The sequence below is a fragment of the Callithrix jacchus genome, chromosome 10 (genome assembly GCF_049354715.1).
Source record: "Callithrix jacchus isolate 240 chromosome 10, calJac240_pri, whole genome shotgun sequence".
Taxonomy (NCBI): Eukaryota; Metazoa; Chordata; class Mammalia; order Primates; family Cebidae; genus Callithrix; species Callithrix jacchus.
In genome coordinates, this window is record NC_133511.1 from 72,544,990 (window position 1) to 72,672,846 (window position 127,857).

Here is a 127,857-nt window from a genome sequence, read left to right on the forward strand (position 1 = left end):
CCCCTGTGGCTTTGCAGGGTCAGCACCCACAGCTACTCCCATGGGCTGGTGTTGAGTTCTTGTGGCTTTTCCAGGCACATGATACAATCTGTTGGTGGCTCTACCATTCTGGAGGGTGGCCCTCTTTTCATAGCTTTACTAGGCAGTGCCCATGTGGGTTCTCTGTGGTGGCTCCAACCCATATTATCCCTCTGCACTTCCCTAGAAGAGGTTCTCTGTGAGGGCTCCACCCCTGCAGTAGGCTTCTGCCTGAACATCTAGGCTTTTCCATATATCCTCTGAAATCTAGGTTGGGGCTCCCAAGCTTCAACTCTTGCATTAATTGCACCTGCAGGCTTAACACCATGTGCAAGTTACCAGGCTTACAGCTTGTACCCTTTGAAGCTATACCTGGGTCCCTTTTAGCCATGCCTGGAGTTGAAGCAGCTGAGATAAAGGGATCAGTGTCCCAGAGTGGTGCTGAGCAGTGGGGGCCTAGGTATGGCCCCTGAAACCATTCCCTCATAGGCCTTTGGGCCTGTGATGGGGGGGTGCTGCCTCAAAAGTCTCTGAAGTACCTTCAAGGTCTTCTCCTCATTGCCTTGTCCATTAGCAGTTGGATCCTCTTTACTTATGCAAATTTCCACAGTCTGTTTGAATTCCTCCCCTGAAAATGGACTTTTCTTTTCTGTCACATGGCTAAGCTGCAAATTTCCAAATTTTTATATTCTACTTCCTTTTTTTTTTTTAGATGAAGTCTCACTCTTGTTGCTCAGGTTGAAGTACAATGGCACAGTCTTGGCTCACTGCAACCTCCACCTCCTGTGTTCAAGTGATTCTCCAGCCACAGCCTGCCGAGTAGCTGGGATTACAGGCACCCGCCATCATACCCAGATAATTTCTTTTTATCATTAGTAGAGACGGGGTTTCACTATGTTGGTAAGGCCAGTCTCAAACTGCTGACCTCAGGCGATCCACCTGCCTTAGCCTCCCAAAGTGTTGGGATTACAGGTGTGAGCCACTGTGCCCAGCCTATTTTGCTTCTTTTTTAAATGTAAGTTCCAATTTCAGATAATTTCTTACTCACACATATGAGCACAGGCAATTAGAAGCAGCTAGACTGCATCTTGAAAACTTTGTTGCTTAGCAATTTCTTCCAGCAGAGGAGAGGATGTGGAGAAAAAGGAACACTTTTACATTGTTGTTGGGAGTATAAATTAATTCAACCATTGTGGAAGACAGTGCGACAATTCCTCAAGGATCTAGAACAAGAAATACCATTTGACCCAGCAATCCCATTACTGGTATATACCCAAAGGATTATAAATCATTCTATTATAAAGACACATGCACAAGTATGTTGATTGTGGCACTGTTCACAATAACAAAGACTTGGAACCAACCCAAATGCCTATCAATGATAGACTGGATAAAGAAAATGTGGCACATATACACCACAGAATACTATGCAGCCATAAAAAAGGACGAGTTCATGTCCTCTGCAGGAACATGGATACGTCTGGAAATCATCATTCTCAGCAAACTGACACAAGAACAGAAAATCAAACACCGCATGTTCTCACTCATAAGTGGGTGTTGAACAATGAGAACACATGGACACAGGGAGGGGAACATCACACACCAGGGCCTGGGGGTTGGGGGTCTAGGGGAGGAATAGCAGGGGGTGGGAGAATTGGGGAGGGATAGCATTAGGAGAATGCTAATGTAGATTTATGGGGCAATGGATGCAGCAAGCCACCACCATGGCACGTGTATACCTATGTAACAAACCTGCATGATTTGCACATGTACTCCAGAACTTAAAGTATAAGAAATAGAAAAATAAATAAAAATAAAAGAAATTTCTTCCAGCAGATACCCTAAATCATTACTATCAAGTTCAAAGTCCCATAGATCCCTATATCATAGGCACAATGCAGCCAGGTTCTTTGCTAAATCATAGCAAAAATGACCTTTACTTCAGTTGCCAATAAGTTCTTTATTTCTGTCTGAGACTTCCTCAGCCTGGACTTTAACATCCATATCACCATCAGCATTTTGGTCGCAACAATTTAACAAGTCTAGGAAGTTTCAAACTTTCCCTCATCTTCCTGTCTTCTGAGACCTCCACACTCTTTCAACCTCTGCCCACTACCCAGTTCCAAAGTAGCTTCCACATTTTCAGATATCTATAGCAATGTCCCACTGTTCAGTACTAGTTTTCTATGTTAGTTCATTCTGGCATTGCTATAAAGAAATACTGGAGATGTGGTATTTTATAAAGAAAATCCTTTTTGGCTCATGGTTCCACAGTCCATACAGGAAGCATGACACTGGCATGTGCTCAGCTTTTGGGGAACACTCAGGAAACTTACAATCATGGTGGAAGGTGAAGGAGAACACACACATCACATGGCTGGAGTAGGAGCAAGAGAGAGGGGGAGGGGAGGTGCCTCATACTTTAAAACAACTAGATCTCCTAATAATTGACTCACTATACAGTGCCAAGGGGGATAGTGCTAAACCATTCATGAGAACTCTGTCCTCATGACCCAATCACCTCCCACCAGGCCTCACCTCCAGCACTGAGGATTACATTTCAACATGGGATTTTGGCAGGGACACAGATTCAAACTATACCAGAGCTATTTTCTAATTTACAGCAAGTAACCATAAAGCAGATTTACACCTACTAAAGTCTAGGTACCTTTATGAGAGCACTAATTACACAATTAATTATTTTATATCTTCCCTATTAAGTTATTTAAGGTTTCTTAGCACTCAGTACATCACTAACTTGTAGTAGAGGCTCAAAATCTTATTGAATCACCAGTCTATTAAAGAACTTTGGGTGACTTCGTATGATTACCAACCAGAACTATAAATGGTGGAATAGCTGCAAATGAGGCCAGAAAAATAAAATGAGATAGTTTATAAAATAATTTATTTGATAAAAGATTATTTTATTCCATATGTGATGAGGAGTCCTTGCAAGGTTTAGAGTTGTTATAGACATAGATTTCAATTTGAAAATATGTTCCAATATTAGTGAGAAAGATGAGTTAGAGATGAAAACCTAGAGACAGACATGACACAGGCTACTCTGAAGCATATTACTACTATTGTAGTAGTCTACATAACTGATAAGGATTCAACTTAAGATAATATAAAAGAATGGGATCTTATAGATATAAGAGAAATATACAGAGGAGAGTTCATAAGATTTAGTGGACAATTAAGTGGATGAGATGATGGAGGAGATGAGCTTATGAGTCATTTCAACACATATTAACTTGTCATATCATTCTTTGTTTAATGAATGAATATAATATTCAATGAGCTAGTAGAATGACAGACAATACAGAGGCGTATTTTTGGCTCAACTATAAATAGTAGTAATGAACAAGTCATGAAACATGACAATGATAATATACATTTGCGTGCTTATGTCAAGCATCCAATTTACTTTATTGTATTATCTCATATAATACTAATAATTACAATATAAGAAAGTTAATATTATACCATATTATAAATGAAGATACCATGTCATAACAGTGAGTAATCTGCTTGAGGTCGTAAAATAAGTGATAGAAACAGATTTTGAGTTCACATTCTGACTCAAGACCTCTAACTCAGATTCACCATACCATACTACTTTTTGATTAATCAGATGCTAATTTATGTTAGAAAGAGATAGATGAACCAGTGTTACAGCTGAGCCAGTGTTACAGCATGGTTTTTAAAATGAAAAGCTGCATTATAAAAACTATGCTAGGTTGAGAACAAAAGAAAACTTAATATTTATTTGTACAATCTTTATATTTCAGAAAATTGAAGAAATAGTTGATATTTGAAAGAATGGAAGCAGAATTTTAGCAGCAGCATCTCCTGGTCTTAAGAGAATTGTTAGTTGCTGAGCACAGTGGCTTAGAACTGTAGTCGCAGTGCTTTGGGAGGGTGAGGTGAGAGGATCACCTGAAGCAAGAATTTGAGACAAACCTGGGCAACACAGCAAGATCCTGTCTACACATACACACATACACAAAATTGAATTAGTTGGGTATGGTGGCTCATGCCTGGACTGAGCATAGTACCCAATATGTAGTGTTTCAACCACATTCCCCATCCTCCCTCTAGTAGCTCACAGTGTTTATTGTCCCATGTTTATGTTCATGTGAGCTCAATGTTTAGCTCCCAATTTTAAGTGATAGCATGAGGTATTGGGTTTTCTGTTTCTGCCTTAATTTGCTTACGATTTTGGCCTCCAGTTCCATTCATGTTACTAAAATTTTTACTGAGCATTATTTCTTTTTCTGGCTGCATAGTATTCCATGGTATATAAATACCACATTTTCTTTAAACAATCCGCCATTGATGAACACCTAGGTTGATTTCATGTTTTTGCTATTATTAATAGAATGGCAGTGAACATACATGTGCACATATGTTTTTGGTATAATGATCTACTGTCCTTTTGTTATATAGGCAGTAATAGAATTGCTGGGTTGAATAGTAGCTCTATTATAATTTCTTTAAGAAATCTCCATACTGTTTTGTACAGTGGTGAACTCATTTACATTCTCACCAACAGTGTGTAAGCATTGCCTTTTTTCTGCAGCCTTATCATCATCCCTTGTTTTGTTTTGTTTTTCTTTTTAATAATGACCATGCTGACTGATGTAAGGCGGTATCTCATTATTTTTTTTGATTTTCATTCCTCTGATGATTAGTGATGAGCATTTCCCCCATATGTTTGTTGGGCTCTTATATGTCGTCTTTTGAGAAGTGTTTGTTCATATCCTTTGCCCATTTTTTAATGTGGTTACTTGTCTTGTGCTTGTTGATTTGTTTAAGTTCCTTATATATTCTGGATATTAGACATTTGACAGATGCATAGTTTGTAAATATTTTGTCCTATTCTGTAGGGCACCTGTTTACTCTCTTGTTGGTTGCTTTTGCTGTGCATAAGCTCCTTAGTTTAATCAGGTCCCATTTGTTCATTTTTGTTTTTGTTGCAATTGATTTTGGAAACTTAGCCAAAAAATCTTTGTGAAGGCTGAGGCCAGCAAGGGTACTTCCTAGGTTTGCTTTTAGGATTTTTATAGTTTTAGGTTTTAATTTTAAATCTTTATCTTGAGTTGATTTTTGTATATGGTAATAGATAGGGGCCCAGCTTTACTGTTCTGCATATGACTATCCAATTTTCCCAGCACCATTCATTGAATATAATGTCCTTTCTCCAGTGTCTATTTTTATCAAGTTTATTAAAGACTAGTTGGTTGCAGGTTATGTGGCTTTATTTCTGGGTTCTCTATTCTGTTACACTGACCTATGTGTCTGCTTTTTTACCAGTACTATTCTGGTTTCATTACTATAGTCTTGAAATACAGTATGAGGTAAAGTAATGTAATATCTTCAGCTTTATTCTTTTTGCTTGGGTTCGATTTAGCTACTTGGACTCTTTTTTTGAAATTCCATATAAATTTTAGGATTTTAAAAAATTCCGTGAAACATAATTTTAGTAATTTGATAGAAATTAAATTGAATCTGTATATTTCTTTGGGCAATATGTTCATTTTTAAAACACTGATTCTTCTAATTCATGAGCATTGGATGTTTTTCCATTTGTTTGTGTCATTTAAGATTTCTTTCATCTGTGTTGCATCATTCTACTTCTAAAAATCTTTTGCTTTCTTGGTTCAATGTATTTCTAGGTATTTGTGTGTGCACATGTGTGTGTGTGTGTGTCTATCATAAATGCATTGAGTTTTTGACTTGGTTCTTAGCTTGAACATTATTAGAATATAAAAATGCTACTAATTTTGTATGTTGATTTTGTGTCTAGAAACATTACTGAGGTCATTTATGAAGTTTAGTCTTTTGGAGGAGTCTTTGGGATTTTCTAGGTATAAGATCATGTCATGAGCAAATAGAGATAATTTGATTTCTTCTTTCCCAATTTAGAGGCCTTTTTCTTTTGTTTTTTGCCTAACTTCTCTGGCTAGGACTTCCAGTATTATTTTGAATAAGAGTGGTGAAATGGGCATCCTTCTCTTGTTCCAGTTCTTAGAATGCTTTCAACTTTTCCTCATTTAGTATGATGTTGGCTGTGAGTTTGTTATATATGACATTTATTATTTTAAGTTATCTTCCTTCCATGCCTAGTGTCTCAAGTGTTTTTATCCATGAATTTTATTGATTGGCTTCTTTGCATCTATTGAGATGGTCATGTGGTTTTTGTTTATCCTTCTGTTTATGTGGTGAATCACATTTATTGATTTGTGTATGTTGAACCATGTTTGCAACCCAGGAATAAAACCCACTTGATTATGATACATTATCTTTTTGATACACTGTTGGATTCAGTTTGCTGGTATTTTAGTGGATCTTAGCACCTATGTTCATCATGAACATTGGTCTTTAGTTTTCTTTTATTAATGTGTCCTTGCATATTGGTTTTGTAGAATGAGTTAGGGAGGAATTCCTCCTCCTCAACTTATTTAAAATAGTTTCAATAAGACTGGTATCAGCTCTTCTTTGTAAGTCTGATAAAATTCAGTTGTGAATTCATCTTGTCCTGGGCTCTTTTTTTTTAAATTTTTTATTGCATTTTAGGTTTTGGGGTACATGAGCAGAACATGCAAGACAGTTGCATAGGTACACACATGGCAGTGTGTTTTGCTTTCTTTCTCCCCTTCACCCACATTTGGCATTTCTCCCCAGGCTATCCCTCCCCACCTCCCCCTCCCACTGGCCCTCCCCTTTTCCCCCCAATAGACCCCAGTGTTTAGTACTCCCCTCCCTGTGTCCATGTGTTCTCATTTTTCATCACCCACCTATGAGTGAGAATATGCGGTGTTTCATTTTCTGTTCTGGTGTCAGTTTGCTGAGAATGATGTTCTCCAGATTCATCCATGTCCCTACAAACGACACAAACTCATCATTTCTGATTGCTGCATAATATTCCATGGTGTATATGTGCCACATTTTTCCAATCCAGTCTATCATCAATGGGCATTTGGGTTGAGTCCAGGTCTTTGCTATTGTAAACAGTGCTGCAATGAACATTCATGTGCATGTGTCCTTATAGTAGAACGATTTATAGTCCTTTGGATATATACCCAGTAATGGGATTGCTGAGTCAAATGGAATTTCTATTTCTAAGGCCTTGAGGAATCGCCACACTGTCTTCCACAATGGTTGAACTAATTTACACTCCCACCAACAGTGTAAAAGTGTTCCTTTTTCTCCACATCCTCTCCAGCATCTGTTGTCTCCAGATTTCTTAATGATCGCCATTCTAACTGGGGTGAGATGGTATCTCAATGTGGTTTTGATTTGCATCTCTCTGATGACCAGTGACGATGATCATTTTTTCATATGATTGTTGGCCTCATATATGTCTTCTTTCGTAAAGCGTCTGTTCACATCCTTTGCCCACTTTTGAATGGGCTTGTTTGTTTTTTTCCTGTAAATCTGTTTGGGTTCATTATAAATTCTGGATATCAGCCCTTTGTCAGATGGGTAAACTGCAAAATTTTTTTCTCATTCTGTTGGTTGCCAATTCACTCTAGTGACTGTTTCCTTTGCCATGCAGAAGCTGTGGAGTTTCATTAGGTCCCATTTGTCTATTTTGGCTTTTGTTGCCAATGCTTTTGGTGTTTTGTTCATGAAGTCCTTGCCTACTCCTATGTCCTGGATAGTTTTGCCTAGATTTCCTTCTAGGGTTTTTATCGTGCCAGGTCTTATGTTTAAGTCTTTAATCCATCTGGAGTTAATTTTAGTGTAAGGTGTCAGGAAGGGGTCCAGTTTCTGCTTTCTGCACATGGCTATCCAGTTTTCCCAACACCATTTGTTAAACAGGGAATCCTTTCCCCATTGCTTGTTTTTGTCAGGTTTATCAAAGATTGTATGGTTGTAGATATGTTGTGTTGCCTCTGGTGCCTCTGTTCTGTTCCATTGGTCTATATCTCTGTTTTGGTACCAGTATCATGCTGTTTTGATTACTGTAGCCAGTAGTATAGTTTGAAATCCAGTAGGGTGATGCCCCCCGCTGTGTTCTTTTTGCTTAGAATTGACTTGGCTATGCGGGCTCTCTTTTGGTTCCATATGAAGTTCATGGTGGTTTGTTCCAGTTCTGTGAAGAAAGTCAATGGTAGCTTGATGGGGATAGCATTGATTCTGTAAATTACTTCGGGCAGTATAGCCATTTTCATGATATTAATTCTTCCTAACCATGAACATGGAATGTTTCTCCGTCTGTTTGTGTCCTCTCTGATTTCGTTGAGCAGTGGTTTGTAGTTCTCCTTGAAGAGGTCTCTTACGTTCCTTGTGAGTTGTATTCCAAGGTATTTTATTCTTTTTGTAGCAATTGTGAATGGCAGTTCGTTCTTGATTTGGCTTTCTTTAAGTCTGTTATTGGTGTAGAGGAAGGCTTGTGATTTTTGCACATTGATTTTATATCCTGAGACTTTGCTGAAGTTGCTTATCAGTTTCAGGAATTTTTGGGCTGAGGCGATTGGGTCTTCTAGGTATACTATCGTGTCGTCTGCAAACAGAGACAATTTGGCTTCCACCTTTTCTATTTGAATACCCTTTATTTCTTTTTCTTGCCTGATTGCTCTGGCTAGAACTTCCAGTACTATATTGAATAGAAGTGGTGAAAGAGGGCATCCTTGTCTAGTGCCAGATTTCAAAGGGAATGCTTCCAGTTTTTGCCCATTCAGTATGATATTGGCTGTTGGTTTGTCATAAATAGCTTTTATTACTTTGAGATACGTTCCATCGATACCGAGTTTATTGAGGGTTTTTAGCATAAAGGGCTGTTGAATTTTGTCAAATGCCTTCTCTGCATCAATTGAGATAATCATGTGGTTTTTGTTTTTGGTTCTGTTTATGTGGTGAATTACGTTTATAGACTTGCGTATGTTGAACCAGCCTTGCATCCCTGGGATGAATCCTACTTGATCATGATGGATAAGTTTTTTGATTTGCTGTTGCAATCGGCTTGCCAATATTTTATTGAAGATTTTTGCATCTATGTTCATCATGGATATTGGCCTGAAGTTTTCTTTTCTTGTTGGGTCTCAGCCACATTTTGGTATCAGGATAATGTTGGTCTCATAAAATGATTTGGGAAGGATTCCTTCTTTTTGGATTATTTGAAATAGTTTCAGAAGGAACGGTACCAGCGCCTCTTTATGTGTCTGGTAGAATTCGGCTGTGAACCCGTCTGGACCTGGGCTTTTTTTGTGAGGTAGTCTCTTAATTGCTGTCTCGACTTCTGCCCTTGTTATTGGTCTAGTCATAGTTTCAGCTTCCTCCTGATTTAGGCTTGGGAGGACACAGGAGTTCAGGAATTTATCCATTTCATCCAGGTTTACTAGTTTATTTGCATAGAGTTGTCTGTAATATTCTCTGATGATGGTTTGAATTTCTGTGGAAACCGTGGTGATTTCCCCTTTATCATTTTTTATTGCATCTATTTGGTTGTTTTCTCTTTTATTTTTAATCAATCTGGCTAGTGGTCTGTCTATTTTGTTGATCTTTTCAAAAAACCAGCTCTTGGATTTATTGATTTTTTTTGAAGGGTTTTTCGTGTCTCAATCTCCTTCAATTCAGCTCTGATCTTAGTTATTTCTTGTCTTCTGCTGGGTTTTGACGTTTTTTGATCTTGCTCCTCTAGCTGTTTCAATTTTGACAACAGGGTGTCAATTTTGAATCTCTCCATTCTCCTCATATGGGCACTTATTGCTATATACTTTCCTCTAGAGACTGCTTTAAATGTGTCCCAGAGATTCTGGCATGTTGTGTCTTCGTTCTCATTGGTTTTGAAGAACTTCTTTATTTCTGCCTTCATTTCATTGTTTATCCAGTCAACATTCAAGAGCCAGTTGTTCAGTTTCCATGAAGCTGTGCGGTTCTGGGTTGGTTTCTGAATTATGAGTTCTAACTTGATCGCACTGTGGTCTGAGAGGCTGTTTGTTATGATTTCAGTTGTTTTGCGTTTGCTGAGCAGTGATTTACTTCCAATTATGTGGTCAATTTTAGAGTAGGTGTGATGTGGTGCTGAGAAGAATGTATATTCTGTGGATTTGGGGTGAAGAGTTCTGTAAATGTCTATCAGGTTTGCTTGTTCCAGGTCTGAGTTCAAGCCCTGGATATTCTTGTTGATTTTCTCTCTGGTTGATCTGTCTAATATTGACAGTGGAGTGTTAAAGTCTCCCACTATTATTGTGTGGGAGTCTAAGTCTCTTTGTAAGTCATTAAGAACTTCCTTATGTATCTGGGTGCTTCTGTATTGGGTCCATATATGTTTAGGATCGTTAGCTCTTCTTGTCGTATCGATCCTTGTACCATTATGTAATGGTCTTCTTTGTCTCTTTTGATCTTTGTTGCTTTAAAGTCTATTTTATCAGAGATGAGAATTGCAACTCCTGCTTTTTTTTGCTCTCCATTGGCTTGGTAAATCTTCCTCCATCCCTTTATTTTGAGCCTTTGTGTATCCTTGCATGTGAGATGGGTTTCCTGGATACAGCACACTGATAGGTTTTGAATTTTTATCCAATTTGCCAGTCTGTGTCTTTTGATTGGTGCATTTAGTTCATTTACATTTAGGGTTAATATTGTTATGTGTGAATTTGATACTGCCATTTTGATGCTAGCTGGCTGTTTTGCCCGTTAGTTGTTGTAGATTCTTCATAATGTGGATGCTCTTTAGCATTTAGTGTGGTTTTGTAATGGCTGGTACTGGTTGTTCCTTTCTATGTGTAGTGCCTCTTTTAGGAGCTCTTGTAAAGCAGGCCTGGTGGTGACAAAATCTCTGAGTACTTGCTTGTTCACAAAGGATTTTATTTTTCCTTCACTTCTGAAGCTCAGTTTGGCTGGATATGAAATTCTGGGTTGCAAGTTCTTTTCTTTAAGGATGTTGAATATTGGCCCCACTCTCTTCTGGCTTGTAGTGTTTCTGCTGAGAGATCTGCTGTGAGTCTGATGGGCTTTTCTTTGTGGGTGACCCGACCTTTCTCTCTGGCTGCCCTTAGTATTCTCTCCTTTATTTCAACCCTGTTGAATCTGACGATTATGTGCCTTGGGGTTGCTCTTCTTTCGGAATATCTTTGTGGTGTTCTCTGTATTTCCTGCAATTGAGTGTTGGCCTGTCTTGCTAGGTGGGGGAAATTTTCCAGGATAATGTCCTGAAGAGTATTTTCCAGCTTGGATTCATTCTCTTCGTCACATTCTGGTACACCTATCAAATGTAGGTTAGGTCTCTTCACATAGGCCCACATTTCTTGGAGACTTTGTTCATTTCTTTTTGTGCTTTTTTTCTCTGATCTTGGTTTCTCATTTTATTTCATTGAGTTGATCTTCGACTTCAGGTATTCTTTCTTCTGCTTGGTCAATTCGGCTATTGAAACTTGTGCATGCTTCGTGAAGTTCTTGTATTGTGTTTTTCAGCTCCTTTAATTCATTCATATTCCTCTCTAAGTTATCCATTCTTGTTATCATTTCCTCGAATCTTTTTTCAAATCTTTTTTCAAGGTTCTTAGTTTCTTTGCATTGATTTAATACATGTTCTTTTACCTCACAAAAGTTTCTCATTATCCCCTTATGAAGTCTAATTCCATCATTTCATCACAGTCATTCTCCGTCCAGCTTTGTTCCGTTGCTGGTGAGGAGTTTTGGTCCTTTCTAGGAGGTGAGGTGTTCTGGTTTCGGATGTTTCCCTCCTTTTTGTGCTGGTTTCTTCCCATCTTTGTGGATTTATCCACCTGTTGTCTGTGTAGTTGCTGACTTTTCGATTGGGTCTCTGAGTGGACATCCAGATTGTTGATGATGAAGTATTTCTGTTACTTGTTTTTTTTCCTACCAGTCTAGCCCCTTCAATGTACGACTGCTGGTGTCCACTCCAGGCCCTGCTTGTCTGGGGCACACCTATAGCAGCTGCGGAACTGTGAGGGATGCTACCAGTTTCTTTTTCTGCTATCTTTGTCCCAGGATGATGCCTGCCAAATGTCAGTCTTTTGGATATAGAGGGGTCAGGGAGCTGCTTGAGGAGACAGTCTGTACTTTATAGGAGCTCAATTGCTGAGCTGTGCGTTCTGTTGTTCATTCAGGGCTGTTAGGCTGCTATGTTTAATTCTGCTGCAACAGAACTCATTAAAAAAACCCTTTTTTCTCAGATGCTCTGTCTGGGGGGGTTGGGGCTTTATTTTTGAATGTCCATTGTGCTGTCCTGCTCAGCTAGGAGGCAGTCTAGTCACTATTTGCCTGCCGAGTCTCCGCCCTGCTGGTGTGAGGTTCGCCCTGTTGTTGCAGGCTCTTCCCTTCTGCTGCGATCTCTGCCGTGCTGCTGTGGGCTATGCCCTGCGGCGGAGTCTCTCTGTTGTATCGGGTTGCCTCGGCAACGGCAGGCTGCATCAGCAATCGGCGTGTATCTTAGTAGGGGTGGATTGCCTGGTAATGGTGGACGCCCCTCCCCTACAGCGCTGCGCTTTCAGGGACTGTCTCCACCGGGAGCATTTGGAATCTCCGTTTTGTCTGTCCCACTGCGCTACCCCAAACGCTGTGTCCCTGCAATCCCCTGGGCTGGCGCACTGTCCAAGTCCTGTTCAGTCTTAAGTTCAGCCCTCTCAAGTCTCAGGTTGCCGGTTCAACAGGGCATCCGGACAAGCGCACCCTGTGCAGAGCATGGTGTAGGGCCGGCTGCTGCCACCCTGGCTGCCGGCTGCACCAGCCAGAACCTCTGCCTGGCGTCCCGTGTCTCCTTTATACCTGGGAATTTCCCCATTCTGTGGGCAACAAAGATCAGTCTGGAAATGTGGCCCTGACTCACCTCACCACGCATTCACTGAGAGCTTCAATCCTGGGTTGTTCTCACAGCGCCATCTTGAGTCCAAAATTGGGCTTTTTTTTTTGAGAGATTTAAAATTACTGATTCAATTTCATTACTCATCATTGAACTTTCAGGATTTCTTTTTTTTTCCGTTTTTTAGGGAGGGAAGGAGGAAGGGAGGAAGGCAGGAAGGGAGGGAAGGAGGATGGGAGGGAGGAAGGAAGGGATGAAGGAAGGAAGGAAGGAAGGAAGGAAGGGAGGAAGGGGGGAGGGAGGCAGGGAGGGAGGGAAGGGAAGGGAAGGGAAGGAAGGAATTCAAGCAATGAGAGAGACATTGCCGACCTGGATCTAGAGGTTTACAAGTTGATCTCTTTTTTTGAGAGAAGGAAAGAAAAATAAAGGAGTAAAGGAGAGAAAGAAAGAGGAAGAGAGAGAGGGAGGATGAATGGAAATATTGCTTTATTCTGAAAAAAAATGGGTATTAATAATGGCCAATCAATGTTTCATTTAAACCTATGAGTAGGTGTGATGTGGTATTGACAAGAATGTATATTTTATGTATTTGAAGTGGAGAGCTCTATAAATATTTTTTAAGTTTACTTGTTCCAGATCTGAGTTCGAGTCCTTGATATCCTTATTAATTTTCTGTCTCATTGAATCTAAGTTTCTATGTATCTGGGTATTAGGATGGTTAGCTCTTGTTGTTGTATTGATCCTTTTACCACTATATCTTTGTTGCTTTAAAATCTATTTTATCCGCTACGAGAATTGCAACTCCTGCTATTTATTTATTTATTTATTTATTTTTGCTCTCCATTTGGTTGGTAAATCTTTCTCCATTCCTTTGTTTTGAGGCTTTGTGTGTCCTTGCATGTGAAACAGGTCTGGATGTAACATGCTGTTGGGTTTTGGCTGTGTCTTTTGATTGGGGGATTTAGTCGATTTAAATTTAGGGTTACTGCCATTTGATGTTAACTGGCTGTTTGATTCATTCATTGATGAAAATTCTTTATGTTGGTGCTCTTTACTTTTTGGTATATTTTTAGAAAGGCTAATACTGGTTGTTTCTTTCTGTGTGTAATGCCTCTTTCAGAAGCTCTTGTAAAGCAGGCCTGGTGGTAATAAAATCTCTGAGTACTTGCTTGTTCATAAAAGATTTTATTTTTTCTTCAGTTGTGAAGCCTAGTTTGGCTGGATATGAAATTCTGGGCTGAAGGTTCTGTTCTTTGAGGATGTTGAATATTCTCTTCTGGCTTGTAGAGTTTCTGCTGAGAGATCTGCTGTAAGTCTGATAGGCTTGCCTTTGTGGGTAACCTGACCTTTCTCTTCGGCTGCCCTTAGTATTTTCTCCTTCGTTTCAACCCTGGTGAATCTAACGATTATGTGCCTTGGGGTTGCTCTTCTTGAGGAATATCTTTGTGGTGTTCTCTGTATTACCTGGGGTTGAATATTGACCTGCTTTGCTAGTTCAGGAAAATTTTCCTGAATAATATCCTGAAGGGTATTTTCCAGCTTGGATTCATTCTATCTGTTGCCTTCAGGTACACCTATCAAACGTAAATTTGGTCTTTTCACATAGTCCCACATTTCTTGGAGACTTTGCTCATTCCTTTTTATCCTTTTATCTCTAATCTTGTCTTCTTGTTTTATTTCATTAAGTTGGACTTTGACCTCTGTTATCCTTTCTTCTGCTTGAACAATTCGAGTGTTTAAACCTGTGCATACTTCTCGGAGTTCCTGTATTGTATTCTTCAGTTCCATTAATTCACTTATATTCCTCTCTAAGTTGTCTATTCTCAATAGGATTTCATCAAACCTTTTTTCAAAGTTCCTAGTTTCTTTGCATTGGGCTACAACATGTTCTTTTAACTAACAGAAGTTTCTTATTATGCATTCCTTGAAGAGTGATTCCGTCATTGGGATGTGCTCATTCTCCATCAAGCCTTGTTCCATTGTTGAAGTGGAACTGTGGTCATCTTTAGAGGGAGAGGTGTTCTGATTTTGAATATTCTCAGCGTTTTTACACTGGTTTCTTCCCATCATTGTAAATTTATCCTCCTGTCGTCTTTGAAGTTACCTACTTTCAGATTAGGTCTCTTGATTGGACGTCCAAGTTGTTAGTTCTCAGGGACAGAATGGCGGCGTTAAGACTGATGGTGCTTTTCTGCCCAGGATTCTCCTGTCTGGCTCCTTTTTGTGTCCTTAATGGGTGACTCTGCCTTCCTGGGGCTCCAAACCTCGGTCAGAAGGGGAGCCAGCCCTGTTTACTCTGCTCCGAGAGCTGCCACGCCAAGGTGCCAGCAAAACGCGCTGGCGACCTGTGTGGTTCCTCCACTGAGGGTCTTCTGCTCTGTGAGCGACCAGAATTTGTCTGAAAGTCTGGCATCCTCTAGTTCTCTGCACTTTGACTGAGAGCTGCAATCCTGAGCTGTTATCGATCGGCCATCTTGGATCATCTCCCCAGGATTTCTTTTTTCTTTCCTGATTAAATCTTGGGAGTTTTTATGCTTTCAGGAATTTTTCCATTTCCTCTAAGTTTTCTAGTTTGTGATTATAAAGATGCTCACAGTAGTCTCTGACAATAGTTTGTGTTTCTGTGGTATCAGCTGTAATGTCACTTTATTATTACTGATTGTGCTTATTTAAATCTTCTCTCTTTATTGATTACTCTAGATAGTGGTTTATCATTTCATTTATCTTTTCAAAAATTCAACTTCTCATTCCATTGATTCTTCTTATTCTTTTTATTGCAATCTCATTTAGTTTTGCTCTGGATCTTTGTTAGTTCTTTTCTTCTGCTCGCTTCAGGTTTGGTTTGTGCTTGCTTTTTATAGGTTCTTGAGGAGTAAAATTAGGTTGTTAATTTGAGATCTTTCTTTTTCATGCAGGCATTTAATGCTATAAACTTTCCTCTTAACACCACTTTTGCTGTATCCCAGAGGTTTTGGTATGTCATGAGTTTATTTTATTTTTGAATTATACTTTAGGTTCTGGAGTACAATATGCAGAATGTGCAGGTTTGTTACATAGGTATACATATGCCATGATGGTTTGTTGCACCCATCAAACCATCATCTACATTAGGTATTTCTCCTAATGCTATTCCTCCCCTAGCCCCCAACCCACTGACAGTCCCTGGTGTGTGATGTTCCCCTCACATGTTCTCATTCTTCAACTCTCACTTATGAGTTAGAGAATGTGGTGTTTGGTTTTCTGTTCTTGTGTTAGTTTGCTGAGAATGATGGTTTCCAGTTTCATGCATGTCCCTGCAAAGGACATGAACTCATTCTTGTTTTATGGCTGCATAGTATTCCATGGTGTATCTATGCAACATTTTCTTTATCCAGACTGTCATTGATGGGTTGTTTCCAAGTCTTTGTTATTGTGAACAGTGCTGTAATAAACATATGTATGTATGTGTCTTTACAGTAGAATGATTTATAATGGGATTACTGGGTAAAATGGTATTTCTAATTCTAGGTCCTTGAGGAATCATCATACTGTTTTCCAAAATGGTTGAACTAATTTACACTCCCACCAACAGTGTAAAATTGTCCCTATTTCTTCACATCCTTTCCAGCATCTGTTGTTTCCTGCCTTTTAAATGATCACTGTTGACTTTATTTTAATTTGTTTAAAAATTTTTTTATTTCTACCTTTGTTTTGTTGTTTACCCAAAGGCCATTCAGAAGCAAGTTGTTTAGTTTTCATATATTTGTGTCATTTTGAGAGTTTCTCTTGGTATTGATTTTAAATTTTATTCCACTGTAGTATGACAGGATACTTGACATAATTTTGAATATTTTGAATGTATTAATTATGGCCAAGCATATGGTCCATTGTACAGATGAGAAAAATGTATGTACTGCAGTTATGTACAGATGAGAAAACTGTATGTCCTGCAGTTCTGGGGTTGAATGTTCTGTAAATGTATTAAGTTTATTTGGTCTAGAGTCCAGTAAGTACACAGTTTCTTTGTTCGTTTTCTGCCTTAGTGATAAGTCTAGTACTGTTGGTAGGATGTTGAATTTCCCCACTATTATTATATTGCTACTGATTCATTTTCATAGGTTTGGTAGTGTTGTGGAAATTCGAGCTGAGAAGAACACAGAGACCAAAAGACTAGAAAATCTCTTTATTGGAGCTCCAGCTAATGGTGGCCTTACTGCCCGTAATGGCTGCCAGTCCCACACAAAGGAAAAACTCTTGCTTATATAAGTTTTGGCACTGGAAGATAAGGCGGGAGAAAAAAACAGGTTTAAAGGAAGACAGTTACTAACTTCTGACAAGTTTACAACCTTGAGAATACATACCTTTTCTATGTGGTATCTCTCTCCCACAACTGGCAGCTGGGGAAAAGAACAGGTTTTTTACATAAATATGCTTGTGAGCTGTGGGTACAAAGATATGCTTGGGTGCCTTATCTTGGAAGGAGGAGGCTATTCTGGGTCTCCTTTTGTTAACTGCAGGAAATTTAGGCTGGAGGGGTAGTTTACTTGCTTCTCTGCTCTTTATATTTTTTTTCTTTTCTGGCTTAGTCTTAAGCTTATTATTTACTTTAAATTGATTTTTATGCTAAATTTTATTTTTCCTCTTCAGTGGTATTTGTTTTATGAATCTAGATGATCTGATGTTATATGCATATATATTTAGAATAGTGATATCTTTTTGTGGGATCAAACACTTTATCATTATATAGTGACATTGTTCATATTTTTTAACTGTTGTTTCTTCAAGGTATGATTTATCTGATGCAACTGTAGGTACTCCTGCTTATTTTGTTTTCTTTTTTCATAGTATATTTCCCCCAGCTCTTTACTTTGAACATATGGGTATTTTTATCTGTTAATTGGGTCTCTTGTAGGCAGCAGATAGTTGGGACTTGTTTTTGTATCCAGTTTTGCCAGTCTCTATATATATATATTAAGTAGAGTATTTGGGCCATTTACACTTAAGGTTAACATTGATATATGAGGTTTTGTTCCTGTCATAATGATGTTACCTTGTTTCTTTGTAGTCTCAGTTGAGTAATTGCTTATACTAATGACTGTTTTTATGATGGCAAGTATTGTCCTTTTGCTTCCATGTTGAGAACTCCTTTGAGCATTTCTCATATGACCAGTGTAATGGTGATAAATTCTGTTAGTGTTTGAAGGTCTATAACTTTATTTCTCCTTTATTTATAAAGTTTAAGATTTATTTTAAAACTTAAAGATTTTTTTTAAGAAAGATAATAATAGGTCCTCAACTTCTTCAGGCTTATAAGGTTTCTGCTGATAAATCTTGTTACTGATGGAATTTCCTTTTTAAGTGATTACACACTTCTCTACAGCTATCTTTAGAATTTTTTCCTTAACATTGACTTTGGACTGTCTGATAACAATATACTTTGATAAGATTCATTTTGCAAAGAATCTTCCAGATGTTCTTTGAACCTGTTGTACCTGGATGTCTAATTTCTATCTAGGCCAAAAATATTTTCCTGAATTATTTTATCAAATATGTTTTATAAGGTTTTTGCTTTTTATTATTATCCCCAAGGAATGGCTATTACCCATAGATTTGGTTGCTTTCTATAATTTCATATTTCCTGATTGTATTTTTAAAAATTCTTTTCCTTTTTCCTTTTTATATATAACTGGGTCAATTCAAAGGACCAATCCTTAAGCTCTGAAATTCCTTCTTCTACTTTGTCTAGTATGTTGTTAAATAGTTCAACTATATTTTATAATTCCTTAAATGAACATTTCATTTCCAGAAGTTCCATTTGGTTTTCTTTTAAATTTATCTCTTTAGTAAATTATTCTTTCATACTCTGAATTGTTTTTCTGATTTCTTTGTGTCAGTTTCTGACTTTCTCAAAGATCTCATTGAGCTTCCTAAAATCCATATTTTGTTCCTCTTTTTCTGTCATTTCAAAATTTTTGTTTTGGTTAGGATGCATTGCTAAAGAGCTAGTGTAATCCTTTGGGGGTGTCAAAAAACTGTCTTTTTGTTCTTATACTCATTCCTTCTCATCTAGAGGAGTGTGTGACTTCTGATTTACGAATTTTATCTCATTTGGATGATACCTTTAATTTTTTTATTCTTTTCTCCCTTGAGGGTATGACTGTAACATATGCTCTGTGTGATAGTTTGGCTTCATTTCTCAGTGCTTCCAGGGGGCCAAGGATATGTATGAGCTCCGTAGTTATAGATAGCTTTTGTGCAATGGCATTCTCAAATGTTGATTGTTTTAGTGATATATTGGGCATAGGAGGTGACTCATCTTCTGTGGTGCCGGGAGTGTGGAGGGCTCAGAGAAGATTCCCCTCATCCGTTTCCAGCCACTGGTGTGCCTGTCTGCTTGGGTGGAACATTTTTCCCTTTCAGAGATAAGCACTGCATCCTTGACTCTTCTTGGAGGGGAACAGTCACCCAATGGACACAGGTAGAGGACTCTCAGGCAGGAGAGAGCTTTCTATTTGGTTTCCTTTGCCCCAAGGGGTGCCTTGGTGGGCGGCACTGTGCCTTCTCCCAGAAGCAGCCCATGCTGTGAACTGGATATCCAGGGATCTTGCAACTCCCAAATATCCCAGTGATACCCTGTGTTTGCTGCAGTTAAAGCAGCATCTGGGAAATGTTTGTTGGGGATCTAGTGGTGTGGAGAAACAAAGAAATTCCCTGGACAGGGCAGTAGCCCATAGTGGGTGTACAGCCAACATGGTGCCTACTATTCCAACTTGGGTTCAAGGGGAGTGTTTGTGAACCTACACAAACTGGCTACGAAGTGCTGGGCCCCAGGGAATTTCCAAATTCCTCTTGACAGCAGTGCCTGGGCTTACAAGAGCAGAGAGGCTCTTCAACAGTTTGGTCCTCAGCAGTCTGTCACAGGGGTGAGGAGAGCAAAGAAACATTCCCACCTACACTTCCTGTGGGACTGCAAGTTCCTCTGGAGTCAATCTCTGCCAGTCCTACTGCCTTCCTTTTCTGCACCAGAGCTTCTTCCTGTGGCTTCTCCAACTGGTTTTTGGCATTATTCCTCAGCATTCCATTCCAGCCATGATCACTCACCTGTAATCTTGGCTTTTCTTTCTGTAGAGAACTCACATCTGACATCCCTATTTAGCTGTCTTGAAAAAAAGTTTTTTCTATAATAGAAAATAATTCCTTTTATGAGTCCCCTTTTCTGTGGAGATGGTGTAATTTCATATCAGTCATTTTTAGATTCCCACCTTTCCCCCCCGATGTTACATCTAAGTTCTTGAGGACTTGCACATGTTAAAGAACCAAAAAGATGGAATGATGTTTATAAATGGTTCTGTATTTGCATATGTATGCTTCTAAATAGCAGTCAGACTTTGTTTTATACAGATCATTGCTAAAACTTTCCACACATTTTATGTTAAGGTTTTAGCCTCTCAGCCAGTCATGGTGGCTCACACCTATATCCCCAGTACTTTGGGAGGCAAAGCAGGAGGATCACTTGAGCCCAGGAGTTTGAGAACAACCTGGGAAGCATAGGGAGACCCTGTTTATACAAAAAAATTTTAAAGTTAGCCACATGTAGTGGCACACACTTGTGGTCTCAGCTACTCAGCAGGCTGTGGTAGGAGGATCTCTTGAGCCAGGAGGTTGAGGCTGCAGTGAGTCACGCTAGTACCCCTGTACTCCAGCTTGGGTGACAGAATGAGACCCTGTGAAAAAAAAATTTAGTCTATCAAGTCATAGGGAACACTCACCTAGACCTAACTGCTACTTTGGAGTTGTGGGAAGCACTGTTTTTAAGCCCCTCTCAAGCACTGAGGCACAATCTACTTGTCTTGTAATACACGTGGGAAGGGACAAGACTTGCAAATCTTCCTAGTTCTATCACACTTGAACCCTGGTGGTCGAGGTTGCAGTGACACAAAGGATGCCACTGCACTCCAGCCTGGGAGACAGAGCAAGACCCTGTCTGAGATGCACACACACACGCATGCACACACACACAAATTCCTCAGCATACAAGGCCCTTCTGTATATAGAATCAATTGCAAGAAGACACAGCCTGTGAGATAGAAACCAATCAAAAGGCTTATACAATTATTCATAACTCACAAATTCAGAGCAACACAAAACCACCTCTTGATTTCAAATGTTAAAACTCTCTATCAAAATGGGTCAGCAGAGCAGGCATTAAGCAGAGTTGACAGCTCAGAAGGAAATCACTGCTGCTCTGAACCACATCTCCTGTGTACCTGCAGTCCAGCAGGAACTTGAGCTTCAAAGGTGGCTGCTTGCCAAGATGAGTTTATTTGAAGCTATGGCTCTGCAGCCCCCATCATTAGCCCTCTCTTAAAGATCTGATCCCTTCTATTCACCTGAGCTTTCCCTCCAGACCCCAAGATAGGCCACTGGGAACCTCAGTAGACTGTACTCCCTGAACAACAAAGTGCCTCATTAGCTACTTTTTAATGAGGTCATAGCCTGGGATTGCTTATTAATAGACTGGTTAGTCAGCATCCCTGGGGGTAAAGCAGACTGAAGACAGTAGTCAGTGATAACAGCTCAGCCCAGGTGTAGCTGTGTGAAAAAAAAAAGAGAAAGAACTGAGTAGAGACTTTTAGGCTTGTACTCTGATGTCTCCAGGGTCCCTTCCAGCTCTGAGACTATGATTCAGAAGAAGGACATCCAGAGGGACCAGGTCTTTGGTGGGAAGCAGTGACAACAGAATCAAGTGATCCAAGGCTAGGAACAGCTATTGGTCTAAAGAGATTCTTGAGGAAATCAAATGGTCTTCAAGTTGTCTTGGGTTCTTGTGTAAATGGAATTTAGCTCTTGAAACTTTTTATCATCTTGCCTTCAATAACCATAGATTCTCTCAATATTCCCCCTATGTGTCCAACTACAGATTCTTTGTGTTATTTTCTAAGTCTTTTAAAATTATGTTTGTCCTGGGAGTTAATTCATTGGCCCTCTTCTCTTCTCCCGGTGTACTGTCCCCTAGACATCCTGTCCATTCACGGGATTCCAACACATGACCCCTGTGGAGATGAAACTTTGGTATTGACTCATATCTTATACCTCCCACCTGGATTAGTGTTGGAGCCTCCTAGTGGCCAACATGGCCCCTGTGGAGATGAAACTTTGGTATTGACTCATATCTTATAGCTCCTACCTGGATTAGTGTTACTGAGCAGGGGTTCACTGCCCAAAGGACATAGAAGCCAATATTATGTCACTAGCTTTTGAGAAAAGCAGCTTTATTTGCAAGTCAACTGGCAAGGAAACCAAAGGAAATGCTCAAATCTGTCTCCCTGAGCTGGGGCAGGTTTTACCGGCAGAGTAATGAGGTAATGCTGGGAGGCATGATCTGACTAAATTATGCCATGGGGTGATGCCAGGGCTCAATCTGATTGGATTATGCATTATGCCATGTGTTATCTGCTTCTTAATTTGGTCCCTGTTCCTTGTATTAAGCTATTAGGTTACACTCATGGTTGTATACTTGGTTCATTTGGGCATGCTGGTTACCTAACTTGCAACCTAGGGTCTATGGCAACTGAAAAATGACTCATTCCTTTGTTATATAAAAGGTGAACCAGATGGGTCTGGTTTCATGGTTACACTAATTGGTCTTCCTGCCTCCTAGCCTGCTGCAGACTTACACATACAACTCATTTCAATTCATAGTTTTTAGCGTCCCCAGAGTTTTTTTCTAAACACACATGTGGTGATCTATCATTATCATGCTTAAAAACTCTTGATTCACGCTTATCATCAAAATAAAACTAATGTTCTTAGCAGATCATATAAGAACTTCAATTCTTACCATATGCTTATTCATTCAATTATAGTCATACTGAACTTTTTTCTTTCCCCTTATACAATTCATTTTTAGTTTCTTTATGCTGCTATATACTATCACAGAAGTGTTCAACAAGTTTCCTAATCTTTTTTTTTCTTTTTTGAGATGGGGCCTCACTCTGTCACTCAGGCTGGAGTATAGTGGTATGATCTCAGCTCGCTGTGACCTCTGCCTGCCTCCCAGGTTCAAGCAATTGTCCTGCCTCAGCCTCCCAAGTAGCTGGGATTACAGGCACACACCACCATGCCCAGCTAATTTTTGTATTTTTCACCATGTTGGCAAGGCTAGTTTTGAACTCCTGACCTCAGGCAATTTGCCAGCCTTGGCCTCCCAAAATGCTGGGATTATAGGCATGAGGCACTGCACCTGACCAAGTCTTTTAATCCTGTTAATTCTCTGTTGGAAAAATTCTTACTCAAACTTTGGTTCAATTCCCATTTTCATTGCTACTAACATGAGCCTAGCCAGGCCCTTATTTCTAAGCTGTTATCATAAAAGCCACCTCACTGTTCTCAAATTCCATGCTCACTTCCCAATCCTCCTTTACATATACTAATAAGTACTTTACAGTGGTGAGCAAAACCAAGTCTTGGTCCTCAGAAACATTGTTGCCCTATGAAAATTAAACAAATAATTTACAAATAAATATATAATTATATATTGCTATTATTACTAAAAAAAGAACAAAATTCTCTGAGAAAGAATAAAGGAAATCCAAATATAAAGGAGTTAGGAAGGTGCTTTCTAGGGGAAATGACAACAGAAAATGACAAAGTGATATCAGAAAACTGCATAGGAGTTAACAAGGTGAAAATTAGGGGGAAAGACATTAAAAAAGTAAATGTATTAACTGACATAAAGGTCCTGAGGCAGGAGAGTTTGATGTATTGGAGGAAAAGAAAGAAGCCAATCTGACAAACACTGAGTGTGATTAAAGAAACAAGGTTGATGGCAGTAATAGTGGTAATGATGGTCATCATATAGTCAGCTGGAATTCCCCCTCTTTTCCTTAATTGCAACTGTCAAGTTCAAGGTCAAATAGTATCATGATACAGCCTTATCATATATGACATTCACCAGGGTTTGGCATGTTTCCTATACTTTATCTCATTTCCTTTTCACAATGGGTATTGATACATGGATTAACTTTAATGTCTTTATTTGAGTCATAAGGCAAGAAACTTGGGAAAATAAACAGAATGAAAGTGTTGTTTTGTTTCAGGTATCTGTCTTTTTCTAAAAAATTTAATAAACATACATGATAAAATTAGTGAAGTATGAAATAACATATAATCAAAATATTTCCCTCTCAATGCTGACCTTTTTGGTTCCCCACATCCCTGTCCCAAAGGCAATACTATTAACAATTTTTTGTGTATCCTTCCATAAATTTTCTATTTACAGTCAACTCTCTATATCTTGGGCATTGGTTCTAGGAATCCCTCCATGTGTACTGATATCTGTGCTGTGGAGACAAAAGTGACTCCATCTTGAATGCTAATCTGCTATGTTAACTTTGGATTAGCCCCCAGTCTCATGAATACTTTCTGATTCTTATTTTATTTTCCATCCTTAGTATGAGAACTTATACTTACTATAAATTCTGCCTTTGTGAAATTATCATACAAGTTATAGGCTATGATGGATATAGCATTCTTTTCTGTTCCAGAAGATTGCCTTTGTCTTATACAGAGCACATACACCCTTTCCCTATGGTATATAAGCCCGTGGTCTGAGTGTAATAGATGCAGAGATCTACCTGTTTTGCTGCTGCCCAAGACCATGCTTCCATCCATAAGTTCCCCAATAACCCACCCTTTACTGACAAACTGGATTTGTATGCCTTGTTCTTTGGTTTCTTGGCTCTTTCTGCACACTTGGGGGTTGTTTTCCATATTGTGCCAAATAGAACTCAAGTGATAGAACAAATAATGAACAATATGGCACTGATCATGCTGTGTTAGATTTGGCTACTGCCTTCTTTAGCATTGCTTTATGCTGTGATTCACAGGCATTATATTGATGACTATTCTAACCCCTGAAGACTTGTCATTGCTACAGCAACACCTGGATGCACTGTGTGCCATTCTCCAGTGGATAGGATAGGTCATCAACCTGCAAAAGATACAAGGGACAGGGTTGCTGTAAAGTTCCCAGTGGTCACTTTGTTGGGTAAGACACATCTTATCCCAGGTGCACTTTCCTTAGATAAAACACATCTTATCCCAGGCACTGTCATTGACAAAATACAACAGTTTTCCACATCTAAGACAGTTAAACAGTTACAAAGTTTCCTACATCTTTTTGGATATTTACTTCACATTTAATCCAATTTTTGTGTCCCCTATGCCAACTAGTAAAGAAGGAATCCAGTTGGTGCTGAGATAAAGAAGAGGATGCACTTGAGAAGGCTAAAATACTACTGGCTCAGGCACAAGACTTAGGGTTCCCCCTTCCTGGGATACCCATGTCTTTGGATGTGACTATAATCTCTGAGGGTATCAGTTGGCCCTCTGGCAAGTCCAGCATGGGACAGCAGTTCCCTTAGGATTTGGGTTGCAACAATGGAAAGATGCTGAAACCTACTATTCTTTCATGAAACAACCAGTCCTGGGGAAATACAAAGCTTTATGACAAGTTGAACCTGTAACTGTTGCTTTGCTAGTAACAGTGAGAAGAGTTCTTCCTACTGAAGGCTGGATAGAAGTGTTGTTTGCTAGCCATGTGTCAGCTATTGCTCAAGCCTCCTCTTTACAAAATTGGCATGCATACTTGTAACCTGTAGTGGCCTCTCCACAAGTCCCTTGGGGAATGAACTGCATGCTATCTGAGGGCCAGTACACTATGAGGCCAGTGCCACCCTTCTTGTGAAGCCCCCACAGGAGATCCCTCCAATGGTACCTAAAGGCATGGCCCTCTTTCCTGAAAACACTTAGTACTCAGATGGGTACAACTAAGGTAATCCTTGTGTATGGACAGAAGTCACTGTACGACCAGACAGATGCTGTCTGGTTTGAGACAGGAATGCAGCAAAGCAGACAATGGGCAGAATTCTGAGCTACATGGTTGATTTGTACCCATGAGCCATGGCCTACAGTTATCTGTACAGACAGCTGGGAAGTATCTAATGGTCTTACAACTTGGCTTACCCAATAGGTCAAGATGAATGTACTTAGAAAACCCTTTTGGGTTTTTTCCACCTGCCATGTGGAAAGGCTACAAGAACCCCTGCGAGCCTAACTGTGTGTCATGTTTCACCACACTACTCAGATTCACCTCCCAGCACCATGAAGGCAGGTACCCCAGCCAAAATTAGAACACTGGCTTCCTTTCAATCATCTGAGCTTGCTGACTGAATGCATAAACACAGTGGGCATTGCAGAGCAATAGTGGGCTGAAAATTTTTTTCTCCACTATGCAGGTGTAGTGGCAGCAGTAGCAGCAGTGCTTTCACCTGTGCCCCACAGTATCCCACCCCCACCATATCCCACACAATCCTAGACAAGTATATAAGACAGCTGCCCCTGTGAGAGATTGGCAATTAGACTACATTGGACCCCTGTCAGTAAGCTTTGGATAAAAGTATGCACTAGCATGTGTAGATACTGCCATGGGTTTGTTGTAGGCCTTCCCTTATAAAAGGGAAAACCAAATAGCAACCATTAAGGCCTTGGAACAACTCCGTGTCATATGTGGTTATCTTTGTTCCATTGATAGTGACTGAGGCACACATTTTACTGGACATGATGTCTAAGACTAGGCATATGAAAAAGCTATAGATAGAGAATTCACTTGCCATATAGTCCCCAAGCAGCAGGGTTGATTGAAAGGAAAAATGGCATTTTGAAGGCACAACTGTCCATTCTCACAATCCAATACCTTGCATGAGAGGGCAAAGGTTTTGTCTGAAGCCATTAGATGTCTTAATTTAGTTGAAATGAATACAAGGTTGGCAATCTAATAATGACTCAGAATCACCATAGAGGAAGGTCCAGTTATCAGAGTTGTAAAAAAGGCCTAACCAAATACATTTCTACTGGAGTGATAGAGGGCAATGGCAAATGTTATTTAGCACTCCCCAACATCTCAAGCCAGGGGAGGGGACACTTCTCTCAGGTCATATAGAATATTTAATGTACAAATAGGGACTGGACTGGGAACATCCCCCAGGATAACGACATTTCTTGCCAGAAAGAGGAATTCCCCAGTCAAGTAAAGTGGTCTCCATTGATACTACTGGAGTCTGGGCCAAGATACTCCACACACCAAGACACTGGAACGTGGACCCATTTAAAGGGCAGTCTGGTCGGCTATTTGATGTGGTTCTTTGCCACCCCTGTAACTTTAAAGATAATGCCAGCACTTCACCCCTAGGGCAATATTCTTGATAAGTACCTCCGGCTCATTATTGTTGGGCTGCCCATGTCTTAACCAACAGAGACAAAGCATGATGGCAAAGAGCTGCCCTGCCAAGTACCTACTAAACACTTGTATTTCCACCTATAGTCTTCTGTTCCTGTTGCTTCTCTGCTTTATGCCTTTTGGTTTGGACCCTGAGGAACACGTTGGTAAAAGGCATTATTAATTCTTTGTCTTGGTGTAAGAGTCATCACCTGTTGTTGTCTGTATTGTTGCTGGAGCCTCTGCTTACAAGCAGAAAACAAACTGATGCAACATATCACCCATGTCATCAGAAATGACTGCAGCCCTCACCCCTGCCAGAGGCTCAGGGCCCACCATGAAGAGGTGGGTGCATGCGATTGTAAGAGCTGAATTAGAGAGGTTGAGTATGGAGACAAAAGTGACTCCATCTCGGATGCTAATCCACCATGTTGACTTCTGATTAACTCCATTCCTGTGAATGCCTGCTTTTAAATCAAAGCAGGATTTATAGTTGATGGTACTGCACAAATTATAGGCTATGATGCACGTAACACTTTTGCCTGTTCTGTAGTGTTGCCTTGAATTGTCTATATAGAGCTGCATACCCTTTCCCTATGGCATATACATGCTGGGACTGGGGGTAATAGGTATGAACATCTATCTGCCTGGTTGCTTCCCAAGACCACGATTCCATTTGGAAGTTCCCCAGTTACCGAGGCTGGAGTGCAATGGCGCAATCTCGGCTCACTGCAACCTCTGCCTCCTGGGCTCAGGCAATTCTCCTGCCTCAGCCTCCTGAGTAGCTGGGATTACAGGCATGCGCCACCATGCCCAGCTAATTTTTTGTATTGTTTTTAGTAGAGACAGGGTTTCACCATGTTTACCTGGGTGGTCTCAATCTCTTGACCTTGTGATCCACCCACCTCGGCCTCCCAAAGTGCTGGGATTACAGGCGTGAGCCACCACGCCTGGTAGTAAATTATCTTTTACTGACAAACTGGATTAGTCTAATTCTTTGGTTTTGCAGCTCATTCTGCATTTGGGGGTTGTTCTGCATATAAAGTCGTTTCACAGAACACACTCATACTTAGGTCCCACTGTGTGCCCTGTGGGACCTGTGAATATAAAAAATCAACCCTCCACATGGCATCCCATGGAAAAAAATGGACATATACTGAACCCACAAAGTTCAAACCCATGTTGTTCAAGGGTCAATGTGCATATTTTATATATCTAAGTATAATATTTATTTCTAATTTGTATGATGTGAATATAATGTCACTCATCTCACTTTTCCCTCACATAAAAAATTATCTGGGAGTTTATTCCATGTGTATTTATCCCATATTAATATGACATATGTACAATTCATTATATTCCAATGGAAAATAGACAATTTTTAACCAATCACCCATTGATGGAATTAAGATATTTTCCCATTCTTTTGCTGTTAAAAATTATAGTCCAACAAAAAATCATAATGTTTCCTGTCTCTAAAACTGTATGATTCTTAAAGCCTGAATCACTATTTCTGTCTTGTGCTGCTCACTAACCATTTCAAAATCTTAGAGCCTCAATTCATTTAAACAACATTTGTACAAGAAATTGTATCTTCCGCCTAGACATTTTCCTTAACAATGACCAGCCTAAGATTAGCCAATCCCCTCCCCCACAGATTTCTACTAAAGGAAGTCTACTCGACTGAGTCTTTTCTGTCAGCAGTTTCCTGTTCCTTCCATCTCAAATTTTTTTTTCTTTTTCTTTTTTTTTTTTATTGCATTTTAGGTTTTGGGGTACATGTGCAGAGCATGCAATACAGTTGCATAGGTACACACAGGGCAGTGTGTTTTGTTTGTTTTCTCCCCTTCACCCACATTTGGTATTTCTCCCCTGGCAATCCCTCCCCACCTCCCCCTCCCACTGGCCCTCCCCTTTTCCCCCCAATAGACCCCAGTGTTTAGTACTCCCTTCTCTGTGTCCATGTGTTCTCATTTTTCATCACCCGCCTATGAGTGAGAATATGCGGTGTTTCATTTTCTGTTCTGGTGTCAGTTTGCTGAGAATGATGTTCTCCAGATTCATCCATGTCCCTATAAACGACACGAACTCATCATTTCTGATTGCTGCATAATATTCCATGGTGTATATGTGCCACATTTTCCCAATCCAGTCTATCATCGATGGGCATTTGGGTTGATTCCAGGTCTTTGCTATTGTAAACAGTGCTGCAATGAACATTCGTGTGCATGTGTCCTTGTAGTAGAACAATTTATAGTCCTTTGGATATATACCCAGTAATGGGATTGCTGGGTCAAATGGGATTTCTATTTCTAAGGCCTTGGGGAATCGCCACACCGTCTTCCACAATGGTTGGACTAATTTACACCCCACCAACAGTGTAAAAGTGTTCTTTTTTCTCTACATCCTCTCTAGCATCTGTTGTCTCCAGATTTTTTAATGATCGCCATTCTAACTGGCGTGAGATGGTATCTCAATGTGGTTTTGATTTGCATCTCTCTGATGACCAGTGATGATGAGCATTTTTTTATATGATTGTTGGCCTCATATATGTCTTCTTTCATAAAGTTTCTGTTCATATCCTTTGCCCACTTTTGAATGGGCTTGTTAGTTTTTCTCCTGTAAATCTGTTTGAGTTCTTTGTAAATTCTGGATATCAGCCCTTTGTCAGATGGGTAAACTGCAAAAATTTTTTCCCATTCTGTTGGTTGCCGATTCACACTAGAGACTGTTTCTTTTGCTGTGCAGAAGCTGTGGAGTTTCATTAGGTCCCATTTGTCTATTTTGGCTTTTGTTGCCAATGCTTTTGGTGTTTTGTTCATGAAGTCCTTGCCTACTCCTATGTCCTGGATGGTTTTGCCTAGATTTCCTTCTAGGGTTTTTATCGTGCCAGGTCTTATGTTTAAGTCTTTAATCCATCTGGAGTTAATTTTGGTGTAAGGTGTCAGGAAGGGGTCCAGTTTCTGCTTTCTACACATGGCTAGCCAGTTTTCCCAACACCATTTGTTGAACAGGGAGTCCTTTCCCCATTGCTTGTTTTTGTCAGGTTTATCAAAGATTGTATGGTTGTAGCTATGTTGTGTTGCCTCTGATGCCTCTGTTCTGTTCCATTGATCTATATCTCTGTTTTGGTACCAGTACCATGCTGTTTTGATTACTGTAGCCTTATAGTATAGTTTGAAATCCGGTAGTGTGATGCCCCCCGCTGTGTTCTTTTTGCTTAGAATTGACTTGGCTATGCGGGCTCTCTTTTGGTTCCATATGAAGTTCAAGGTGGTTTTTTCCAGTTCTGTGAAGAAAGTCAATGGTAGCTTGATGGGGATAGCATTGATTCTGTAAATTACTTTGGGCAGTATAGCCATTTTCATGATATTAATTCTTCCTAACCATGAACATGGAATCTTTCTCCATCTGTTTGTGTCCTCTCTGATTTCGTTGAGCAGTGGTTTGTAGTTTTCCCTGAAGAGGTCCCTTATGTACCTTGTGAGTTATATTCCAAGGTATTTTATTCTTTTTGTAGCAATTGTGAATGGCAGTTCATTCTTGATTTGGCTCTCTTTAAGTCTGTTATTGGTGTAGAGGAAGGCTTGTGATTTTTGCACATTGATTTTATATCCTGAGACTTTGCTGAAGTTGCTTATCAGTTTCAGGAGTTTTTGGGCTGAAGCGATGGGGTCTTCTAGGTATATTATCATGTCGTCTGCAAATAGAGACAATTTGGCTTCCACCTTTCCTATTTGAATACCCTTTATTTCTTTTTCTTGCCTGATTGCTCTGGCTAGAACTTCCAGTACTATATTGAATAGGAGTGGTGACAGAGGGCATCATTCTCTAGTACCGGATTTCAAAGGGAATGCTTCCAGTTTTTGCCCATTCAGTATGATATTGGCTGTTGGTTTGTCATAAATAGCTTTTATTACTTTGAGATACGTTCCATCCATACCGAGTTTATTGAGGGTTTTTAGCATAAAGGGCTGTTGAATTTTGTCAAATGCCTTCTCTGCATCAATTGAGATAATCATGTGGTTTTTGTTTTTGGTTCTGTTTATGTGGTGAATTACGTTGATAGACTTGCGTATGTTGAACCAGCCTTGCATCCCCGGGATGAATCCTACTTGATCATGATGAATAAGTTTTTTGATTTGCTGTTGCAATCGGCTTGCCAATATTTTATTGAAGATTTTTGCATCTATGTTCATCATGGATGTTGGCCTGAAGTTTTCTTTTCTTGTTGGGTCTCTGCCGGGTTTTGGTATCAGGATGATATTGGTCTCATAGAATCATTTGGGTAGGATTCCTTCTTTTTGGATTATTTGGAATAGTTTCAGAAGAAATGGTACCAGCTCCTCTTTGTGTGTCTGGTAGAATTCGGCTGTGAACCCGTCTGGACCTGGGCTTTTTTTGTGTGGTAGGCTCTTAATTGCTGCCTCGACTTCTGACCTTGTTATTGGTCTATTCATAGTTTCAGCTTCCTCCTGGTTTAGGCTTGGGAGGACACAGGAGTCCAGGAATTTATCCATTTCTTCCAGTTTACTAGTTTATGTGCATAGACTTGTTTGTAGTATTCTCTGATAATGGTTTGAATTTCTGTGGAATCTGTGGTGATTTCCCCTTTATCATTTTTTATTGCATCTATTTGGTTGTTCTCTCTTTTATTTTTAATCAATCTGGCTAGTGGTCTGTCTATTTTGTTGATCTTTTCAAAAAACCAGCTCTTGGATTTATTGATTTTTTGGAGGGTTTTTCGTGTCTCAATCTCCTTCAGTTCAGCTCTGATCTTAGTTATTTCTTGTCTTCTGCTGGGTTTTGAGTTTTTTTGATCTTGCTCCTCTAGCTCTTTCAATTTTGATGATAGGGTGTCAATTTTGGATCTCTCCATTCTTCTCATATGGGCACTTATTGCTATATACTTTCCTCTAGAGACTGCTTTAAATATGTCCCAGAGATTCTGGCATGTTGTGTCTTCGTTCTCATTGGTTTCAAAGAACTTCTTTATTTCTGCCTTCATTTCGTTGTTTATCCAGTCAACATTCAGGAGCCAGTTTTTCAGTTTCCATGAAGCTGTGTGATTCTGGGTTGGTTTCTGAATTCTGAGTTCTAACTTGATTGCACTATGGTCTGAGAGGCTGTTTGTTATGATTTCAGTTGTTTTGCATTTGCTGAGCAGTGCTTTACTTCCAATTATGTGGTCAATTTTAGAGTAGGTATGATGTGGCACTGAGAAGAATGTATATTCTGTGGATTTGGGGTGGAGAGTTCTGTAAATGTCTATCAGGTTTGCTTGCTCCAGGTCTGAGTTCAAGCCCTGGATATTCTTGTTGATTTTCTGTCTGGTTGATCTGTCTAATATTGACAGTGGAGTGTTAAAGTCTCCCACTATTATTGTGTGGGAGTCTAAGTCTCTTTGTAAGTCATTTAGAACTTGCCTTATTTATCTGGGTGCTCCTGCATTGGGTCCATATATGTTTAGGATCGTTAGCTCTTCTTGTTGTATCAATCCTTTTACCATTATGTAATGACCTTCTTTGTCTCTTTTGATCTTTGTTGCTTTAAAGTCTATTTTATCAGAGATGAGGAATGCAACTCCTGCTTTCTTTTGCTCTCCATTTGCTTGGTAAATCTTCCTCCATCCCTTTATTTTGAGCCTTTGTGTATCCTTGCATGTGAGATGGGTTTCCTGGATACAGCACACTGCTGGGTTTTGGCTTTTTATCCAATTTGCCAGTCTGTGTCTTTTGATTGTTGCATTTAGTCCATTTACATTTAGGGTTAATATTGTTATGTGTGAGTTTGACACTGCCATTTTGATGCTAGCTGGATGTTTTGCCCGTTAGTTGTTGTAGATTCTTCATTATGTTGATGCTCTTTAGCATTTAGTGTGATTTTGGAATGGCTGGTACTGGTTGTTCCTTTCTATGTGTAGTGCCTCTTTCAGGAGCTCTTGTAAAGCCGGGCTGGTGGTGACAAAATCTCTGAGTGCTTGCTTCTTCGCAAAGGATTTTATTTTTCCTTCACTTCTGAAGCTCAGTTTGGCTGGATATGAAATTCTGGGTTGAAAGTTCTTTTCTTTAAGGAGGTTGAATATTGGCCCCCACTCTCTTCTGGCTTGTAGAGTTTCTGCCGAGAGATCTGCTGTGAGTCTGATGGGCTTCCCTTTGTGGGTCACCCGACCTTTCTCTCTGGCTGCCCTTAGTATTTTCTCCTTTATTTCAACCTTGTTGAATCTGACAATTATGTGCCTTGGGGTTGCTCTTCTTGCGGAATATCTCCGTGGTGTTCTCTGTATTTCCTGCATTTGAGTGTTGGCCTGTCTTGCTAGGTGGGGGAAATTTTCCTGGATAATGTCCTGCATAGTATTTTCCAGCTTGGATTCATTCTCTTCATCACATTCTGGTACGCCTATCAAACGTAGGTTAGGTCTCTTCACATAGTCCCACATTTCTTGGAGACTTTGTTTATTCCTTTTTGCGCTTTTTTTCTCTGATCTTGGTTTCTCGTTTTATTTCATTGAGTTGATCCTCGACTTCTGATATTCTTTCTTCTGCTTGGTCAATTCGGCTATTGAAACTTGTTCATGTTTCACGAAGTTTTCGTATTGTGTTTTTCAGCTCCTTTAATTCATTCATATTCCTCTCTAAGGTATCCATTCTTGTTATCATTTCCTCAAATCTTTTTTCAAATCTTTTTTCAAGGTTCTTAGTTTCTTTACGTTGATTTAAAACATGTTCTTTTAGCTCACAAAAGTTTCTCATTATCCACCTTCTGAAGTCTAATTCCGTCATTTCGTCACAGTCATTCTCCGTCCAGCTTTGTTCCCTTGCTGGTGAGGAGTTCTGGTCCTTTCTAGGTGGCGATGTGTTCTGGTTTCGGGTGTTTTCCTCCTTTTTGCGCTGGTTTCTTCCCATCTTTGTGGATTTATCCACCTGTTGTCTGTGTAGTTACTGACTTTTTGATTGGATCTCTGAGTGGACACCCAGATTGTTGATGATGGAGTATTTCTGTTACTTGGTTTTCCTTCTACCAGTCTAGCCCCTTCACTGTACGACCGCTGAGGTCCACTCCAGGCCCTGCTTGTCTGGGGTGCACCTGTAGCGGCTGCGGAACAGCGAGGGATGCTACCAGTTTCTTTTTCTGCTATCTTTGTCCCAGGATGATGTCTGCCGAATGTCAGTCTTATGGATATAGAGGGGTCAGGGAGTTGCTTGAGGAGACAGTCTGTAGGAGCTCAAGTGCTGAGCTGTGAGCCCTGTTGTTCATTCAGGGCTGCTAGGCTGCTATGTTTAGTTCTGCTGCAACCTAACTTGTAAGAAAACCCCTTTTTTTTCCTCAGATGCTCTGTCTGGGGGGGTTGGGGCTTTCCTTGTGAGTGTCCGCCTCACTGTCCTGCCCAGCTAGGAGGCAGTCTAGTCACTTTTTGCCTGCCTAGGCTCTGCCCTGCTGGTGTGAGGTTCACCCTTTTCCTGCAGGCTCCGCCCTTCTGCTGTGGTCTCCGCCCTGTTGCCTCGGGGTACGCCCTGCGGCGGAGTCTCTCTGTTGTACTGGGTTGCCTCGGCAGCAGCAGGCTGCGTCGTGTACCTCAGTAGGGGCTGATTGCCTCAGTAATGGCTGACGCCCCTCCCCTGCGGAGCTGCGCTTTAAAAAAAAAACCTATTCACCGGGAGCGTTTGGAATCGCCGTTTTGTTTGTCGCACTGCGCTCCCCCAAACGCTGAGTCCCTGGGATTTCCTGGGCTGGGTCACAGTTCAAGACCCGTTCAGTCTCAAGTTCAGCCCTCTCGGGTCTTAGTTTGCCGGTTCAACAGGGCACCCATAACAGTGCGCTTTTGTATGGAGCACTGTGGAGCGCCTCTGCGCTCCGGCGCGTGCCGGAGCCGCACTGGCTGCCGGCTAAGCCAGCGGAGACCTCTGCCTGGTGTCCCGCGTCTCTTTTATACGTGGGAATTTCCCCGTTCTGTGGGCAACTAAGATCCGTCTGGAAATGCTTCCCCGACTCACCCTCTCTGTGCGTCCAGCGAGAGCTTCAATCCTGGGTTGTTCTCACAGCGCCATCTTGAGTCCTCCTCAAATTTTGTTTATAGTGGCTACTTAGTCTTATGTACTTAATCAGTTATTTGTTCAACACCTGAATTCCCCCATTCAAGTGTATGCTTTATGAGACAGAGACTTCAATGTTTCGTTCATTTCTCTATTTCAGGGTCTAGATCAATGCCTGGCATGTAGTAATTACTCAATATGTATTTGTTAAATAAATGAAAAGTTATTGCCACATAGGTTATAGTAACATCATGTTAATATGAGGTATTTATGTATGCATATATGTTGTAACATATTAATATGATTGCTAATATACCTCATCTCATCACACCAATCCTATAACGTAAGTCTTATGATCTTTGTCTAAGCCATATGGAAACTGAAACTCAGAAAGTTTAATAAATGACTAAATATCACAGGTCAGTGAATTTGAGAGCTGGTTTTAAACTTAGATCACCAGGAATCCAACACTTTTGTGCTTTACTTTGCACAAACCTATATCCCTAGAGTATAATTTTTCTTTTTGAATTCACCCCTTCGACATCTGATATGTCTTTGGACCCCAAAGAACAACAGATTCAAGAAAGGTCAGGTCCTTCTGCAAAAGGGAAGGAAGAGGAACTTAGGTGATCCCAGAAACACCAGGGATGGGGAAGAAATACAGGTGCCAGCCCTTCAGCTGGCCCTGAGGACAAAAGAGGCACAACTGGGAATAATTCTCTGAAAGCCAGTGCAGGGAGCATGGCCAACACTCCTACTGCGCTCACTCACCTGTGATACACCTCTGATACACAAGGCAGCAATGAGCTGGATACAGCTCCAGTCATTAAGAGTTCAGCCAGAACAAGGAATAGGACTTCCCTGATTCCTCTTTTGGCTTTGTTGAAACAGAGAGAAAGCTCTTAGATTACATTTGTGAAAGATGTGTATGAAGGGCATGCATGAAGCATGGATGTCAGGCGAAGCTGAACAAGACACATGTTCCTGTTGGACACAGGTAAGGCTTTTTACCAAGGTCCTCATTTATCAGGGGCCACTCTCCAGGTTCAGTTGCTCAACTGGACAAGGTTTGAGCAGGGTTTGTAGGATACTTAATTTTATTCCTCTGCTCATACTAGGAAGATCTCATCAGTTTCTCATTTCTTTAGATCTCTGTTTTCTTTGCCTATAAGGTAAGTGAGATCTAAGGCTGCAGAAGAAATAAATGACAGGATTTTTTTTCATAACTCTATCCTGTAAAGCTTTCTGGGTTAGAAAAGTTTTAGTAGCTGGAGCTTCCATAGGACATACACCTCCTCCAGGTTTTGATTTTCTTCTGATTAATTCAGGGAAGACTTTCCTCACTAGAACATTCATGAGGCAGAGGACATCAGGAGACCCTACTTCTTCTTCTTATTGTTATTATTATACTTTAAATTCTGGGATACATGTGCAGAACATGCAGGTTTGTTACATAGGTATATACATGCCATGGTGGTTTGCTGCACCCATCACCGCACCATCTACATTAGGTATTTCTCCTAATGCTATCCCTCCCTAAGTCCCCCACCCGCCAACAGACTCCTGTGTGTGATGTTCCCCTCCCTGTGTCCATGTGTTCTCATTGTTCAACTCCCACTTAAGAGCGTGAACATGTGGTGTTTGGTTTTCTGTTCTTGTGTTAGTTTGATGAGAATGATGGTTTCCAGCTTCATCCATGTCCCTGCAAAGGACATGAACTCATCCTTCTTTATGGAGACACTACTTCTTTAGGTCAGTTTTATGGTTACAGAAGGCCTAGGAGAGTGGGTTTCTATTCTAGGGGACAGTTGGTCAGATGATTAGCAAATAGCTGCTCCTGGGGAAGTTCTAGAGGAATTGGCAAGGAGCCTGTGGGCTGACCAAGGGCCATCAGCTTCTTCAATGTCTCCTACACTGGAGACAGGTTGACAGTTCTTCTTTCCCAGTAGTTTCCAGAAGTTCTATAGGAACCTTAGCAAGCTCTTTCATCTCTGCCATTTCTCTTCCACAGTCCTCTCCACCAGCATCACACACAACACAGCTATCATGAAATGGAGCTTCTAGTGAAAGTGGTTTTTTATTTGTTTGTTTTTGAGACAGAGTCTCGCTCTGTCACCCAGGCTGGCATGCAGTGGCATGGTCTCAGCTCACTGCAACCTCCACCTCCCAGGCTCAAGCAATTCTCCTGTCTCAGCCTCCCAAGTAACTGGGATTACGACACTGTGACTGGCTAATTTTTGTATTTTTAGCAGAGACAGGGTTTCACCATGTTGGCCAGGCTGGTCTTGAACTCCTGACCTCAAGTAATCTGCCCGCCTTGGCCTCCTAAAGTGCTGGGATTGCAGGCCTGAGCCACCGCACCCAGCTTGAAGGTCATTTTAGTAGGATGTAGTTGGATATGAAATCCAATGGAAATTTAGGAATAATGAACTTTCTAAAATTCATGTATTTATTCTTATACTCATTCACCCAAAAATACACACAAATTGCTTAATATGGGCAGACATTGGGCTCATTCCTATAAAGAAAATAAGAAGTTTCTAGTCTGAAGGAGTTTACAGATTAAATTAGAAAATTCAGATATCATTAGATAAATACAACTGAATAATTAAAAAATTTCTTAAAGAATACAGGAATAACTCTATCTGGAAGCATCACAAGGGAGACATATTTTGGTTTTTAAGATGAGAAGAAAGAACTCAGCCAGGTGCAGGAGGGGGCACATGCAATCACAGGTGATGTCATGAGTAAGGGTATAGGCAGTTATTAGCAAACTAAAACTCATGGACAAAATCTATTCTGCCCTGTTTTTATGGCCCATAAGCTAAAGATGACTTTTATATTTTTCAAATTGTCAAAAGTGTTAAAAGAGTGATGGTTTATAGCTTCTTAACATTATATAAAATTTTAATAAAATTTGATGTCTATAAAGTTTTATTAGAACTCAGCCATGCACGTTTGCTTAGGTATTGTTTATATACCTAATTATATATTTGTATACCTATATTGTATACATTAGGTATCATATATGTTGTTTATTTATTTGTGTGTGTGTGTGTGTGTGTGTGCGTGTGCGTGTGTGCATGCATGAATTTGTCTAGGTATTGAGTAGTTATGACAGATCACATGGTCCACAAAGCATGAAATATTTTATGTCTAGCCTTTTACAGAAAGAAGTTTTCCAATTCCTGGTATAGAATCATGTAGAAAAGTAATTTGTTCAATAATAAACAAATATGTTTATCCTCAGCATTGGTAAAGATTAAGGTAACTGGATGACAAGGGGACAAAAATATAAAAGTCATCTTTAGCTTATGGGCCGTAAAAACAGGGCAGAATAGATTTTGTCCATGAGTTTTAGTTTGCTAATAACTGCCCATACCCTTACTCAAATGAGACCTGAAGAATATGCTGTATTCATATTGCATACCTTGTTAAAATCCAGGTGTTGCTTTTGTTATTTTTTTCTGATTATGGTTTTGAATGCAGACTCTGTCTTTTCCTGCCCATGTAAACAAATTACCAAATTCTTTAACGAATTACATAATGTATCTAAACTTCAATTCATCAAGTGGCAACAAAGGGAGGATAATAATTGCATCTAGATCAGACAGTTATTGTTAGAAGAATTTGAAAAAGGGAAAAGTAACACACATAGCATAATTCTTTTATGTATTAAGCAAATATTACCAACATGAGGTCATAATTTTTATTTTTATTATTGCTGCTTTTATTGCTGCTATATAATATGTGTAGCTCATTGTAGAATGCTTGAAAACCCAGAAAGTAAAATTAAGGAGATAGAATCCCATCTCTCTTCCTACCACTTGAAAGTGACTATTGATAAAAATTTGCAAATTGCTATGCACATATTTATGAGTTTGAAATTTTACATGTAATCATATGTATTTTTGTGATTTTTTTTCCATATACTATTTTACGGGGAGTATTCAATAGTGGTAATGTTCTTTAAAAATGACTTATATGTTTACATGGTATTTACTTAAATGCTTGGGTTATAATCAACCCAGTCATGTGTAGATTATGGACACAATTTTGACACTATAATGATGCAACATTGAACATGTTTATATGTGAAATCATTGTGTCTTTTACCTGTGTGTATGTGTGCATGTGTTAAGAACACTTAAAACATGAGATCTACTCACTTTAAAAAATTCTGAGTACAAAGTACTGTATTTTTATCTATAGGTACCATGTTGTACAGCAGATCTCTAGAACTTACTCATCTTGCCAAACTGAAACTTTATACCCTTGGAAAGCAACTCCTGACTATTACCCTCTCCCCAGAACCTAATATACACTACTCTACATTCTATTTCTGTAATACAGTTGGATTGTTTTAGATACCTCATATAAGTGGAATCATGCACTGTCCTTCAATTACTGGCTTGTTTCACCTAGTATAATCTCTTTCACATTTATCCCTGTTGTTGCATACAGCAGGTTGTTTTATTTTAAGGCTGAATAATGTTCCACTGTATTTATCTACCACATTTTCTTCATTCACTAATCTGTCAGTGAACATTTAGGTCATTTTCATATCTTGGCTATTGTGAATAACATTGCAATGAGCATGAGAATGTACATATCACTTCAAAATACTAATCTCAGTTCCTTTGGATATATTCCAAAAAGCAGGATTGTTGAATCTATTTTTAGTTTCTAGAGGATCCTCCATCTGTTTTCCACAGTGGCTGCAACATGTTACATTCCCACCAACAGTGCACAAGGCTTCCAATGTCTCTACATGCTCACTAAGACTTGCTTTGTTTTGTTCCTTTGTTTCTGCCTGTTGGGTTTATTTATTTGATGATAGCCATCCTGACAGGTGTAAGGTGATAACTCATTGTAGTTCTGATTGGCATTTCCCTGATAATTACTGATGTTGAGCATCTTTTCATCACCTGTTGGCCATTTGTATGTCCTCTTAAAGAAATATCTATTCAAGTCTTTTGTCCATTTTAAAATCAGCTTATTTATTTTCTTGGCTACTAAGTTGTGGGCATTTATTATATATTTTGGCTATTAAACTCTTATCAGATATATGGTTTGCAAACATTTGCTTGCATTCTGTAGGTTGTTTCTTTACTCTATTGACTTTGCTGCATAGAAGGTTTTTAGCTTGATGTCCCACTTGCCAAATTTTGCTTTTATTGCTTGTGCTTTTGGTGCCATATCCAAAAAATTGTTGCCAGACCCAGTGTCATAAAGCTATTGCCCTGTATTTTTTTCCCAGGAGTTTTATAGTTTCTGTTTTTTTTTTTTTTAAGATGAAGTGTCACTCTTGTCACCCAGGCTGGAGTGCAATGGGGCAATCTCGGCTCGTCGCAACCTCTACCTCCTGGGTTCAGCCTCCGATTCTCCTGGTTCAGCCTCCCAAATAGCTGGGATTACAGGCGGGTACCACCACACCTGGCTAATTTTTGTGTTTTTAGCAGAGACGTGGTTTCGCCATATTGGCTGGCTGGTCTCAAACTCTGGCCTCAGGTGATCTGCCTGCCTCAGCCTCCCAAAGTGCTCGGTAGTTTCAGTTCTTACATTTACATATTTAATTCATTTTGAGTTGATTATTGTGTATGTTATAATAAAAGGTAAAAGAAAAATTCATGATTTTGCATATGAATATTCAGTTTTCCTGAAATTATTGTTGAAAAGATTATCCTTTTCTATATTGTGTGTTCTTGGCACATGTGTTGAATTTCAGTTGACTGTGTGTGTGTGAATTTACTTCTGGGCTCTCGGTACCACTGGTCTATGTTGGCTTTTATGCCCCCTCTACCTAAATTTCTACTCTTGGAACAGCTGTAGATCTTTTGCCATATATCTTAAGACATTTTCTTATTTTAATTCAATTTTTTTCTAATTTGGGGTTTTATGTTTAAAATTATTTAATTTTTATTTGGGTTAATCAATCATCTTTTTTTCTTCAGGAAATTTGCTTTAGTATATTGCTTAGAAAGACCACAAGCATATACGATAAAATATCAACATATTTTCTTCACACTCAGCCAGAGCAGAATTTCAACATTTAAATCTTCATCTATATTGAATGTAATATTTTATGATATTTAACTGGTGAGAATTTAACTGGACTTTTTTGCATTGCCCCAGAGTTCTTGTATTTTTCTTGTATATACACTATTTCTGGACTTCATTATGTTTCCATGATTTGTCTAATACAAATACATTATACTTAAAGCATGCATAGAGATTTATAAAATATTTTCATGTTATAAATAATGTTATAAAATACAAATAATATTACAAAATATTTTACCATATGGTCACAAACATAGGTTTTTTTTTAATGTTGAAATTACTTTAAATATTTTTAATAATTTGACAAAAATTTATATTTTTATAAAATTATTTCTCTAGTCATAAACACAATATTACATTAAATTTGTTCAAGATTATATGATATTTCTTAAGGCTTTGATTAGTTTAAATAGGATACTAACTGTTTCCTGATACATTTATTTCAAGATTTTTGGATTTTATTGATAACATGAAATTTATTTTTTACTGTTTTTTCCTTGTATATAAGAAAAATATTCCTTCTTAAGCTATGTTGTATTACTAGTTAACTCATTGAACAACTTAGTTTTCTGTCATTGAACAACCTTTCTTCTGAAATTAATGATAATTCTCTATTTTCTTTTCCAATGTTTATGCCTTGTTTATTATTTTTATATTACTTTGGGCAGAATTTTTGAACCAATAGTGGCATTAAAATTTCAACAACATCTATGATCTTCAGAATATCCATAAACCCTCCAAAATTATATGCAAATTTTTCTACATATGGTTATATGTAAATTTGGGAGGAGAAAGAGTTCATAACTGTTGTCAGATTGTAGAAGGGTTTCATAATTCCCAAATTCTCAGAACCATTGCTCCAATATTATACTACTAATCTCAGAATTGTTGTTTATATAATATTCAGGTTTCATTAAGAAAGTAGTCTTCTCTTCAAACGTTATAAAACTTTGCTGCATTGGATTTTTTAGAGATAAATGTTGAACTTTCAAACAGTTTTAGGATTTACTGAGGTTAACATTTTTCTTGATTGAAATCTTGTTGAGATAAATTACATTTGATTATTTCTGAATTACAAAATATATTTGCATTCCTATAATAAATCCTACTTGGCCATACATATTTAGTTTTGGATGTAAAATGATTACATTTTATTTCTTAATTTGCACTTATATTCACAAGTCAGATTAGTCTTTGGGCTTTTTTGTGTATGTATTGTATGTGCCGCTTTGAAAATAGGTATAGGTAATTTTCATAATATTAATTGGAAAACACTGCATCTTTTTCTTTGTTCTGAAACAGTTCATCTAAAGATAAATCAGAAGATTTACGTGTTCCCTGAAGGAGTAAATTACCTCAAGCACAACTATCCTGGTTAATGGACTTTTGCATTGTAATCTTTTGATAAAATTACTTTGAACCACTCATTTTTATCTGTTTTATTCAAGGCTGACCCTTACATTCTACTAGAAAGCTATTTCGTTTTAAAAATCAGACATTTATTAACGCAGTAGTATTTGCTTATAATTTTTAAAGTTTCATTCTACATCTGAAATTATTTTACATATTTTGTTGCTAAATTACATATTTTTGTTTTCTCCATTATTTCTTTATTTGGTATTTTCAACAATTTATCTTTACTTAATTTTTCAAAGGGCCAAATCTTAGATCTATCAGTTTTAAATTTTTGAAATTAATTTCAGCTTTTAATTCTATTTTCTCTTTCTGTGTCTATTTTGTTTTCTACATTGATTCGAAGAGCAATTTAGGTTTTTTTTTGTTTCTTGTGTGTTAATAAAATTATTCTCATCCAAATTCATACAAACCTGAATGTACTATATTTTGTCATATGTGTGTTCAGCAGAATCTATTGTTCTTCTGAGTTATTTTATCTTTTTTTCTTTCTTTTTTTTTTGTGTGTGTATTTCCTGAAAGGTGTTTTGGCTGTGGCTTGTGTAGTTTTGTGGATTTGAGTTTTCTATTTTATTTATTTTCTCTCTGCAAACTTAAAGTTTTCTCTACCTTCAAAATTAAAAGGAAACTAGGACAATGATTAAGATATTAGTGAGTATATTTCCATAAATTTTGTAGTATAATAAGAAATACTTTAAGTTTAAAATTATTAGCTCAACAATTTTTTATTTTTGCTAGCATTTTGTCTATCATTTTTCACTTTGATGTACGATTCTATGTTTCTAGAAATTTATCTATTTTTATTTCCTAAGTTTTTAACTTAGTCTATAATTTTTATCATTTCATAGTATTCCTCAATTTCTTAAACATTCTCTTAATTCCGTTTCCTTCAGTATCCAGGGCTGTTTTTTCACAGTCTTTTAATTTCCTAGTGACATTTTTTATTTCCAGGTGTATTTTTCTTACAATACGTTGAACATGTTTGTGATTACCTATTGAAGAGTATTTTATTTTATGTTGTTGGTAGTGCAGATTACAGATGTTTACATGTTTCTCCTATTATTTCCTTTTCTTTTCAGAAGAGGGACATCTACTTTGATATCTTAGATATGTCCCATTAGTTTAAATTGTTATGTTCCTATCTCCCATGACTTTATTCTGTTTATTCTGAAGTACAAAAGTCTAGATTATCTTATAATAAAACAGAAGGTTCTAACTGATATACTGTGCTTATTAATATCATTGATCCTTTTGTTTCATTCAAAATTTTATAGGTGTGTGTGTGAGAGTATATGTGTGTGTGCATGCATGTGGGAGAGGGAGAAAGAGCTTGAGCAACTACAGTTGCTAAAATCGCCAATATTTTCCTTAAAATTATAAATTTTGTTTTTTTTTACTTGTTAGTGCCACAGAGCAGTCCAATTTCAGTGTGTTAAGTATTATTTTAAGAATTTTTTTTTCTTCATAGATTCTGCAATGTTTTGAGTATATTCTTGAAAACAAAATTGTTCACAGGGACACACTGGTTGTTAGTCATTCTTTGATTTTCTCTGTTGTTTCATGAGTTCTCACTATTAAATGATTGATCTCTCTTTGCTTAGTAACATCTTCATTACCTTTCTTACTATTTATTATTCCAGCTCCATTTGTTTGGCTCACTTTTTCAGGGACATTAATTATTTGTCTTAGGCAGTCTTAGGCAGGCTGCCCCTGGGATTTTTTTCTTTCTTTTTTTAATTAGAGGCAGGGTCTCGCTATGTTGCCCAGGTTGATCTCCAACTCCTGGGCTCAAGCCATCTTCTCATCTCTGCCTCCCAAAATATTGAGATTACAGGTGTGAGTCACCATGCCCGGCATGGGATTAAAAAAAAATACACAGGTGTAGATCACATTTAGTACACATGCTTAGATTACATTTAGTATATGACCAAGTTAATTAAGAAGTCAAAAAACATGTTAAATTTAAGAACAGATAGATTGGTTGTGGTGGGTCACGACTGTAATCCGAGCACTTTGGGGGGCTGAGGCAGGTGGATTAGCTGGGGCCAAGATTTCTAGACCAGCCTGGCCAACATGGCAAAACATCATATCTATTAAAAATACAAAAATTAGCCAGGCATGGTAGGGCACCTGTGATCCCAGCTACTCAGGAGGATGAAGCATGAGATCACTTATACTTGTGGGCAGAGGTGGCACTGAGCCAAGATCAGGCCACTGCTTCCAGCTTGGGTAGCAGAGTCTCTGTTTCAAAAAAAAAAGTACAAATAGTTCTTCGAAAATTTTCTGACATTTATTTACTTCTTGACAAACATATAAGTGGGAAGAGCCATCAGTATAAGCCTCTTTTAATTTTAGTCTTTATCCTTAAAATTGCCTGAGTTCTTAGAACACAGAAAAAACAAATTTAAATGCATTTGAAACAGTTTAATAATTTATATGTCTCATTATGATCTTTTAGTGGAATGTTTTAAAGCCAAAGCACAATTTACTGCAAAGATAAATTAGAAAAGGCAAATAAACTTTTTAATAATATGTTATAATGACCTGAGCAAAATGGATTATTAACTAGTAATATAATAATTAGCACATGCAATAGATTGAGAAATTAAATCCTGTGCTACATACTCTTAAGTATTTTGTCGGACATGAGATATATTTAAATGTTTCCATCAATTGGATTCCTTTTGCCACATATATTAGTTTTTATTTAAAACAAGAAAACCCTTTTCTTTCCTCCAAATTCTCATGTTAATCAGTGCATAACATTGCAATTTTAGTAAAAATTGTTTATTACAATGTTATTTTAGAAGCGGTATTCCACAAATGATCGAAAATGTACTTAAAAGACATCCAAATTATGAGAATAATCAACTTCAGTGGCTTCCTCTGCATCCAACTTGGCTTCTCCATGTCCTTCCTGTGACTCATCAAGAGAGGCCAGGGCCTCATTTGTATCACCTGCAAAAGTTTCTCATGATATATTTTCATCTTGAAAATTTAGACTTTTAATAGCTTATTTCATTTTTCCCCCAAGAGTTGTGCTCTTCTCTTCCTAGCAGCTTTTTTATTTTCAGATTCCTTTTGATTTTCAATGTAGAAAACATCTTTAATTTGTTCCTTACTGATACTAGGAATGTTTTTCAAGAGATTCAGAAAAAGTCCAGCTAGTGTTCTTCTTCACCTACCATTCATTATAAAGAGGCCTCCATTTCGTTCCACTTCAGCACTTTCCATCAGAAGAACTTTTGTTCCATCAGAAGAACAATTGTCTTTTTGTTTCCATTAGAAGAACAATTGCCTTTTGTTCCCAATAATCCTGACTACTTGAGCTATCAGATCTTTCTGTGGTTCCTATAACCTGAATGAAATTTCATCAGCCACTGTCTCTTGAGAATCTTCCTCCATGATCTCACATCAATTTTTATGGTTTATTTCTGTCTGTTCCCTAGCCTGTCTTTGATAGGTCATTTCCTTTCGAGATGACCTTGCCCCTTTTCCTCTTCCTTTGATACCATTTTTTTTTGCCACCATGCATATATTCATCTAATTCCTTGTCTAGTCTTCTTGTATGCTCTTGAGAGTCTCTCTTAAGTTTCTTAGCAAGCAAATAATCGTAGGTCTCAGACTTCCTGCTTCATTCCCAACATACCAAGTTCAGTGGCCACTGCCACTGAAGTTGCAGAAGGCCACTAACCTTCTTTCCTCTAGCAACAGGTGGTTTCTGACTGCTATGGTCAAACTGAAAAGACTGATTTGGGATGAGGGTTAAAACATTTCTGTCATTTGTGCTTCCAAAGACTGTAATCATTATCTGAATTAGAAAAACTCTCTTCTCTTGAATCCACACTTTTAACAGCTCAATACTGTGATACTGGTGCACACACAGTTTCCGTGGTCTGGAAGGCCCTCATAAGCATTGTCCCCACCTAGCACTTTCCACACTTGCTGTGGCCTGTCGCTGGGTGCTACCATTATGTCAGAATCTGAGTCATGTCAGAAATCTGCCCATCTTCCATGTCTCTGGCCTCCAATGCCATCTTCCCATGGTGTCTATTCCTATATTTTAGCCAACTTTATTTTCATCTCTGTTGCCTAGAAAGCCTTTAAAGACTACATTATGTTTTCCTGTCCCCCTCTAAGGTACAATATATTTCTGTATTTTGACTTCCATTGTGATGTGTTATAATCAATTACTTAAATATTTTCTCTATTCTAAGCTTCAATGAATAATTAATCATTGTATAATCAGTGCTGTCACAGAAATTGAATAAACAGACTTTCTTTTTATATCATTTAAGATTCTGTCTCTTGTTTCATAACTTTCTATCCATGAATGTTTTCCTTTGAAATTTCACTCAAATGTTTCTTATATTTTTTTACAGATTTTTTTTGTGGGAATCTGTTTTGTTTTTTTCCAATTTTCCTGTTCTTGAAAGAGAAGTAGTCAGGATCTCCTTGGACCCACTTGCTTTCCACAGAGTTGTAGCCTAACATTCCTCTCAGATCTTAATTTTGAGAGTCAGTGGATTATGCAGGTACTAAGAATCAGTTGTCAATTATAGATATGCTGGACCAAAGAGGAAACTCCTAACATTGTTTCCCATAGTCTGATTTGGCAAGAAAAAATAAGTATCATGTGATTTGAAGTAGTCTACAATTCTTACATTGAGTGAGGGGGAAAATGCATTAAAACAACCACACTCTGTAAACATTATTCTCACTCATGCTTTCACCTCTATTATTCCTACTTTGAATAACTTTAAAATAAAATATGATACAATACATGTTTTTTACTGCATATCCTGTCAATTGTTTTGGAACTGGTGTTCCTAAATGCATGCAGAAAGTGCATTAAAACAACCACACATGGCTGGGCATGGTGGCTCATGCCTATAATCCCAGCATTTAGGGAGGCCGAGGCAGGTAGATCACGAGGTCAAGATATCGAGACCATCCTGGTCAACATGGTGAAACCCCGTCTCTACTAAAAATACAAAAATTATCTGCTCATGGTGGTGCGCGCCTGTAATCCCAGCTACTCGGGAGACTGAGGCAGGAGAATTGCTTGAACCCAGGAGGTGGAGGTTGCGGTGAGCTGAGATCGCATCATTGCACTCCAGCCTGGGTAACAAAAGCGAAACTCAATCTCCAAAAAAAGAAAACCACACACTGTAAACAGTATTCTAACTCATCCCTTCACCTCTATTTTTTTCTACTTTGAATAGTTTAAAAATAAAATATGATCAAATACATGTCTTTTCTGCATACCCTCTCAAGTGTTTTGGAACTGGAGTACCTAACTGGATGCAGAAAGGGAACTAATAGTTTTGACAGCAGGTGAAGATGAAAACAATGTATCTTTGCTGAAGGCTGATATATAACAGGTACAAATGGAAACTTTGTACTTACTTTATCTTTCACCTTTTCATCTTTCATCTTCATCTTTTTCATCTTACTTCAGTCCATTGCCTCAGGATCCCTTTCACTTAACCCTGTTACAAAAGTATTAAGTGTGCGAAGAAAATGAGTGTGTGTGAACAAGATCAGGTTTGTTTTAGTAAAAATGCTAACAAGATAATTGAACATAAAAGAGAGGAGAAAGGTGACATATTGCTAATTTCAGTGCTTAGGCTCTGACTAAAGCCTCTTTTTTGTGCCTTTTTTCTTAGCTAACAAAATACCCTTCCTCTTCCAGCTGAGGTGCTGATCTTGTCTCTATCCCTGACATTAAGAGAAGGTCTGAAAAACAGGCTGAGTATCTGACTTCCAATTGAGAGTCTTTCTCCAGGACCACAGTTGGGGATTTATGCCCATACTTACAGCTATGGGGAACTGGACAAGAATAAATGAGTTTATCCTCATGAGCTTCTCTTCCCTGCCTACTGAAATACAGTCATTGCTCTTCCTGACATTTCTAACCGTCTACCTGGTCACCCTGTTGGGAAACAGCCTCATCATTCTGGTTACACTAGCTGACCCCATGCTACACAGCCCCATGTACTTCTTTCTCAGAAACTTGTCTTTCCTGGAGATTGGCTTCAACCTAGTCATTGTGCCCAAAATGTTGGGGACCCTGCTTGCCCAGGACACAACCATCTCCTTCCTTGGCTGTGCCACTCAGATGTACTTCTTCTTTTTCTTTGGGGTGGCTGAATGCTTCCTCCTGGCCACCATGGCATATGACCGCTATGTGGCCATCTGCAGTCCTTTGCACTACCCAGTCATCATGAACCAGCGGACACGTGCCAAACTGGCTGCTGCCTCCTGGTTCCCAGGCTTTCCTGTAGCTACTGTGCAGACCACGTGGCTCTTCAGCTTTCCATTCTGTGGCACCAACAAGGTGAACCACTTCTTCTGTGACAGCCCACCTGTGCTGAGGCTGGTCTGTGCAGACACAGCACTGTTTGAGATCTACGCCATCGTTGGAACCATTCTGGTGGTCATGGTCCCCTGCTTGCTGATCTTGTGTTCCTACACTCTCATTGCTGCTGCCATCCTCAAGATCCCATCAGCTAAAGGGAAGCATAAAGCCTTCTCTACGTGCTCCTCACACCTCCTTGTTGTCTCTTTTTTCTATATATCTTCTAGTCTCACCTACTTCCGGCCTAAATCAAATAATTCTCCTGACAGCAAGAAACTGTTATCATTGTCCTACACTGTTGTGACTCCCATGTTGAACCCCATTATCTACAGCCTGAGAAATAGCGAGGTAAAGAATGCCCTCAGCAGAACCTTCCACAGGGTCCTAGCCCTCAGAAACTGTATCCTATAGACCTTAGGAAGTAAGGCTGAATTCTATTGAATGACAATTAGTTTCATGTTTGGGACACCTGTCTGTCTTTCTTTACATCTCTTTTGAAATGAAGGCCAGCTATTGAAATGGCTATTGCAAAGGTTTGTGGAGAGAAGAGAGCACAGTGTTGATGTAGACCTGTCATTATCATCTGCCAAATTCTTTTACCGGCCCATCATAGACTTACTGTGTTTTTCTTATTGGTGCAATTGGCCAAACCATTCAAGATATTTACTTTGCTAATGAGCACAAATATGACATATATTGTGGACAGTATGAAACTACTTGTAATGTGACCTTGGGGGACATGCAATATGCAAGACAATGATAAGTGTCAACTGTCATCTTGGCCATCATCTTGGTTTGGACAACTCTGACGCCATTTAGTAGAAAAACACTATAATACTTCTAGTACATAATTCTTGTTCTTCATTTCATTTTACATGCCCCTAAGAAAGTGTTGGCTTTTATGTTTATTGATATTTAGCATGGATAGAGAAAAAAGGATCGCTAATCACTATTCATGCTTTTTTATAAGCCCAACACCTTAAAAGACTCCTTCCTTAGGCTACTCTTCCCAAGTAGAATGAGCTATTTCCAATTGTCTCTTGCAAATTCATTTCCATGTTCTTAATCCTTGGTAAAGTAATTTCAAAATTTCACAAACATAATTTCAATCATATGCTGCTTTTTACAAGGCTTACAGTGGATCTTAGCTGACTCCAATATTTTCTTAGTGCCTTTAAAGTTTAAGGTTTTTTATATTGTTGATATGAAAATACAAAATACCATAAAGCACAATCATTGCCATCAGAAGTTAATAATGTAATTAACAATGAGAGATTTAGATGAGGTAATTGCTAAAAGCAAATTCATTTTACAGTTAAGCAAAGTAAGATTCAAGTTATTCCTCCCCAGATGCCAAGCAGATACCACTGTCATGCTTTTACAACCATCAGAACCATGAGTCAATTAAATCCTTTTTTCTTTATAAATTACCCACTCTCAGGGATTTCTTTATAACAATGCAAGAATGGCCTAACACAGAAAATTGGTACTGGGAGTGGGGCATTGCTATAAAGATACCTGAAAATATGGAACCAACTTTGGGATTGAGTAAAGGTCAGAGGTGGGAGAGTTTGTGGGGGGTGCTCAAAAGAGACAGAAAAATGAGGGAAAGTTTGGAACTCCTTAGAGACCACTTTAATGGTGGTGACCAAAATGCTGACAGTGATATGGATGGTGAAGGCCAGGCTGAGAAAGTCTCAGATGGAAATGAGAAACTTACTGGGATCTGCAACAAAAGTTACATGTGTATGCCTTAGCAAAGATCTTGGCTGCATTCTGTTTATGCCTTAGGGATCTGTGGAAGTTTGAACTGAGGAGTTATAATTTAGGGTGTCTGGTGAAGGAAATTTCTAAGCAGCAAAGTGTTCAAGATGTGATCTGTGTAATCCCAGCACTTTGGGAGGCCGAGGCAGGTGGATCACGAGGTCAAGAGATCGAGACCATCCTGGTCAACATGGTGAAACCCCATCTCTACTAAAAATACAAAAAATTAGCTGGGCATGGTGGCGCATGCCTGTAATCCCAGCTACTCAGGAGGCTGAGGCAGGAGAATTGCCTGAACCCAGGAGGGAGAGGTTGTGGTGAGCCGAGATCATGCCATTGCACTCCAGCCTGGGTAACAAGAGCGAAACTACGTCTCAAAGAAAAAAAAAAAAAAAAGATGTGACCTGGCTGTGTCTAACAACCTATGGTCAGATATGGGAGCAAAGAAATGATTTAAAGTTGGAATTTATATTTCAAGGAGAAGCAGAGAAAAGTTTGGGAAATTTTTTATAGCCTGCTCATGTGGTAGAAAATGAAAGCCCATTTTTAGAAGAAGAATCCTAGCAGGCTTTGGAGCAACAATTTGCTAGAAGTTTGCATAACAAAAAATGAAGCCAACTGCTAATAACTAAAACAATGGGTAAAAGGTCTTGAAAGCATTTCAAATACCTCTGTGATAACCACTCTCATCATAGGCCTGGAGGCCTAGGAGGGAGGAATGGTTTTGGGGGCCAGGAACAGGGGAATCATTGTCCTGTGCAGCCTCAGGATACTGCTCCCCACAAGGGTGGATTCCTTAGGGCTTCGTGCTTTCCTCATGCTAGTGAGTAAGTCTCACAAGATCTGGTTGTTTAAAAGTGTGTGACACCTCCCACCCATCTCTTGCTTCTGCTCCAGCCAGGTGATGTGCCTGTTCCCGCTTCACCTTCCACCATGAGTGAAAACTCTCTGAGGCCTCTCCAGAAGCTGAGCAGATGCCAGCACCCAATGCTTGTATAGCTTGCAGAGCCATCAGCCAATTAAACTCCTTTTCTTTGTAAACTACCCAGCGTCATCTATTTCTTTATAGGAACCCAAGAATAGCCTAACACATTGTCATTTCTCTCTTAACTTTGCTTATGGTAATATTTTATTCCTCAGGCTTAGATGTCATACTTGGGTCTACAAAAATATTCTTTCATTACTTCCATTAATTCTTCTTTACTTTCATTGTTGAATATTTAAATCTTTTTTCAATGTGAAATTTATCTGGTAGGAGGTATTATTTTTTTCTTTTTCTCCAATAGCCAGCCTTATTGTCCCAACATAATTTATTGAAAAATATGTTATTTCTCCTAAAAACTTGAAACATCAATATACTCTTACATATAGTTACAGTATTCATAAGAATATGCTTAGGAGGTCTAGATAACACTAAGAAACTTAAAATTTAATGGTTTTAAAGTTTTCAGAAAGTTAACAATACTGTACTTATTACCATGAAGAGACAACAGAAAATTATCAACTTCACAGGAATCTTCAAAAGATGTCAACACAATTGCAATTCATCCAATTGGGTTGCTCTAAATGTTATAAATAATTTTAAAAGGTGAGGTATTCATTCTGAAATTTGGCTTTGAGCAAGTTCTAGATGTACTGGGTAGTATTTTTAAAAATAAATTTATATTTATAAAATTAAAAGTTGTGAAAATTGCCCTAGAGGGAAAAAAGTAATGACAACACAAATAATAACAAAATAATATTTTAGAGGTTCCTTAGATGATGATATTTAAGGAAATTTTTGCAACTAGTTTAAGAGGTAGGAAAATGGCATTCTAGGCTGAAAAAGATCACAGAAGTCAGGAAAGGAAGAACTTGGTGCATTTTGAAAGTACAAGAACACCAATTTTTGCTGAAATGTAAATATGGGAAAGAAAGGTGAAAAATGGCTTGATAGGTAGATATAGGTCAGGTCATAGAGGAATTCCTTTTGAGCATGCAAAAGATTTTGGAGTTTAACCTGCATGCAATAGTGTATTAGTCCATTTTTATACTGCTATCAGGAACTTCCTGAGACTGGGTATTTTATAGAAGAAAAAGTTTCAATTGACTCTCAGTTCCACATGGCTAGAGAGGCCTCGGGAAACTTATAATCAGGGTGGAATAGGAAGCAGGCATGACTTACATGGTGGCAGGGAAGAGAAAGAGAGAGAGAAAAGCCCAGGGAAAGCACCATTTATAAAACCATTACATCTCCTGAGAACTCTCTCACTGTCATAAAAATAGCATTGGAGGAACCTCCCACCAGGTCTCTCCTCAACACATGGGGATTACAATTCAAGATGAGATCTGGGTGGGAACACCATATAACTATATCATTCCACCCTAGTGCCTCCCAAATCTCATGTCTTTACATTTCAAAACCAATCATGCCTTCCTAACAGTCTCCCAAAGTCTTAACTTATTTCAGCATTGACTCAAAAGTCCAAGTCCAAAGTCCCATCTGAGACAAGGCAAGTCCTTTCTGCCCATGAGTCTGTAAAACCAAAAGCAAGTTAGTTATCACCAATAGGATACAGGCATTGGATAAATGTTCCCATTCCAAATGCATGAAATTGGTGAAGACAAAGGACTACAGGCCCCATGCAAGTCTAAATCTGGTCGTGGGGGCAACCATTAAATCTTAAAGCTCCAAATAATCTCCTTTGACTCCAGGTCTCACATTCTGGTCACGCAGATGCAAGGGGTGGGCTCCCACAGTCTTGGGCAGCTCCACCCTTGTGGCTTTTCAGTACAGTACCCATCCCTGCTGCTTTCACAGGCTGGCATCAAGTGTCTGTAGCTTTTCTAGGTGCATGGTGCAAGACATTGGTGGATCTACCATTCTGAGATCTGAAGGATGGTGGCCGTCTTTCACAACTCCACTAACAGTACCCCAGTGGGGATACTGTGTGGGGGCTCCAACCCCACATTTTTCCTTTGCTCTGCCCTACTAGAGGTTTTTCACCCTTGCAGTAAACTTCTGCCTGAACATCTACGCATTTCCATATATCCTCTGAAATGTAGGTGGAGGTTTCCAAACCTCAGTTCTTGACTTCCGTGCACTCACAGGCCCAACACCACGTGGAAGCCACCAAGGCTTGGGGTTTGCACCCTCTAAAGCAACAGCCCAAGTTATACCTTGACCTCTTTTAGCCCTTGCTGGAGCTGAAGCAGCTGGGATGCAGGGCATCAAGTCTTGAAACTGCACAGAGCAAGGGAGCCCTGGGCTGAGTCCTGGAAACCATTTTTCCCTTGTAGGCCTCCAGGCCTATGGTGGGAGGGGCTGCCACCAAGATCTCTGACATGCCCTGGAGACATTTTTCCCATTGTCTTGGTGACTAACATTCAGCTCCTTATTACTTATGCAAATTTCTGCAGATGGCTGGAATTTCCCCCCAGAAAATTAGTTTATCTTTTCTATTGCATGATCAAGTTGCAAAATTTTCAAAGTTTTACACTCTGTAACTTCTTGAATACTTTCCCGCTTAGAAATTTCTTCTGCCAGATACCCTAAATAATCTCTGTCAGGATCAAAGTTTCACAGATCTGTAGGGCACCAGGATCTTTGCTAAAGCAAAGCAAGAGTCACCTTTGCTCCAGTTCCCAATAAGTTCCTTATCTTATTGGGCCACAAGAAATAGCCTGACCTTCATTTTGGTCCAGGAACAGAAGGATTAGTTTGATGATGTAGGTAAGCATCAAATCTTGAAGTTCTTTATGCTGAAGTGTTTAAATGCTATCTTGTGAACTATGTAAATCAATTTTAGTGTTTCAGCATGAAAAAACAATACATATTTCAGAAAAATTACTTTGACAGTGGTATGGCAAGTGGGCAATAAGGGGACACAACCTGTAAGACAGAGAAGAAAGACTTCTGTAAATGAGCAGTTAAGAGATATAATATCAAAACTCAGTGCAAAGAAACCCTCTTCTTAATCTTCAGGAATTCAAGTCCTTATCAAAATAGGCAAGCAGAGCACTCATGCTAACAGCTCAGAGGAAAATCATCACTGCTACTCTGGACCACATCTACTGCTGTCTACCTGCAGGCCAGCAGGACTTGAGCTGCAAAGGTGTCTGCTTGCCAAGATGAGTTTATTTGAGGGTATGGCTCTACAGCCTGAGTCATTAGCCCTCTCCCCCATATCTGATCCTTTCTGTTCACCTAAGCTTTCCCTCCAGGCCCAGGATAGACCACTGGGAACCTCAGTAGACTGTGCTCCCTGAACAACAGAGTGCCTCATTAGCTACTTTTTAATTATGTCACAGTCTGTGACTGCTCATTACTAGATTGGCTAGTCAGCATCCTCAGGGACGGAGGAGAATGAAGACAGAAGTCAGTGATTACAGAGCCTAAGTGTAGCTGTGTTAGAGGGATAAAGAACTTACCAGAGGCTCTTAGGCTTGTACTCTGAGGTCTCCAGGGTTGCTTCCAGCTTTCAGAGACTATGATTCTGGAGGACATCTTGAGGGACCAAGGCCTTGGTAGGAGGAAGTGCCAATGGAGTCAAGTGATCCCAGGCTTGTAATAGCTGTTGGTCTAGAGAGATTCATGAGGAAATCGAGTGCTCTTTAAGTTCTCTTGGATGTTTATGAAAATGGAATGTTGCTTTTGAAACCTCTTGTTATCTAACCTTCCATAACCATGGATTTCCTTGCTATTTCCTATACATGTTTAAGTGCAGATTCTTTGGGTTATTTTCCAAGTATTTTTAAATTGTATTTGTCCTGGGAGTTAATTTATTGGCCTCTTCTAACCTCCTTGTTTACTGTCTCCTAGACATCTCTTCCATTCATGGGATTCCAACACATGACCTCTCTGGCGATGAACTTGGGCATTGACCTATATCTCCCACTAGGATTAGTGTTACAGCCTCCTAATAGTATTCCCTGCCTCCAGTCATGCTGCAGATTTATACATACATTGCATTTCCATTCAGCTCTTAGTCTCCCTGGAGTTCTTTCTAAATACGCATGTGGCAATCTGTCATAATTATGCTTAAATTCCTTATGATTCACCCTTATAATAAGAATAAAACTATTCTTCTTAGCATGTCATCCAAACCTCCTTATAGTTCAGTTCTAGTTTCTCTTTCAAATTTCAGTTTTTACCAGACCCCATCCATACAGTTGAATGTGGTATGATGAAAATAGTTCATCATATTGAATTATTTTCTTTTCTTTTATACTATGCATTTACAATTTCTCATTTCTCTAAACATGCTTTTTTTAAAAATCACATTTATTAACATACAGTTTATTTTCATACAACAAAATGTGTGCTCTTTAAATGTTTTGACAACTGTATATACACATTGAACCACTGCCCCATTCAAAATATTGAACATTTCTGTTATCCCAGAAAGTTTTCTTGTGGCCCTTATTAGTCAATCTCTACCACTTCCTACCCAGGCAATCCTTGATCTGACTTCTCTTGCCATAGTTTGTTTCGCCCTTTCAAGGACTTTATATAAACGGAATTTTACAGTATATACTCTTTTATGTCTAGCTTCTCTGGCACAACAAAGTGTTTTTGAGATTTAACCATGCTTTTGTAGGTATCTGCAGTTTGTTTGCTTTTATTATTGTGGTATTCAAATGAATACATACATAATTTATTTATAAACATGCTTTTCTTTTGTTTCTCTCAAAAATCTGGAGTCTAAAAAACCTTAGTTTGAATTGTGTGTCTGCTACTTACCAGATATGAAAATTACTCTGTGTTTCTATCCTTCTATTTCCTTTTCTGTGAATTGAGTGCTAATATCTTGTGGATGTAATGCAAAGATGAAATGAGAATAATGAAACCTACTGTGAAGATGTTAAAAGGTCAGCTGTTCTGTGACAGCAGAGGTACCAGGTGTGTTAATCAAATGATATTAGCCAACCACCTACACCTGTGGAACTTCATGATTTTTGTGTATTCTTTGTTATTTTTTATGTTTAAAATAGTATATCAGTTATGTAATATTCTCAATAGGTATTTGCTACCACTCATAACACAAGTAAATTATAAGTTCCCTCCTTTTCCCAGTGAACAGAGTAAAGAGAGGAAGTAACCTGTTAAATATGAGCTACATATTTGTCAATAAAGTATTATTTATTCCTTACAGGTATTAACAAGATGTATAGAACATGGCAAAGTAACAAGTAATGGGTGTCAGAGTTTGGGTTTGAATTTAGATCTATCTGATTCCACAATATCATGTTTATTAGCATATTTAATCTCTAAAACATAAAGAAAGAATCTAAGAATATAGAAAGATATTTGGAAGTAAAGGAATGTAATATGGGCAGCCAGGGGGCTTCAGGAAGGTCATAAGTGGAAAAAAACCTTTGAGGCCAGTAGACATAAAAGGATGACATATCACCATATTGTAAACGATTTCTTTGGGGTAATTGAAAGAAATGAACAAGTTACTTTTTATTCTCTAATTAAAGCTCTTTATTCACTAAATATGTCTTTATCCGAAAGTAGACATTACTATTAAATCTTTATATCTTTACTCACCCCATACCACCATACCAAGTTAATCCCTACATATTATTTAAGATTCAACTCTAGTGTTTTCTCTCCTATGAATCTCTCCGATTCCTCTAGGCAAATCTGAGTTCACTTTCCTTTTTACACATGTAATACTTTGTATATATAATTGTTAAGCATTACAGACATTGCAATTGTATCTTTATAAGCATAGAGGATATAGTAAGAGCAGTTCATCATTCTTGCTTGTATTTCTTACACCTAGTCTAGTGCCTGGCATACAGTAAGTACTCAATAAATGATTGAAGAAATGCATAGTCCCAAAATTGTTTCTCTAGCCTTGGCCTGTTCCACTCTCACTGAAAAGTGAGTTTCATATTTCAATTGTCTTGGAGACATTTCTGCATAGGTATCAAGTCACATGTCAAATAACAACAAGCTCCCAGACAAAATTTTCTCCCAATCTCTAAATTGTGAAAGAAAAATGTCTTGTTACATATTTATTGTTTTTATCCCACCTTTCATGGACATATTCTTTCATTTAATCAGTGAATATTCATACTGACTCCTGAAGGTACAACAGTGAACAAAGTGCTTCCCTCTAAAAGCTCCTGGCTCCTTAAGTGAGACAAAGTAAACACACAGCTATAGACAAAAAGACAGTGCCATGGAAAAGGCTTTACTATATTATAATTTTGGACTGATAAGTGCTACCAAAGATGTATTCAACCAGTCTCCTAATCCTGTTAACTCCTCCTTGGCAATATCTTTTTACTCAAACCTTGCTTAAATACCCATTTTCACTGCCATTTCCATGAGTCTAGCCAGTGGATCTTCTCAGAGAAACTTCTGCCTGGACATCCAGGTATTTCCATTTGTCTTCTGAAATCTAGGTGGAGGTTCCCAAACCTCAGTTCTTAATTTCTATGCACTCGTAGGCTCAACACCATGTGGAAGCTGCCAAGGCTTGGAGTCTGCACCCTTTGAAGCCACAATCCGAACTCTAGAGTGGCCTCTTTCAGCCATGGTTGGAGCAGCTGGGATGCAGTGCACCAAGTTCCTAGGCTGCACACAGCATGGGGACTCTGGACCCAGCCCAGGAAAACATTTTCTTCTAGGACTGTGATAGAAGGGGTTGCCATGAAGCCCTCTGACATGCCCTGGAGACATTTTCCCCATTGTCTTATGGATTAACATTTGGTTCCTCGTTACGTATGGAAATTTCTACAGCCAGCTTGAGTTTCTCCTCAGAAAATGGGTTTTTCTTTTCTATCACATTGTCAGGCTGCAAATTTTCTGAATGTGCAGTTCAAATTTTCTGAACTTTGCAAGGATGCTCCACTTCCCTTATAAATTTCATATTTCAATTGTCTCAATTGCTTCCCTTATAAAAACTGAATGCTTTTAACAGCACCCAAGTCACAAGTTGAATGCTTTGATGCTTAGAAATTTCTTCTACCGGCTACCCTAAGTCATCTCTCTCAACTTCAAAGTTCCACAAATCTCTAGGCCAGGGGCAAACTGCTGCCAGTCTCTTTGCTAAAACATAACAAGAGTTGCCTTTGCTCCAGTTCCCAACAAGTTGCTCATCTTTGAGACCACTTCATCTTGGACCTTATTGTTCACATCACTATCAGCATTTTTTTTTCTGTCAAAGTCATTCAACAAGTCTCTAGGAAGTTCCAGACTTTTTCACATATTCCTGTCTTCTTCAGAAACCTCCAAACTGTTTCAATCTCCACCTGTTACTCAGTTCCAAAGTCACTTCCCATTTTCAGGTATCTTTTCAGCAATGCCCTGCTCTACTGGTACCAATTTACTACATTATTTCATGTTCATACTGCCGATAAAGACATTCCCGAGACTGGGCAATTTACAAAAGAAAAAGGTTTAACTGGGCTTACAATTCCACATGACTGGGGAAGCCTCACAATCATGGCAGAAGGCAAGGAAGAGCAAGTCACATCTTACATGGATAGCAGTAGACAGAGAGAGAGAGCTTGTGCAGGGTAATTCCTCTTTTTAAAACCATCAGCTCTCATGAGAATAATTCACTATTATGAGAACAGCATGGGAAAGACTTGCCTCCATGATTCAATTACCTCCCACTGGGTTCCTCCCACAACATGAATTTAAGATGAGATTTGGGTGGGGACACAGCCAAACCATATCAGTTACTCTTTTCTCCCCTTTTCATATGGTACTCTTTGTAAAGAGGTCACCATGCTAAGCCCATATTCAAAAGGTAGAGGGTAATGCTTCACCTCCTTATGGGCAAAGTAACTACATAAGTTATGTTGAATTCTTCTAGACTTGTTGAGCCTTCCCCATTTTTATTTCTTTACTCGATCATTTATTTATATGATACACAATCATGAACATTTATTTTATGTTTTGGTTTATAATCCAATACTACCTTATTTGTTGCTCAAAATTCCAGCTTTGGCTACTGGGATCTCTTCTTGTGGTTTCTGTGTTCCTTTGACATACTGAACAATGTGGGTTTTTTTTTTCCCATCACTTTCTTACTTTCTGCATTACAAGTGTCTCCAGGCTCATCTTGCATATTTCCTGCTTCAGTCCTAGAATCAGCCATTTCACCAGGGAACACTAGTTCCTTTTATTGGCAAATTGTATTAGAAAGCTAGCTAGGTGTTAGGTGTCCATATTAATTTTCAACATAAATATTAATATATATCCCCAGTTACATAGCATTCCATTCTAGTCTATGAAAAATCCACAGGCTTTGAATCAGCCTCCTATTAATGGAATCAAGATTTGTAAAGATTATCTTGCAAGTAAAATATGCTGCATTAGCAAAAATATCAATATAGTAAATAGATAATCTATAAAATGGGAGAAAATATTTGCAAATTATGCATCTGGTAAAGTTCTAACATCTAGCATCTATAAGGAATGTAAATAAATATACAAGTAAAAATCAAAGAACTCTATTAAAAAGTAGGCAAAGGATATGAACAGACACTTTTCCAAAGAAGACATATGCAGCTCAAAGGCACATGAAAAAAAAGCTCAATATCATTAGGTAAATGCAAATCAACACCACAATGAGATATCATCTTATATCAGTCAGAATGGCTATTATTAAAAAGTCAAATATTAACAGATGCTGGCAAGTTTATGGAGAAAATGGCATGCTTATACACGTTAATAGGAGTGTAGATTAGTTCAACTATTGTGGAAAGCAGAGTGGCAATTTCTCAAAGAGCTAAAAACAGAACTACCATTTGACCTAGCAATCCCATTACTGAGTATATACCCAAAGGATTACAAACCACTCTACCATAAAAACGTGCATATATATGTTCATTGCAATACTATTCACAATAGCAAAGATGTGGAATCAACGTAAATGCCCATTGATGGCAGATTGGATAAAGAAAATGTGTTACATATATACCAAGGAATATTTATGCAGTCATAAAAAAACAAGATCATGTTCTTTGCGAGAAAATGGATGGAGCTGGAGACTATTATCCTTAGCAAACTAATGCAGGAACAGACAACCATATACCACATATTCTCATTTTACAAGTGGGGCCTAAATGATGGGAACGTGTAGGTATTAAGAGGGGAACAACAGACACTGGGGCTACTTGGGGGTGGAAGGTGTGAGGAGGGATAGAATCAGGAAAAAATAACTAATGAATTAGTACTTGGGTGACAAAATAATCTGTATGAACCCCCCCACATGATATACACCCCTGAATTTAAAATAAATGTTTTTTAAACAGTGGTGCTACATTTAAAAATGATAATTTTCCTTTCTCCAAAATGAGTGACTTTTAAAAGCCTGGATCAATTTAATATCATTTTGTCTTTATCTTGTGCTGCTCACTAGCTATTTCAAAATTAGGTAGCTTCTATTCACCTGAACAGCCAAGAGACTGGGGATCATGTCCCATACATTTTCCTTACCAATGACCAGCATAGGACTAAATAACAACAACAAAAATTCTTATGCCAAATTCAACATGTCTGCCTCCTACTTTCCATTCAGTTTCTTATTTCTTCCTTCTGGCTTCAATAACAGCCATATTAGTCATATGTTCTTAATTGTTATCTTGTAATTTACTTAACCATAGTTTAAATTTCCCCATTAAAATGTATCTTTATGAGTACAGAAACCAAATCTGTTTTTGTTTTTTAATTCCATAACCTAAAGCTTAGGAAAGTATTTGACATTTAGTAGATACTTAATGAACAATTATTCAGCATGTGATAGGTTTAACTAGTATACACCATTTAATTTCATTATAACACTAACTCTGTAAAGTAAGAATATTTGTTATCTTTAAGAAATGTGGAAACTGAAGCTCAGCAAGTTTAACAAAATTGCTAAACATTACAAGCCAGAGAGTTCCAGTGCTGAGATTAAATTTAGGGTATTCTGACTTCAAACTCCTGTAGTGCTTCTCTACAAAATTCTGCTTCCCCTAGCCGGGAGTTTGGTTCTTCTTTCTTGAATTTTATGTTGTTGGCATCTGAAATTCATTATATACTCAAAGGACGGTAGATTCAAGAAAGACCAAGTCCCCTGAGGAAGGGAAAGAAGAGCCTTGAAACACCTGGGGAAAAATACAAGTGTCATACCTTCGACTGGCCCCAAGGACAAAAGAGGCACAGGTGGAAACAACTCTCCCAAAACCAGGACTGGGAGCATAGGCAAACTTCATAGCATGCTTGCTCACCTCTGACCACAAGGCAGCAATGAGCTGGCTACAGCTCCAGCCATTAATAGCTCAGCCAGGACAGGGTATAAGACTTCCCTGGTTCTTCTTTTGGCTTTGCTGATACAAAAATAGAGCTCTTAGATTACATGCATGAAGGATATGCATGAAGCATGGATGTCAGGCAGAGCTGAATAAGGCAGATGTTCCCATTGGACACAGGTAAGGCTTTTCACCAAGAACTGAATCTACCAGGGTCCACTCTCCAGGTTCAGTTACTCAGCTGTGCAAAATATGATCAGAGTTTGGTGGATACCTAATTCGATTGCCCTGTCCACAATAGAAGATCTCATCAGCTCCTATCTCCCTGGAGTCAGTTTCTCCATTCTATGTCATAAGATGAGTGAGATCTGGGTTCACAAAAAGACTGACATTACCTAGGCTTTTTCTAATTCTGTCCTCTAAAGTTTTCTAAGTCAGGAAGTTTCCAGGCCTTACAACCTTCACAGGACATATACCCTCTTCAGGTCTTGATTTTTGTCTAACTAACACAGGGAAGACTTGCCTCAGTGGAACATTTATGAGATGGAAAACATCAGGCAAATTACTACTTTACAACAATTCTAGTCATAGAAGACCTAGAAGAGTGAGTTCCAGACAAAAGCAAATTTGTCTAACCTGTGGTCCACATGCGGCCCAGGATGGCTTTGAATGTGGCCCAACACAAATTCATAAACTTTTTAAAACATTATGCTTAAGAAAAGCAAAACATTTTTTTGCTTTTTTTCTCATAAGCTATCATTAGTGTTAGAGCATTTTATGTGTGACCAAGACAATTTTTCTTCTTCCAATGTGGCCCAGGGAAACCAAAAGATTAGACACCCCTGTTCTAGAGAACCCCATAAGCTGTCCATGGGCTGCCAACTTCTGCAATGCCTCTCCCATACTGGAGACAGGGCACCAGCTTTTCTTCCCTAGTGTTTTCAGAAGTTATCTGGGAATCCCAGCAGGTGTTTCTATCCCTCCTTCTCTCCAGTCCTCTCCACCAGCACCACATATTACACATCTGTCATGAAATGACATATGCAGCTTCTAGTGAAAGTGCAGCTCTGACAAAAAAAGAAAAAGAAAAAAAGAACAGTCATTGAGAAAAACAAACATTGTAATGGTGAATAAAAACTCCAAAAAGAATGAACTTCGTAGAATTCATGTAATCCTTTATACAATCAGTTGTCCAAAAACATGTCTAAAGAGCTTACTCTGTAAAAACACTGGGTTTCTTCATATAAAAGATGACTAAGACAGTTTATACTATGAAGAAGTCTAAAGAGTGAGATGCATATTGGCAGTGGAAATATCTAAATAATTTAAAAATATTTTTAAAAGATAGAGGAAAATAGAGAAGATGACTAATCCTATCTGAAAGTATCACATAATAGAGCCAAGTTTTGAGGATTTCAATGAGTCTGCCAGATAGAGTAGGGGATGTTTGCAGGCAGAAATGATGTCACATACAAAGGCAGATGCAAACAAAAAGAACTCTGTTTAGTAAATAGTAAAAAGCTCAACAGTGAAGCAGAAGAAGGAGAGCTGGATGTGGGAGACCAAAGATGACATTTCTGGTGTAGCTTAAGTTCATTTCATATGGCTTGTTGAAAACCCCAATTTTTTTATTATAAATTTTTCTCATTATGTTTTAAGTTCAGGCTCTGCCATTTATTTCCCATATAATTACAAAATTTATTAACCATAAAATTATATATCAGTTTGAAATTTGCTTATTCATCTCTAATGTGGAGAGGATAATAATGGCACTTAAATCATAAGTTTGAGAAAAAAGTGAATTAGTGTAAAGCACAAAGCATAAATCTATTACATACTCAGGGAATATTACCAGCTTCATCATTATTATGATCATCATTTTTGTTTTTAATGTTTTTATTGCTAATGCAGAGCAAATATAGCTCATTGTAGAAAATTTGGAAATCCAGAAAAATAAAAATAAGAACATAAATACCCTTATTTTACCACTTGAAATAAGTCACTTTTACATTTTGCATATAGCTTTTCAGTCTTTTTATATAGCATATATTTTAAACATTGTAAATATATCACATGTGTACAGGCTGTGTTTTTCATTTAATATTATATGGTGATTATTATATGACAGCATTAAATTTCTTGAGAAATGACTTTAAAGATTGCAGGATATTTCCTTAAATACATGCTTCATAATTGAGCCATTCATTTTATAAATGATCATTTTCAATTTGTAACTATAAAGGTCAGCACTGAACAAACTTACACATAAAATCATTGCCTTTATCTCTTGTACCAGAAGGGGTTCTTCCATCAAAATGTATGAACTAGAAAGAAATTATATAAAAGATCATCATAAAATTATGCCAAATGGATTTCTAGAGAACTTATACTAGTTCAATAGCTTTAAACAAAATAAGATATTGCCTACTACACCATCCCTTACTATCACTGATTATATTTTTCAGTATTTTAGATTTAACTTAAAAATTGAATCTCTATGTTGAGTTTTTATTTTTATCACTAGAAAAATAGAGTAATTTTTGTATGTCTACTGGTTGTTGGCATTTCTTGGTAAATTAAATTTTTGTATCCTCTATTTCTTTTTCTTTGTAGGCATTTGTGTCTTTTAAAAAATGATGTAAGTGACTCATTATATATTAAGTATAAAATACTTTTAATTGCTTTTTTTGCAAATATTTTTTTAAATTTATGATTTATATTTCCCTTTTGTTTATGGGTTGATTTGTGTTATCAGAATTTTATTCTTAATAATATCCAAGTATTTGCTCTTCTTAATAAAAAGCAATACCTTTTTACTGTGGACAATGTAAAAAATATAAAACACAAGGAAGAAATTTAAAACATTCAGAATTATACCACTAAAGTATTAACAAAGAAATAGAAGTGAAGGCTTTCTCTCTCTCTCTGTGTGTGGTTGTGTGTGTGTGTGTGTGTATTTGAATTCTTTTTTCTTCCTCAATTAAAAATATTATAATTATTTTGGGCAAAAGTGAAAGAACATAAACAATGGCCTAAACACTGTGGATCTAAATAACAGGTGGATTTTACAGAGTGTTGAAATACTATAATTGTTATAAATAAACATATATTTTCATTTTACAATGAATGACTTACAAACATTGTATTTTGTAGCCTACTTTATCAGCGTAGCAAAAGAGACTGAATATTTTGTCATGTCACTGAATATTCATCTACAACACACTTTTAAACTACTGCATAGCATTGTATCACAGATACAACAGAATTTATTTAGCCAGTTTACTATTTTATATATGTAGATTGTCCTTTATTGTTTGTTTCAATTACTCCATTATAAATAAAGCTGAGAGAAGTATGCTAAAATATGCACATAATCAATCTAAAATTGTCCTATGATTTGGCATTGCATAGAAGTCTATTGCTCTCTTGATATATTTTTAAATTGTTTTTAATTTAGGTTGTAAAATATGTATATTATAAAATATCTATCACCAGTAGAAATTTTAAAGGAGCCAGTAAGCTTATAATAAAACATTTTAAATTATATTTATTTTTATTACAAAAAGGAGATAACTCGCCCTCGCAAAATATGCTGATTAAATTATATAAAACTAAAAATCAGCATTAATATTTCAGAGGAATGTGATTTAAAATGTTCTATTTTTTAAAAATTTGACTTGACACTTTTTAATACATTAATTTGAAAGTCTAGTTCTGAGTACAATATATTTATATATATGTTTAAAATTATAAAATTTTTAGGCACAAAAATAATACTCTATTTTGATGGCTATAAAAAACTATAAATATGTAAAAAAGTAGAAAAGGAAGAAGGTTATTATTGGCTATGCTTACTAAATATTCACACTGATTCAATAGTTCTGACCCACAAATATACAAAGATTTTGTTGAAATATGGCTGGGAAATTTCTATTTTCTTGATATAATTTTTAAATAAATTTAGAAGGCACTGTCTTTTGTTAGTGTTAAAAATGTGTTCAAAGCTTATTGCAACTCTACATTTAGCAGATTTTAAAAATTCGTTAGCAAATTTACTTATTAGTTTTTTATGTGAGTAAATATGAGAGTTTTAGAGGAGACATAGTCATTTCTGTCAACAAAATCATATAATGATCTAAGTATTTGCAGACATCCAAATGACCCTTCATAGCAGAGGATTATTCAAAAAAACTAATTCTCCTTCACTTCTTGTTAAAACATCATCTTTACTTCGAAGAAATTGTATTATTTCTCTCTTTCTTTTAACTTTCTATTGTGAGATCATTGTAGATTTGCACACACTGGTAGGAAATAATACAGAGATATCTCATGTAGTCTTTACTCAGTTCATCCCAAAAGTAACATCATCTTAAAAACCTATAGGACGATATCACTACCAGGAAATTGATATCAGTACAGTCAAGATACAGAACATTCCATTGCTAGGAGAATCTCCACCCTTGGTCTTTTATAGCCAAACCTGCTTCCCTCTTGTCCCCACCCACTCATTAGTCACTGGCAACCACTAGTCTCTTTTCCATTTCTATAATTTTGTCATTACAGGGATGTTATGTAAGTGGAATGATAAAACATAATAAATATTTAAAATAATAAAATATGTGTCTGGTGATTTTCACTCAGAATTCTCTGGAAATTCATGTTATTGCATCATCTTCTTTATTGCTAAGTAGTTTACTAAGGTATAAATGCATCACAATTTGTTTCATCATCTGAGTTTTTGCCAGTTTGAGGCTATTTTGAATACAGCACTGAGGAATATTCACGTTTTTGCCTGAACATAGTCTGTTTCTCAGGGATAAATACCTAAAGGTACAATTGCTGGTTATATGGCAGTTGCATGCTTATTTTTTTAAAAGAACTGTCAAACTGTTTTCTATAGTGGCTATACCAAGCTCATCCAACCCTGTGGGTCACATGCAGACCAGGATGGCTTTGCATGTGGGCCAAGACAGATTTGGAAACTTTCTTAAACTGTTATGAGACTTTTGTTTTGTTTTGTTTTAGCTTATCAGTCAATTCTTCTTCCAATGTGGCCCAGGGAAGTCAAAAGATGGAACACCTCTGATACCATTTACATTTTCGTCAGCAATGTGTGCATGATCCAATTAGTCCAATCCTCGCCGGCATTTGGTGTTGTCACTTTTTTTTTAACCCATTCTGATATGTGTGTAGTGAAATATCACTGGGGTCTTTATAAAATTATATGCATTTCCCTAATGGTGAATGCTTTTCATTTTTTGTTTAGTTGTTGCTTATAGGGGGCATTTTTGTTTTGTTTTATTTTGTTTCAATCGTTTTCCAGTTTGGTTACTTATCAGAACTTTTCTCTATTTTCAGAATTTTAAAGAGGACTTTCATTAAAATAAAAACATGTTTGTGTGAATATTTTAAAATTTTCTTTCATACTTAGTGATTCTTTTGGTTCAGAAAGTCATCACTTCCATTAGATCAGAGATATTTATTCTTCCCATGGTACTTCTTTGAATATTATTTCTACCCCTCTTGGTTCTTTAGGTCATTGTGGAATACCTGTTATTTTATTTATTGCATTTTACTTCATTATTCTTCTTATAATTATGTTTTCCTAATTTTTACCAGTAACTTGTGTGTAATTTTTCAAACTTGCATTCTAACTGACTAACTCAGTTTTCTTAAGTTTCTGGCATTTTGCTCCATAGGGTTTAACTTCAATAATCGTGGCTTTGTTTTGTCCCCCAGATGGTCTTTTCTGGCCCAATACTGTCATTTTCATGAGTAGCAATTTAGTATTCTGTTGTTGTTATTATTATTATTATTATTATTGAGACAGAGTCTCCTTCTGTCGCCCAGGTTGGAACGCAGTGGTGCAATCTTGGCTAACTGCAACCTCTGTCTCCTGAGTTCTTGCAATTCTCATGCCTCAGCCTCCTGAGTAGCTGGGGATTACAGGCATGTACCACCATTGCCAGCGAATTTTTGTAATTTTAGTAGAAACAGGGGTTTGCCATGTTGGCCAGGCTGTTTTCGAACTCCTGGCCTCAAGTGATCCAATCGCCTTGGCCTCCCAAAGTGCTGGTATTACAGGCATGAGCCACCATGCCTGGCCTAAATATTCAATCTTTTATAGGGCTTTGTTGAGAATAAGTAATAAAGACAATTCAATGCCTTTCAGTGCTCTTTCAGATTCTTTTATTGAAAAGGAAAACAATTGCTCTGATATCTTGGATTTCATCTCATTAACCTAAAGTGTTATATCTCCCATAACTTTCTCTGTTTACTTATTCTGAAAGACAAAGGGCTGGCTTGCCTTGCAATGTCAGTAAGAGAGTTTCTATTTTTGTCTTTACTTTTTTCTTTTTTGTTGAGACTGAGTCACTCTATCACCCAGGCTGGAGTGCAGTGGCACAATCACAGCTCACTGTAGCTTCAACCCCCTGAGCTCTGGTGATCCTCCCACCTCAGCCTTCTGAGTAGCTGGGACAACAGGCATATGACAAACCCAGATAATTTTTCCATTTTTTGTAGAGATGGAGTTTCGCCACCTTGCCAAGGCTGGTCTCAAACTTTTAGGCTCAAATGATCCACCTGCTGCAGTCTCCCAAAGTGCTGGGATTGCAGTTGTGAGCCACCATGCCTGGCCTACAGTGAGAGAGAGATGAGTTGAGATGATCTGTTCTTTTATCATTGGTTCTTTTATTATTTTTTAAACTTACATTTGTTTTTCTGAAACTGAGCTCAAAACTGTAGTCATTGCTTCATTTAATGTTTAGCACTTCTGAGAAATCTTACATCAGTTTGATTATAATTCTTTTATAAGAATGGTGTTTTTTCCTTCACAGATACTCTGAAGTTTTAAACATAACCTTGAAGTTCAAATTATTCACCAAGACATGACCAGTATTTAACTTCTTTTAAATAAGTTGTCTGCTGCTTGAAAATGGGTAGAAGATTGAGAGTAATTATGGATATGCCACCTCTTCTTGATCCCAGGCCTACAGCTTTTAATCCCTTCTCTATCCCATTCTCTCAACAATGTCAGAGTGATCCTTCTACATAGCATTATGACAATGTCACTCTGCAGCTTCAAATATTAAAGTGACTCTCCTCATCTATAAAGTCCAAAATTCTCAGCATAGAATAAAAATCTATTAAAGTATCATATCCAAAACATTGTCCACATCTTGTTTATCTTTTACTTTTTGTCAATTTACTGCTCCTAATGTTTATTATTAAAATTTTTTACCATAGTTTGCTGATCACGTTCATTTCTTTTTTTATTTATCCCAGCCTCTCAGCAGGCTTCGTTTCCCAGCTTCATATCACCATTTCTCCATTAGACTTCAATATTCTAGATTACAAAGACAGTAAGAAGAGCCTCTAGATAATCAACTAAAATTAGAAACCAATAATACAAAATTGGGATCCACTTGTGTCTAGGAAATCTCCTAAACCTCTTAATGTTAATGATGTTCTCTTGCTTATCTTTTTGTCTGTCTTCACTGTGATTTTGCAGAAATCCCAATTCTAATTAATGAGTTAGTGATCAGATAAGGCATGACAGTTCAACAAAGCATGGTTTAGTAAAACTCTGAAGTCTTTTGTAATCCAATAGATGTGGTTTTGATTTAAGATCTGCCATGTTATTGGTGCTCCTTAAATTATCTGGGATCAGTTTCCTCACATATAAACCAGAGATATAAAAGAACAAAAACATGCCTATGTGAATAGTCCTCAATATATGCCAACCTCTCACCCTCCTTTCAAATTCTAGCCAGTCAAAAAAGATTCATTGAAGAGTAGAAAAATTATCAAATGTATTCTTCGTGATAGTTATAAATATATTTCTAAAGTTTTGATAAATTTAAATGTATATGTTCTTTTATGAAATTATGAACACTGTGTGTGTTTCATAAGTTTAAGTATTTTCAGAAACATCACTTTCTTCCAAAATGTATCCTTTGATGGTTCCTTCAGAAACTCATGATTCTGACTTTGCATGGCATTTCTGAATAACTTAATGTGTGAACAGAAATATCAATGCCTCTAGAGCCTGATTCAGGCCCATCTCATAGATTAGGCTCTGGCTATTCTTTATTGTATTTTTATTCTTAGACAACCCAATGCCCTTCCTCTTCCAGCTGAGGTGCTGATCTTGCCTCTTTCCCTGACACTAAAAGGGAATCTGAAAACAAATTGATAATCTGACTTCCAATGAAGACTTTTTCTATGTGACCACAGCTGGGCACTTTTGCTCATACTTATGGCTACAGGAAACTGGACAAGAATAAGTGAGTTTATCCTCATGAGCTTCTCTTCCCTGCCTACTGAAATACAGTCATTGCTCTTCCTGACATTTCTAACTATCTACCTGGTCACCCTGTTGGGAAACAGCCTCATCATTCTGGTTACACTAGCCGACCCCATGCTACACAGCCCCATGTACTTCTTTCTCAGAAACTTGTCTTTCCTGGAGATTGGCTTCAACCTAGTCATTGTGCCCAAAATGTTGGGGACTCTGCTTGCCCAGGACACAACCATCTCCTTCCTTGGCTGTGCCACTCAGATGTACTTCTTCTTCTTCTTTGGGGTGGCTGAATGCTTCCTCCTGGCCACCATGGCATATGACCGCTATGTGGCCATCTGCAGTCCTTTGCACTACCCCATCATCATGAACCAGCGGACACGTGCCAAACTGGCTGCTGCCTCCTGGTTCCCAGGCTTTCCTGTAGCTACTGTGCAGACCACGTGGCTCTTCAGCTTTCCATTCTGTGGCACCAACAAGGTGAACCACTTCTTCTGTGACAGCCCACCTGTGCTGAGGCTGGTCTGTGCAGACACAGCACTGTTTGAGATCTACGCCATCGTTGGAACCATTCTGGTGGTCATGGTCCCCTGCTTGCTGATCTTGTGTTCCTACACTCTCATTGCTGCTGCCATCCTCAAGATCCCATCAGCTAAAGGGAAGCATAAAGCCTTCTCTACGTGCTCCTCACACCTCCTTGTTGTCTCTCTTTTCTATATATCATTAAGCCTCACATATTTTCGGCCTAAATCGAATAATTCTCCTCAGGGCAAGAAGCTCCTATCATTGTCCTACACTGTTGTGACTCCCTTGTTGAACCCCATTATCTACAGCCTGAGAAATAGCGAGGTGAAGAATGCCCTCAGCAGGACGGTATGCAAGGCCCTAGCCCTCCAAAACTGTATCCCATAGCCCTTAGGAAGTAAGACTACATCTTATGGGATGAGAAAAAATGAGTCCCAGATTTGAGATTCCTTTCTGCACCTTTCTACATCTCCAGTGAGATGAAGCCCAGCTGCCATTTCCAAAAGTCTGCCCATTGCAGACTTACATTGTTTCTCTTGTTTCAATTGGTATGTCAGCACTTCTGTGGTCAAGTATTTCCAGATATTTACATTTGCGTGTGGCATATATTGTGTACAATGTGAAAACGCTAGTCATTATAACATGGGGGCACACATGGTAACAGAGGGTAAAACCCATTAAAAATCATCTTGTCACTTTTCTTCCTCTGGGCAGATCTGATTCTCCATTCGTGAGATAGAAAATCCCATGATCTTTCCCAACACATAACTCTCCTCACCATCTTACTTCAGTTCGTTCTTTTAAGCTTACTGGTATGCAGTATGCATGTACAAGGATAGATCAAAATTTCACATGCATATGCCTTTATAACCCCAATAACCATTTCCTTCTCACTAGATTTTTCCCAGGAAGAATAACGTGATCTTCCCTAAGCTGTCTATTCCATATTGAGGTTCTTATGTTCTGTTGAAGTAATGTCGCAAATTTCAGTCATAGCTTTTAATACAAATCCCAGGTGACTTCAGAATAAGTGTTCGTTAACCACAAGATTTCTCCTTCTTCTTATAACCTGATAGTACTCTATTGGTAGATGTGCCCTAATTTAGCCAGTCGTTTAGTACTATAAATCGTGCTGCAAATAACAGACTTATGCATATATCTTTTTTATATTTTTGCTAGTGTACCTGACAATTAGAAATCTAAAAACTGGATTTCTTGGGCAAAAGTTACATACGTGTTAAATAATGTTGCTGTATATTGATTGTCTGTCTAGCTGTCCTCTGAACTTACTGTACCATTTTATGCTCTCGCCGGCAATTTATGAGGTGTTTGTTTCCCCATAACTCATCAATAACATTTGTCATGAAACAACTAGAATTTTGATTATTTAGTATTTTGTAAAAACTCAATGAAATTTTAATTTGAATGAAATAAATTTTGAGTAAAAAAAAGAAATGGATGATTAAATCAGAGAAAAGGCAAACTTCTGAGTTATAGATTGGATGATTAGCAATTGGTAATGTCTTGGTGTTTCATTTTCTCTTCTTTTGAAAGGTTCATTTTAGCCGAATCTATTTAATCTCTCGAGACTCCATCCACTGTGAGCCCTCAAGCGGCATAAATCACTCCTTCCTATATGCACCCATTTCAAGTTTATTAATAAATGTTTTGTATGTACTACCTGTACAGAATGTACATATACTTATTTTTACATGCTTGTCTTCTTCCAACATTTCTGTAACTCTTCAAAAATAAGAACTGCTCAAATGTTTCTGGTGTTTTGTTTCGTTTTTGAGACAGGGTCTCTCTCTATCACCCAGACTGGAGTTCAGTGGCAGAATTATGGCTCATTGTAGCCTCAAACCCCTGGGCTCAAGCCATCCTCCTGCCTCAGCCTCCCTAGTGGCTGGAAATATAGGTGTAGACCACCATATCTGGCTATTTAAAAAAAATTAGTAGAGATGAGGTCGTGCTACACTGCCCAGGGTGGTATCGAACTTCTGAGTTCAAGTAGTCCTTCTGCCTGAGCCCCTCAAAGTGCTGGGATTACAGGTGTGAGCCACTGCATGCAGCATAATTGTTTCCCTTTCCTTTCCTTTCCTTTCCTTTCCATTCCATTGCTTTCCTCTTTTCTTTTTCCTCCCACCCTCCGTCCCTGCCTGCCTTCCTTCCTTTCATCCTTCCTTCCCTTTTCAGGGTATTCTCTGTTACCCAGGCTGCTGGAGTGCAATGGCACGATCTCAGCTTACTGCAACCTCTGCTTCCTGGGTTCAAGCAATTCTCGTGCCTCAGCCTCTCGAGTAGCTGGGATTACAGGCATGCTACACCAAGCCAAACTAATGTGTGTGTGTGTGTGTGTGTGTGTGTGTTTAGTAGAGATTGCGTTTTGCCACGTTGGAGTTCCTGGCCTCAAGTTCCTGGCCTGCTTCGGCCTCCCATGGGCTGGGATTACAGGCATGAGCCACTACACCAGGCCAAGTGTTTCTCTTTTAATATGACATAGGCATTCCTGAAAAGCTTATGTTATACAAACATTTGCATTAAAGATATTATTGGGAAGTAGGGCTAGGGTTAGGCTAGACTCAAAATATACATAACTTCAAAGCATTAATAGAAAGAACATTTGGTCCCCAGAGAGACAATGTAGACTGCCCGGACAGGCAGCTCATTGAGGCTGGAGGTTGCCACAGTAGATCATTAAAATATGCAACAACAGTAGAATGAAAATACCAACAATGCTTTGATTAGAACAATGATGTTTGATGCTGAGACAATTTGAACGGGGGTAGGGAATAGTCCTTAGGTGGTCATGGGAGTCAGTGCCACTTGTCAGAAGCCAAAAGCTGCATAAAGCAAGTGATACTCCTCTCTGGGGATGAGACCTTAGATGCAGGCACACTTTAAAATTTTTGTATAACATAGCCACAAGGGTTCCTGATGCCAAAGCCTAAAGCCATTTACCTCATTGTTGAAGATTTGTCTTGCCCAAGAAAAATTTTCACATTACAATGAAATCACTCTCTGATATTTCAGTAGTGTATGTAAGATGAATAAATGGGTGGGTAGTCCAACTGAGAAATGATGGTGACCTGGAGTAGAATGGTATGTATAGGAATTAATTTAAAATAAGTTTTGGAGGAAGAATTGATAGGAGTCTTAAAAGTAGATTACATGTGGGGAAATGCACTGCTCAAGAAAGGAGGGCTGATTCTAGAGCAAAACCAATTCCTGTAGTAGAGCATAGGTGTTCTGAAAGCCTGGAAGGGATCCATAAAAGAGGTATAAAATAAATGAATATTATTTACACAGAAAGTCAAGCCTGAAGCTTTTTCCTTCATATCACGGCGTTATGAATCCCTTTCCACATTTTAGGAATACCTACCCTAAACCCATGGGAATTAGACTTGTCTTAGGACCAAAGACTTTCATCACAGGCCAGGTTCTCCTAGAATCAGATATGGAGCCAAGGACTCAAATAAAGTTGACTTGTTAAGGCAAAACTATTAATTGAATGGCAAAAGTTGAGTAGAAATGGAGAAGAGGCTAAACAAAGGTGCAATTTCAATTGAAATCCCATATTCAACCTGATCCAGTGAGGAACCCCAGAGCATACATAAACCTCAGAGTTTGTTCATATCAGGGCATAGGAAGCAGGCTTTTGTTCCACTCCAGCCATCCATTGACTATTAGTGGACTGTGAGGTGAGTGAAGGGAACAAGTAAAACTCTCAGGTACCTCTGTGTCCCGGAGAGGGTTCCTAATACCCAAGGACATTCTTTTGCAGCTCTCAGATGCAAGCTGTTAGAAAGAAATCAAGTAAAGGCTATGCTAAGTGTTCTCTCTCTCTCTCTCACACACACACACACACACACACACACACGAAAACGTTTGGAGGTGGTGGATATGTTCACTAAGTTGATAATTTTTTTTTAAGTAAACCTCAAAGAAACTGAGAAAGGAGGCACAGAGCCAGTAAAAGTGACTCAGAAGGATTAAGAAGGAACTACAACAGTGTCCACTACAGTCCTCCTGTTAGAAGTGCTTGTCATCATCTGAGTGTATGAGTCAAGAAAAAACCAAAAGGGTTTAATCAGAACATTTAAAAATGACCCCTGATAGGATGACTATAGTTAAACAAAAATGTATGGCCGGGTGCAGTGGCTCATGCCTGTAATCCCAGCACTTTGGGAGGCCAGTGCAGGCAGATCATGAGGTCAAGAGATCAAGACCATCTTGGCCAACATGGTGAAACTCCGTCGCTACTAAAAATACAAAAATTAGCTGGGCATGGTGGCACGTGCCTGTAGTCCCAGCTACTCGGGAGGCTGAGGCAGAATTGCTTGAACCCGGGAGGCGGAGGTTGCAGTGAGCCGAGATCACGCCACTGCACTCCAGCCTGGTGCCTGGCGATGGAGTGAGACTCTGTCTCATAAAAAAAAAAAATGTATTGTTCCAGGGTGAGAGACACCCTACATACTCTGACTTGATCACTTGATCATGCAGCATGTACATGTAACAATTTCACCTGTACCCCATCAATTTGTACAGGCAAAAAGATTACCATGGAAAATAATGATCACTAACACCCTAAATGTATAACACAGGTCAATGTGTAGAGACCTTTCCAAGTTCAATACCTACCCACCAGTGTGGGTAGATGTATCAGCAACTGATGCATCTGTTTTTCTTCAGATTGTTCCATGAGTAATTTGAACCAAACACAAATATTCAAACTCGTCTCCCAAAGAAATACATTAATTATTAGAAATAAGAGTCTACACACATGTAGAAAATAAATATTTTCTTATTTAATTTATTATTTTCAAGGTATCTTTATTTTTCACAATGGATTCAGAACCATGCATCATTACACAGGGCAGTGATGTTTTTTTTTCTTCATCTCCCATTTTTATAGTGGTCCCGTTTGAGATTTCTGGGACTGAGACAGTAGGTCATGATGGATTGATTTACCTCTTAAAGGCTTCTTGTTTAGGAATCCTAAAATAAAGCTGAAGCTTTGGGGTTGCTGCTCATAATTTTATTAAATTATTATCCAGGTCTCTCAGGCTTATTGTTTATGTCCAGGGAAAGGAGAAATGGTGGTGCTATTTTTGAAGACACATAGCTTTCTTCTAGTTACATGTTCATTACAGGTATAATTTCACATTCTTACTTGGTTATTTGATGTTTGCCCCTTCTCTAAACTGTATGTTCCATGAGGCCATGGAAAATGTCTATTAAATTTAATTTAAATTTCTAGTGCCTGCTACTTGTTAGGCATCCACTAAATATTTGTTGGATGAATGAAGCAAGACTCAAAGTGGATCTTGTGCATTTGTTTATTGGCCATTGCAGCCTGTGTTACAATTGTTCCTTCTCCAAATTCTTGAGAGCAGGACTGGGGAGAGGGAGAGGATGAGATGAAGAATGGCAGTGAGGACTCAGGTGACCATATCTACTCTTACATTATCTTTAGTTGTAATCCCAAGTAGGCATGGGAACCAACAGGGATTTAGAGTATATACCAGAAGAAGAAAAGGGTTATCAGGGAAACAATCAATAGCTATTAATTTTTATCCACTGAGTAACCTCTCTATTATCAATTTTTTTGGGAAATGTGAAGTATTTCCATAGAACAAAGTGCAAGATGGGCATGCCATTGTAATCAATCAAAATAGAAAATCTCAAGTTATATAGATAGGAGTGAGACAGACCAGTACATTAAATATGACTTGTAGAAAAATTCAAGTGCATAAGTGCGAATACCATGCTAGATACTAACCAAACAGTAACGATCAAGGCAGATAAGATTGCTACTTTCAATAAGAAACATGCAATCAAAAAGATCTCTTTCAAAAACAGTAAGAAATATTCAGATGTCCATTTGGGTCTTTGAATGAAGCCCTTATTATCTGGGGGAAATTTTATCCCAAAGCATTGACTTTGCCTTACTCCCTCAACTTCAAATCCTATTGCAGAAAGGTTAGAATGTTGAAACTGTTAATTGGAGTTTCTTAATCTTAACCTGGAGATAATCACTGCCCCAATCAACAGCATCCCCAATGAACTGTTTATGGTTTTTATTAATAGTCTCTACTTGGTTTAGCCAATGATTAATTGGTTATCCTCTTCGTGCCTGAAAACTTCTCCTGAGTCCAGATCAGAAATACTCTTGATAACCAGCCCAAAAGAATTAAAAGTGAGGAGAACTATGAAAAGAATACTGGTATATTCCTCAAATCTCTCCTGGGTATAAATCTTGGAGGATAGATAAACCACTGAGTTTTGTCCCTTTACACTTGTAGCCTCACAAGTGCAGAAAAAATTGGAGCTGCAGCAAAGACCTTCCTCTAATTACAAGATTGCAGCATCTTCAAGGATTTTTGCACTCCTGGGAATTCCCCAAAACTCATACCTGTTAAAAAGTGAATCTATTACTTCATCTTAGGAAATGAAGCATTGGGGGAGTCACTTCCCTACAGTAAACAGCAGGGGATGAAATGATCCTGAGACTCAGCCTGGAATTCTCTAGAGTGACTGACACAGACCCAGTGCAGAACTCCTCTAGAGTGACAAAATGCTGCACAGCTCGAGGCTTTTTCACAGGGACTGACCCAGCCACAGCCCAGGATTTACCTAAGAGTGACCAACACAACCCTGTGACAAAACTTCTCTGAGAATGTGACAAAGATGCAATCCAGAATTCGCCAGCATTGTGGACTGAGACAAGCACAGCCCAGAGCATCTTTGGAATGACTGATGCCACTGACACAGCCCGGGGCTTCTCTGGAATGACTTGCAACAGACAAAGCCATAATTTAGGACTCTCCTGGAGTCACTCACTCAGAAATAGCCTAGGGCTGCTCTAGAGTGACTGATACAGACCAGAGCTTCTCTGAAATTTATACAGACAGTTGTCACTGGCAGGAGGTGAGTAAAGGCTGAGAAGATGGGGCACAGACTTGCAACCTCTTGTGTATTGTATAGAGGCTTACCACAAAAAATGTGTCTTCTTGGACACATTTCTCAAAGACAGGAAAAGAGAGCATGGGCCCTAAAAATAACTGTGTTTTTTTAAAAACCCAACCAGTATCTGAAATTATTTAAGGTCACTGATAGAAAAAGTAGATGGTTTTTCCCAGAAAGTTAAGATTAAAAAATTGATGTCAATCAATTTTAGGATATGGTTTATTGATGTGTCTCAGTGTCTTGACTCTCTCCCAGAAAACAGTTTGATTAAATATTTTACGGGAGTGGATACCTGAGACACACTGAGTGATATAAAGCTATTGTATTAGAGTAAAGCTTTTAAAATATTTTCTCAGAACATAGCAAAATATTTAAACAAAAGAAATATACCTTGGAAGACAAAACCCAATATACCACTTATTTAAAAAAACACTTAGAGTTCTGACTTTGACTATAGGCTCAGTTAGTGATCCAACAGTGTCATCAAAGTACTATAAAGATAATTAAACCTTAGGCTGCATTAAACACTGAGCATTGGAGTTAGCACTTTAGGTGCAAAAGATACAGGATGAACACACAGATTTGTCCTCATGATGTTAACGATTAAGATAGCATAAATAGATGCACAGGCACATAATTATAAAAGTACTCTAACAGAGCTGTACACAAAGTGTTATGAGACAGCCAAAAAAACCATCCTTCTTTCTGCCAAGGGAGGGCAGGAAACTTCAAAAAGAAAGTGATGTTTTAGCCAATTCTTGCAAGATGAGCAGAAAGTTATACTTTTTTAAGCTCCTACCTATGAGTAAGAACATGTGATATTTGTCTTTCTGTGCCTGGCTTATTTTACTTAACATAATGACAATCCCAACACAAAGAAACGGTAAATGCTTGAGGTGATGGATATCCCAATCACCCTAATTTTATCATTATACATTGTATATACATGTATCAAAATATCCTATGTACCCCCAAAATATGTACTGTACATATGTACTATACTATTACATATCAATTAAAAATAAAGAGAGTGTGGGTAAATAATTTGAAGTAAAGCAAATAAGAATAACCCAAAACCTAAAAAAAAGTTGTACATAGTTTCAGGGAAAGGATTCCAACAAAAGAGCGCCACATGCACAAACACAATGAGTGCTGAGAGACTGTGATGTGTGTAGGGAACACAAAGTATTTTTGTATGACTGGAAAAACAAGCAGAGATCATAGGAAAATACCTCTTTGAAGAATTTACTTTGTCCCAGAGGCCACATGGAGTAATTGAAAGACATTAAGCAGGTAAGTGACTTAACCAGAGTTGCTGACAGATCACATACAAGCCACGGATGGTTTGAAGAGAATGAACTGGAAGCAGGTTTCTACCATACTCCAGGCCAGAGAAATCCAGAACCTAAATTCAGTGGTGGTGGAACTGGAGAGGTGACACTGAATTAGTGTTTAAGAATAAAAATAATCAAGGCCTGGCGCGGTGGCTCATGCCTGTAATCCCAGCACTTTGGGAGGCCAAGGTGGGTGGATCACGAGGTCAAGAGATCGAGACCAACCTGGTCAACATGGTGAAACCCCATCTCTACTAAAAATACAAAAAATTAGCTGGGCATGGTGGCATGTGCCTGTAATCCCAGCTACTCAGGAGGCTGAGGTGGGAGAATTGCCTGAACCCAGGAGGTGGAGGTTGTGGTGAGCCGAGATTGCGCCATTGCACTCCAGCCTGGGTAACAAGAGTGAAACTCCATCTCAAAAAAAAAAAAAAAGAGTAAAAGTAATCAAATTTGGGGGATGAATTAAAGGATTATATCCCAGTTTGCAGTTCCTGGCTTGTACTTTGGGGTAGTGCCATTTACTGAAATAGGGGAAGTACAAAGAGGGATTTTGAGATGGAGGAAGCAGACAAGTACATTTATATCTCTTTTTATTAAGTCCAAGTTAATTATATGATGCTATGTAATATTCTTTTGTGTTTTTATCAAAATTCTTTATGAATGGGGCTCATGGTACCTACTTTGTGTAGGTGTAGATGCTTCCTTGATTACCACATTTTCTTCATTATCTATTAATTCATTCAATAACAATTTACCTGGTATCTACCTTTCTTGGCATTAGGGTAAAAAATTGAATAACACAAGAGTGAAACTCCGTCTCAAAAAAAAAAATAATTGAATAACAATTTCTATTCCAAGGATCATGTCATCTAGAGTATGAGACAGATACATTCATTAATGATTATTCTAAAATAAGAACTATGAAAGTGGTATTCTAGCTCTCCAATGTTACTAATGTATTAGGATTTCTGACTCTCTTTAGAAATTGTGTTGCTTTGCTTTTACTACCACCCTGTACTGAACACTGGCTTATCCTCACCTGTGGGCTCAGATTTATTCCCATTCTGAAAAAGTGAGTGCAAGTGTCTCTTGATGGCCAAATCCCTGACATAGACACAGACCATCCAGGATGCAAAAACTTGCTGAAATAATTACTCCACTTCTTTGGGTCTCAGATTCCTTCACTGTAAAATGGGTATAATACTCTCTGTATCTTCAGGTGTTGTGAGAATTAAATAAGATAATACATGCAAAACACTTAGAATGGTGTGTGGAGCTTATTTGATGCTTCATAAATGTTCATTCTTAGTATGAAAGTAGATAAGATACCAAGGATGTTTTCACAAAAGAAGTGATTCCCTGGCTGGGCGCAGTGGCTCACGCCTGTGATCCCAGCACTTTGGGAGGCTGAGGCAGGCAGATCACGAGGTCAATATATGGAGACCATCCTGGCCAACATGGTGAAACCCCATCTCTACTAAAAATTAGCTGGGCATGGTAGCGTGTGCCTGTAGTCCCAGCTACTCAGGAGGCCGAGGCAGGAGAGTTGCTTTAACCCAGGGGGTGGAGATTGCGGTGAGCCAAGGTTGTGCTACTGCACTCCAGCCTGGGGCCTGGCGACAGAGCATGAGTCTGTCTCAAAAAAAAAAAAAAGTGATTTCCTGGTTGAATATTTTTTAATGAAGATGAATCAGCAAAAAATTTAGCATTTTCTCATTTTTTTCTCTTTACCTCCCTCCTTCCTTCCCACTCTAAATTCACCTCTTGCCCCTGCTCACAACTTTACTTAAATATCATCTTATCAGTGAAGATTTCCCCGACACTTTCCACCCCAAGTGTTTATCTCCTTCTCCACTACTTTATTTCTTCTTCATTGCTCTTATATACTATACTTTCTACTAACATAATTTGTTTATAACCTGTCTTCCTATGATAAGATGAGTTTTATAAGGGCAGAGATTTTTGCTTGTTTTATTTACAAATATATTATCTTCAGTATCTAAAACAGAGCATGGCATACAAAATTATCTTCTGATAATCAATATTTATTGAATAAATTATTATTTTATCTTAGAGATTGAATAGAGGGCCTATAGTGAATTTTGGCAATGAGTTGGATAAGAAAATTTTAGAAGATAGGCCTAGCATTATATCAATAATTATAATGGTCAACATTTATGGAGTATGTACAGGATAGCAGACAGCATGCTAAGTGCTTCAGACTATTCCTCTATGCGTTTATAGTCATCACAAGGAATTTCAGGGTCCCAATTTCGAAGCTTAGTTATTAATGCAATGATAAAATCTTTTGTTTCCTTTTCATAGGATTTCATATTATTGGTCACACTTGCATATTGAAGTTGGATTTTATTAACATGTAAAATGTGAGCTTCAAGTTTCTTGAGAGTCAAGACACAAGTGAACCAAGAGAGCTAATGAAAAAATTTATGCTTAAGCCATCTAGATTCTGTCCATGGTTCTGATGCTATCTTGACACATATAACTACTTGGAAAATACTCATCCCTGGGATCAACATAAGCCACACTGCCTATGTTGTGTGTCTTCTGTTTACACTGCAATTTTCAGAGTGTAGAAACTGAGATTCTTAAAATATAGTGAAACCTTCCTGAGTATGGGCTTCTTGAGATTGAGACCCATTTGGATCTCCTACTCAGGAGTCATTTGGTAATTGTTGAATCAATTTCTTTGATTTTCTCCTTCCTACATTTTTGTTTTGCAAAACATATACCTGCCTGACTTCACCGCTTTTCATTATGTGTCAAGACCTCTCTCTTCATAAAGGCTTGGTCTGACTTTCTTAGCACCATTATTGAGGAGAGATAAGTTAGGGGCATGAACGTAAAGCTGTGATTTTGGCCATTCTCTAGCAAGAACAGAAAAATAAGGACATGTATAGATATATATGGTATGCTAATTCAGTCTGAAAAAGTAGAATTCTCTCCCCAAAAATGAAAGTCTAATGGTAAAATTTCCTTTATTACATTTTGGAAAGTATAGATGTTTGATACTCAACAACTATAACAAGGAAAGTAAAGAATGAGGCCACAGGAAGTCCCTTTTATAAGAGTATAATAGAGGTATAAATAACATATGAGATTTCTTCTGCCTTCCTAGATTTTGAATGCCCAGTGAAGTCCTGGGCAGAAGAATGATGTGGGAAAACTGGACAATTGTCAGTGAATTTGTTCTTGTGAGCTTTTCAGCCCTATCCACTGAGCTTCAGGCTCTACTGTTTCTCCTTTTCTTGACCATTTACCTGGTTACATTAATGGGCAATGTCCTCATCATCCTGGTCACTACAGCTGACTCTGCACTACAAAGTCCTATGTACTTCTTCCTCAGAAACTTGTCCTTCCTGGAGATAGGTTTCAACTTGGTCATTGTGCCCAAGATGCTGGGGACCCTGATCATTCAAGACACAACCATCTCCTTCCTTGGATGTGCCACTCAGATGTATTTCTTCTTCTTTTTTGGGGCTGCTGAGTGCTGCCTCCTGGCCACCATGGCATATGATCGCTATGTGGCTATCTGTGACCCCTTGCACTACCCAGTTGTCATGGGCCACAGATCCTGTGCCCAGCTAGCAGCTGCTTCTTGGTTCTCAGGGTTTCCAGTGGCCACTGTGCAAACCATATGGATTTTCAGTTTCCCTTTTTGTGGCCCCAATAGGGTGAACCACTTCTTCTGTGACAGCCCTCCTGTCATTGCACTGGTCTGTGCTGACACCTCTCTGTTTGAACTGGAGGCTCTGACAGCCACTGTCCTATTCATTCTCTTTCCTTTCTTGCTTATCCTGGGATCCTATGTCCGCATCCTCTCTACCATCTTCAGGGTGCCCTCAGCTGAGGGGAAACACAAGGCCTTCTCCACCTGTTCCTCCCACCTCCTGGTTGTCTCTCTCTTCTACAGCACTGCCATCCTCATGTATTTCCGACCCCGATCTAGCGCCTCTCCCGAGAGCAAGAAGCTGCTGTCACTCTCTTATACAGTGGTGACTCCCATGTTGAACCCCATCATCTACAGCTTAAGGAATAATGAAGTGAAGGCTGCACTGAAGCGGGTTATCCACAGGACCCTGGGTTCTCAGAAACTATGATTGACTTAGATGGAAACTGAAGGCGTAAAATGTAAGCACACAAAAAAATGAATTCCTCAAGTGGGTTTGGTGTCTCCACTCTTTTTAGGTGACACGGTATGCCTATTGATTTTTTTTAACTTTCTACTAAGACCTATTTATGAAAGAAAGAACATGATGAATGAAAGAAAGCATTGTCATAGTCTCAATATTCTATGGGACAGTGGTACCAGTGTCTCTAGAGATGCTTCTAGTTTATATAAATTAGGATCCTCTGAAGATTGATAATTATAATCCACCATTTAAAAAAATTTGTTTCAACTTTTCTCACACTCCCTCATTCATTTCATTTTATAATTTTCTGCTTTACTTTCTTCTATTTGTCTAAAACCTACCTGTGTATTTCTAGGCTATTTTTGTTTACAAGGCAACTAAAATAACAATAATAATGCTAATAAATAGAAAAGTTTTGTTTTATTCTTATACTCATTTATTCAACAAATTTTGAGTTTGAACTCAACATTTTAACAAATTTATATTCAGCACTCAGCATATGTCACACTTGGTTTAGGCCCTGAAGACACATTGGTAAATAAAACAGATAATTTTTTTACCCCATAGAATTTACAATCTAGTGAGAAAAAGAGATGATAAAAAGAGACAAAAATCCTCCAGTGGTTTATAAAGTATACATGTTTAGAGGACTAGCAATTGAAGAGCAGACTGACTCTGTGTCTGCTCACAGAGTCAGTTTGCGCTTCTCTGACTCATAGAGTCAGTCTATGCCTCATCTGGAGAAAGGCTGTTTCATAGTGACAACTGCCTAAATCTCACATTATCCACCTGGTGTACGAGAACTGCTTGACATAAAAGGTATAAAGAACTCCCAGTCAAGTGTAAGTAGAGAAATTATGGGGAACTGCCATAAAGAACCAAAGATTCTTCGCTCATGAGATTTTTTTCTGTAATCTTATTGTGATTGGATGGAATCAATTGTCTTTTTCAAGCTTGTGTATCTTTCAACCAACATAGTAGCCTCTCTGTATGATTTTGTCTAGTGAACATGGTCCAACTCTGGACTCAGCAAACAGCAGCCTTTGGTATGGGCAACATAACTGTGTGTAAACATACTCATAGCAATTCATTAATAATTAAGGGTGAATTATATTTACTACACAGGCATGTCTGCCTTACCAACTCTATAAACAACCTATGAATGTGTGCCATAGAAGTACCAGGAGCAGTTTCCTTTCCTGCCAGAAGTGTCCTTTAGCTCTCTTGACACAAGAGCTTCTGAAAGATAGCTCATTCTGTAAAATGACTGTAAGAATTTTCAAAAGAAAAGGCAGATCATGGGGTTCTATTTGCATGAAGGCAATCACACAATCAAACAGATTGACACCATTAAAAATTGATAGTCTCCAATTTCGGTCAAACTTTAATCACTTCTTCACATTCCTTTTGCTTGACCTTGGTGAATAAAGTAAACAGCACCCCTTCTCCGCAAGGATATCTATATTCTAGTCCCTGGAACCTGTGAAAGTGGTACCTTCCATGGTAAAAGGGCTGCAGATGTGATTGATTTAAGGATTCTAATATAGGGAGACTATCTTGAGTTATCTTGGTGGACCCAATCTAATCACTAGGGTCCTTCTAAGAGGGAGGCAAGATGATAAGAAGAAGGGACAGAAAAATGTAAGTATGGAAGCACAGGTTAGAGAAGACAGAAGGTGATACATTACGGATTTTGAAATTAGAAGACAGGGCCATGAGCCAAAAAATATAGGCAGCCTCCAGAAGCTGAAAAAGTCAAGGGGACAAAATGTCCCTCTAGAGACTTCAGAAAATAATGCAGGTCTTGCTGACACCTTAATTATAGTGCACTGGAAGTGATTCTGGACTTTTAAACTCTAGAATTCTCAGATAACAAATCCATGTGGTTTTAAGCTACTAGGTTTGTGATAATTTGTTACAGCAGCAATAAGAAAATAATGCAGTTGGTTATACCATATCCTTTTCAACTAATGCCCAAGTTTTTGCTATTTTCCCCTGTACCTTTCTTCCTTCTTTCAAGAAAACAACTTCTACTTCATCAGGAAAATTGGGGTGATCAGATTTAAATGAATTTTACTTATGCCCTTCCATCTAAAAATGTGCCTGTCTATGCCCACATCTATGCCTATTTCTCTTAATCTGAGAAATACTTGATTTCATTGCCTCTTGTCTATGGCCCAAGCTCCCTGTAGTATCTTGTCTCTTTCACCTGTAACTTCAACCTCTTCCTCTCTTTTGCCTCAAGCTATAAACATGCCCTGATCCTTAAAACAAAAATGAATTACAGTCTTGATCATGTTTCTCTTGTCTTGCTCATTTATTGTCTGACTTTTGTACCATCTTTATTGAAATAACTTACATATTATAAAACTCAGCTATTTAAAGCTTATAATTCAATTTTTTTAGCATATTCACAATGTTGTGCAACCATCACCACAATCTAAGGTTCCAACAAATTTATCATCCCTAAAAAAAGCCCATACCCATTAGCATCAGACAACTTCCTGGGGAAAAAAGTTTATAATTTCTATTTTATTTTCATTACATTTACTACTTATTCACTGAAATCTAGTTTCTGCTCCTATCACTTTATGGATATACATCTTTCAAAATCATTAATGGCCTCTATATTAACATGCCCAATGTTTAATCTTAATTTCACTATTCTCTATTACAAATCTTACATTGCTCATGCATTTCTTTTGAATATTTCTATATCTTTTATTTCCCAAATACCACTGTGTTCTGGTTTTCTTTTTGCATCTTTGAACACTCATTCTCAATATTCAAGGAGTTTTCTCACAAACACTTAACCATTGCAAATACCGTGTTCCCCAAAGTTCCAATAATAACCTTGGTGCTTTTTTTTCCACTCTGTTACTTTTAAAAAAAAATAGCTTTATTGGCAGCAACAGGGCCCACACCACATCAGCAAGGCGGAGCCTCGGCAGGCAAATAGGGACTAGACTGCCTCCTAGCTGGGCAGGATAGTGCCACGGACACTCAGAAAGAAAGCCCCAACCCACCCGAGACAGAGCATCTGAGGAAAAAAAGGGGATCTAAGAGTTGTGCTGCAGCAGAATTAAACGCACCTGCCTAACAGCCCTGAATGAATAATGAAGCTCACAGCTCAGCACTTGAGCTCCTATAAAGTACAGTCTGTCTCCTCATGCAGCTCCCTGACCCCTGTATATCCAGAGTCACCTCAAAAAGGACTGATCAGACTGACATTAGGTGGGCACCATTCTGGGACAAAGGTAGCAGAAGAAGAAACTGGTAGCATTCCTCACCATTCTGTAGCTGCTACAGGTGTACCCCAGACAAGCAGGGCCTGGAGTGGACCTCAGCAGTTGTACAGCCGAGGGGCTAGACTGGTAGAAGGAAAACCAAGTAACAGAAAGACCTCATCATCAACAATCTGGGCATCCACTCAGAGACCCAATCGAAAAGTCAGCAACTACTCAGACGACAGGCGGATAAATCCACAAAGATGGGAAGAAACCAGCGCAAAAAGGAGGAAAACACCTGAAACCAGCACACCTCGCTTCCTACAAAGGACCAAAACTCCTCACCAGCAAGGGAACAAAGCTGGATGGAGAATGACTGTGACGAAATGACAGAATTAGACTTCAGAAGGTGGGTAATGAGAAACTTCTGTGAGCTAAAAGAACATGCTCTAAATCAATGCAAAGAAACTAAGAACCTTGAAAAAAGATTTGAGGAAATGATAACAAGAAAGGATAACTTAGAGAGGAATATGAATGAATGAAAGGAGCTGAAAAACACAATACGAGAACTTCGCGAAGCATGCACAAGTTTCAACAGCAAAATTGACAAAGCACAAGAAAGGATATCAGAAGTCAAAGATCAACTCAATGAAATAAAACGAGAAACCAAGATCAGAGAAAAAAGTGCAAAAAGGAATGAACAAAGTCTCCAAGAAATGTGGAACTATGTGAAGAGACCTAACCTACATTTGATAGGTGTACCAGAAGGGGACAAAGAGAATGAATCCAAGCTGGAAAATACTCTTCAGGATATTATCCAGGAAAATTTCCCCCACCTAGCAAGACAGGCCAACTCTCAAATGCAGGAAATACAGAGAACACCACAAAGATATTCCGCAAGAAGAGCAACCACAAGGCACATAATCGTCAGATTCAACAAGGTTGAAATAAAGGAGAAAATACTAAGGGCAGCCAGAGAGAAAGGTCGGGTCACCCACAAAGGAAAGGCCATCAGACTCACAGCAGATCTCTCGGCAGAAACTCTACAAGCCAGAAGAGAGTGGGGGCCAATATTCAACATCCTTAAAGAAAAGAACTTTCAACCCAGAATTTCATATCCAGCCAAACTGAGCTTCAGAAGTGAAGGAAAAATAAAATCCTTTGTGAACAAGCAAGTATTCAGAGATTTTGTCACCACCAGGCCTGCTTTACAAGAGCTCCTGAAAGAGGCACTACACATAGAAAGGAACAACCAGTACCAGCCATTCCAAAATCACACTAAATGCTAAAGAGCATAAACATAATGAAGAATCTACAACGACTAACGGGCAAAACAGCCAGCTAGCATCAAAATGGCAGTATCAAATTCACACATAACATTATTAACCATAAATGTAAATGGACTAAATGCACCAATCAAAAGACACAGACTGGCAAATTGGATAAAAAAACAAAACCCATCAGTGTGCTGTATCCAGGAAACCCATCTCACATGCAAGGATACACAAAGGCTCAAAATAAAGGGATGGAGGAAGATTTACCAAGCAAATGGACAGCAAAAAAAAAAAAGCAGAAGTTGCAATTCTCATCTCTGATAAAATAGACTTTAAAGCAACAAAGATCAAAAGAGACAAAGAAGGTCATTACATAATGGTAAAAGGATCGATACAACAAGAAGAGCTAACGATCCTAAACATATATGGACCCAATACAGGAGCACCCAGATACATAAGGCAAGTTCTTAATGACTTACAAAGAGACTTAGACTCCCACACAATAATAGTGGGAGACTTTAACACTCCACTGTCAATATTAGACAGATCAACTAGATAGAAAATTAAAAAAGATATCCAGGGCTTGAACTCAGACCTGGAACAAGCAAACCTGATAGACATTTACAGAACTCTTCATCCCAAATCAACAGAATATACATTCTTCTCAGCACCAAATCACACCTACTCTAAAACTGACCACATAATTGGAAGTAAAGCACTCCTGAGCAAATGCAAAATAAACAGTCTCTCAGACCATAGTGCAATCAACTTAGAACTCAGAATTCAGAAACCAACTCAGAACTGCACAGCTTCATGAAAACTGAACAACTTGAATGTTGACTGGATAAACAATGAAATGAAGACAGAAATAAAGAAGTTCTTTGAGCCAATGAGAACGAAGACACAACATGCCAGAATCTCTGGGACACATTGAAAGCAGTCTCTAGAGGAAAATATATAGCAATAAGTGCCCATATGAGGAGAATGGAGAGATCCAAAATTGACACCCTATCGTCAAAATGGAAAGAGCTAGAGGAGCAAGATAAAAAAGACTCAAAACCTAGCAGAAGACAAGAAATAACTAAGATCGAGCAGAAATGAAGGAGATAGAGACACGAAAAACCCTTCAAAAAATCAATAAATCCAAGAGCTGGTTTTTTGAAAAGATCAACAAAATAGACAAACCACTAGCCATATTGATTAAAAAGAAAAGAGAGAACAACCAAATAGATGCAATAAAAAATGATAACGGGGAAATCACCACAGATTCCACAGAAATTCAAACCATCATCAGAGAATATTACAAACAACTCTATGCACATAAACTAGTAAACCTGGAAGAAATGGATAAATTCCTGGACTCCTGTGTCCTCCCAAGCCTAAACCAGGAGGAAGCTGAAACTATGAATAGACCAATAACAAGGTCTGAAGTCGAGGCAGCAATTAAGAGCCTACCACACAAAAAAAGCCCAGGTCCAGATGGGTTCACAGCCAAATTCTACCAGACACAGAAAGAGGAGCTGGTACCATTCCTTCTGAAACTATTCCAAATAATCCAAAAAGAGGGAATTTTTCCTAAATCATTTTATGAGACCAATATCATCCTGATACCAAAACCCGGCAGAGACCCAACAAGAAAAGAAAACTTCAGGCCAATATCCATGATGAACATAGATGCAAAAATCTTCAATAAAATATTGGCAAGCCAATTGCAACAGCAAATCAAAAAACTTATCCATCATGATCAAGTAGGATTCATCCCGGGGATGGAAGGCTGGTTCAACATAGGCAAGTCTATCAACGTAATTCACCACATAAACAGAACCAAAAACAAAAACCACTTGATTATCTCAATTGACGCAGAGAAGGCATTCGACAAAATTCAACAGCCCTTTATGCTAAAAACCCTCAATAAACTCAGTATCGATGGAACATATCTCAAAGTAATAAAAGCTATTTACGACAAACCAACAGCCAATATTATACTGAATGGGCAAAAACTGGAAGCATTCCCTTTGAAATCTGGCACTAGACAAGGATGCCCTCTTTCACCACTCCTATTCAATATAGTTCTGGAAGTTCTAGCCAGATCAATCAGGCAAGTAAAAGAAATAAAGGGTTTTAAAATAGGAAAAATGGAAGCCAAATTGTCTCTATTTGCAGACGACACGATAGTATACCTAGAAGACCCCATCGCCTCAGCCCAAAAACTCCTGAAACTGATAAGCAGCTTCAGCAAAGTCTCAGGATATAAAATCAATGTGCAAAAATCACAAGCATTCCTCTACACCAATAACGGACTTAAAGAAAGCCAAATCAAGAACGAACTGCCATTCACATTTGCTACAAAAAGAATAAAATACCTAGGAATACAACTCACAAGGAACGTAAGGGACCTCTTCAAGGAAAACTACAAACCACTGATCAACGAAATCAGAGAGGACACAAACAGATGGAGAAACATTCCATGTTCATGGTTAGGAAGAATTAATATTGTGAAAATGGCTAAACTACCCAAAGTAATTTACAGAATCAACACTATCCCCATCAAGCTACCATCGACTTTCTTCACAGAACTGGAAAAAAGGACCATGAACTTCATATGGAACCAAAAGAGAGCCTGCATAGCCCAGTCAATTCTAAGCAAAAAGAACACAGCAGGGGGCATCACACTACCGGATTTCAAACTATACTACAAGGCTACAGTAATCAAAACAGCATGGTACTGGTACCAAAACAGAGATATAGACCAATGGAACAAAACAGAGGCATCGGAGGCAACACAACATATCTACAAATATACAATCTTTGATAAACCTGACAAAAACAAGCAATGGGGAAAGGATTCCCTGTTTAATAAATGGTGTTGGGAAAACTGGCTAGCCATGTGCAGAAAGCAGAAACTGGACCCCTTCCTGACACCTTACCCTAAATTAACTCCAGATGGATTAAAGACTTAAACATAAGACCTGGCACCCTAAAAACCCTAGAAGAAAATCTAGGCAAAACTATCCAGGACATAGGAGTAGGCAAGGACTTCATGAACAAAACACCAAAAGCATTGGCAACAAAAGCCAAAATAGACAAATGGGACCTAATGAAACTCCACAGCTTCTGCACGGCAAAAGAAACAGTCACTAGAGTGAATCAGCAACCAACAGAATGGGAAGACATTTTTGCAGTTTACCCATCTGACAAAGGGCTGATATCCAGAATTTACAGAAATTCAAATAGATTTACAGGAAAAAAACAAACAAGCCCATTCAAAAATGGGCAAAGGATATGAACAGACACTTTACGAAAGAAGACATATATGAGGCCAACAATCATATGAAAAAATGCTCATCGTCACTGGTCATCAGAGAGATGCAAATCAAAACCACATTGAGATACCATCTCACGCCAGTTAGAATGGCGATCATTAAAAAATCTGGAGACAACAGATGCTGGAGAGGATGTGGAGAAAAAGGAACACTTTTACACTGTTGGTGAGAGTGTAAATTAGTTCAACCATTGTGGAAGACAGTGTGGCGATTCCTCAAGGCCTTAGAAATAGAAATCCCATTTGACCCAGCAATCCCATTACTGGGTATATATCCAAAGTACTATAAATCGTTCTACTATAAGGCCACATGCACACGAATGTTCATTGCAGCACTGTTGACAATAGCAAAGACCTGGAACCAACCCAAATGCCCATTGATGATAGACTGGATTGGGAAAATGTGGCACATATACACCATGGAATATTATGCAGCCATCAGAAATGATGAGTTCATGTCATATGTAGGAACATGGATGAATCTGGAGAACATCATTCTCAGCAAACTGACACAAGAACAGAAAATGAAATACCACATATTCTCACTCATAGGAGGGTGAGGAAAAATGAGAACACATGGACACATGTAGGGGAGTACTAAACACTGGGCTCGATTGGGGGGAAAAGGGGAGGGCCAGCGGGGGGGGGAGCTGGGGAGGGATAGCCTGGGGAAAAATGACAAATGTGGGTGAAGGGGAGAAAGGAAGCAAAACACATTGCTATGTGTGTACCTATGCAACTGTCTTGCACGTTCTGCACATGTACCCGAAAACCTAAAATGCGATAAAAAATAAAAAAAAATGTAACCTTCCACACACACAAACAAAATAGCTTTATTGAAGTATAATTGATATACAAAACTATATATAATAATATATACAATTTGATGAGTTTGTACACAGGCATATACCCATACCATACATACCACAAACAAGGTAAGAAAAGGAAAGAGAGAAAGAGAGAGAGAAAATCTTCATCACTCTGAGCTTGAGAATCAGATTTTTGCAACTGTCCATAAGATATATCCACAGTGATTTCTCAAAGGCACTTCAAAAATATCTTTTAACTCATATCAAAAACGAAACTCATTTTCTTTATCAAACCTGCTTCTTGAACTGAATTCCTGTTTCAAAGACTGTGACTACCATTACCTAGTCAACCAAATCAGAAATCTGATAATCAAATGAGACTCATTTTTCATACCAGAAAATCCAATAAAAATCCTCACCTAACCTGCATGTTGTCATTTCCTTTGGGCCACAATACTATATTACATATAATCTTTAATAAATTCTACAAGGACTATGTGATTCTTTTTCTGGATCATAACTTAGAAATACTGTTTACAAAAGAAGAGTTAAGTATATTTCTTCCTAAAACATTTTTATTGCCCATTTAAAATTTTTATTGCTATTTTGCTCATTCAAAATATTGCGATACATTCATAAATTGACCATCCTACAAGTTGCATTTCAAATATTACCTCTTTCATGGCATGAGTTCAATTGCTTTCAACCTGACAGTATTTTCTTCTCTGAGAAAACACATGCACACAAACATATAACCTATTTTTATTCTGTCTTACTCATTTGCTCCTTGATTATGTTGTTTTCTTGTAAGGACAGGGTTTATAACATATTTATATCCCTTGCATGGCCTAGTACAGTATCTTAAGCATGGTAAAAATGCAATTAATAGGCTGGGTGTAGTGCCTCACCCAAGCACTTTGGAGGCCAAGGTGGGAGGATCACCTGAGGTCAGGAGTTCAAGACCAGCCTGACCAACATGGTGAAAACTCATCTTTTAAAAAAAAATCAATTAATATACATTTGATTTCCCGTGAAATAAAATGGGAGTGTTAAATAAGTACAAACATTCAACTATCTAGTATCCCTCATAGATATTCATATATAATCCCTGCAGAGAAATGTTGACTTACCAATATTTTAGGTTTCCAATATTTAAAACAATTCTGTATTTATGATTAAATGTGTGAATTAAAAATGATAACTTTATATCTGTCCACCTGAAGGGTGTCTGTATCATCCAAGAATATGTGTAAAATACATAACTTCTGCATTTACTCCCTGCCCATCACAGTTAATCATTTCTACGTAAATTACATAATAGGATTGAATTAGAAAATATAATTAAAAATACATATTTCTATAGTTTATAAGTTACACTTATAAAATTCTACTTTTTTCTTTAAAACAGCCCTTTGAATTAACTATTGTTATTATTATTCCCATATTAGAGATTATCTAAAAGATTTTATCTGGTTTCATGCCTTTTTATACTATGTGTAGAGTACTGACCCCCAAAATTATATCTTCAAATGTGATATCTCCACTGAGCTCAAATTCAATATCCAATTGCATTCTTCATATCTCTGCATTTATGTCAAGTAGGCATCTCAAACTTCCAAAACATTTCCATAAAACTTGCTTTGAACATGGATGAATCTGGAAACCATCATTCTCAGCAAACTGACATAGGAACACAAAATCAAACACCATATGTTCTCGCTCATAAGCGGGTGTTGAACAATGAGAACACATGGACATAGGGAGAGGAACATCACACATTGAGGTCTGTTGGGGGTCCAGGGGAGGGACAGCAGAGCAGGGGAGGTTGGGGAGGGATAACATGGGGAGAAATGCCAGATATAGGTGATGGAGGGATGGAGGCAACAAACCACATTGCCATGTATGTACCTATGCAACAATCCTGCATGATCTGCACATGTACCCCAGAACCTAAAGTACAATATAAAAACTTGCTTTTTTATTCCCCTCTTCCACTCACCAGTAAATATTATCACCATTTATTCAGTGACTCAAGCCAAAATCTTAAGAGCCATCCTTATTTACACACTACCTTTCATCCCTCATATTCGACCTATCAGCAAAACTGACAAATGATTTCCAAAACATGCTATATCCAATTTTCTTTGATCTTATACTGCTATTATCCTAGGCCAAGACTCAATCATTCTTTACCTTGACTACAGCAGTACCTCCTAACATACCTTCCTATTTCTTTCTTGCTTCCCTATAATCTGCTATCCGTGGGGAATCCTGAGTAGTCTTTTAAATATGTAAATAAGATTATGTCATTCCCTTGCTTGAAGACTTTTCACAGCTTTCCATCACTATTCAAGTAAAATGCAAAACCTTCATTAATTCTACATACCCAGCTTGTGCTAATCTCTATCCACTTTTCCAACCATACTTAAAATCCCCTGGCCTCTCAATTACATTGATATAATTCAATGATTTTGAACTGTGAATCAGAATCACCTGAAGAACTTTGACGACACATTTAATGTCAGCACTTTTGGCCACAAGAAGTACTTTGCATTTAAATAATTCTCCCTCAAACAACTATACAACTACAAAAGACTGACAAAACACAGGAAACAAGTGCTTAAAGATACAGGAGAGCAGCAAACACACACTTGAAGAGAAAAGGTAGATGAGGGAAGAACAATAAGGTAAGTGCCATATTCACCCAAGTATTTTCCCCATAGGCATTCATCAATTCTCTAAGAGGAAAAGAGAGTGTTAGCATAAAGTGGCAGTCACTGAAACAAGAAGATAGAAATTAGAATTTGGGGTTGCCAAACATATTAACATTGAGAATCAAATCACAAAGATGAGGGAACCACAGATAAATGAGTCCAAATATTTGCATGTAATATGCTTCTAAGTTGTTTGTCACTCCTAAACAGTGTATGCACAAGAAAAGACTCAGGAAAACTTAGAAGAAAGCAGCATGTGAAAGGCTTAAAATATGAGCTGAGCATCTGGTAACTGATTGGTGCTGGGAGATAGAGGGTGGGGTTTAAGTCTTGAGGTAGATGACTCTGTGCTTTCAGCTGAGATCCCTCAAAGATCATAATTTAGGAACAAATGCAAAGCTAGATAGAATAAGCTTAACAAAGACTAAAACAAACCATCAAGTGGATTGAATTGATCTGCTTGTCTTTTTACCTTGTCAAAAAAAAAACTGCATCCTCCTAGGAAGAAAAAATCATCCAGAGCCTCTACAAGGGGAGAATCTAGTGAAAAAATTATAAAACATGCTAATAAAAGGGATAAAAAATGACTGAAAACCAAGAGAAAAAAATAGAAAATTTGTCTATAAATGTTTGTGACATCTGTGACATTTGTTTTGCTAGTCTTATTTGGACAATTTATTTGTCTATATCTAGATATATTGCCATTATCTATAAAAAATTTAGAGGTGATTTAGATACTAGAGTTCTAAGTTCAAAATAACTATTATTAATATTTTTAAGAAAAGAAAAATCTTTTCATGAGATAACTACAATTCATAAAAATACAAATAGACATAAAACTAAAAAAGAAGCTAAACTGAAAATTCACTGGGTAGGCTCAATAACAAATTACACAAAAAAGAAAAGATAACTTATAAACTGTGGTCTTGTTCAGTAGGAAGTATGGAGACTGAAGCACAGAATAAAAGGAAGAGAAAATAAATGAGCATAAAAGTTCAACTAAGCAAAAAGGTCTAAATCATGGTTAATCAGATTTCCAGGAGAAAAAAAATAAAGAAAAAGAGACACAATATCTGAAAAAATACTAGCTCAGTGAACACCAATCAGATTGCTAAAACAAACAAATAAATAATAAATCACAGCAAAATGCTGTAAAAAGAGATAATATGTAAAAAGCATCTATACAATCACAAAAATTAGTGAAAGACAGAAGACAGTGGGATAATGTTTTTAAACTGTTGAAAGAAAATACTGGCTGTATACATTTTTGTATCTAACAAAACTATCATTCAAAACTACTCTCAAGGACTTCTACTTTTCACCAAAATTTGATAACAGGAAGTGGACTTATCTGTCACCTAAAACAGTAAAATAAGAGCACATAAAATACATGAAACAATGATCTTTCAAGGCACGGGCATCAAGCAACAAAGGAAAGTGATTGCTGAGAGACTAAAAATAAATGAGGTAAACCTTATGAATGTATAACAGAGAAGAGAGATCACAGAGAAAGAGAACCTTAAAGATCTAAAAGGGATTCATTTTGGCTATTTAATAGAGTCAAGCACATACATCTGAAGAAACTGTCCAAGGCTGGGGAAATAGCCATCAGAAATAATCTGAGGAAGTATCAGAGGTGCTTGGCATGCACATAGTGTCCATAATAGTTCCTGTTCCCAACATTCAGGTTGGAAAAACTTATAATTCATGGAATATTGGATAGAGGATGCAGCAAAGTCTAATTTCAGTAATGAGGAATACTTGTCCCTAGACTGAGCACTGCTTCAGACCCACCTAACAAATCATACAGCAAAACATAAAAGGACAAAATTATCTTCAAGTAAATTAACTGAATTCTAAAACAGCTCAAGAAGATTTATAGGAGTACCCAAAATACCCAGCATCCATCAGAGTACAATTCACCAAATCTGGCACTCAATAAAATATTCTGAATTATAGAAAGAGGAAAGGAAATAATGATTTGTAATCCTTTGAGTATATACCCAATATGGGATTTCTGGGTCAAATGGTATTTCTTGTTCTAGATCCTTGAGGAATTGCCACACTGCCTTCCACATGGTGGAACTAATTGATACTTCCACCAACAGTATAAAAAAAGTGTTCCTATTTCTCCACATCTTCTGCAGCATCTGCTGTTTCCTGACTTTAATGATGGCGGTTCTAACTGGTGTGAGATGATATCTCATTGTGGTTTTGTTTTGGATTTCTCTAAAGACCAGTGATGAGCTTTTTTCCATGTCTGTTGGCCTTATAAGTGTCTTCTTTAGAGAAATGTCTGTTTATATCCTATGCCCACTTTTTGATGGAGTTGCTTGGTATTTCTCTTGAAAATTTGCTTAAGGTCCTTATAGATTCTGGATATTAGACCTTTGTCAGATGGATGGATCGCAAAAATTTTCTGCCATTCTGTAGGTTGCCAAACAGACACTTTCCTTCTTTTTTTTTTTTTATTGTACTTTAAGTTCTGAGTACATGTGCAGATCTTTCAGGATTGTTGCATAGGTACCCACATGCCATGGTGGTTTGCTGTCTCCATCCCCCCATCACCTACATCAGGCATTTCTCCCAGTGTTATCCCTCCCCAACCTCCCCAACCCCCACTGTCTCTCCCTTAGCCCCCCACCCCCCAACAGACCCCAGTGTGTGATGTTCCCCTCCCTGTACCCATGTGTTCTCATTGTTCAACACCTGCTTATGAGGGAGAACATGCGGTATTCGGTTTTCTGTTCTTGTGTCAGTTTGCTGAGAATTATGGTTTCTAGATTCATCCATGTCCCTACAAACGACACAAACTCATCATTTTTTATGGCTGCATAGTATTCCATGGTATATATGTGCCACATTTTCTTTGTCCAGTCTATCACTGATGGGCATTTGGGTTGCTTCCACATCTTTGCTATTGTAAACAATGTCGCAATGAACATACATGTGCATGTGTCTTCATAATAGAACGATTTATAATCCTTTGGGTATATACCCAGTAATGGGATTGCTGGGTCAAATGGAATTTCTTTTTCTGGGTCCTTAAGGAATAGCCACACTGTCTTCCACAATGGTTGAACTAATTTATACTCCCACCAACAGTGTAAAAGTGTTTCCGTTGCTCTACATTCTCTCCAGCATCTGTTGTCTCCAGATTTTTTAATGATCACCATTCTAACTGGCATGAGGTAGTATCTCACTGTGGTTTTGATTTGCATTTCTCTAATGACTAGTGATGATGAGCATTTTTTCGTATGTTTCTTGGCCTTGTGTATGTCTTCTTTTGGAAAGTGTGAACAGACACTACAAAAGAAGACATACAAGTGGCCAGAAAGCATGTGACAAAATGCTGAACATCACTAATCATTAGAGAAATACAAATCAAAACCACAGTGAGGTGCCATCTCATACCAGTCAAAATGGCTACTATTAAAAAGTAAAGAAACAACAACAGCAACAAAACCCAGACACTGTCAATGTTGCAGAGAAAAGGCAACACTTCTCTGGTGGGAATGTAAGTTAGTTCAGCCACTGTGGAAAGCAGCTTGGTGATTTTTCAAATAACCTAAAAACAGAACTACCATTTGACCCAGCAATGCCATTACTGGGTATATACCCAAAGGAAAATAAATCGCTCTACCATAAAGACACGTGCATGGTTATGTTCATTCCAGCACTTTTCACTACAGTGAAGACCTAAATCAACCTATTTACAACAGCAAAGACCTAAATCAACCTAAATGCCCATCAATAGCAGGAAATGTGGTACATAAACACCATGGAATACTAAATAGCCATAAAAAAGAACAAGATCATGTCTTTTGCAGCAACATAGATGGAGCTAGAGACCTTTATCCTATGTTAACACAGGAACAGAAAACCAAATACTGCGTGTTCCCACTTATAAGTTGGAGCTTAACATTGAGCACACACAGATAGAAATAATAAAACAACACATACAGTGGCCTACTTGAGCGTGGAAGATAAGAGAGGGGTGAGGATTAAAAAAAACTGCCTATGGGATACTATGCTTATTACCTGGATGATGAAATAATCTGTACACCAAACCCCCGTGACACACAACTTACCTATGTAATAAACCAGCACATGTACCCCTGAAACTAAAAGTTAAAAAAAAAGTAAATACAGAATCATCAAGAACTCAAATATTATTACAGGCAAGTCGTTTTATTTTGCCACAACCGTTAAAAAAGCTCCAGTAAGCTGAGCTTAAAGCAGAAAATAAGAAATCCATGAAAGTGTAATGAAAGAACAAGCTGTAATTATCAAGTTATGTCTGGTGCAGGATTAGGAGCTACAGCAGCTATGTTTTCTTCTAATTATTTCCTTTTTTATTGCTCTTCAGTTTTCAATGTTTTTATGTGAATAATCATGATGGGAGCTATTCTGTTATGTATCAAGTAGAAGTGTGAGCTACTTGATATCATGCTGCTGTGATAAAGTTCATAAGGGAATTTTATGTGTTTCCTGTATTAGAAACATAAAGTAATCACTGGAAGAAGAAGTGGATGCTGAGGACAAAAGGGGTGTACTTCACTTGTTGACATTTTCAGATCTACCTTCTATCCTTTTCCAGCTTGCTATGTGCTTCAGAATGTTTGATGTCTTTTATGGATTATACAAAAAGTCTCTTTGTTCCTTAGCTTCTAATTGGAATACAATAACAGGGGATTGGAAGGTGGGTGGAAAATGGGCTTGAGAAATATTTCATCTCATGGTTTCCTTGCCTTCATGTAACCTACATCCACCGTTTGTCTTTTGTAGCCTTAGTGTATAGCTACCCTCTCCAGGTTCTAATTCCCTCCTCTTAGTCATTCAAACTTAGCATTAGTTAGAGCTTCTCACTCTTGGTCTATGTCACTATTCTTGGGAAATGTCACTATCTCTTGCTGGTCTTCACAACCCCTTTATTCATCTTTATGAAGGTGTATCCTGATAAATATAATCCTTATGCTTCTAAAAAGAGTGTGAGGACAGCAGAGTTCATATTCTGCTTCATTGTACCCATGCTCTTCATTACCCAATTTAACCACACATACAGGTGCATATGCCAACCCACATGTAGCATCTAGCTCATAGTAAGTGATTCAGTGATGTCTGTTAATTTATTGATCATTTGATGATGCAGAGAGACTCTGAAGTACAAAAAGATAAAGGACTTGGAGTAAGATCTGGGATAGACAGGTGATAATAGACAGCATTATTAAAAAAGTAGATTTTACTAGGCTTATAAAATGTGCATGTTTCTCAGGAGATTCCTTAAGTCAGGTGTCAAAGGACCAACCAGAAGGAAGCATATCCTCCTTCCAATTGCTCCATGAATTATTGTCCTTCTCCTTCTATGAAAGAAATGTGGGATGAAGGATAGAGAGGGTGTCTATAGATAAGGCTTGAGAATAAGAATCTTACCATATTTTTATTCACAATAGACATAATTATATACAGTTTGGGAATACAGTGTGATGTTTCAATGCAAGTAAACATTGTATAATGATCAAATCAGTGTAATTATCGTATCCATCACTTTAAATCTTACCATATTTTAGATTCACAATGAAGAGGGCTATCCAGCAAGTTCTCTTTAATAATATAATTTTATTTTATCCAATATATCAAAATATTATTCTATTTTCATGCCATCCACATAAAATTATTAATGACATGGTTTATATTCTATTTTCATATTGATGTGAACATTTGAAATCCAATGTGCAGGTTTTTCTTTTTTTAACTTGTATTTTAGAATCAGGGGTACACATGCAGGTTTGTTACAGAGGTATATTGCGTGATGCTGAGATTTGGAAATGAATCCCTCACCCAGCTAATGAGTAGGTAATAGGCAGTTTTTGTAAATGCATCTCCCTCCCTTCCATAATCTAGCAGTCCCCAATGTCTATTGTTCCATCTTTGTCTTCATATGTACCCAACGTATAAGTGAGAACATGAAGTATTTGGTTTTCTGTTTTTGTGCTAATTCACTTAGGATAATGGTTTCAAGCTCCATCTATGTTTCTGTGAAAAATTTGATTTCATTCTTTTTTATTGTTGCATAGTATTCCATGGTGTATATGTACTTTTCTTCTTCAGAGCAGGAGTGAAAGTTTATTAAAAAGCTTTGGAACAATAAGGAAGGAAAGGAAAGGAGAAAAAAGAAGAAAAGTACAACTTGGAAGAGGGCCAAGTGGGTGACTTGAAAAATCAAGTACACCAAAATCCAATCCCCCTGGATTGGTTCCATGTCTTCCCAGCAAGTCTTCGAAGTAGGAAGCCAACAGGGTCTCTGAGCTCACTATTAGTGTGAGATTCCAAGCTTGCATGGGAAATTTCTTGTGGCTACTTTCCTCAGAGCTCCCTTCACATCCTTGTTTCTCAGGCCATAGATGAGGGGATTAAGCATGGGAGTCACCATTGCATAGAAAACAGACACCAATTTTTCCTGCTGTTTGGAAGACTTGGGTGTCATGTAAGTGACAATTGCTGATCCATTAAAAAGTATGACCACCATTAGGTGGGAGCCACAGGTAGAAAATGCCTTGAGACTCCCCACAGTTGACTTCATCTTGACCACAGTTACTATGATATGGCACAGGATACCAGAATTAGAAATACAGGTATGAGGAGAATCACGACCCCCGTAAGAAAAATGGCCATCTCTGATGTGTGGGTGTCTGTGGATGCCAAGATCAATAATGCAGGGGCCTCACAAAAGAAATGAGCAATACTATTACTGCCTTGGTAGGGTAGCCTCAGTGTGAAGGTGGTGTCTACCACAGACACCAGAATGCCACTTGTCCATGATCCTGTGGCCAGCTGGACACACACTTTCCAGGTCATGATGCTAGGGTAATGCAGAGGATAGCAAATTGCCACATAGCGATCATAGGACATCACTGCCAGAAGGGCACACTGTGTACACCCAAAAATGAGGAAAAAGAGAAGTTGAGCTGCACAGTGTGTGAATGAAATGACCTTCTTCCTGGAAAGCAGGTGGACTAGTGCCTGAGGAACTATGTTGGTAGAGAAACAGAGGTCAGCCAGAGACAAGTTGCAGAGAAAAAAATACATGGGTGCGTGAAGCCGGGAGTCAATATGAACAAGGGACATGAGAAGCAGATTTCCAAGCACAGTGACCAGGTAGACACCCAGGAATAAGATAAATAGCAGCTGCTGGATGTGCGGGCCATTGGAGAGTCCCAGAAGGAGGAATTCTGTCACCTGTGTCTGATTTATCTGTCTCATAGTTTGTTGCCCTTTTCAGTAAGAAGTCACTATGTGCTAACCATAGGCATGCATACCTATAAAAGTATATAATTTAGAGGTGCAGGCTTAGGAATTGCCCCAATTGCTACTGAAAATTTCAAGGATCCCCTTCATAAGATGATCATGTTTCTTTCATTAGAACATTTCAGTGTTGTAAAACAAACTTTAAAAGATGATGCATTCATTGTTGGTGTCATCTGGCAAGAATAGGTTTTTAAAATTATTTTTCTTATTCTGAGTACCACACTTTTCATAATACAATAATAAATAGAGACTGGATTAATCTATAAAGTTATACTGTTTAATTTCAGTTTGTTCTTAACTAAAACTCCTGAGTCTCAGGTGCTCTTGTCACATCTTCTCTTACCCATTTATGATTGTGTAGATTTCTGTTGTATTTTCCCTGAAAAGACAGACATAAAGGTATAAGAAACCAGAAAGAGCCAAAGTAGTGATATGTTTTATTTAAGAAACTAACTTGTCTTGTAGGAGCTGGAAAACCAAAGGATAACTCAGGATATCCCTGGGAATCCTAACTGAAGCCTCAGCTTGATTTCTGTTCCGTCTCAACTGTGAATGAACTTCCAACATAACAGACACACCATCACAACACAATTTTCATTTTAAGCTACCAGCTTGGCTACTTCATAGTCAGCCCAAATAGCACTACTCCCCAGCTCTCTCTGCTAAATATTATATGCATTATCTGTCCACTCCTTCCCAAAATTAAAAGCACCTTTGAAAATGGTGTCCATGTCTTTTCAACTCTGTGTCCTTTACAAGACATAGCAAAGAACTTCATTCCTGTAATCCCAGCACTTTGGGAGGCTGAGGCGGGTGGATCACGAGGTCAAGAGATCGAGACCATCCTGGTCAACATGGTGAAACCCCGTCTCTACTAAAAATACAAAAAACTAGCTGGGCACGGTGGCGCGTGCCTGTAATCCCAGCTACTCAGGAGGCTGAGGCAGGAGAATTGCCTGAACCCAGGAGGCGGAGGTTGCCGTGAGCCGAGATCACACCATTGCACTCCAGCCTGGGTGAAAAAGAGCGAAACTCCGTCTCAAAAAAAAAAAGAACTTCATTCCATAACTGACTATTAAATAAATAAATAACTTGGTCACATAGTTAAGCAGAGTTGTTTAGAAGGTTTGCCGATATCCCTACAGAGATTTATAAGAATTTGGAAAAAATAATACAATTTTGTGGAGCTGTTCCAAAAAGAAGGGAAATAAATTTACTTTAAAGTGTTAAGTTTAAGATCCTATACTCGGGTTGGGCTATCAATCCTTTAACTGTCTGGTCAAAATATGTCGGAATAATGTTTTAAATACATCAGATAAAATATATAGGATTACCAAAGAAACCAGTTATATCAAAATACAGTTATCAAAATAATTTTAGAAAACAGATTTGTAAACAACAATGTATGTCCTTCTTTATTAATACACTAAAGTTTTGAAATGTAGTGGCAGGTCTAATAACCACCTTCATTTCAAAATAATGATGAACTTAAATGTTTGGAGATCTCTTAACAGCTACAATATAATATAACAATTCATGTAATTTCTACTGCGACAAAGTCATAGATACTTCTAATATTGGTATGGGTTGGTCACTTGCATTCAAATTGGAAGGAAACATCAACTTTCAGTTGGGGGAAAAAAAGAAGTAGCATTTTACTCCAAGTTGAAAAACTCCCTTGGGTTACAGGAATCCCCAGGAGTTTTCTTTAAAAAAAAAAAAAAGACATAATTACACCCTACATAATCTAGTAACAGAGTCTCAGCATCTGGATTGGTCTGTGAGTCAAATAAATGAAATATTTCAACTCATAATTGGTCTTAAGAGTAATGTTGGAATTTGGCATTGGGAGGTAGGTCCCTTTTCACTTCTTCTTAATCGTTTGGTGCTTTAGATTTTTAGCATTGCTCCTTGCTCAGTTCATAGACAGAAAGACTTAAGCAAATAGTCCAACATGCATCATCTGTATGACAAAATTCAATTCATAACCCTTCCACCTTTGCACACTACTGGTTATCCATGGACTCTACAGTCCTTTCCTCACTTCCTGGGATTTCTCCTACAACATCTTTTCTCAAGACAGGAATTCAGCTGTCTTGGGCCAATGTTACCACTAACAACCAATTTGTGAAAAGTTTGACCCAACATCTCTTCTCTTCTCCACTTTTGTTTTAACTACCAGAGGAAGAATCCTGAAAACAATTTCACCTTACTGTTCTACTTTAACAATATACAGATTAAATATTTAGAAGTTTATTTTTTAACTCAAAATACATGTTTTCTTTATCCTTTACGTTATTCTCCTCTCTTACAAATCTAGGAAAATTTGTCAAAACAAAAACACTCTCATGTCAAATCATATAAACGTAATGGTTACACAATATTACCATTGTATCAGGTAAATGGAGGTGTGGATGTTGATTCAGTAATAAAATAAAAACCAGTGCCACCAAACTCTAAAATCTTTGAAACAATAAAAATCTCTTACCTAACTCCTAAAGGGAACTCTATATTCCTTCTCAGTTTTGAAGATTATAAATTACTTAATTTTAACATTTGGTTTAATTGTATTGTAAATATACATGAAATATACATTTTCAGAACAAAAGAAAAACATGGATAAATTGGACATCATCAAAGTTAAAAATGTTTGTGCTTCAAAGACACCATTAAAGAAGTGAAAAGACAACCCACAGAGTAGGAGAAAAGTTTTGCAAATTATTTATCTGATAAGGAACTTGCATTTAGAATATATAAGATACATAATGTAGTAATAAAAAGGCCAATAATATAATTAATAACTGGGCAAAGGATCTAAATAGGCATTATTTCCAGAGAATATATGCAAATGGCCAGTAGGCACATGAAAATATGCTGAATGTCATTAGCAATAAAGGAAATGCAAACCAAAACCATAATAGCATACATTATACCTACCAGGAAGGCTGGCAGATTATCATATGAATCAGACATCCCACCAGTAGGTACATACCCAAGCGAAGTGGAAGCATATATTCTACACAAAAACTTATAAATGAATGTTTACAGCAGCATTATTCATAATAGTTAAAAAGTACAGTGATCCAAAGACACAGTGAAATGTCTTTGAATGTATAAAGAAAAGGTTGGGCGAGGAGGCTCATGCCTGTAATCCCAGCACTTTGGGAGACTGAGGTGGGTGTATCACTTGAGGTCAAGAGTTTGAGACCCGCTGGCCAATATGGTGAAACCCTGTCTCTACTAAAAATACAAAAATTAGCTGGGCATTGTGGTGCATGCCCATAGTCCCAAGCAGTTGAGACGCCACGGCAGAGACTCATTTGAACTAGGAAGGCAGATGTTGCAGAGAGCTGAGATCACACCACTGCACTTCAGGCCTAGGTGACAGAGAGAGACCCTGTCTCAAAAAAAAAAAAAAGGGATATATCCATATAAAGGATTGGACATGGTACAACATGGATGAACCTTAAAAACATTATGTAAAGTGAAAAAAGTAGTCACAGAGGATGACAGATTACATGCTTCCATTTATGTTAACTGTAAAGAATAGGCAAATCTATAGAGAAAGAAAGTAGATTGATGGTTACCTAGGGCTGGGGGTATAGGAGGACTGTTTGATGATGACTAAGGAGTGTATGATTTATTTCTGGAGTGACGAAGATGTTCTAAAATGGATTGTGTTGATGGCTGCACAACTTTGTGAATATTTTAAAAGCCACTGAATTACACACTTAAAATGGTAAGTTGCATAGTGTGTCCAACAGGCATCACCCAAATGTATGGTAATAGTAAGTCTCTTTACAAACACCCTCAAGCCCAGTAACCTTTCCGTTAGTAACCATAGATCACAGCTTGGTATACATCTTTCCAGATGTCTATTAATTCAAATATGTCTATGGGTATGCACATGAGTATACACACTTTTGTAATTAACGTATGAGTTAGTGACTTAATTTTATGGACAATCTTGGAGACACTGCTTGACCAATATATATAGCCCTACCTATGTCTTCCTATTGATTGCTTTATATTCCACACTACAGTTACACTGAAACTTAGTTAGCTATTCTCTTATTGATGAACATTAAGATTGTTTATACTACCACAAACAAGTTATGCTACCACAATCAACTGTGTCATAAACATTCCTATATATATGTTGTTTTTCACTGGTACCAGTATATCTGTAAGGTAAACTACAAACCTTCCAATTGTTAGATATAAGTTTTATCCAAGACGAAAGATAGAAGGTTAAGCATATCTTTACTTTTGATAGATGCTGCCAATATCTAAAAAGTGTAGTGCCTACCTGTTATAGAAGTGCCTACCTTTATTTCAAGGGAAATCAACTCATTCAATAGATGAAACAATATGAACAATTACATCTCTGCTTGATTTCTTATGGCCCCACACTGAATTTAGATAAATTCCACCCTCCCTTATCTATCCTCAGGCAACCTTTCCAGCCTTATCCCATACCACCTAACTAGAACACACTACATTTTTACATCTCACTGTGTTTTGCTCAGCATAGTCCCTCTACTCAGAGACACACCCACTAAATCAAGTGCTTTCCTTGGGCACTCATCATACTTTGAATATTCAATCAATCTTATTTTTTAAGCAAATACTATGTACCAAGCATATGCTAACGACTGGGGATACAGACTGAAAACCCAGTTCCTAAGACCAAAGAATTCCAGCGAAGAGGGGCCAAATTATTTAATCCCCAGTGCCTGGAGTGGTCCTTGGAATATCATAGAGTCACAGCAAATACTGGTTTAAATAATCTATAAATTTTAATATATCAAACTAACAAAGAATTGCTTCTAAAGAGAAATATAATGTATTAAAACAGCTGATATAAAAATAAATTTTAAGAACACAGTAATTAAAACATTGCTACTCTTTGAATTGCCATCCATCTGGTAGAAGGTGCTACCTGGTTGGTCCTTAGAGGCTCCAGGTTTTGGTTCAGCTCAATTTTTCAGACTCAGTCCTCTTTCTGCCACAATTTTCACTCTTCCCAGAGTAGAATTTTCTTTTCTTTTAAGAATTTGGTTGCAATGGTATAAGTAATGTGTCTAAATCTTAAGGAAAATAAAATGATAGATACACTATCTTTCTCAGTTTTAACAAAAGAAGATATAGAGCATAAAACTAAGCATCTTTCACGAAATTTAAAGTGAAGACTAGAGTCAGTGACTAATTTAATGAAAGTGAAGCTACAGACATTGCTATGACTTTGATCCCTTCTTCATTTGGCTCATAACCATAGCCAGATGCATTTTTAAAAATTCTGTCTAGGAAAAATATTCTAGGGGAACAATTCCACAAACTTTCCCCATTCCTACCTGCAATACACATAGACATATACATACCAATACACACACTCACAAACAACTAGTCTATCTTAGATGCACAAGTATACCGACAGCATCTTGTACTTACCTCCATCACAGCTCTTAACAAATTATATTAAAATTATTTGTCTTTCTTTGCGACTGTAAGATAGTCAATGGCAGAGATCACATCTGAATCATCCTTATTCACAGAAAATAAGATCAGTCATGTACATTATAAGTGTGCAACAAATGTTTCTTGAACTGATTTCATTTGAGCCAAAGTAGCAAGAGATAGAGAGAATAATGTAAGGAAGAGATGAGTGTGATTTATGACTTGTCAGATGCTAGGAGCTCTCACTGACCCTGGGATTCTGCACTAGAAGGCAACACCCCAACCTCTCCTGATTTTTCTATAAAAATGTTATTCTCCCATGCAAATGTAGAGGACAAAATGTTCCTCCAGGTGACTTTGAATCTGTTCCCAGGGTCAAGAAGCTCCTATAAGAAAATCCTGTCAACCTTTCCGTCATTTTGTTTTGCCTTTTCCCAGATTTAACATAAATTTGTGGGTTCATTTCTATAAAAATAAAATATGTCACTGGATATGGAAAAGGAATACAGGGTCACAGAAACATGCATTATCTAACCTGATATGAATTTTAGGAAGAGGAGACTGAGTAAATCCCTAAAGAACCAAGAGAAAAATACTAAATTTCTCTTCTGATTCCAAGATCCTTAATACTTCAAATCACCTATTCTTTATCATCCATACCTATTTATTTTCTTCCAAATCAAGTTCAACAAGGCATGAGAACACTACCCAAGGGACCAATACTGACTCCATGAAAGTTCTGATTATATCAACATAAGGTGAACATCAGGTTTCTTCTCACATAATTTCATATTGTAATTGTGGTTTGATAAGGTAGATCCACTGTGGGGAAAAAAAACATTGGCTAAATCTATTACAGAAGATTTACCTCTATGAATCAGATTATTGGACAAAATTAGTTGAATTTTAAAAACCAAATCTGTGATGAGGTTAAAACCAATTCACTCCCAACATATTTCCAGTTATCCTTTCTTTGTTCATCTCATGCCTTATCTTCCTCTCCCTCTAATAGTCTTACCAATATTTTGTCACTTGATGGAGAAAAAAAGATCAAATTAGCATGTGAAAGCCAATAAGGACACTCCATTATTGATGGGAAATTGCTTCAGGTGCACTGGTGGCACCATGGGCAGACTGCGAACAGCAGGTATATTTTTATAAAGGCAAAGGGCTCAGTAGAATCTCAAGGCAAGAACAAAGCAGGAAAGGGAATCCCCACATCATGTCCTTCTGTTTCATCCAAAGGTCTTATCATGGACTTCAAGGTATATTGTGCAACAATAGTTCCATTTAAATGAAGTGAATGGCGGGATACTAGAAGCAGTCTCTGGAGCAAGCGAAGTGCTCAGGAGAATTCTGAATCATTAGGGGTGATCTTGAGTTGTGCTTCCTCTCAGAAGGTCCCCAGATGGTAATAAAAGGGGCAGAAAATAACATGTAGTTAGCAGTCACATCTCTGTTTACAGGTCCCATCATGAAGTCTTACATGTGTTCTCTTTAGGGAAGCATTGTATTGTTGCAATAAAGTATTTGGTTTCTGGATGAAAAAATACTAGGTTGCAAATTAAGTCTTCTGCATATGCTATATAATTTTGAGAAAGTTTATCATTTGTAGAGTATGAATGTGATGTGACCTAGATAATAATTAGATAAATGTGATTAACATAATGTATTCATGTAGTATGAGCTCAGTAAATACTATCTTTAATTATTATAACCAAGGCTAGGGGACTGAGATTATAAACAAGTATCCGAGTTTTGGCAAATATCATATTTTGACATTATTCAGGAAATCTATTATACATCAATGAATTCTAAACTTCCCAGAAAGATGAGAGGCTGAAAAACCTTCAAGTACTCTAATTATCTTTTTTAAAATTCCTCCAAAGAGTATTTGAAACTGTGTTGGGCATGAGTGGAGGGAGTGAAGATCAGGATCTGAAAAGAGAAGAGAGCCTTTGGCAGAAATCCTGTTCTTTCAGTTGCAGCTCCTGAATAATGACTATCCTAAGACAAAAAGTCAACTGAATATGGACTAGCTCTCACAAAACCTGAGTAGAATATTCTCTTAGGTCAAGTTTGTCAACTGGGTGGTTAAAAATCTTCATATCTCTACTGATTTTTCTGTTAGTTCATTTATAAAGTTACTAAGGAAAGTTCATCGATTACATGCATAAATTTTATATTTAGTTTTGTTATTTTATAATTTTGTATTTTAATCTTAAATTTCCAAAAAAGATAAATAGTACAAAAACTCACATACCTCCCTTACTCAGATTCTCCAATTATTATTTTGTCACATTTGTCCATATTTATATACATATTATTTTAAGAACTTGACAGTAAGCTATAGGTGTAATGCTCAGAATACACTGAACTACTGAAAATGAATAAGAAAAGTCAGAAATTTCTAGTTTTTTAAAATGAGCAGAAGACTTGATCATGTACTTTCAATATAGGAAATACAAACAGCTAATAAGCACATGAAACAGTGCATGCATAGTTGGCCCCAGGGTATGTAAACTAAAAACATAGTGAAATGCCACTAATCCTCATCAAAAAGGATAAAATGACTGAGGATGTGGAGCAATTTACATTGCTTCTAGGAGCATAAATTCATAGCTTCAATTTTAAAATTCCATCTGGAAGTATCTTTGAATACAAAGCTAAACATGCCTTCCCTACAACTCAGTAATTCCACGCCTGAGCATATACCTAAACAAGGTGAGTGTTTATATCCACCAAAAATGTGTATGAAGATGTTTGTAGTATTTTATTCATAGTATCTCACACTGGGAACTATAAATTTATATGGGCAATAGAAAAGATAAATTTTGGTACAGTCATGCATCGGAATACTATCAAATGATTTTTGATAAATGAACTACTGCTACAAACAATTACATAGATCAATCTACACAGTAATGTTTTAGTGAAGAAGCCAGGCACATAAACAGTTGTACACTGTATAACTCCATTATTTGAAGTTCAAGAACAGGCAAAACTAATTTATATTCTTAGAATTCCAACTAATGATTACCTTTGAGGGAGTGATGATTTAGATTTAACTGGGAGTCTTTTGATGTGCTGTGAATGTTCTACATTCTGATTTACGTAATGGTTACATACATTACATATGTTAACATTTCTTGAGCTAGACTTAAGACTGGTACATATTATTATATATAAGTAATACCTCATTAAAAACAGAGAGAGAAAAGAGAAAAATGGAGTTAAGCATTTAATTCAAGTTGCTGGGGGTTGAAAAAGTATACAACATTTTCATAGATAGACCCATACGGAAATCTAATGTACAATGAAGTTAAGTCCAAAAATCATCAGGGAAGGGAAAATAATTTACTAAATAATGTTGGTAAAATGGCTTTACTACATAGAGAAAAATAAAGCTGAATTCCTACCTAACATGACAGAAGAAGGTAAACTCTAAATGAATTAAATATCTAAAAGTTACAAGACAACAAGGGCACAATTGAATAAAACATAGAACATCTTCCTGACCTAGAGTGAGGACCTTCTAAACACAAACCATAATAAAAATTTTGATAAATTTGATTTTATGAAAATCTGCTATTTGTCTTCAATGAAGGACATCATAGACAAAACCTAAAGATAGATAAAAGAATTGATGAGATATTTGCACTGTTCAAAACCAAAAAGAAATAAAAGTCTAATATCAGAAATTCACAATAAAATTCTAAAAACCAATAAATGAGGAGGAAAACCCCAAAAGAAAAAAAGGTCAGAGGTAATAAAAAGGGAATTTATTAAAACATAATTTCACTGGGCTACAAGACTATAAAGCAATAGTCAAATTCATTAGCAATCAAAGGTATGCAAGTTAGAGCAACAAAGACAATCTAATAGGCATACAGCTATTTAAAAGTCAGATACTGTATAGTGTTGACAGAAAAAGTAGAACATAGCACTCATTTACAGTTGGGAAAGATGTAGAGAAGTGTAGTCACCCTGGGAAAAAAAATCTGGCAATTACTTGGTCACCTTATACTTGCTTATTCTATGTCACAGTAATTATTGTTAAAGTTAGAGCCAAAAAAAAATTGTCTTGCAGACATATGTGGTACATTTCTGAAATGTTTAGCAAATGTTTTTCCTACATCACTGAGATTATTATCTGACTTTTATCCTTCAGTATAATTCATAAATTTCTTTGTAGGGTTTCTGATGTTGAGACATATTTACATTCCAGACAGAAACCACATTTCATCATAGTGTTTTATTTTTAAAAAACTTGTAGATTCAATTAGCTCTAATTTTAGTTGAGACTTTTGCATTGACTCAAAAGTAAAATGAATCCATATTTTACTCTTCTTATTTATACTATTATGTAGTTTTGTACTACTCAAGTTTACACAAGCCTTGTAAAATAAGACAGGAAGAATTAACTTTTTCCTACTTTTTAGGGAAAATACATAAAGAAAATAATGAATGGTTTCATAAAAGTCTGGTACAACTCAAGTATAAAACTACTCAGACCTGGAGTATATTAGGGGAGGTATTTGCAGTTTTATTTTCAGTGATATTGTGTCATTTCAAGTTCAGTGATATTTGTCATCGATACAATCATTCAGTTGTATCAATTATTTTACACATTATTTTGCATTTTATATCTTTCCATGAATTTACTCACTTCCTCTGTTTTAACATTTATTGGCATATAATTGTTTGTAATAGTCTTTCATTTAATGAAATTTTATCTGTAGTTATTTTAAATACTCTATTTTTGTGTGTGATTTCTCCTTTTAAAAGGTGTTTTTAAATAAAAGTGGTGACTTTTGTTTTTATCTGAAAACAATGTATTATAAGAGGAAAACATGATTCTGCATAGTTTGCAAGAAAGTCAGGTTTGATTTGTCTTACTTGAAGAATTAACAAAGCCTTTGGTTCACTTTTATTATGCATTTTATTTTCTTTTTATTTTGTTTTTTATTTTTTTGATACAGAGTCTCGCTCTGTCACCCAGGCTGGAGTACAGTGGTGTGATCTTGGCTCACTGCAACCTCTGCCTCCCAGGCTCAAGTGATTCTCCTGCCTCAGTCTCCCAAGTAGCTGAGACTACAGGTGCATGCTACCATGCACAGCTAATTTTTGTATTTTTACTAGAGATGTGGTTTCACCATATTACCCAGGCTGGTCTTGAACTCCTGACCTCAAATGCCAGTAAGTTTGGTCTCTAATGTTGTCATTATTTTGTGTGTTTCTTATAACACAAAACTCTCCTACTTAGTTTCAGCTGTCTTTTCTTAACTAAATATTAAGTTGTTGCTATAAACATCTGACTGTTTTGCAGAATTCAGATAATGTTTATTCTAATAGTATTTTGAATGGCTTTTTCCTTTTTTGGTATTTCTTTGGAGGCATGATAGCCCACTGGAGTCCCCTACTTCACTCTTTTCACTTTTAAAATTAATTTGACAGAGTTTTGACTTAGTAATTTTCACAAAGAACAAGTTTGAGATGTTATTAATCTTATTTTTATTTTGTTATCTATTTGGTTTATTTATCCTCTTATCTTTAGTATGTCCCTGATTGTGCCTTTGAATTTGCTGTGATTTTTCCCCCAACCAGTAAAAGCATGCAACTTTATTGTAACAACACATTTAGCGCCTTCATTGTCATGTTGATATTAGGATAGTGCTAACCAAATTGAACTCCACTATGTAAGGTGTTCACACAGCACTCAAACAGCCATGAACTAAAATGAAAGGACAAGGTCTGAAATCAAGTTGCATTAGTCAATTTGAAAGCCAGCATCTAGCACTACTTGCTTATTTTCATTTTTATTTAATTACCATATAAACCAAGACACAAGTTTGAAAACTTATGAACCCCTGAGAATATATCTGTTGATGCCATTTTAAATGACAATGGTGTAAGGTTTGGAAGAAGGATGAGTATGATTTAGAAATTTTAGTCTGTGGTTTCAAACTAATGAAAAGTGCCCCAAGGTGTCTCAGAGGATGGAAAAGGGTAATAAAGCTTAGGGCTCTAAAAGCTCCAGGGAATGTCCTGTTGACATAATTCTCAGCACCTCACCTTTAATTATTTTCTTAAGGGAGAATCCGTTGTTCAGAAGTGGAGCCTAGGAGAATCAGAATTTGTACCTTGAGTAAAGTTAAAAGGCTTGGAATGAAGTCAGACTCCTAGGATGACTCTAGTACAGGCCTTGGGAGGAATTGCTCAGGGGTCAACCTACACAGAGGTGAATGTCCTTGAAGTGTGGATCTGCAGACACAGAAGTTGCTCCCTTCCATACTAGATCCTTGGTTCCTTCACCAGTGACCTAACAGTGCTATTCCTGTTTTGTCTCTGCCCTCAGGTGAGAGAGAAGAAGCTGCTGATAGGCCTCAAACTGTAGGTTTCTGCAATACTTGTTGGGGGTAGGAAGAGGGCAAGGTATTGGGAAGGTGAACTTTGTCATTTTCTCTCTTACACATCAATTTTTCCCTTGCTAGATTCCCAGAGACAATTCAATTCCCACTCTTCTCCTTCAGAATCCCAGTCTGAAAACCCTCCCACAGACTTTCTCCTTCATGGACAAGACTGTTTTCAGAGAAATCACAGAGGCAGTACTCTCCTACATTACTTTCCTCTTACTGTTAAAAAGGAGCTCTCCCTGATTCTCCCCTGCCCTCTGCTGTCAGCCCTTTGGTCCTCATTGCCTACCTCAGTTTGCATTTGTTCCATCATCTTACCAAGTGGATGGCCCAGTAAACAGGCAAGGAGCTGGAAGAACACTAGGAATCTTGCTTTGAGAAGCTTCATCAAGAGCTTGATCATGCGTTTTGTCTAAGAGATATGAAAGAACCAAGAGTGCAAGAATACACTGCTGTAAGAATGCTAGCACTGCCGGCTCCAATCTGCTGGTGACCTAAGGCACATAGAGGAGAGTTGGTCCAATTACAGTTGGTGCTGCCCTCCCAGCATGGGCAAGGATACCCACTACAGGTGCCATCACACATATACTCAATACTCAAATATGCTCCCCATACAAGTCAGGCAGAATAAGTTCCCACATGACTCAGTCTTGGTCAATATACAGTTGGCTCAGTATCTCCTCTGATACTGTTTATTATGTGGAAGATTTGGTGGCCATGGGGATGCATATAAACAAATATAAAATAATTGTGTGAGTGTATCTTGAATATCTGCATGTTCTATGAGATATAAAGTTTGTAAAGCTGAGGGGAAGGACATGTGGCTTGTGATGTGTGTGTGACAAGGAAGAATTCCCTTGTGTGCAGCTCTGTCTCTGTGTGAGACACTTAAGAGAAGATATCCGGCAAGGACACGTTAATTAAAATGCTGTTAGGGCCTTAGAGAGATAACAGATTCATTACCTGTCCTTTCAGTTTGAGGAAACAACCTGCCCTCCGTATCTCTTCCTGTACTCCCTTTCCTCTTTCCGCCTTCTCTCCACATCTCTGAATTCCAAACCTCTATGTTCAGCTTCCCTCCCTGATTTCTTCTGAAGTCTATTTTCTTTATTTTATTTTTACCACTTATTTTCTTCTCATTTTCTCTCAGCATTAGATAAAGAGATACTTTTGTTGAATTAATCAGAAAAGTTTACAAAGTTACATGAAGTCTTCATAGTGTGAAATTATAATTACCTAAGGTCTTCCTTAGAATATGAATGATACTACATTTCATCTTAATTATTCCTTTTGATTTGATTTCTTTCCTGTTTTGAGATTAAGCTACATTCTTCCCTAATCCACATATATACACACATAAATGTATACATCCTATCTCTGAGATATAGCTAACGACCCTCTATATACTCTACCTGAATTCTAAGTTTTTGTCATGTGTTAAGAATTATTAATGTGATAAAGGTATTTTTAAGAGTCATGTCTCATACACATGCTCTCATTCTCTTTCTGTACACACTCATTCACACACACGCACCATATATATACATAAATCATACCTATACATGCTATTTTGCAACCTACTATTCAAATTTGACAGTATGTTAAACATCTTTCCATGGAAAATACATACCTACTTAAATTTTTAACAACATAAGTTTATCATATTATCATCATCATAACCATAACCATCAATGTTGCAGTCATTTCTTTACTGTAGTTTCCAGGCATAATGCAAATTTTCTACTAAGTTCTTAACTTAATCTTTGCATCTATATTATGAAGTTATGGTTTTATGTTCATTTTGCAAATTAGGAAGCAGACAAAAAGGAGTTTAATTGTCTAAAGCCACGGAGCCTGAAAATGGGAAACAAAGATTCAACCGTGTGTGTGACTAAGACATCTTGCACTCTTACCGACTTCTCTTACTGTGTAGGTTCTATTATATAGGAAAATTATAATTTATTTAACACAACACCTATTATTTGACTGTGGGTTGATTTACTCTGGAAATAATTCTGTATGTGAGTATCCTCTGAAACAAAGCTTTGTGCATACCTATAATTATTTCTAGAATATAAATTCCTGAAACTTGAGCTGTTCAGGAAAAAAGATAAGTTCATTTTATAATATTTAAATATCTTCAAGATGGCTTGCAGAGAGATTTTATAAATGTACATGCCTACATTTTTTGTATCTGTTCTACTCTAAAAAATACAGTGGGTGATATCAACCTATTTCATCTTTGCTAATAAAATAAGAAAGAATCAGTAACTACTTGTTTTATTTTACATTTCTCTGATTCGTGAACATTCTTTACATAGTTAGCTTTTTTGATAATTGATTTTCTTTTATGAATTCTTTTATGAAATTAAAATTTCTTTTTCCATCCTTTCCATTAACAAGTTCTTCTTATTCTTGATTTTAAAAGCTCTTTGATGTGGTAGTTTTTCTATTTGTTACTTATATTTTCATATATGTGTCCTTTAATCATCCATTTAAAATAGTTGTATAACAAAATATACCAATCTTAAGTTAATGGTTATGGTTTTCATGATGTGCGTAGATGGCCCTTTCCCACTCAAAGATTACAGAAAATAATTTAGTCTTTACAACCATAATATGAAGTTGTGGTTTTATGTTCATTTTACAAACAGTTTTCATGATGTCCTTAGAAGATCATTTGCCACTCAGATTACAGCAAATATTCACCTATTATTTCTTCTAGTAATATTTGGGGGTGTTTTTATTTTGTTTTACATTGAGATATTGAATCCATCTAGATTTTGGAGAAGAACTGATGTGAAAATACTTCCTTTCTCAAGAGATAACTAGATATTCTAACATCGTTTTATTTTTATTTATTTTATTTATTTTAAATTGTATTAATCTATTTATTTAAAGTTCAAAAAGAGGCAAATGTTATTTATTGTATAAACAGCCATTATATAAGTTTCTCTTGGGGGAACAGTGATTGAAAAGGAGAATAAAGGAGGGAGAGTGCCCAGGTTGTTCACATTCTTCCATCACTGGGTGCTGGGTTCATAGTACATGCATTTTGTGAAAATTTATCAAGGTGTTCTTTTTTAAAAATTTATTTATTATACTTTAAGTTCTGGGGTATATGTGCAGACCATGCAGGTTTGTTACATAGGTATACATGTGCCATGGTAGTGTTTTGCTGCATCCATCACCCTGTCATTGATGTTAGGTATTTCTCCTAATGCTATCCCTCCTCAATCCTCCCACCCCCTGCTACTCCTCCCCTATTCCCCCATTCCCCAGGCCCCAGTGTGTGATGTTCCCCTCCCTGTGTCCATGTGTTCTCATTGTTCAACACCCACTTATGAGTAAGAACATGTGGCTAACACCATTTAAAATAATATACGTCTGTTGACTTAGATGATACGTTTATCATTTATTCCCCTATTTACTTGAGTTTGAGTCATTTCTCTATTTTATTCCATTGAGGTATTGATATCTGCACTAGTACAATGCATATAAATTATCCTAATTTAATAGGAAATCATAATATCAGATAGGTTAAATCTCCCCACCCTCCCTACCACCACAATTCTTTTTCATATTTTTTCTCTGAATATATTTACATGTATTTACCTGAGTAAACTTTAAATTTATTTTGTTAAATTTCCCACCAGAGATTATTTATTGGCTTTGATTATAACTGCAGTTAATTTTTAGATAATTACTGGGGAATATTTCTCAAAATATGTTCATGGAACACTCATATCAAAATCACCAAATGGACTTGTTAAAGCTAAATTTAATTGTTCAACCACAAACCTACTAAGAATCTCTAGAGCTCAGAAATTTTTATTTTTAACAACGTCTCACAAACAGAATTATTAGGAACGTTAATATATGAGAATTAATTATTTGTTAACAATAGATTATAATATTTAAATCTTACATCTAGAAATTAGGTTTATTTCTCTATTTATGCATGTTGACTTTTCCTGTATTCTTTCTGAACATATTCACATTAAATTCACACCTACATATTTTGGCAGGGTTCTTATAAATTATATGTTTTAAAAATTAACTTTATAATTAGTTCTGATTAATATACATAAGAAAAACTATGCACATGGTTACATATCTATATGATAACTTACCTGTTTACAGATTTCTTATTTATTCTAATCAGTTTTCAGATTCTATTAAAATTTACAAAGAGAAAATCAATCTATAAGCAATGATCAATTTACCTTCTCCTTTCTGTTAATTATACCTGTCATTTCTAGGTTATATTTCTAATTTGATTTTATTAGCTAACTCTAGAAAAATAAACAGCTATGTTTCATGTAACTCAGAAATTAATATGAATATTTCTAGTATTTGACCATTAAGCATGATGCTAGCATTTTATTTCAAATGTGTATTGTTATACGAAAGATGAAATAATCAGATTTCTTTTTAAAAATGTATACTTAAGTGTCCGTTTGACTAAAAGTACTTATTAAGAATGAAAGACAAATTTTATCAAGTATCTTTTGAGGCATTTACTATTTTTTCTCATTCTAATCTATTAATATGTAGAATTATTTTAATAAATTTACTAATGTTGGCCTAAATGAGCACTTATGATAAGAGCTCACTTGATCACAACGCTCTATTCAAATGGAATACAATTGTTATCTATACATTTTCATTTTATTTTGATTTTATATCTATTTTATATCTATTTATTTAATGTCAACTTCATTTAAAAACCGACTTTTCCTTTCTTCTCTACAAATGAAATAGTAATCATAATTCCTTAAAAGTTCAAAATAATTCTAAATTTGTTAAAATGCTATTTTTATAATTCAGTTTAAAATATTTTAGAATTTCATTTTATTTCCTCATTGACTCATGTGTTATTTAGAATTGTGTCGATTAATTTTCAGATGCTTGAGGATTTTCTAGATATCCTTTCATTATTGGTTTATAATATAATTCCTTCATGGTCAGGGAATATGCCCTATGTAATTTCAATCCTGCGTTATTGAGATTTGATTTATTGCCTAGCATATATGGTCTAACCTTGGTGAACATTCCCTTTGCATTTGAAAAGGTATATATTCTTTACTTATTGGGTACAGTAATCTATAAATGTCCTTTAGGCCAAGTTGATTGTTCATGTTGTTCAAGTCTTCTGTACCCTCACGGATTTTCTGTTTGTTCTATCAGGAAGACTGTTGAAATCTTCAACTATTTTTTTTTTTTCTAATTATCCTTTCAATTACATCAGTTTTTCTTTGTATATTTTGAAACTTCATTAAGTGCATTCACATTAAGTGTGGTTTTGTCTTTGTGGTAAATGACACTTTTATCATTATTAAATGTCTCTCTTTGTTTCTGGTAATACTTTATATATTCATATATCCTACTTTTCCTATGACTAGTGTTTTTGTGGGTTTTTTTCATCCTTTTACTTTCACACAACTGTTTTTATATTGAAAAATGAATTCCTTGTAGACAAAACATTGTTATGTCTTTTTTGTCCAATCTGATGATCACTGCCTTTTAATTAGAATGTTTAGTCCATTTATTTTTCATGTAATTATGGGTACAATTTAAGTCTACCATCTTACTTGCTTTCTAATATTCCTATCTACTGTTTGTTCTTTTCAGATCCCTTTCTTGCATTCTTCTTGAGTATTTTAAAATTATTTCATTTTTAGTTTTAACTATAACCCTATTTTATATTTTAATTGTTATTCTAGGGGTTACATTATGCATCCTTGACTGATCATGACCTCTCTTAATGCTTACCTTGTCTGAGGTATCAACTTAGTGCCAGGGGTTTTCAGTCAAGATTCTTTATTCTGGCAGGCTGAAATTCCAAAATCTTGTAACCTTCCATAAGCCCCCTGGCAGTTGCTGTTTTGGCGCCTGGCCGTCCTATCCTGTGTATGTACAGCTTAATATTCAGCCATGACTCAGAGAGATTCCTGGAGTCCCTATCTGCAGCTTCTTTGATTCTGCTATTCGCTTCCATAATTCCAACTATCACTAATGGATTTCCGTCTCATTAGTTCAGCAAGGGTCTCATGGTCTCCTTAGACTCCCACCCCATGGACCACAGTCCTGAGAGTGCCACCAGGCATAAAGCTAGTGTGATTATAGGGCTCACCTTGTTTGTTTCCTTGCCAAATGGCATTATTTTATGGGTTGGCCGTTCGTTGTTCAATATCTGAAAATAGTTGTTTCACATATTTTGTTTTATATTTGCTTTCTGCAAGACGGCTAGTCCTAGTTATTTTATCAGGACTTCTTATCAAGAAGGAGTAAAGAAGTAACTTTAGAGCATCCTTTCTTAGGTGCTACTACATTTTCTCATTTTTATTTTTTCTTATATTAGTAATATAGCGCTTTTTAAAGTATCAACACATTAGAAAATAAAAGTAACCTACCCATAATCCCAGTAACCCAGCGTCAACCACTCTCAACATTTTGGAAATTTTTTTCTTCTAGTCTTTTCTGTGCATTTTGAAAACATATATTAGCATTGTCTTCTAAGACAACGGCAAACCACTTTTGGTTAAGTACCAATGGGAGGCGATTCTCATTATTATTGATAATGATATTAATAATAATTATCTGTAGGATCCAAAGGAAATAATAGTGATCATATAGACCTAGACAACCAGCAAAGGGGAAAAAGAAAATGACAGGCCTCAACTCTTCTGGAGGCTGAGGTGGGAGGCTGGCTTGAGCCCAGTAATTTGAAGCTGTTGTGAGCTACAATAGTACTGCTGCACTCCAGCCTAGGTGACAGAGCAAAACCCTGCCTCAAATAATAATAATGGTAATTGCAGGAGAAGAAATGGTTCTTTGAATAGGCTGAGTGTTTCACTGATTTTGGTAACTCCAATTATAGCTAGATAAATAGATACTGTGCCCTTATATTGTTGATATTTTGCCCATATTGTGCCCCCTTTCACTGTTGCAGCTACATATATTTGAAAACATCCTGTAAGTAAATTTTTAAGACTGAATTTTGAGTATGGGGCAAGTTTTTCTCTGCCTCATTCTATTGAGAATTGGGTCAAAACACATGAATATTTAAATATTTTACTGTAATTGGCAATATTTTTTTCCAGAAAGATTAATACAAATTCTCCTAACCACTTGCTTTTGCAAATGTGTCCTGTCTTTTCACCTCCATTATACAGCTAATTGTTAACTGTATAATCTGGGGACAGTAACAATCTTTCCGTGCTTTAGTTTCCTCATCTGCAAGACAAACTTAATAGTATTTTAATTCACCTCATAATGTTATTAGGAAGATGTAATTATATAAATCCCTAAAATTCATGATGTTATGTGTTAACATCAATGAATATACTAGGTATTTTTGTTATGATTTTTGGTGTTAAAATCTTAGATAATTACCCAAGTGAAAATTTATCTTTCATTGTTTTAATTATACTTACTGAGTTATAATAATATTGAATATTTTTCTTATATTTAGTAACTATTTGCATTTCTTCTTTGTAAATTGTTCATATTCTTGGCTCATTATTTCTTGGACTTCACAATTTTCATAGAGCTTTATACAAACTCTTAATATAATAAGGTCATTTAACTTGACTTCTTCTCCTGTTTGGATGCCTTTTATTTCTTTTTCTTCTGGTACTATGTTTAATACGAGTGGTGAGACTGGGCATCCTTGTCTTGTTACAGTTCTCAATCAGAATGGTTCCAGCTTTTGCCCATTCAGTAAGATGTTGGCTGTGGGTTTGTTACAGATATACCATCTTTCACCAGTCAGAATGGCTTTTGCCAAAAAGTCAAGAAATAACAGATGATGGCAAGGCTGCAGAAAAGAGGGAACACGAATACCCCGTTAGTAAGAATGTAAATTAGTCCAGCCACTGTAGAGAACAGTTTGGAGATTTCTCAAAGAACTAAGAATAGAAGTAACATTTGACCCAGCAATCCCATTACTATATATACACCCAAAGGAAAATAAATCATTCCACTAAAAAGATACAGACAATTATATGTTTATCACAGCACTATTTGCAATACAAAAGACATACAATCAACCCAGATGCCCATCAATGGTGGATTAAATAAAGAAAACATGGAACATATACACAATGGAATACTAAGCAGCCACATGAAATCATGTGAAATCACATTCTTCACAGCAACAAGGATGCAGCTCAAAATAATTAATCCTAATTGAACTAATGCAGGAACAGAAAACCAAATACCACATATTCTAACTGGTAAGTGGGAACTAAACATTGAGTACACATTGCCATCAACATGGAAACAACAGACACTAGGGGACAACTGTGGGCAAGGGTGGAGAGTGAGGTGGGGAAATGGCTGAAAGACTACTTCTTGGATACTATGCTCACTACCTGGGTGGCAGATTCATTTGTATTCCAAACTTTGTAACCAACCTGCACATATAAACCTAATTCTAAAATAAATGTTGAAGAAAAATAAAATTATTTAACTTGTGTTCTGACATCTCCTTCCAACATTTTCCTCTGTCTGTGGCTTATCTTATATTATTATCTCACATGAGTCTTTAAATATATATAGTAAATTCTATACATATTTTTCTTCATGATTTCTTAGACAGTGTTTGTGTTTTTCAAGTCTAGTCCTATCCAAATATTACAACAATTTTAACTTATTTTGTCCTTTTGTATTGCTATAATTTTAATATTGTATTTCTTACTCCAAAATAGTATGGCCTTTAGTGTAGGATAGCTAAGGCTTTACTTTTAAACCCAGCAAAATCTGTTGCTTCTGAAGAGGTCAAATTAAGTTCGATTCCTGAAAATTGCTTCACATTTTTCAAGTATGTGTTACAATTAAATGTGTAGTATTTTGAATAGTTAGTGGTAGAATTTTCTGCATAAGGAGAGTCCTAACACTATATACAGTCATTTCCTAACAGTATATTTAGGCCAGTTAGTAAAATCCACGTGAACTCTAACATCCTTACATCAGAACTAGTCGAGAGGGCTTTAACAGTTTCATACTCTATTAAAAAGCAGCACAGTAGAGAGAGGATTTGGAAAATAACAAGTTGGTTTAAATTGCAATCAACTAATAATAATAAATATATCCATCTATTGTTAATTAGAACAAGCTGGATAGCAAACAGCTAGAAATACTCATCTAGGTGTCAGTTTTTAACATGAGCCTCTTCTATAAGACTTGATGTCATAGACCCAACAAAAAATGTATTCTTTCTTTTTGTTCCAAGCAGGTAAACAGACAAAAATATCAATGGGAGAAGAAAACCAAACCTTTGTTTACAAGTTTATCTTCCTGGGCCTTTCACAGGACTTGCAGACCCAGATCCTCCTATTTATCCTTTTCCTCATCATTTATCTGCTGACCCTGCTTGGAAACCTGCTCATCATCATTCTTGTCTTCATGGATTCTTGCCTTCATACACCCATGTATTTTTTTCTTAGAAATCTTTCCTTTGCAGATCTCTGTTTCTCTACTAGCATAGTCCCTCAGGTGTTGGTTCACTTCCTGGTAAAGAGGAAAAACATTTCTTTTTATGGGTGTATGACACAGATAATTGTCTTTCTTCTGGTTGGGTGTACAGAGTGTGCGCTGCTGGCCGTGATGTCCTATGACCGGTATGTGGCTGTCTGCAAGCCCTTGCACTACTCCACCATCATGACCCAACGGGTGTGTCTCTGGTTGTCCCTTGGGTCCTGGGCCAGTGGGGCACTAGTGTCTTTAGTAGATACAAGCTTTACTTTCCATCTTCCCTACTGGGGAGAGAATATTATCAATCACTACTTTTGTGAACCTCCTGCCCTCCTGAAGCTGGCTTCCGCAGACACTTACAGCACAGAAATGGCCATTTTTTCAATGGGTGTGGGAATCCTGTTGGCCCCTGTCTCCATGATTCTTGTTTCTTATTGGAATATTATCTCCACTGTTATCCAGATGCGGTCTGGGGAAGCAAGGCTCAAGGCTTTTTCCACCTGTGGCTCCCATCTTATTGTTGTTGTCCTCTTTTATGGGTCAGGAATTTTCACCTACATGCGGCCAAACTCCAAGACTACAAAAGAACAGGATAAAGTGATATCTGTGTTCTATACAGTGGTGAGTCCAATGCTGAACCCCATAATTTATAGTTTGAGGAACAAGGATGTCAAAGGGGCTCTCAGGAAACTGGCTGGGAGAAAGTCCTCTCATAGGCAGTGACCTCTGAGTCTGACTTTTAGAGCTATGGTAACATCCTTTAAAAAAGAGCAGGATTAGGTGAGACGTGTGGATCACGAGGTCAGGAGATGGAGACCATCTTGGCTAACACTGTGAAACCCTGCCTCTACTAAAAATACAAAAATTAGCCGGATGCAGTGGCATGCGCCTGTGGTCCCAGCTACTCAGGAGGCTGAGGCAGGAAAATCGCTTGGACAGGGGAGGCAGAGGTTGTGCTGAGCCGAGATTGCACCACTGCACTCCAGCCTGGGTGACAGAATGAGACTTTGTCTCAAAAAAAAAAAAAGGAGCAGGATTTTAGGATTTTAGTAGGCAATTATAAATTAGGTTATTTCAGGAAGAAGTAGAAAAATGAACATGTTCTAAAAACTGTTAATACTACAATCTAAACTAGAACACAGGGGGAAAATACAAGATGAAAAGTTAGATTATTTCCTGATTGTGAAAGGTGTCAGGTGCTACTGTGAGGAGTTTGTAGTTAATTAAGCTGCCATGGGCATGTTTTAAGCACAATCACAATGGAATCAAGGTTTCAACCATATTATTTGAAATAAGAGCTAATACAAATTTCAAGCATAATTCCAACATCAAAGACATCTCAAATTTGCATGTCTTTGGCATATAAACCTCAGCATAGACTCTGATTAAAACAATTAAAATATTGATAACAGTCTTTATTACTGGGTTCATTTGATCCTGGAGCATTTCAGCTTGTGAAAAGGTACCAGAGGAAATAATATTTCCTAGTTCTTTATGTTCTTTCCTGAAAACCCCCCAAAATTTTATATAATCACCTGAAATTTCATAGGCATAGACTATCAGAATAAAAAGGGAATTCAATAGTAATAGAATCCAACTACATATCTGAGGTTTAAATTATTCCATAATATCTCTGTTCAGCATTTGCATAACCAGGAATGATATAGCTCCTTACTTTGTTGGGCCACTCTCTTTCATATAAAGGCAGTTTTTACTATTATGGAGATCTTCCTCATGATAAGTCAAAATCAATTTTCCTGTGTCTTCAACCGAGTTTCTCTAGTTTTAGTCCTGGAGTAATTGTCATTCTTCTATACCAGAACTCACTAAGGTCAATTTTTGTATTTGGCCAAATTCAATTCTCACTACCAACTGCCCACGAGTTTCTTTAAACTTTCTTTATCTAATAGGCTTTGGTACCCTGTATTCATCTTAGTCATCCTCTTTTAAATGAGCCCAATTTACCTAATGAATATTTCTTTAAAAAACAAGAAGAAATTAGAATTTTAGAAATTGGAGTTTACAAATCCTAGGCTAACCCCTCCGCAGGCTTTGATGCCTGCACACCATGTCACATTGTGGCCCAACTTCTCTAAAATGGTCAATTCCAGAGTCTACTTTAGTTCTTCATAAATCTGTAATATAAATAAACTGACTGGCAGTTGGCACTTTCACCTAAACTTCTAACATTTGCATGTTTAGAGGAGATAAAATGTTTGGAGGTGGTTTTCCATGGTAACTATTCTACAGCCATCATGAACATGGGGTCCAGAAACCACAGACCTCAGATTGACTGTGCATCCCTCTCTAGTGAAGAGCTATTTAGTAGCTGTACTTATTTCTTACTTCTTTAATTCATGCATACATACATCCATTTTAAAACCAGCTATTGAGCTCTTATTTCATTTTGTCTTATCCAATTCTGAGTATATTTGATACACCAGAGTAATGACTGAGATATAATGTATTTTAATACACATTTTTTACTATCTTTTTAAAATTTACTGGAACCGTACCACAATGGGCAAACTAATCTGGGGTATGATAATCACTGAGAACATTCATTCAAAAGGTATGTGCTAGTTGAGGTGATATAGAGAAGGATAGGAAATTATTAGTTGAGAATTTGGTAACTTTGGCTGTTATGATCTAGACAATATCTATTTCAGCGACTAGAGGAAAAATTAAAAAAAAAGAAACAGACAGTGTGGACACTAATTTGGAGATGTTTTACCATGAGGGAGAAGGAGGATATAAGGTATAGTTAGGAAAGTGGAATTCTGGGGGTTTTATTTTATTTTAGATGTCTAGGTTACCCCCTCCCATTCCTTGAAGATTCTACCCCCGGCTCACTGCCACTCTCCCCAAGATACTGCTCTTATTATAGTTATTTGTTATTTTAATTTTCACATAGAATAGTTTGTATTCTGAGATTCCTTAATCCTCACTTATACAATGATTTTAGCCATTCATTCCCAAGGTCCTATCTTAAATATTGGCATTAATGATAACTGCCATCCTCTCTGACCAAATTTCAAACACACTCCTGAGTAAAATAAAATGATTGCTGTTTTAAAGCACTAAATTTTGAAATGGTTTGTATGCAGCAATGGATTACTGATACATTGAAAATTATGTTCCCACTTATCCCACCAAAATAGATGCCAATGGGGCTTCTTCACAAAGCTGACTGCATGAAACCACTACTTCCCATGCTAGAGAGGGAGGGAAAAATAAAGACCCAGAAAATGTCTAATGAAAAGATATTACAACAATGTTAAGTTATGTTGATACTATGTACCTGTGATATGATGTAATAAAAATGGTATTTTATCTCTGTGACCTTCATCTCCAGTCTAATCATCAGAAAAACATCAGAAAACTCCAAATAGAGGGCAATCATATAAAACACTCTGCCAGTACCCCTCAACACTGTCAAGGTTATCAAACACAAGGGAAGTATAAGAAACCATCACAGTCAAGAAGAACCTAAAGAGACATGACAACTAAATGTAATGTGGTGTTCCAGTTGGGATCCTGCATCAGAGAAAAGAAAAAAGATAAAAACAAAACAAATAAACCAACTAAAGAAATCTGGTCATTATCAGCCTGGACAAGATGCCAAAAATCCATATCTACAAAAAATACAAAAAAATTAGCCAGGCATGGTGGCATGTACCTGTAATCCCAGCTACTTGTGGGGCTGAGATGGGAGGATCACATGAGTTCAGGGAGGTCCAGGCTGCAGTGAGGCGTGATCACACCATGCACTCCAGCCCTGTAGCCTGGATGACAGAGCGAGACCCAGTCAAAAAAAGAAGAAAGAAAAGAGAAAGAAAGAAAGAAGAAAGGAAGGAAAGAGAGAGAAGGGAAAGAAGAGAAAGAAGGGAAAGAAAGAAAAAAGAGAAGAAAGAAAGAAAGAGAGAGAGGGAGGGAAGGGAAAGAAGAAAAGAAGGAAGGAAGGAAGGAAATAAAAATAAAGTGTTATGAATTTAGTTAACAATACGGTATCAATGTTATTTTATTTTTTAATTTTCTTAATTGTAACTAATACACCATAATAATGTAAGATGGTAATAACAAGGAAAACTAGTTGTGGAATAAAAGGTAACTCTCTATACTACCACCTCAATTTTTCTAAAACTTTGAATCCAAAACTATCTATAAAATAAAGTCTATTTAAAAATAAACAAAAGAAACTATATGGTGTGTGCTTGATTTTGTGTCACTAGCTGTTCAAAGTTTATACTGAGTGCATCTAATTAATTGAGTCCAAGTTACATGCTGTGTCCTAGTTGCAACAGAGACAAGGAAAGTGAATTCAACCTCTATGGAGGGGTTTCTAACTTCCTTGCAAACTCACATAAGAGTATAAAAATAGTAAAGACATTCAGTTGGTTGGAAGCCAAAAATGGACAAATACCTAACACATGACCTATGAAATGAAATCACCATCACTAATAACTACCTACAATTCTAGATTGAATACTGCAACAATTTATACAACACAATATTCTGAGGATGTCTCGAATATAAAACTTCGAAAAAATATAAAATGTTTGCATAGAAAATATTTTTGTTGGGCGTTAAGGCAGTCTTCTTCTTCTTGTATTTACTAATATATTTCCAATGCTAGTAAAATATTTG

At 37.5% G+C, this 127,857-nt stretch overlaps 5 protein-coding genes and 1 pseudogene across 5 annotated transcripts; 4 read left to right on the top strand and 2 right to left on the bottom strand.

Annotated features, from left to right (window-relative positions):
- Positions 1–45,395: 45,395 nt before the first annotated feature.
- On the bottom strand, positions 45,396–46,593 carry LOC100896753 (phosphorylated adapter RNA export protein pseudogene; annotated as a pseudogene).
- Positions 46,594–48,341: 1,748 nt separating this feature from the next.
- On the top strand, positions 48,342–49,814 carry OR10A5 (olfactory receptor family 10 subfamily A member 5). Its single transcript, XM_002754969.5, has one exon. The coding sequence runs from the start codon at positions 48,363–48,365 to the stop codon at positions 49,326–49,328; it is 966 nt and encodes a 321-aa protein (XP_002755015.3). The 5' UTR covers positions 48,342–48,362; the 3' UTR covers positions 49,329–49,814.
- A 20,332-nt stretch (positions 49,815–70,146) lies between these two features.
- Positions 70,147–71,308, top strand: LOC100413831 (olfactory receptor 10A2). Its single transcript, XM_035264333.3, has one exon. The coding sequence runs from the start codon at positions 70,180–70,182 to the stop codon at positions 71,131–71,133; it is 954 nt and encodes a 317-aa protein (XP_035120224.2). The 5' UTR covers positions 70,147–70,179; the 3' UTR covers positions 71,134–71,308.
- Positions 71,309–81,832: 10,524 nt separating this feature from the next.
- On the top strand, positions 81,833–85,501 carry OR10A4 (olfactory receptor family 10 subfamily A member 4). The gene has a single exon (XM_002754964.6). It carries the CDS (start codon positions 82,196–82,198, stop codon positions 83,168–83,170), a length of 975 nt encoding a protein of 324 aa, XP_002755010.4. The 5' UTR covers positions 81,833–82,195; the 3' UTR covers positions 83,171–85,501.
- Positions 85,502–100,864: 15,363 nt separating this feature from the next.
- On the bottom strand, positions 100,865–101,812 carry OR2D2 (olfactory receptor family 2 subfamily D member 2). The gene is given in 2 exon segments (XM_017978535.4): positions 100,865–101,158; positions 101,161–101,812. Coding segments are annotated over 2 exon segments (945 nt in total). The 3' UTR covers position 100,865.
- Positions 101,813–122,943: 21,131 nt separating this feature from the next.
- OR2D3 (olfactory receptor family 2 subfamily D member 3) lies at positions 122,944–123,975 on the top strand. Its single transcript, XM_002754965.6, has one exon. It carries the CDS (start codon positions 122,944–122,946, stop codon positions 123,931–123,933), a length of 990 nt encoding a protein of 329 aa, XP_002755011.4. The 3' UTR covers positions 123,934–123,975.
- Positions 123,976–127,857: the final 3,882 nt, after the last annotated feature.

Excerpts from the sequence above, each read along its gene's own strand:
- OR10A4 (XM_002754964.6), top strand. The coding sequence starts at position 82,196 with ATGCCCAGTGAAGTCCTGGGCAGAAGAATGATGTGGGAAAACTGGACA.
- OR2D3 (XM_002754965.6), top strand. The coding sequence starts at position 122,944 with ATGTATTCTTTCTTTTTGTTCCAAGCAGGTAAACAGACAAAAATATCA.
- LOC100413831 (XM_035264333.3), top strand. The coding sequence starts at position 70,180 with ATGGCTACAGGAAACTGGACAAGAATAAGTGAGTTTATCCTCATGAGC.
- OR10A5 (XM_002754969.5), top strand. The coding sequence starts at position 48,363 with ATGCCCATACTTACAGCTATGGGGAACTGGACAAGAATAAATGAGTTT.